The 144,179-nt window shown below is 44.3% G+C and overlaps 5 pseudogenes; 3 read left to right on the forward strand and 2 right to left on the reverse strand.

Annotated features, from left to right (window-relative positions):
- Positions 1–5,124: 5,124 nt before the first annotated feature.
- LOC119928858 lies at positions 5,125–93,148 on the reverse strand (annotated as a pseudogene).
- A 1,545-nt stretch (positions 93,149–94,693) lies between these two features.
- Positions 94,694–95,644, forward strand: LOC119928215 (annotated as a pseudogene).
- Positions 95,645–101,968: 6,324 nt separating this feature from the next.
- On the forward strand, positions 101,969–103,191 carry LOC119928859 (annotated as a pseudogene).
- A 6,654-nt stretch (positions 103,192–109,845) lies between these two features.
- LOC119928214 lies at positions 109,846–110,741 on the forward strand (annotated as a pseudogene).
- A 25,582-nt stretch (positions 110,742–136,323) lies between these two features.
- LOC119928860 lies at positions 136,324–140,734 on the reverse strand (annotated as a pseudogene).
- Between the last annotated feature and the right edge of the window lie 3,445 nt (positions 140,735–144,179).

Raw genomic sequence — 144,179 nt, forward strand, 5'->3', positions numbered from 1 at the left:
AGTTACCTCATCTGTAAAATGGTGATTTGAGACTGTAAACCCCATATGAGACAGAGACTACGTCCAACCCCATATTCTCGTATCCACCCCAGCACTTGTTACAGTGCCTGGAACAGAGTAAGTGCTTAAAAAATAACATAATTATCAATTACTATTATAAACAGGCTTGTTTTATGGAATTTAGTGATTCGTCCCTGATCAAAGTTTGAAAACTGTTATGGAGTCTTTTTCCAATACAGCATCTCCTGATATCTCCAAATGTCCCCAACCAATTTCCCTCCCTCTCTTCTGCTTCTCTTTCCCACTTACACCATGCTAAGTCACCTTGATCAATTCACTTAATTCGTCTTCACCTCAGTTTCATCATCTATGAAAAGGGGATAAAATACTTCATTTTTTTCTTGATATTTGACGATAATTTACTATGCAACAGGCACTGTATTAAGCACCTCGATGGATATAAACTATGAGCCAATCCGGTAAAACACAGTCCCTGTCCCATATGGGGCTCACAGTTTTCATCCCCATTTTACAGATGAGGTAACTAAGGCCAGAGACGTTAAGTGACTTGCCAATACAGTAGGCAAGTGGCAGAGCCTCCTGACTTGAGGTTAAGTACTCAATGCATTCAGTCAACTCCCTCCTTCTAATTTATTAACTCACTTCTCCTACTATAACCCACCCTCGCACTCTTCATTCCCCGCAACCCAATCTATTCACAGTGCCTCATTCTTGACCTCTTGAGAGTAGTGTGGTGTGGTGGAAAGAGCCTGGGCTTGGGAGTCAGAGGTCATGGGTTCTTATCCTGGCTCTGCCATTTGTTTGCTGGGTGATCTGGGGCAAGTCATTTAACTTCTCTGTGTCTCAGGTACCTCATCTGTAAAATGGGGATTAAGATTGCGAACCCCATGTGGGACAACCTGCTTACCTTGTATCTACTCCCGTGCTTAGAACAGTGCTTGGTACATAGTAAGGACTTAAAAATACCATTATTATTATTATTATTATTATTATTATTAGTAGTAGTAGTAGTAGTAGTAGTAGTAGTAGTAGTAGTAGTAGTAGTAGTAGTAGCTCACACCCTCTCCTATCTGCCTGGAACTCCCTCTCCCTTCATATATTTTACATGCCTTATTTCTTAAGTAGTAACTCATGACAAATCTTTCTTCTCTCTTTCTTCCTATCTATCAATTACTTTACTGTTTGTCTCCCCTGCTAGATGTAAGATTCTTGAGGAACCCCTTAATGTAGGGGTTCATCAAGGGTCAGTTCTTGGTCCCTTCCTGTTCTCTATCTACACTCACTCCCTTGTTGAACTCATTTGCTCCCACGGCTTCAACTATCATCTCTATGCTGATGACACCCAAATATGCATCTCTGCCCCTGCTCTCTCTCCCTCCCTCCAGGCTCGTATCTCCTCCTGCCTTCAGGACATCTCCATCTGGATGTCTGACCGCCATCTAAAATTCAACATGTCCAACACTGAACTCCTTATCTTCCCTCCCAAACCCTGCACTCTTCCTAAATTTCCTATCATTGTTGATGGCACTACCACCCTTCACGTCTCACAAGCCCGCAAAGTTGGTGTCATCCGTGACTCCGCTCTCTCGTTCACCCCTCACATCCAATCTGTCACCAAAACCTGCCGGTCTCACCTCCGCAACATCGCCAAGATCCGCCTTTTCCTCTCCATCCAAACCGCTACCCTGCTCGTTCAATCTCTCATCCTATCCCGACTGGATTACTGCATCAGCCTCCGCTCCGATCTCCCATCCTCCCGTCTCTCCCCACTTCAATCCATACTTCACGCCGCTGCCCGGATCGTCTTTGTGCAGAAATGCTCTGGGCATGTTACTCCCCTCCTCAAAAATCTTCAGTGGCTACCAATCAACCTACGCATCAGGCCAAAACTCCTCACCTTCGGCTTCAAGGCTCTCCATCACCTCGCCCCTCCTACCTCACCTCCCTTCTTTCCTTCTACAGCCCAGCCCACAATCTCCGCTCCCCTGCCGCTAATCTCCTCACTGTGTCTCGTTCTTGCCTGTCCCGCCATCGACCCACGGCCCATGTCATCCCCCTGGCCTGGAATGCCCTCCCTCTGCACATCTGCCAAGCTAGCTCTCTTCCTCCTTTCAAAGCCCTACTGAGAGCTCACCTCCTCCAGGAGGCCTTCCACTCCTTCCTCTCCCACACCTCCCCTTTTCCATCCCCTCTGCATATATATATGTATGTATTTATTACTCTTTTTTATTTGTACATATTTATTCTATTTATTTTATTTTGTTAATATGTTTTGTTTTGTTCTCTATCTCCCCCTTCTAGACTGTGAGCCCACTGTTGGGTAGGGAGCGTCTGTATATGTTGCCAACTTACACTTCCCAAGTGCTTAGTACAGTGCTCTGCACACAGTAAGAGCTCAATAAATACGATTGAATGAATGAATGAATGAATATTCCTCACAGAACACCCCATCTCCATCTGCAATTGTTCTCGTAGATTATCCATAGAGCTTTCTTGGTAAAAATATGGAAGTGGTTTGCTATTGCTTCCTTCCATGCAGTAAACCTGATTCTCCACACTTGATTCTCTCCCATGCTGCTGCTGCCCAGCAAAGGTGAGTTTTGACTTGTAGGGGATTGTCTTGCACTCTCTAGCTACTACCTAAGCTAGAAATGGAATGGGTATGCCACTGCTTGACTCTCCCTCCCATAGCCGAGACTGGTACAGTAGTGGAAACTCTCCAGGCATGAGCCCAAGAAAGGCAATAAATGCTATTGATTAATTACTTTATCTCCCTCTCCATTCAAGTAAAACTTCATTTGACTTTTCTCAATTTATAAATTCTTTTTATGGCATTTTAAAAAGTGCTTACTATGTGTCCAGCAATGTTCTAAGCCCAGGGTTAGATACAGGCTAATTAGGTCAGACACAGTTCCTATGGAAGGAGAACAGATATTAAATCCCCATTTTACAGTGGAGATAACTGAGACACAGAGAAGTGAGGTGACTTTCCCAAGGTCATGCAGCAGACAAGTGGTGGAGCCGGGATTAGATTAGAACCCAAGTCCTCTGACTCCCAAGACCATGCTCTTTCAATTAGGTAATGCTACTTCTATTCAACCTTGAATGATAGTTTGATGGCTTAATCATCACTTTGTCTTTCTTTTGGGACCATGTTTTCCTTACAGGTCATATAACAAATGGCTGAAATTGGAATATCTTATTGATAAATTAATTGCCTGACCATCAATATGAATCCAGTCATCATCTTCAAGTCCATAACTGATAAAAGTGTTTGGCAATATACTGATTTTTCATTAGAAACTGTATGGACTTCAACTGTCTTTAAAAAATAATTTTCTATGTACACAAAAGGGATTACAATCCTGAGCCACTTTTAATAATTCCCTTGGGATCGGATTTTCATAGTTATGTGTTGTGCAATTAACACACATTGATTTGCTAACTTTGACTTTAAAATATTCCCAAAGTGACTGTTTTTAAAGGGAAACACTGGTGAGTTGTCAAAGATGGTGTTACAGTCTGCTGCATCTGCAAATAAGCCCTGGGAAATGATTTGAGTGTTGATAGGAAAAAATATTAAAATATGATCAGGGTCTTACAATAAGGAAAAAAAAGTCACTAGGATACATGATATGCAGAAAATAAGCCAGAGAACCTAAAAGAAAGCACCCTTACCTCTCCTTATCAATTGATTTACTTTGTTTTAGGGATAATTTTTAGTAGAAAACTCTTGAAAGAACTTGCAGCAGAGACTTGCTTATGCTTAACCTGGTAATATAGTGAACAATAGAAAGAAAGGATTAGAGAGGAGAGGGAGTAGAGGTTATCCTAGACGATAGAGCAGTTTGGGTAGGACAAAGATTTTGTGGGATAAAGATGATTTTTGTAGCCTAATGATTCTGTTTTGGGGACTTAAGAAGGTGCATTAACTATCAGGAGAACATTTAATCAATAATTGCTGCAACACACCTATTTTGTTTCCTAGAAAACACATTTATCAAAGCCTCATTCACACATAGTACTCCTTCCGGAAGACAGTGCTCTGCACACGGTAAGTGCTCAATAAATATGGTCGAATTTAGTTGCTTCCCTGCTAGGAATTAAAATGGTAGGGACCATCTCTATATGTTGCCGACTAGTACTTCCCAAGTGCTTAGTACAGTGCTCTGCACATAGTAAGCGCTCAATAAATATGATTGAAAGACTGAATGAGTGAATGATATGGTGTACGGCATCTAAATGAAATGAGGGGTCACTGCCTTATAGCTTTCAAAATCTGATGGGAGTTTACAATCAATTTGCTACAAAACCTATAGCACTTGTAAATTTGAAACAGAAATTGGAAGCAATAGTGATTTTTTACAGGTCTTAATGTGAATATTTATGGAGTTCAAAGCTGGATAGGGAATAGGGCTTCTCAGGGAGAGGTCAAGAAACTAGAAGACATAAATACCCCATGTGGGGCAGGGACGTGTCCAACACGATTTGCTTGTATCCACCCCCATGCTTAGTATAGTGTCTAGCACATAGTAAACACTTAACAAATACCATTATTATTATTATTTTTATTATTATTATAAAGACAGAAAGAATCAGAACAGAAGAGAGAATCAATCAATCAACCAATAAATAGAGAGATTGAGGAAGGCAGAGAAATAAAGGTGGATAAAGGAACAGAGTAATTTTGTTAATCTGAGAAGCAAGGTGGCTCAGTGGAAAAGGCCCGGGCTTGGGAGTCAGAGGTCATGTGTTCTAATCCCAGCTATGCCACTTATCGGCTGTGTGACTTTGGGCTAGTCACTTAACTTCTCTGTGCCTAAATTACCTCATCTGTAAAATGGGGATTAAGATTGTGAGCCCCACGTGGGACAACCTGATCACCCTGTATCCCCCAGCGCTTAGAACAGTGCTTTGCACATAGTAAGCACTTAACAAACACCATCATTATTATTAATCAATCCAAGTATTTATTGAGTGCCTATTACGTGCAAAGTACTGTTCTCAGCACAAGGAAGAATAGAATAGAATTAGTAGACATGATTCTTGCTCTCAAGGATCTTACAGTCTAGATGAGGAGACAGTCACTGGAATACATCAAAGTTAGGCAGGAATAACTAAAATGAGAACAGGAATAGATAAAAACACTTGGAAGCAGTCATTGAGAAAGAACTAGAAGAAAAAGAAATTGAAAAATCAGCAGAGAGGGACACAGAAGGACAGTGAAGTGGTTACTGGCACAGTCACATACATATACAAAGTTGCCTGTAGAGGCACACATAGCGATAGACAGTCACCAACTCTCATCTAGACACTCTTCAATAGTTAACATCAACCTTCTTCCATTACTGTCATCAGCTGTCTTCCATTTCCATTGCCCCATCGGTCATGGCGATAGTTGATGGGGCTGCTTTCTCCCTCTAGGTCCCAGGCATGGCTGCTTTGCACACAGAAAAAGCAGTTCCAGAAACTTCTAGAAAACAGCTGGCTGATGTGGTCATGATAGATGTGCTTGGGGCACATATAACGTGTCTTTTATATTGTTACATTGCACTCTCCCAAGCTCCTAGCACAATGCTCTGCACATAGTAAGTGCCCAATAAGTCTGGACTGTGAGCCCACTCTTCTAGACTGTGAGCCTACTCTTCTAGACTGTGAGCCCACTGTTGGGTAGGGACTGTATATGTTGCCAACTTGTACTTCCCAAGGGCTTAGCACAGTGCTTTGCACGCAGTAAGTGCTCAATAAATACGATTGATTGATTGAATAAGTCCAATTGATTGATTGGTTGGGACAGCTATGGCAGGAACAGGAAAGGAAGAGTAAGGCAATCCAATGACAATGAAAGAAAAGAGGAAAGGTAGGAAGGAGGAGACGAAGTGGGTGAGTAATATTGACTGTCTCTTCTTTACTTACCTGCTACTGTTGCTGTCTACACCGATGTTGTTTTCATGCCCACTCTCCTGCGTTTGAGCTGAGAGAGAGGTATCAAGTAGTCCGTACTATCACTTTGGGCTCAGGAGAATAGGACTCAAAAATATGTGACCATCCCGTCTACCATGGGACAAATGGTCACCTTAGTCTTTATTGTTTATGAGACTTTGCTAAGTTCTCACTATGTTGCAGGAACTGCACTAAGCACTAAGCTGGATACAAGGTTATTGGTTTGGACACAGCTCCTGTCCCACATGGGGCTCCAAGTCTGACACAGGAAGGAGGAGGATTTAATCCCCATTTTACAGATGAGGTGACTGAGGCATCGAGAAGTTAAGTGACTTGCCCAAGACCAAAGAGCAGACAGTGGGTGGAGCTGGCATTAGAACCTGGTTCTGCTGACTTTCAGGCACAAGCTCTTTCCATTAGGCTACACTTCTTATTTAATGAATTGCACTTGTGGTGTCATACAATTTATTATTCCTATTTTCTTCTTTAAGGCACCTTTCACCTCCTGATTTCTCAAGCTATAGGTCAAGGGATAAGCATGGATCACAGTGGTGTAGAACATGGAAGCAATTTTATCAGTGTCCAGTGAATGATTTGATTTGGGCTGTAAGTACATGAAGATGATGGTCCCATAAAATATGGTAACATATGTTAAGTGGGAGGTGCAGGTGGAAAAGGCTTTATGTCTCCCTTCAGAAGAGTGAATCCTTAAGATGGCCAAGAGAACAAAAATGTAAGAGATGAGGACAATCAGAAGTGAGCTTAGCATTTTAAAACAAGCAAATGCAAAAATCAGCCTCTCTTTGATGTGGGTGTCAGAGCAAGACAATGCTAACAAGGAGACCTCATCACAATAGAAATGATTAATGACATTGGAGTCACAGTAGGAGAAATGAAATGTCAGAAATGTGTGAAAAAATGCAACCAAAAATCAGTATAGGTAAGTACCAGCCTCCAGTTGGGTACAGAGTTTCCAAGACATCACAGTGGTATAAAGAAGAGGTTGGCATATTGCCACATAACGGTCATATGCCATCCATGCCAGGAGTAAAAGTTCTACACCTATAAAAGTGATGAAGCAACATAGCTGAATAGCACAGGCTACGAAGGAAATGCTTTTCAACTCTACAAGCAAATCCACCAGTATGTTGGGAATGATGGAGGAGGCATAACAGAAGTCAGCAAGGGCTAAATGGCTTAGGAAAAAGTACATAGGACTGTGAAGTCGAGGTCTGAGCCCAATTAATCCAATTAGTCCTAGATTCCCCATGAAACTGAGTGCATAGATCAATAGAAAAAGCACAAAAAGGATGGCCCGCATCTGTATGCTATGAGCCCCACCAGAATGAACTGCATCGCAGCTTTGCACATAGTAAGCACTTAAAAATGCTATTATTATTATTATTATTATCATTATTGTTACCTTGCCCCATGAGATCCTCCAGATTTCCCAGACTTTAACCCAAGAGGTGGTATTTTATTAACGAAGCAAGAGTAAGGAGGTGTGTGATTCTCTCAGGCCAACGGGAAAACATTTAGCATAACATAATGGAATAACGGAATAACATTTAGTTTAAAGTAAACTTCCCCCTCCCAATATATTTGTAGACAGTCAGCCTCAAAAGCATCTACTTGTAGTAGTAGTAGTAGTAGAAGCAGTAGTACCAGTTATTGATACAGAGAAGCAGTGTGGCTCAGTGGAAAGAGCATTGGCTTGAGAGTCAGAGGTCATGGGTTCTAATCCTGGCTCCACCACTTGTCTGCTGTGTGACTTTGGACAAGTCACTTAACTTCTCTGTTACCTAATGAATAACCTCACCTGTAAAAATGGGGAATGGCTGTGAGCTCATTGTGGACAGGGAATGTGTCTGGTTGTTTTTGTATTGAACTCTCCCAACTGCTTAGTAGAGTGCTTTGCACACAGTAGGAACTCAATAAATATGATTGAAAGATTGAACAGTCCTTCTTGGATCTTGAACAGTTTGAGGTTCTGCACCTTTTTATTTTCCCAGTTTTTTAACAGGTTACTGTTAACATAAAACAAGTATAGAAAAAATTAATGAAGAGCTATGCCCACTTTGGCATATGATACAGAAAAGATTAGGAACCTGCGGTCAACAAGTATCAGTGGTAGCATTCATTGAGCACCCATTTGGTGTGGTTCAGTGTACTAAATGCTGGGAAGTACAGACTATCAAAGTGACTTGTTCCCTGCCCACAAAAAGCTTACATCCTACCGGGGGAAGCAAACACAAAAATATAAAAAATAAGCACAGAATATTTTTTATAATTTTGTCTGCAGTTTAAATTTATTCAAAAGAGAGCATTTCCTTTCTACTTTGATTAGGGCAGTTACTTCATATGCCTAACAGGTGGTCCTCAAAATAAACAGAAACTTTCTTGGTGAAAAACTTCAACATCAGATAATCAAGACTCTAAGTAATGACCTTGGTATTGAATAAATGCAAAGTTCATAACAGAATGAACATGCTTGTGTGAGTTCTTAGAAGAGAATTCACCATGAAGCAGAGATTCAACTCCCTTTTCATGTACAACAGTGACTCTCCCCTGCTTCAAAGCCTCAGAGAAGCAGCGTGGCTCAGTGAAAAGAGCCCGGGCTTGGGAGTTAGAGGTGGTGGGTTCTAATCCCGGCTCTGCCACTTGCCTGCTGTGTGACTTTGGGCAAGTCACTTAACTTCTCTATGCCTCAGTTACCTCATCTGTAAAATGGGGATTAAGACTGAGCCCCGTGAGGGACAACCTGATTACCTTGTATTTACACCAGCACTTAGAAAAGTGCTTGGCACATAGTAAGTGCTTAACAAATACCAACATTATTATTATTATTGAAGGCATATCTTCTCCAAGGGGCCTTCCCTGACTAAACCCTCCTTTCCTCTTCTCCCAATCCCTTCTGCATCACCCTTATTCCCTTTATTCATCCCCCTTCCTAGCCCCACAGCACTTATGTACATATCTGTAATTCTGTAGTTGAGAAACAGCCGTGGTTCAGTGGAAAGAGCACGGCTTTAGGAGTCAGAAATTGTGGGTTCTAATCCCGGGTTTGCCACCTATCAGCTGTGTGACTTCGGGCAAGTCACTTAACTTTTCTGTGCCTCAGTTACCTCATCTGTAAAATGGGGATTAAGACTGTGAGCCCCACATGGGATAACCTGATTACCTTGTATCTACCCCAGTGCTTAGAACAGTGCTTGGGACATTCATTCAATTGTATTTATTGAGCTCTTACTGTGTGCAGAACACTGTACTAAGCACTTAACAAATGCCATCTTTATTATTATTAATTCTCTTATATTAATGTCTGTCTCCCCCTCTAGACTCTAAACTCACTGTGAATAGGGGATGTGTCGGTTTATCATTAGGTTATACTATCCTAAGTGCTAGTGCAGTGCTCTGCACAATGTAAGTATTTATCAATATGGTTGACTGACTGACAAACTCGTGTCTCAAGAGAAATTAGATCCTAATTTCTAATTTCTAGATCCTTGTATCTAACCCAGTGCTTAGAACAGTGCTTGGCACATTCATTCAATTGTATTTATTGAGCTCTTACTGTGTGCAGAACACTGTACTAAGCACTTAACAAATGCCATCGTTATTATTATTAATTCTCTTATATTAATGTCTATCTCCCCCTCTAGACTCTAAGCTCACTGTGAATAGGGGATGTGTTGGTTTATCATTAGGTTGTACTATCCTAAGTGCTTAGTGCAGTGCTTTGCACAATGTAAGTATTTATCAATATGGTTGACTGACTGACAAACTCATGTCTCAAGAGAAATTAGATCCTTAGATGTGTGTATATAAAGCACATGCATAGGCCAGTCCATTTAGCTAACATTAGTGCTAATATGTGGGGAGAGCACAGATGTTTGGTATAGACATAGTGCTGGCCATCCTCTTTGGCAATCAGTTTCCTCATTGGGATACAGACAAGAGTTGCCCTTTAGAGATCCATGTGGGGATGGAGGGGAGTGAAGTTAGTGACCACATACCTCTTTAAAGAAATAGGTGGCATCAAGAAAGGCGGCAACAGTGGCTGCCCAGAAAAGCTTGCCAGAGGTTGTTGAGCCCCAAGAACAGGGTTCATTTTTATTATCATGCCCTAGTGGAAAGAGAACGGGCCTGGAAGTCAGAGGATGTGGGTTCTATACCTGGCTCCACCACTTGCCTGCGTATGACCTTGGTCAAGTCACTTAACTTCTCTATGCCTCAGTTACCTTATCTGTAAAATGAGGATTTAGAATGAAGGACAGGGACCGTGTCCAACCTGAGTATCTTGTATCAACCCCAGTGCTTAGACCCATTCTTGGAACACTGTAAGCACTTAACACATACCACAATTATTATTATTATTATTATATTATTATTATCTACCAAATATAGCCTTCATGCTGGCCTATGTTCACCTTTCCTCAACCCATACATATCTTGGGCTTCTGGATAAGGAACATGCCTATCAACTCTGTTATACTGAACTCTCCCAAGCACTTAGTACAGTGCTGTGCATACAGCAGTCATTCAAGAAACATACTTATTAGTTTTCTTAAGCAGTTATGTTCTAGCACTTTGCTAAGCATTGGGGTAAGTACTGTACAGTCAGATCATAAACAATCTCTTTTCCATATGGGGCTCACAGTCTATGAAAGGAGGAGGGAAAATAGGCATTTTGTTACCATTTTATAGATGAGGTAACTGAGACACAGAGAAGGTAAATGAAGTTAAGCCCATTGTCACAAATACGGTAAGTGGTGGAGCTGGGATTAGAACCCAGGTTTCCTGATTCCCAGCCCTGTGCTCTTGTCATTAAGCCATGCTACTTCCCTGCCCGAGAGCTGACCCTGATCTTAGATATCTTGATTTGCATTTGCATAATTTCAGTCCGAAATAAAATCAAGGGTTTCCAAGTGACTTCAGGAGCATCTCAATAAATACCCAGTGAGATTCATAGATAAAATAAAATCCATAAGCAGAAAAGCAATTCCATAAGCCACAGGGATTGGGTCTTCTAACTCTGTTGTGCTCTTTCAAGTCATTAGAACACTGCTCTGCACAAAAGGAAGATAAGATTATCCTATCAGGACTGCAGTAAGTGGTGAAAATATGAGGGTCTAATGACAATATTAGAGGAAAATACTGGCAGAGGCAACATATATTAAGGTCAATTAGAACAAGAAGGCAATATAAAGTATTAATAATAATGGGATTTGTTAAGCACTTACTATGTGCCAAGCACTGTTCTAAGCACTAGGTTAGATACAAGGTAATCAGGTTGTCCCACGTGGGGCTCACAGTCTTTATCCCCATTTTCCAGATGAGGTAACTGAGGCCCAGAGAAGTGACATGACATGTCCAAGGCCACACAGCAGACTGGTGGTGGAGCCGGGATTAGAAGCCGTGACCTCTGACTCCCAAGCCCACACTCTTTCCTCTGAGCCACGCTGCTACTCAAGGATTAATAATTAATAATTAATTTAAAATATTAGTATCAAGCATGCAAATAGCTATAATGATATTATTTGTTGTCATTTATGTTAAATGTTTATTTTAAAGGAGAATTTAGTTGTGTTCACCTTTAAGGAAATTCCTTCAGCAGGAAGTACTGGAGCAGAAGACAAGATGGCAGCAGCAGCAGCAGCAGCAGCAGCAGCAGCAGCAGCAGCAGCAGCAGCAGCAGCAGCAAGTCAGCTCATAAAGACAGAAAACTTACCTGCCCACCACTTATTTGCAATTCTGAAAAACATGAATTACCTCTCTTAATTAATGGAAAAATAATTCAATAGTGATGGCAGCATTTTGTTCTGAATGAAGCAACCCCTTAATATTTTCCTTAAAGTGAGTTAAATAACTTATCTTGTCAAGTAAACATTTGTTTTGGTTCTGAACATTAAAAAAAATGCAGAACGAAACCTGACAATCTGACTGACCTGAGTGGGGGACGTTGTTTTTCCTCACTGGGTTCTTGCTTGAAGCTGCTGGAGCATCTTATTTGTTTCTGCTTCCCTCTAAGGACCTCAGTCTTGCCCCCTATTCCCAGGGTACAGTGGAATCACAAAGGGAATGCCAGCTCCCTGAGAGCAGAAGAATGATGTTGTCTCCTAATTAGACAGCACTCTACTCTGTAATCCTTAAATAATCAATGTTCAAGGACTTTCCTCTTTGAGAACCAGGGAATTTATTGCTTTCAGTAACTTAAATGTCCCAGGGCAAAATAAAATAAATATCCAGGATACTTAGACTGTGAGCCCCAAGTGTTCAATCTAATTTTCTTATATCTTATCTTAGTGCTTAGTACAGTGCTTAGCACATGATAAGTGCTTAGTAATAAGTTATTATTATCATTGTCAGCCTATGCAAATTTAAATTGAGTGAGGAGAATTGCTGGACGAATTTGGACAAATAATGTGATATATTTTGGGCTAGGTAGTGCTGGGAACTAACTCTATACATTACTGGTCCACGGTGGAAGGAATCTTCAATATTTATATTGATTGAGGGCTAGTCTTCTGTATGTGTCCATCCAGACCCACATTACCTCAAGAAATCTCACCTCAAAATGCATTTGGATTTGAATTATCCCTATAACATTCAGATATTTTGAGTGGGTGGATTTATTTGCTCAGGAAGATTCACCTCAAGGTGTCATTTTAGGCCCCGATTATCATGGCAGTATATATATTAATATAGAGACTCCTGCATGCTTGAAGAAGACCATGTATCTTATTACGTATTGTGATTCTAGGATTGGTGATGACATCCTGTCATGAATGGGAAACTTGGTAAAGATGGGAAAAAAAGAATAGGGGGATAAATATTCATAATAACAATGATAATTCTGGTATTTGTTAAGTGCTTACTATATTCCAGGCACTGTACTAAGTGCTGGAGTGGATACAAGCAAATCGTGGTGGATGCAGTCTCTGTCCCATGTGTTGCTCACAGTCTCAATCCCCATTTTACAGATGAGGAAACTGAGATTTAGTAACTCTTTGTCTAGGAAAATGATCATTAAGAGCAGCATGGTATAGTGGATAAAGCACGGGCAAATTGCAAATGTGTGAAATCAGGCAAATCACTTAAATCCTCTAAATCTCAGTTTCCTCATCTGTAAAATGGGGATTGAGACTGTGAGCAACACATGGGACAGAGACTGCATCCACCACGATTTGCTTGTATCCACTCCAGCACTTAGTACAGTGCCTGGAATATAGTAAGCACTTAACAAATACCAGAATTATCATTGTTATTATGAATATTTATCCCCCCTATTCTTTTTTTGCCATCTTTACCAAGTTTCCCATTCATGACAGGATGTCATCACCAATCCTAGAATCACAATACGTAATAAGATACATGGTCTTCTTCAAGCATGCAGGAGTGACTATATTAATATATATATATATATATTGCCATGATAATCGGGGCCTAAAATGACACCTTGAGGTGAATCTTCCTGAGCAAATAAATCCACCCACTCAAAATATCTGAATGTTATAGGGATAATTCAAATCCAAATGCATTTTGAGGTGAGATTTCTTGAGGTAATGTGGGTCTGGATGGACACATACAGAAGACTAGCCCTCAATCAATATAAATATTGAAGATTCCTTCCACCGTGGACCAGTAATGTATAGAGTTAGTTCCCAGCACTACCTAGCCCAAAATATATCACACCATTTGTCCAAATTCGTCCAGAGAATTCTGGTATTTATTAAGCACTTACTGTGTTCCAGGCAGAGATTTAGAGGATTTAAGTGATTTGCCTGATGTCACACATTTGCAATTTGCCCGTGCTTTACCCACTATATCATGCTGCTCTTAATGATCATTTTCCTAGACAAAGAGTTACTAGGGATTATTGTTAGGATTGTTCAATTTATCAATTTCATCTGATAAATATGGTATATCTCTTCTACTTAGACTATGAGCCCCATGTGGGACAGGGACTGTGTCCAACCTGATTAACTGATACATACCCTAGCACTGCTTAGTACATAGTAAGCAATTAACAAATACCAAAGTTTGTTTGCATTATTATTATTATTATTATTATTATCATTAATATGATTTCATGAATGATCTGGAATAGAGAATGCATTGTGAAATCTCTGAGTTGGCATGCTAGTTTTTAAGACAGACTCTGAGGCAATACTAGTAGTACATAGCTCCAAATCTTGTTTTAATCCACCCTAGGCCACTGTGACTCATGAGTTTGGCATATAGGGTTAGGCTTACTTTGTGTAGTTAGGTTTTTTTTTGCATTGTTTTGCAAAATATTTCTTCATTAATTTATATTTGTAATAGAAAGATACAAAAAGAGGCAAACAATCAATAAATCAGTAGTATTTATTGAGCACCGACTGCATGCATAGCCCTGCTCTATGCATTTGGGAGAGTATAATATAGTAGCAAATATGATCCACGCCCTTAAGGCGTTTATAATGTAGAAGAGAACAGACACTAAAATGAATATAAGAAGAAAAATATCTATCAATCAATTAATCACATTTATTGAGCACCTGTTGTGTGCGGCGAATTGTACTAAGTGCTAAGGAGAGTATACCTAGGAGTGAAGTAGCATGCCTTAGTGGAAAGAGCACAGGCTTGGGAGCCAGAGGTCATGGGTTCTAATCCTGTTCCTCCACTTGTTTGCTGTGTGACTTTGGGCAAGTCACAACTTCTCTGTGCCTCAGTTACCTCACCTGTAAAATGGAGATTAAAGACTATGAGTCCCACGTGGGACAACCTGATTACCTTGTATCTACTCCAGTGTTTAGAACAGTGCTTGGCACATAGTTAGCACTTAACAAATACCACTATTATCATTATTATTATTACATATCTCCCCTCAAAAACCTCACAAAAGTTGTTCATTTCTCTTTGTGCCTAGAAGAAACTTCCACTCACTCAACTCTATCTTTCTCATTCACTCTCTTATCTCACTGCATTGGAACTCTAACTCTTCATTTTTCTCAAGCAACCTCCTCTCTGCACCTCCCTCTTGCTTCTCCTGCTCAGGCCCTTCCTCATGTTTGTAATTCACTCCTCTCACATCTAACAGACCACTGCTCTCCTTATCTTGGAAGCCCTTCTGAAATCATATCTCCTCAAGCGGTCTGATGTGATTAATTTCTAGTCTTTCCACCTTTCATCAGATCCACCCTCTCCACATAAACGGTGTAGCAATCACATCTCCCCATGGCATGTATATATATATATATATATATATATATATATATATATATATATATATATATATATATATATCTTTAAACTATATAAGCTCCTTCTAGGCAAGAAAGGTATCTACCTATTCTATTATAGTGTGATAATAATAATAATAACAATAGTAGTAGTAGTAGTAGTAGTAGTAGTAGTAGTAGTAGTAGTAGTATTTGTTAAGCGCTTACTATGGGCCAAAACAATGTTTTTAAAAAATGAACAAGACAGTGAAGAAAAGTATGAACAGGAGATAATGAAGGCTGGAACATCAGTGAGAAGTCTGATAATAATAATAATTCTGGTATTTATTAAGCACTTACTGTGTTCCAGGCACTGTACCAAGCACTGGGGTGGATACAAGCAGAACGGAGTTCAACACAGTCCCTGACATGGGGCTCACAGTCTCAATCCCCATTTTACAAATGAGGAAACTGAGGCTCAGAGAAGTGAAGTGACTTGTCCATGGTCACACAGCAGACAAGTGGAGGAGCTGGGTTGGAATAACCCAGCGTTTCTCAGTGGAAGCAGCAAACCCAGAGAAGCAGCGTGGCTCAGTGGAAAGAGCACGGGCTTTGGAGTCAGAGATCATAGGTTTGAATCCCAGCCCCGCCACATGTCTGCTGTGTGACCTTGAGCAAGTCACTTCACTTCTCTGAGCCTCAGTTACCTCATCTGGAAAATGGGGATTAAGACTGTGAGCCTCACGTAGGAATACTTGATCACCTTGTATTCCCCCCAGCGCTTAGAACAGTGCTCTGCACATAGTAAGCTCTTAACAAATGTCATTATTGTTATTATCATTATTAATACCAATTGTATAAAACATGTAAATAATGGAAACTGTGGATAGAACATGTAGATTAATTAATCAATCAGTGATATGGATTGAGCACCCACTGAGTGGGAAGTCATATTAAGCACCTGTGGAAATACAACTAAAGCAAGATACACTGTCTCTTCCCTCAAGGAGCTTTACACTCTGAAAGAGGCAGACAGAATTTATTTACTAGTTCTGTGATAGGAGGATGTAACAGGAAGTAGTTCAACAATATCAGGGTGAGATAGCAGAATACATAATTGAATACACACATAGAAACAAATGATAATATGAATATGATAATAATAGGTATTAAGTGCAACAAATAGGGATAAAGTTCTTAAGTGTTAAGATATAGATGTATTATTTCGTTCATGACTGCTTCCTTGTTTGTGAAACTCTTGTTCTGCTCCCCCCACTCATGGGTGCCCCACTTAAATTTTCCATTTAGCAGCTGCTTTGGTCTTCTGATATTGTTTGCTCTCCTCACATTAAGATGGCTTACAATGTTTGTGAGCTCATTTCAATAAAGGACCTCACTGTTGGTCATCTAGTCCTGCAATTTGCTGTGAGTGGCTCACAGGTTGGGCTGATGAAACTCCCTAAGACTCTGAATGAGTCTATTGTAGTAGGTCCAGGTCTTAGAGTTATACAGAAGACTGGATACCCCAACAGTTGTAGAGACCTTCAGTTTTCTAAGCTATATGATCCACTGCCTCTAAATTATTTCACTCTCCACTCAACTGTGCAACTTTTTGTATTCTGTTTTCTAACTCTTTGTCAAGCTGTGCATCATTGGATTAAGTACTATGTGGGTGAGCAAGATATAGTGACCATATTAGGTTTCATTTGGTCATTCAAAATCTTTGCCGTTGGGAAAGATTTTCCAGGGTAGGAGGATACATAATATTGCTTTTTCTCAGTTTTATTGTCAGCCCATAGCTCTTTGCTGAAGTGATCAATAATGACCTGGTTTGCTCTGTATGTGCCTCAAGAGCAGTCTCTGTGCAACAGCTGGCATTATTAAATATTTTTTACTTGCACCAGGAGCAATTCAAGTAATTATGGTGTGTAATTACCCTACCAGTAATTCCTTGAATTAATATTGGCAATAGTTCAGGTCTATTTGCTCTGTTCAATATAGTGTAGGGGGTCAGAACGGCCATTACTGTGATGATCTCAATGAAAAGGATAGAGTTGAAAAGTAGCAGTTTGGTAAGGGATGTATCTGAACAAGACAGTGACAACAGAGGGGTGATGTCGCAGAAGAAATGATTGATTTCATTAGAGCCACAGAGGGTAAATGAAAAAGTTGAAATCTGTATGTAGGGCTGAATGAAGAAAGCCACCTACATAGGAACCAATGACCAAGGAGACACACGCTTTTGGGGACATTATAATTAGATACATTAATGGATCACAGATGGTCACGAAGCAGTTGTAGGACATGGCTGCCAGAAGGAAACATTCAGTAGTTCCCAGAGCTATAAAGAAATACATCTGGGCTGCACATCCAGCAAAAGAAATGACTGTCTTCTCTCCTACAAGATTTGTTAGCATTTTGGGCGGGGTCACAGTGGAATAGCAAATGTTTAAGAAGAACAAATTGCTGAGAAAACAGTACATGGGAGTGTGGAGGTGGGTATCAATACAGATTAATAACACCATCCCCAGGTTTCCAATGAGAGTAAAGACTTAGGTCGGTAGGAATAGCACCAACAGGACAGCCCAAAGCGATGGGTTCTCAGTCAATCCCACAAGTATGAAGCCTGTCACTGCAGTGTGATTGTCCCTGACCATTTCAGCATTGATTACCTGGAGAAAAATAATTAAAAAAAAAGATATATTGGAATGATGGCTGAACAGCAAGAAACCAGCTGCCCAGAGCACCAGGAAAAATGGTAAAGAGCTGATTCTTTTTTTAGGTTTTTTTTTGATGGTATTTGTTAAGAACTTACTATGTGCCAGGCCCTGTACTAAGAACTAGGGTAGATACATTCTAATTAGGTTGGACAAGTCCATATCCCACATGAAGTTGACAGTCTTAATCCCTACTTTACAGATGAGGTAATTGAATCACCGGGAAGTTAAATAATAATAATAATAATAATAATGGCTTTTGTTAAGCACTTACTATGTGCCAAGCACTGTTCTAAGCATTGAGGTATATACAAAGTAATCAGGTTGTCCCACATGGGGCTCACATTCTTAATCCCCATTTTACAGATGAGGTAACTGAGGCATAGAGAAGTTAAATGACTTGCCCAAAGTCACACAGATGACAAGTGGCAGAGGCGGGTTTAGAACCCATGACCTCTGACACCCAAGCCCATGGTTTTTCCACTAAGCCACACTGCTTTTCATTGACTTGCCCAAGGTCACACAGTAGACAAGTGAGGTAGCTAGGATTAGAACCAAGGTCCTTATGACTCCCTTGCACAAGTCATTTCACTTCTCTGAACCTCAGTTACCTCATCTATAAAATGGGGATTGAGACTGTGAGCCCCATGTGGGACAGGGACTGTGTCCAACCCAATTACTTTGTATCTATCCCAGCGCTTAAAATAGTGCTTGGCAGAAAGTAAGCATTTAACATATACCACAATTATTGTTGTTATTTTTCCAGCTTCTTGTTGATAATTTTGATTTGATCAATGAAGTTCTCCTCAGTGCTTTTGGTGCCCAGAGTCAGATCCTCACAAGACTCTCTGGCCATGTCTTCATCAACAGTGCACAATAGAAGATCAATCCACTATCCATTGAATTTGTCCCTTATATCTAGAATCTCTCCCGTTGGTGAATTTGCCCTAAAGCATCATGCTCCCCAAACTATCTCCAGTGAACTTTACTCATGGAAAAACAGGCTTCCAATCGCTTTCCACTTATCCTACCCATCACGCAACATAAAGTAACAATTCAGGGAGCCCAGATTGACAACATCATGCTTTCAATTCCAGTTGCGATTTTGGGTAAGTAGATATCAATAAGAATAAAAAACTCTTCACATAGAGACATACACTCAAGTACTCTAAAATGCTAATCATCCTTTTCTCCAAATGGAATACCAAATGAGAAATCTGGTCAGTCATTTAGATATTATATATCTCACTTTCCACGAAATCTTCAAATGCCTAATCTACAGCCAATTTGTAGAAAAGAGGATAGAAACATCACAGGGCAAGGAAAAACTATGGGTGGTTTGTGTCTACATCACTTATAATAATAATAATGATGATGGCATATGTTAAGCGCTTACTATGTGCAAAGTACTGTTCTAAGCACTGGGGAGGGTACAAGGTGATCAGGTTATATTGCCAATTTGTACTTCCCAAGCGCTTAACACAGTGTTTTGCACACAGTAAGCACTCAATAAATACGATTGAATGAATAAATGAATGAATCAGGTTGTCCCACGTGGGGCTCACATAAAATCTCCATTTTACAGATGAGGTAACTGAGGCACAGAGAAGCTAAGTGACTTGCCCAAGGTCACACAGCTGACAATTGGCGAAGCCGGAATTTGAACCCATAACTTCTGACTTCCAAGCCTGTGCTTTTTCGATTGAGCCACACTGCTTCTCTAACATATGTACATTACTTATAAGCTCTTAGTACAGTGTTTTGCAAACAGTATGTGCTCAATAAATACGATTGAATGAAGGTATACTTGTGTATACATAAGTATGAATGTATACTTAACTAGTGCCAAGGGATCAATGCAAATAAATGACTCAGGGGAATATAACCCAATGAGGATCCCAATTATCTTTGGGAACAAATAAAAATGAGACAGAAGTACAGTGCATTTCTGGATGGTAAATGAAGGTAGAGAGGGAGGATGACCTAGTGGAAAGCTCATAGACCCGGAAGGGAAGAGAGCTGGGTTCTAATTCCAGCCCTGCCATTTGCCTTCTTTGTGACCTTGGACAAGTCCCTTAACATCTCTGTGTCTCAGTTACCTCATCTGTAAAATGGGGATTTAATACTTGTTCGCTCTCCCACTTAGACTGCGACCCTTATGTAGGACAAAGATTTTATCTGATCTGAATGCATCAAATCTAACCCAGCGCTTAGAACAGTGTTTACCACATAGTAAGTACTTCACAACCACCACCATTATCATTATTATCAATAAAACATTTTCTCATATCTTATTATATTACACTGTTTCCATTAGATGTGGTCATACTGGGGCAGTGACCACAGGTTTAGAAAGATGGGGCATAAGAGCTACATCTTTACATTGGCCTCTTACCAGCAGGTCTTGCTTCAATCAGTCAGTCAATCAATCGATGAAGTTTATGGAACATTTACTATTTGCAGAGCACTGTACTAATGCTTGGGAGAGAACAATACAACAGAATTACCAAACACGTGTTTCAGCTGGTATTTATTTAGTGCCTACAGAGCACTGTACTAAGTGGTTGGAGGAGCATAATACAAGAGTATGTATGGATGATCCCTACCTTCAAGGAGCTTATAACAATAATAATAGCAATGATGATGGTATTTGTTAAGCGCTTACTATATGCAAAGCACTGTTCTAAGCGCTGGGGGGATACAAGGTGATCAGGTTGTCCCACGTGGGGCTCACAGTCTCAATCCCCATTTTACAGATGAGGGAACTGAGGCACAGAGAATTTAAGTGACTTGCCCAAAGTCACACAGCTGACAATTGGCAGAGCCGGGATTTGAATCTATGACCTCTGACTCCAGAACCCGTGCTTATTCCACTGAGCCATGCTGCTTCTTGAACTAGAGGGGGAGACAGGCAATAAAATACATTACTGAAGAATATGTACCTAAGTACTGTGGGACTGGGGGAGAGTGAATTTCAAAGTCCTTAAGGGACACGAAGACATTTGTCAAAGGGGTGGTAGCCTGGATGATGAGAGTGGCCGACTGTAAGCTCCTCCTAAAGACTCTAAACTCCTTGGTTTAGGGCAGGGAGCATGTTTAGCAGTCAGTCAGTCAATCCTATTCATTGAGCACTTCCTGTGTACAGAGCACTTTATTAAGTGCTTGGGAGAGTACAATAATACAATAAACAGACATTCTCTGCCCACATTGAGCTTACAGTCTAGGAGGGGAGACAGACATTAATATAAATGTAATTGAATAAATTATAGGGTTTTTTGGATGGCAAAGCACTGTTCTAAGCGCTGGGGGGATACAAGGTGATGCAGATATGTTCTGTGGAGCTGTGAGGAGGAATGAACAAAAGGTACAAGTCTGGGTGACATAGAAGGAAATGGAAAAGAGGAAAGGAAAGCTTAGTCCATTTATTCAATGGTATTTATTGAACGTTTACTGTGCACAGAACACTGTACCAAGTGCTTGGGGGAATAAAATATACCAATACACAGACACAACAACGAGTTTATTGAGTGAACTTTCCCAAGAGCTTTGTAAAATGCTCTGCAAGCAGCAAGGGCTCCTTAAATATCATTGATTAACTGTTTGTACTAGGCCAATAAAAATAAGTGGAGTAGTGGTGATGAGACAATATCAGAGGAAATGGTGGCAATGGCACGGATGCAGTGGGGTTAAGATTTCAAAAGTGTCCAATATGAATCAGAAGCAGCACCCAGGTTAATGGGGACCTATGAATGGGGTGGAAGAAACCAGTCCTGCAAATGACATAGAGGCTTCCAAGGACATCACACAGTCCCTAAGAGTTTTGGTGAAGGAGGCACATTTACATCTTCTTTGCATTTAAGTCATACAATTGTTTTGGTAGCAAGACAATGCTGTAAGAGCAGGGTTTTCTGTAACGGAGGCTTTGTAAATACAGGTTCCTAAGCAAGTGTGTGTTATTGGTGTCATGAGATATAATGTAGTGCTATATATTAGTATACATATTTCCAAAGCTTTTGGCCTATATAATCCCCAGAAATGAATATACATGGCTTTCCACCAGGGGTATACTGACCTAAAGATAATAAGAATACTAAATAATGTTGGTATTTGTTAAGCACTTACTGTGTGCCAAGCACTGTTCTAAGCACTGGGGTAGATACAGGTCATCAGGTTGTCGCACGTGGGGCTCACAGCCTTAACCCCCATTTTACAGATGAGGTGAGGCCCAAAGACTTGCCCAAAGTCACAGAGCTGAAAAGTGGCAGAGCCAGCATTGTAACCCACGACCTCTGACTCCCAAGCCAGTGCTCTTTCCACTAAGCCATGCTGCTTCTCAACATCTAAAGATGTATATATACCTAGTTAGAAAAATCATGAATCGTACTTTCCAAGCACTTAGTACAGTGCTCTGCACACAGTAAGCGCTCAATAAATACGATTGAATGATTGAATGAATGACACTGCAGGATACCTCCATGGTTTCAACCAAGTACTCTCATTTTGGACTTTATTACCTGTCAAATCCCTGCAGAATAGTCACAGCTATAATAACTGCATAACATTGCACTTGACCAATCTCCATTAACTTTAATAGGTTTCCAGTTTCTTTGCTTTGAATCAGCCTGCCGGGGTAAAGTGTCCCCACAAGATCCCTCTTTCTGTATAGAACTTAATCTTTCTTTGAGGCTGAAGGTTTTTTTTGTCCCATGAAGATAGGAAATACCTGGTATTTCTTCTGAAAATGAAACCTAATTTCAAACTGAACCATTTCAGAAGGCCATTAACTTTTCTTCTGTGTTTCATAAAGGGAATGTGACACCCCCAAAATTAGTCATTATAGGCTGTGACCATCCTTGAGAAATGGAAAGCTGAATCCATTTCTAGTATAATGAAGAAGGGACAAGCATGGCCTAGTAGAAAGAGCGTGGACCTAGGAGTCAGAGGATCTGTGTTCCTATCCTGACTCCACCATTTCCGGCTGTGAGACTCTGTGCAAGTCATTTAATTTCTCTGTAGAGTAGTTTCCTCATCTATAAATTGAGGATTCAATACCTGTTCCCACTCCTACTTAGACTGTGAGCCCCACGTGAGACCTCATTATCTTGAAATTACCCTAGCACTTAATACATTGCTTGGCACAATTATTGTTACTAATGAAGGAACCAAAATACCAGACTTATTGAGAAAAAGGAGTATTTATTGAACCAAATTATTCAGTTTTGTGGCCCATCATCATCAATTTCTCTGGATCATCATCATTTATTATGAATTACCATTGAACTTATAAAATCAAAGACATAACACCCATTTGCTTTAAATATTAAACTTACATGTAAATTCAAAAATTGAGCATTTGTTGACTGCATTTGTTTGCTGTTAATAGCTATTCAGACTAAGAAACCACTTTTTTTCTCACCAGAACAAAATTTGCCTTACCTGTCTACTTCACACTGCCCTTGAATCCCCCTCCTTTCTCCAACTTGGCCTTTATCTTTGAATTTCATACAAAAAGCACAAAAAAATCAAATTCTCTGGTCCTCAACTTTTAAGTGATTATGAATCTTTATTGGTGGGTCATTACAGGGTAGTGCTGTCTAATTAGGAAACAATTTCCATCCTCCCTCTGGAGATGACACTCATTTAAGGGATTCTTTGCATCCTGAAATCCTTAGCCTTCTGTATATTCCATGGAAAATGGGGGCAAACAAAAACCCCTAGAACATTTCAATGAGAACCGCCTGAGTGAAGAAAAGCAGCTTTTCCTCCAGTGGTAGGTTGTGCCACTAGGCTTATTGTCCACACTAAACCAACTCAATTCAGCAGAAACCTGTGATAACCAGAACGTTGTCCAAGTTTCCATTTTGGTTGTTCATTTAGGGAGACACTTTATTCAAGATTAACCAAGATAATTCTTGCTGAAGATTTGAGTAATTAGTATCTTTGACCCTATAGAGAATGTGGATAGAACACCAGCTTGGGAGTCGGAAGGTCTTGGATTTTAATTCCAGCCCTGCCACGTGTCTGCTGTGTAACCTATGCCCCAAACTGAGGCACTAAAAAGTGAATTGACTTGCCCCAGGTCACGCAGCAGGCAAGTGAGGGATCTGGGATTAGAACACAGGTCCTCTGACTCCTCGGCCAGTGCTAATTGTGCTACTCCAACTGCTGAATGTCAGTGATCTAAGAACTGACTGGGAGACATTCAGGTGATTTAGGTGCATCTGGAAGTCCAGACTTACTAATCAATTGGTCCCTAAATGTGGCAGACCTAACGTCTGGGCCTAGGTAGTAAGCCAGGCCCCCCGGCCTTCCGTGGTCACAGGAAGACCTACAAGGAGCAATGAAGGAAGTCAGGCTGCTAGATAAATAACTTGGTGCTGTTCTGAGAATTGCCTTGGGAACGTGCCGATCTAGGCATGAGCTCAGCCTTGCTGATAAGCTCAGCCTTGCTGATGAGCTCAGTCTTACTGATGAGCTCAGCCTTGCTGATAAGCTCAGCCTTGCTGATAAGCTTGCAGTCATCCGCCTGTCACCTAACTCCCTTGAGGCTCCTCACTGTATAAAATCCTCCACAGTGTGCTGAATAAACAGTCTCCTTGTCCACCTTGAGACTCGCCTGGCCTGTGTTCTTCCATTGCGTGTGCCCATCTCCCCAGATGTGTCGAGGCAGACGGCAACACCTAAAACCTGTGTTTTAAGCCATTACAATGTGTCAGAACCAAATGTTTTTTAATGGCATTTATTAAGCACTTACTGTGTGTTAAACACTGTTCTAAGCGGCTGGGATAGATACAAGTTAATCAAGTTGGATACAACCTGTGTCGCATATAGGGCTTATTTTATTTATGTATGTATTTATTTATCTATCTTTATTTATATTAATGTCTGTCTCTCCCTTTAGACTGTGAGCTCGTTGTGGGCAGGAATGTGTCTGTTTGTTGTTATATTGTACTCTCCACTCTCCCAAGTGTTTAGTACATTGTTTTGCACTCTTCCAACTTCCCGCTTTCCCCCTTTGTTTTCCCATTTGTCTATGATTCCTGTGTATCCCCTCAATCAATCAGTTGGTATATTTTTGAATGGTATTGGATACAGTTCCTGTCCCCCATAGGGCTCAAAGCCATAATCCCCATTTTATAGGTGAGATAACTGAGGAACGGAGAAGTTAAGTGACTTGCCTAAGGTCTTACAGCTGACAAGTGGCAGAGCCAGGATTAGAACCCAGGTCCTCTGAATCCCAGGTCCGTCCTCTTTTGAGTGCTTACTGTATGTCCTATGTGCTAAGTGCTCCAGAATTTTATAAAATATAGTTTATCCATATGCTCCCCAGAACCAGTGCCATAATAATGCTGGTACTTATTAAGAGTTTCTATGAACCAAGCCCACACATGGCTCCCAGTATAAGAGGGAGGGACAACGGACATCTTAATGCCGTTTTGCAAAGTAGGAAATTGAGTCCCAAACATGTTAGAGGACTTGACCAACCAAGATCACACAACAGGCAAGTGGCAGAACTGGGACTAGAACCTATGTCTTTTTGCTTCGAGCCCTGTGCTCCTTTTACTAGACCACCCTGCCTCACAGTGCCTTAAAGCGGGTTAGTGCTGGATATTGAACCTCCTTGGAACCTGAGGTTCTGTGGAAACTCCTTGGAAAAAGAAACTTTGAAACAAATTTACTAATTCTGAGAAAGGTAAATCCTGTTGATGTTAAAGACTGATAAATAATAGAGGAGTAGCATGGTCTAGTGTGAAGAGCACAGGCCTGGGGGTCATAGGACCTGGGTTCTATTGCTGCTTCTGCTACTTGACTGTTGGGTGACCTTGGACAGGTCATTTGACTTATCTGTGAACCAGCGAACTCATTTGTAAAATGGGGATTAAATATCTGTCTTTCCTCTTACATAAATTGAAGTCCCATGGGGGACAGGGTCTGGGTCCAACCTGATTAAGTTGTATCTACCCCTGAGCTTAGAACAATGCTTGGCACACAGAAAGTGTTTAAAAAATATCATCATGGCAAATCTCATAATAATTGTTTAGATAGAACTTTATGAAGAAGATGATATTTCTTATGTTATTAAACTTTAATCAAGTCTAGTTCAGGTAATTGAAAGTTCAGATGGCAACGGCTAATTTTTTAGGTCATTCCAAGCATTGGGTGAATTTTTGTCCACACACTCTTTAAATTTATCTTGACAGTAATTCACTTTCCTTAAACCTAGGTAACTGGTTATTTATATTTAGATAATCAGCTGTCCAGTTTTGCAGAAATATACACACAAGAAAGGGATTTACGGCTTAGATTTCTGCATGGGCTTTAACTCCACTTTCCTCTGAAGGAGATGCAAATCAAAGACGAGTTCAAAGCATAACAATGCAAGCTGTCGATATGACCTTAATGAATTTTTCTTGACTTGATGAAACTGATTCTGCCCCAGGACAGGTGGAGAATGTGTTGCCCCATTTACGGAAGGATGTGTATATGGATTTAAGTTGGGAGGGCTCTGTCACCCGCAATCTCCCAAACCCCTGGTTTCAACACAAGGATTGAGAAGCAGTGCTTCCTAATGGAAAAAGCACAGGCCTGGGAATCAGAGGACATGTCTTCTAATCTTGGCTCTGCTACATGTCTGCTGTGTGCCTTGGGCAATTCACTTAACTTCTTTGCACCTCAGTTATCTCATATGTAAAATGGAGATTAAGACTGTGAGCCCCATGTAGGACAGGGATTGTGTCCAACCTGATTACCTGGTATCTACCCTTGTGCTTGTCATACAGTCAGCATTTAAGAAATACTATATTTAAGGATTTTAAGGTTGATTTAGTGATTAATCAAGTTGTACAGTAACAATAATAAAAATACAATGAATAAATATGGTATTTGTGTAGTACTTACTAAGTAACAATAACTATACTAAGTGTTGAGGTAGACACAATTTAATCAGGTTGAACACAATGTCGTTCCCGCATGGGGCTCACAGTCTATGTCGGAGGGAGAACAGGTATTGAATTTCCATTTCACAGTGGAAACAGGCACAGAGAAGTGAAGTGACTTGCCCAAGTTCACACAGCAGGCAATTGGTAGAGCTGGGATTAGAACTCTGGTCCTCTGACTCCCAGGCCCCTACTCTTTCTACAAGGCCACATTGCTTCTCTAATATGTAATATGCATACAATACAAAATATACATATAATGTATATGTTAATATAGATGAACATTGGAATATTCACCCTAGGGGAAAATGCAGATATTTCATACAACATTAACATTTAATATTTTATGATAAGCACTTGACCAAAGTATCAGTAAACACTAATGGAAGTACTTCTTTACTCCAATGCAATTCTTAATTATTTGATGGTAGAACTGTCAAATAGTACATAGTAAGCACTTAATAAATATCATTAAAAAACAACTATCGCCGTGCTCAGAAGACACTTGCCTACAAAGACACCTCTGTTTTATTTCTCAAGCAGCTGATTCAGACAGAATATATGGCAGAGAGAAACCTGACCTATGTGACTGGTTTGTTCTCTCAGGAAACTCAAACCATCCAGAATGGCAGATTCCCTTCTTCCTGGTGTTTCTAATCATCTATCCTATTACAGAAGTAGGAAATCTTGGGATAATCACGATTACCAATATAGAGTCCCGACTAAAAGCTCCGATGTATTTTTTCCTCCAGCATTTGGCTTTTTTCAATCTAGGTAATTCCACCGCCATTGCCCCTAAAATGTTGGTGAAATTCTTAGCAGAGAATAAAACCTTTTCCTATTATAGCTCATGGAAAAAATAAATATAGCCCCAGAGATAACTCTGAGTGGAAATTCTGGTTTCTTCACTTCTAGCATTTTAGAATCAGATTGATTTGAAGACTGTGAGCATCAAATGTTGTGTTTGACTCAGGGACTGGATCCTGAAATCCCTCATTTCCATCCTTCTACCAGCTCCCCCCGAACCATGGAGACACCCCCTGCTCCCAAGCACACAGATGCTTCTCACCGTGGCCGGGGTGGGTTCTGGATTCTGTGCTAAACTTAGAAACATCAATATGTATAGGTTTGGATCAACCAAATTCGTTCTGACTCGAGCTTAATAGCCGCACAGCTGCCTCTTTTACTCTCCCAGACTGGCAGTGCCCAGTGGGGCAGGGGACAGAGGTAGGGGGCTCTGTTGCCACGGGCACCATTGTTAAGGACGAGCTGAGGTAGGGTCAGAGCTTGGCATAAATGGATAGGACATCACTGAACGAGGGCCCTGAAATGTGGCCAAAGAGCCTGGGCCTGGGAGTCAGAGGGCTTGGACAGGATTTGATTTGCTTGGGAAGAAAAGAAGTTCTGTTTTTGATATGGTAAGTTTAAGGTAATGGGAGAACAGCCCCATGGAGGTGTCTTAAAAACAGGAGTCAGGAGAAACCTGACTGCAGACAGGTAGGAAGATCAGGGCTGGAGAGGGCTATTTGAGAATCATTCGCATAGAGATGGCAGTTGAAGCCAGGTGAGCAAATGAGTTCTCCAAAGGTGTGGGTATAGGTAGAGAATAAAAGAGGAGGGCCCCTCACAGTTAGGGGGTGAGAGGAAGAGGAGAAACCAATGAAAGACACTTACAGTGAGTGGCCAGAGAGACAGGAGGAGATCCAGGAGAGGACAGTGTCAGGGAAGCAGAGGTTGCATAATATTTCCAGGAGAAGGGGGTGGTCGATGGTCTTGAAGGCAGCTGAGAGGTTAATGAGGATGAGGATGGATTACAGCCTAGCGGGAATGGCAACAAAGAGATCATTACTGATCTGTCCTTCCCTCAGCGATACCGTGTCCCGCCCCTCTCACCTTTCACGGCCCCTCTTCTCTGTCTCCAGGAGGGTTGAGGACACAGATAGACTCACCCTCAAGGAGCTAGGGTGTAGCTTTATGTGTCTTGGGCACTTCCTAGCCAGCAGACACGGGACACGAGCTCCCTTCCCTGCATAGCATCATCTCTTCTGACTGGCAGATGTCAATCTGAGGACGTGGCCCATTAGCGGATTTTAAAACAACCCCTTTGCTAGGTGGGGGTAGATGAGATGCGGCTCCTCAGCTACATCTGCTTTGTAAACAATCCTTTCTTTTTCAAAACACCTCTCTGATCCCCAGACCAGTCACCCACTGACCATTCATTCATTCACTTCAATCATATTGATTGATCACATTCAGTATGTTGAATATTGTACGAAGTGTTTGGGAGTGTGCAATATAACAATGAACGGACACATTCCCTGCCCACAAGAGGTCATCAACTATTGAATTCCCACTTTACAGATGAGGAAGCTGAGGTTTAGAGATGTTAAATTCTGTATCTGAGATCACACAGCAGGCAAGTGTCAGTGTGGGTATTAGAATCCAGGTGTCTGGTATTCAAGCTGTGTGCACTGTTCACTAGGGCATGCTGCTTCTCTTTTATTACTACTACTAGAAATCAATTAATCAATCAATCAATCAATCAATCGTATTTATTGAGCGCTTACTGTGTGCAGAGCACTGTACTAAGCGCTTGGGAAGTACAAGTTGGCAACATATAGAGACAGTCCCTACCCAACAGTGGACTCACAGTCTAAAAGGGGGAGACAGAGAACAAAACCAAACATACTAACAAAATGAAATAAATAGAATAGATATTTACAAGTAAAATAAATAAATAAATAGATTAATAAATATGTACAAACATATACATATATACAGGGGCTGTGGGGAAGGGAAGGAGGTAAAATGGGGGATGGAGAGGGGGACGAGGGGGAGAGGAAGGAGGGGGCTCAGTCTGGGAAGGACTCCGGGAGGAGGTGAGCTCTCAGTAGGGCCTTGAAGGGAGGAAGAGAACTAGTTTGGCAGATGGGCAGAGGGAGGGCATTCCAGGCCCGGGGGATGACGTGGGCCGGGGGTCGATGGTGGGACAGGCGAGAACGAGGTACGGTGAGGATATTAGCGGCAGAGGAGCGGAGGGTGCGGGGTGGGCTATGGAAAGAGAGAAGGGAGGTGAGGTAGGAGGGGGCGAGATGATGGAAAGCCTTGAAGCCCAGGGTGAGGAGTTTCTGCCTGATGCGCAGATTGATTGGTAGCCACTGGAGATTTTTGAGAAGGGGAGTAACATGCCCAGAGCGTTTCTGGACAAAGACAATCCGGGCAGCAGCATGAAGTATGGATTGAAGTGGGGAGAGACACGAGATTGGGAGATCAGAGAGAAGGCTGATGCAGTAGTCCAGACGGGATAGGATGAGAGCTTGAACGAGCAGGGTACCGGTATGGATGGAGAGGAAAGGGCGAATCTTGGCAATGTTGCGGAGCTGAGACCGGCAGTTTTTGGTGACGGTTTGGATGAGAGAGCGGAGTCGAGGATGACACCAAGGTTGCGGGCTTGTGAGACGGGAAGGATGGTAGTGCCGTCAACAGAGATGGGAAAGTCAGGGAGAGGGCAGGGTTTGGGAGAGAAGACACGGAATTCAGTCTTGGACATGTTGAGTTTGAGGTGGCAGGCAGTCATCCAGATGGAGATGTCCTGAAGGCAGAAGGAGATGCGAGCCTGGAGAGAGGGGGAGAGAGCAGGGGCAGAGATGTAGATCTGGGTGTCATCAGTGTAGAGATGATAGTTGAAGCCGTGGGAGCGAATGAGGTCACCAAGGGAGTGCGTGTAGGTCTAGAACAGAAGGAGACCAAGCACTGAACCTTGGGGAACCCTCACAGTAAGACGATGGTAGGGGGAGGAGGAGCCTGCAAAAGAGACTGAGAATGAACAACCGGAGAGATAAGATGAGAACCAGGAGAGGACGGAGTCTGTGAAGCCAAGGTCAGATAGCCTGTTGAGGAGAAGGGGGTGGTCCACAGTGTCGAAGGCAGCTGAGAGGTCGAGGAGGATTAGGACAGAGTATGAGCCGTTGGATTTGGCAAGCAGGAGATCATTGGTGACCTTTGAGAGGACAGTTTGTGTGGAATGTAGGGGACGGAAGGCAGGCTGGAGGGGATCGAGGAGAGAGTTGGTGTTGAGGAATTCGAGGCAGCGTGTGTAGACAACTCGTTCAAGGAGTTTGGAAAGGAATGGTAGGAGGGATATGGGGCGATAACTAGAAGGTGAGGTGGGGTCGAGAGGGGTTTTTTTAGGATGGGAGAGACATGGGCATGTTTGAAGGCAGAGGGGAAGGAACCAGTGGAGAGTGAGCGGTTGAAGATGGAAGTTAAGGAGGGGAAAAGGGATGGAGCGAGAGATTTCATGAGATGAGAGGGAATGGGGTCAGAAGCACAGGTGGCCGGAGTAGCACTTGAGAGGAGGGAGGAGAGCTCCTCTGAGGATACTGCTGGGAAGGATGGGAGAGTAGCAGAGAGTGTTGAGAGCCGGGGGGTTGGAGAAGGGGGGGAAGTGACTTTGGGGAGGTCGGACCTGATGGAATTAATTTTGTTAATGAAGTAGGAGGCCAGATCGTTGGGGGTGAGGGAAGGAGGAGGGGGAGTAACTGGGGTCCTGAGAAGGGAGTTGAATGTACGGAAGAGCTGGCGGGGGTGATGGGCATGGGTGTCAATAAGGGAGGAGAAATAGTTTTGTCTGGCAGAGGAGAGGGCTGCGTTAAGGCAGGAAAGGATAAAGCTGAAGTGAACGAAGTTGACATGGTATTTAGACTTTCTCCAGCAGCATTCTGCAGCTCGAGCATAAGAGCGAACGAGTCGGACAGTGGCAGTGATCCAGGGCTGTGGGTTAGTGGTACGAGAGCGGCGAAGGGAAAGGGGAGCGAGTGAGTCTAGCTGAGTAGAAAAGGTAGAGTTGAGAGCAGTAATCTGATCATCAAGACTGGGTAGAGAAGAGAGGGCGGCGAGGTGGGGTGTGAGGCGCTCAGAAAGATGGATGGGGTCAAGAGAGCAGAGATCTCTGTGAGGGAGTAATATGGATTTACAGGGGAAAGGAGTGTGAGTGAGGAGGCAGGTGAGAAGATTATGATCAGAGAGAGGGATTTCAGTGTTGGTGAGCGTGGACACAGTGCAGTGATAGGAGATGATGAGGTCGAGGGTATGACCAAGTTGGTGAGTGGGTGAGGTGGGGTGGAGCAAGAGGTTGGCAGCGTCGAGGAGAGATAGAAGGCGGGCGGCAGAGGAGTCATCAGGGATATCCATGTGGATGTTGAAGTCTCCGATGATCAGAGTGGGCATGGAGAAGGAGAGAAGGAAGGTCAGGAAGGGGTCAAAGTCGTTAAAGAAGTTGGAGGTGGGGCCGGGAGGGCGGTAGATGACAGCTACAAGAATCTGGAGGAGGTGGTAGAGGCCAATAATGTGGGCTTCAAAGGAAGGGAAGGAAAGGGAAGGGGAGGGAGGGATAGTGTGAAAGCGACATTGGGCGGCGAGAAGGAAACCAACACCTCCTCCTTTTCCGGTGAGTCTGGGGGAGTGGGAGAAGAAGAGGCCTCCACTGGAGAGAGCAGTAGAAGAGACCGTGTTGTCTGGAGACAGCCATGTTTCAGGTAGGGCGAGGTGGAGTAGAGAGCTGGAAAGGAATAGGTCCAGGATGAAAGGGATCTTACTAAAACAGAGCGGAGGTTCCAGAGGCCACACTTGGCAGCAGCTGTCCAGGGAGGGGAGGGAGGGGGAAGGGTGCGAGGAGTGGGGAGGGTTTGGATTGGGATGAGTTGGCAGGGGCCTGGGCGGGGAGAGTGGGAAGAGGGGTGACGATGGGAAAGGAGAACTGGGATGTGGTGGGGGCGGGGAGAAGGGGAGGAAGGGGGCTGGGAGGGAGGAGTGGAGGACTGGCGCTGGTACAGAGGGTTCCTTGGTAAGGTGTGAGGAGGATTGGTCTTGGTGGGTGAGAGGGAGGGAAAAAGCCGGGTGGGAGAGGGGAAGGGGAAGGTGAGGAATGGGAATGGCTGTTGGGAGCAAGGGAATTGAAAATTCATGGTGAGGTCAGCGAGAGATTAACAATTGAGATGCAGAAGGAATAAAACAGTAGCAATGATATAAGTAGGCGATGGCGTCACAGGGTGTAGTTAAACAATTAATATGCTATGGCAATAATAATGGTACTTATTGCATGCTTAATGGGTGCAGTGCAGTGCTTGGCTCAGTCCAATATAGAATTGGTAGACATTTCCCCTGCACACAGAAAGCTTACAGTCTAGAGGGGGAGATAGGTACTAATATAAATAAATACTTTACAAATTCATTTATTCAATTGTATTTATTGAACACTTACTGTGTGCAGAGCACTGTACTAAGCGCTTGGGAAGTTCAAGTCAGCAACATATAGAGACGGTCCCTACCTACTCAACAATGGACTCACAGTCTAGAAGGGAGAGACAGACAACAAAACAAAACATGTAGACAGGTGACAAAATCGTCAGAACAAATATTCATTCATTCATTCATTCAATCATATTTATTGAGCGCTTACTTTGTGCAGTGCACTGTACTAAGCGCTTGGGAAGTACAAGTTGGCAACATATAGAGACGGTCCCTACCCAACAACGGGCTCACAGTCTAGAAGGGGGAGAAAGACAATTAAACAGAACATATTAACAAAATAAAATAAATAGAATAAATATGTGCAAGTAAAATAAATAGAGTAATAAATAGGTACTAACATATATACATATGTACAGGTGCTGTGGGGAGGGGAAGGTGGTAAAGCGAGGGAAATGGGGAGGGGGAGGAAGGGGAGAGGAAGGAGGGGGCTCAGTCTAGCTATATGCACATCACTAACAAAATAAATAGCATAGTAAATATGCACAAGTAAAATCAATAGAGAAATAAATCTGTAAAAATGTATGCAAGTGCTGTGGGGAGGGGAAGGAGGTAGGGCAGAGGGGGTCAATATGGAGGAGGAGAGGAAAAATGGGGCTGAGTCTGGGAAGGCCTCCTGGAGGAGGTGAGCTCTCAGAAGGGTTTTGAAGGGAGGAAGAGAGCTAGCTTGGCAGATGTGTGGAGGGAGGGCATTCCAGTCCAGGGGAAGGACGTGGGCCGGGGGTCGACTGCAGGACAGGCGAGAATGAGGCACAGTGAGGGTGTTAGCAGCAGAGGAGCAGAGTGTGAAGGCTGGGCTGTAGAAGGGGAGGAGGGAGATGAGGTAGGAGGGTGCGAAGTGATGGAGAGCCTTAAAGCCGGGAGTGAGGAGTTTTTGCTTGATTCATAGGTTGACAGGCAACCACCGGAGATTTTTAAGGAGGGGAGTGACATGCCCAGAGCGTTTCTGTACAAAGATAATCTGAGCAGAGGAGCGAAATATAGACTGGAGTGGGGAGAGATAGGAGGATGGGAGATCAGAGAGGAGGATGATGCAGTAATCCATCTGATGCTGATTCAGACACTTATCTATCCCACCTTGACTCTTTCATCGGCCTCCTCACTACCTCCTTGCGTCCTAAGTCTCCCCATTCTAGTCCATACCTTACTCTGCTGCCCAGATCATTTCCCTACGAAACAGTTCAGTCCACATCTCCCCACTCTTCAAGCCCCTCGAGTGGTTTCCTGTCTCCCCCACACCCCCAAACAAACAAATACGTATCACCCTTAGCTTTAAAGCCCTCGGAAAGTGCACTCTCCCCTACCTCACGTGGCTGCTCTCCTCCTCCACACTCTGCTCCTCTAATGTCAACCTACTCACTGCACCTTGATCACTTCTATCTCCCTAATGACTTCTCTCCCAAGTCCTGCCTCTGCCCTGGAATGCCCTCCCTCTTCATTTCCGACAATCACTCTCCCCACCTTCAAAGATTTATTGAAAGCACATGTCCTCCAAGAGGCCTTTCCCTGACTAAGCCTTCCTTTTCTCTTCTCCCAGTTCCTTCTGTGGAAGGAATCAGTCACCCCTCTCTCAGCCCCACCGCACTGTGGTCCACACCTGTCATTTATTTATATTAATATCTGTCTCCCCGTCAAGGCTTTAAGCTCCTGGTGGGCAGAGAATGTGTCCACCCTCTCTGTTGCATTGTTATATAATTTTTGCCCAGCCATTCAGTACAATGCTCTGCACACAGTACCCACCCAATAAATAGGACTGATTTATTGATTGATTGATCGATTTGTCTTATTCAAACTATCAGTTGAAAGTAATATACTGGTTTGAGGGACCACAGATCCCATGTGATCTTGGGTTTCTCTTAAAATTCCTCTGGGAAACTGGTAACCTCCGTCTCTGAGTAGAGGAAAGAGGAATCATCATCAATGGCAAAGTGAAGTCACCCTAACTGCCCACCTCCATTTCTATTTCCAAGTGTAGGGCATCGGTCAACATGGTGAACATTGACCCTTCAAGGATCAATTAGAACAGCTTCTAGCCTAGTGGATGGAGTCTGGGCCCGAGAGTCAGAGACCTAGGTTCTAATTCTGGCTCTGCCATTACTCTGTTGTATGATCTCTGGGCCTTAGTTCCCTTCTCTGCAAAATGGCAATTCAAATCATATTCTCCCTCGTCCTTAGACTGTGATACTCAGATGGGACCTGATGATCTTCTAGCTATCCCAGAGCCTAGTACAGTGCTTGGGATGTGTCAAACCAAAAAAAAAAAATTCAAATCACAACAACATAGCACTAGAAGTTTTTCATTGCAATATTTAATAAAAATCTATTTGAGTGAGGACAGACATAGTATGTTGGCATAAAAAGGAGCTCAACCTCATTCCTGAAAGGTGGAAAAGGTAGACAGTGATAGTCTGTGGTGGGCGTGGTGTTTCTTCACCCCAACAACAGAATCCAGGCCCTCCATCAACTCGCCCCCCCAACATCACCTCCCTTCTCTCCTTCTACAGCCAAGCCCACACACTCCACTCTTCTCTCACTAACCTCCTCACTGTGCCTCGTTCTCACCTGTCCTGCCAGTGACTCTTTACCCACGTCCTACCTCTGGTGTGGAATGCACTCTCTCCAACACATCTGTGAAACTAACCATCTTCCTCCCTTCAAAGCCCTATTGAGAGCTCACCTCCTCCAGGAGACCTAGGCCTTCCGAGACTGAGCCCCCCCCGTATTCCTCTCCTCCTCCTCCTCCCCTCCCCATCATCCCCTCCCTCCCTCTGCCCTACCCCCTTCCCCACATCACTTGTATATGTTTGTACATATTTATTACTCATTTATTACTTTAAATTTTGTCCTTAAAAGAGCCCTGCGAGATACTTGGCAGAGAAAGAGGTTGGGACTCCTCACTGACCTCCCTGCCTCCGAGTTCTCTCCACTCCAGGCCAAACTTTATTCTACTACCTAGATCATTTGTCTATGTAAACTCCCAAGCCATGTTACCCCACACCTCAAGAATTACCAGTGGTTTCCCATCCCTTCCCATCCCCATCCATATCAAACCCCTCTATCAAATTGCTCCCTCCTACCGTACCTCTCTGCTCTCCTATTCATTTATTCATTCAATTGTACTTATTGAGTGCTTACTATGTGGAGAACACTGTACTAAGCTCTTGCAAGAGCTCAGTGTAACCGTAAGCAGACACAATCCCTGCACATAACAAGCTTAAAGTCTAGAGGAGGAGATAGACATCAATATAAATAAATAAATTACAGATATGTACATCAGTGCTGTGGAGCTGAGAGGGAGAATGAATCAAGGGCCACAACTCAGGGTGACACAGGAGGACTTGGGAGAAGAGCAAAGGAGGTCTTAGTCAGGAAATGCCTCTTAGACATGTTAACTTTCTATAAGGCTTTGAAAGGGGGAAAGTATAGATAAAATGGAGGTACAGTGAGCGTGTTGGCATTAGTCGAGCAGAATGTGGGGGATGGGCCGTAGTAGGAGAGCAGTGTGGTGAGATAGGAAGGGGCAAAACAATGCAGGGCTTTTAAACCAATGGACTTTCTCTTTGAGGAAGAGGTGGATGGTCACCACTGGAATTTCTTGAGGAGTGGGGAAAACTGGCATGAAAGTATTGGTTGAATAAAGATCTACCCCAGTGTATAGTATAGTGATGGCACATAGGCCTGGGGATCAGAGGACCTGGGATCTAATCCCGGCTCTGCCATTTTTCTGCTGCATGACCTTGGGAAAGTTATTTCACTTCTCTGTGCCTCAGTTACCTCATCGGTACAATGGGGATTAAGACAATGATCCCCAACTTTGACAGGGACTGTGTCCTATGTGATGTTTGCATCTGACCCAGGGCTTAATAAAAACAAAACAAAACCTTGTGAATTTTGTACTAAGTCCTGGGTTGGATACAATCAAATTAGGTTGGAAACAGTCCCTGTCCCACATGGGGTTCATAGTCTCAATCCCCATTTTACATATGGGGGAACTGAGGCAGAGAGAGAAGTGAAGTGACTTGCCCAAGGTCACACAGCAGACAAGTGGTACAGTTTGGAGTAGAACCCAGGTCCTTCTCAGTCCCAGGCCTGTGCTCTATCCATTAGACCATGCTGCTTATCTTAATAAAGTTCCTGCTTAATAAAGTGCCTGGCATATACTTAGAATATAACATAAAAATATGACTTCTCAGGACCTCGGGTTCCCCATCTGTAAAACCTCGGGTTCCTCATCCATAAAATGGGGTTTCGATTACTGTTCTTCCTCCAAATAAGACTATACGCCCCACGTTGGACACGGTCCGTGTCTGACTTGATGATCTTGTTTCTACATCCCTGATTACTGAAGAGCTTGATTCATCAGTGGTATTTATTGAGCACTTACTGTGTGCAGGGCACTGTACTAAGCACCTGGGAAAGTCCAATATGACGGACTTTCCAATCAGTGTAAACAGCACCATCATCCTTTCTCTCTCACAGGTTCATAACCTCAGCTTTATCCTTGACCCCACTCATTTAACCCACATATTCAATGTATCACTAACTCCAATCAGCTCAACCTTCACATCATCGCTAAAACCCGTGCATTCCTGTCCATCCAAACTGCTACCACGTTAATCCAAGCTCTTATCTTATTCCTCCCCGATTAATTCCTTTATTAGCCTCCTTCCGAACCTCCCTGACTCCTCTGTCTCCCCACTGCAATCTATACTTCATTCTGCTGCCCTGATCATTTTTCTCCAAAGATGTTCAGTCCATATTTCACTAGTCTTCAAGATCCTCGAGTGGCTGTGCATTCACCTCTATATCAAACAGAAATTCATTACTATCAGTTTTAAAGCACTCAATCATCTTGCCTGCTCCCACTATAGCTCGATACCCTCCAATTACAACCCAGCCCGCACACTTGATCCTCTACTGCCATTAGATTTCACCTATCTTGCCACCAACATCTCGCCCAAGCCCTCTCTCTGGCCTGGAACGTCCTCTCCTTTCAGATACGACAGACATTTACTCTCCTAGATCCTAGAATTCAAAGTCTTCTTGAATTCACGTCTCCTAAAAGAGGCCTTCCCTGATGAAACCCTTATTTTCTTTTCTCCCACTCTTTTCTACGTCAGCCTAACTCACTTTATTCACCACTGCCCTAGCCTCACAACACTCATTACACATCATTAATGTATTTATTTATATCAATGCCTAAAATGTCAATTCAATCTGGGCAGGGAATTTGTCTGTTTTATTCTTATGTCCTTCTCCCAAAGCGCTTAGCATACTGCCCTGCATATAGTAAGCAGTCAATAAATACAACTGATTAATTATTAATTTATTTCTTCCTTTCATTCATTCTTTCTTTCTCTTTTATTCATTGTTTCTTTCTATTTATTGCTTCCTTCCCTCCCTCCTTCCCTCCCTTCCTTCCTCCCTCCCTTCCTTCCTTCCTTCCTTCCTTCATTCCTCCCTCCCTCCCTCCCTTCCTTCCTCCCTCCCTCCCTCCCTCCCTCCCTCCCTCCCTCCCTCCCTCCCTCCCTCCCTCCCCCCTCCCTCCCTCCTTCCCTCCCTCCCTCCCTCCCTCCCTCTTCCTTCCTTCCTTCCTTCCTTCCTTCCTTCCTTCCTTCCTTCCTTCCTTCCTTCCTTCCTCCCTCCCTCCCTTCCTTCCTTCATTCCTTCCTTCCTTCCTTCCTTCCTCCCTTCCTCCCTCCCTCCCTCCCTCCCTTCCTTCCTTCCTTTCTTCCTCCCTTCCTTGTTTTCTTGATTCCTTGAGATTTTCTCACATCAATTTAGCCTTTGTTCTGCTTTTCCATGAGTTTGGCCTTTGTCCTGCTTTTCCTGTTCAACGAAATATGGTACCTGCCTTTTTTCTTCCCTGTCACTATGTTGTGAGTCCTTGAATCTCACGACAGCCTTAGTTAATAGTGGGTGTTCTTGGTTCGGATGCTCTTTTGTCACTTAAGAGGAACCAGGACTCCCACGATCATTGGTACTTCTGGCTAAATTCCTTCTCCTGGGCATAGTAGTCTAAATTCCTTTCATGCTCTACTGCACATGTTCCTAAGGTGTACAGCACATGTAAGTGTACAATTCATCAGAGTTGGTAGGCACGTTCCCTACCGAGAATCAGTTTAGTGTCTAGAGGGAGAATGCCATAGATTTCATTACGGTTTCTCTCAAGCACTTACTATGTTCCAGCCACTGTACTACAGCTAGGGCACATACGAGCCGATTTGGTTGGACACAGTCTATGTCCCACAAGACATGAAAAGTTTTATTCCCCGTTTCACAAGTGAGGTTGCTGAGCTAGGAACAATTTAAAAGACCTTTTCCAAGGTCAGAAAACCAACAAGTGGTGGAGCCGAAATTACAACCCAGATCCTCTGACTCCTGAGACTGTGCCCTTCTTTTCTATTTGTCTCGTTTGTATGCTTGTTTGCTTGCCTGCTTGACTGCAACCCTCAAACGATATCAAATGACCTCCCCTAATGTCCTTGTCTTGCCGGTTGTAAAATTGAAATTCAAATGCAAGAATACACAAAATTCTCATGCATATGTATCTGAGGCTTAGAACCATTTTCCGTGGAAAATGATATTGTTGCTCTCCCAGCTACAATACTTGATATTGTGTCAAGTACAATACCGTGGTCCACATTGTTGAAGGCAGCTGAGCGTCGAGGAGGAGTAGGATGGAGTAGTGGCTATTGGATTTGGCAAGTCAGAAATAACTGGAGGCCTTTGAGAAGGTTTTTTCTGTGGAGTGAAGGAGCCAGATTAGAGGGGGCCAAGGAGAGAATTGGAGGAGAGGAATTTGAGAGAGTGGGTGTAGACAACTTGCTCAAGGAGGTTTGAAAGGGGTGGTAGAATGGAGCTGTGGCGATAACTGGAACGAGCCCGGGGCTCAAGGGAGGGTTTTTTTTTAGGTTAGGGGAGACATCAGCATGTTTGAAAGCAGTGAGGAAGAAGACACTGGAAAGCATACAGCTGGAGATAGTGGCCAGGGAGGGAAGAAGGGAGGGGTAAGTGTTTTGACAAGCTACTAAGGGATAGGGTAAGGCTCAGGTGGAGGGGTTGGATTTTGAGAGGAGATGGGAGATAAATTTTTGAGATACTGCTAGGATATATGGAAGAGTTGACAAAGGAGCATGAGAAGCAAGGAACCAGGAAGGAGTAGGAGAGATTTTAGGGAGGTCACACCTGGTCACCAAGGATCTCCTTCTTGCCCATTCTGCAGGCCTCTACTCCATCCAAATCCTCCTCAATCACTCAGCTGCGTTTGACACTGTGAACCACCTCCTTCTCCAGGAATCATTATTCAACCTTGATTTCATGGACACTGTCCTCTCCTGGTACTTGACACATACTAGTCGATGGATCACTTATTTTGGGGCGAGCACCGTTTAGGGACCATTTGAGAGTCCAGTAGAGGTGGTTGATATAAATCCTACACTAATGGCACCCAGAGCCAACTGTGTCCTGAGCATGGGACTAAGTGAATGGGAAAGTACCACAGGTTAAGTAGTAAGTGTTGTACATGTGTCACAAGTGTCAGTGTGTTCCTCTGGGATCCTTAAATACACACGATCCCCTCCTTTTGGGATATTTGCTTCTCTCGGGTGTAAAACTCCTTCCGGGGTGTGTTCCCTCTCCCTCTGCAGTGAGCCAGTAGGATAAACCTGTTTGGGACCGGGAATGCCCGGGCTGATCTCCTTGTAATCCGGCACCTCAAGCCTCTCTGAAAGGAGAGCATTTTCCTGTATTTGGTTTCCAGGTGCCCCTGGAGTGAGTGCGGTCCTGGTTGTCGATTTTCCTTTGCAGGCTGTTGAATCTGACCTGGCAGATTAGACCTTAAATTTGACTCCAATAAATCGTTTTTCATTGTCCCTAGTAATGCAGCTATTAGTACATCCATTCTATCTATGGGAACCAGCATGGTCTAATGGATAGAACAAGGACCTGGGAGGCAGAAGGTCATGTGTTCTTTCCACTAAGCCTACAATGTCTGCTCTGGGTATTGGAGTAGATACATGCTAACCAGTTTGGACACAGTCCTCGTCCCTCAGAACTCACAGTCTCTATCCCCATTTTACAGATGACATGATTGAGGCCAGGTAAATTAAGTGACTTGTCCAAGGTCACACAGCAGACAAGTGGTGGAGCCCAGACTAAATTCCAAGTCCAGACCCTTGTTCTATCCAGTAACCAACACTGTTTCTCAGTGCAATTGTGGGACTGCAGAATCACCACGGTCTGACCATTGGTTCATAAGACGGCTCCTTTAACCGCTCTGCCTGGAATTTGAATGGAACCATCTGCTTGCAGATCTCCTTCAGAGAGGGAGTTGATAATGATTTGAACACAACATGCTCTGATGTCCATTTTGTCTCACTGAATCATTTTTTCTGTAATCTAAGTGTAATATCTTAATAATCAGCTTTAACATAACACTGGACTAGATGAGGTTCTAACTAAAAGAAGTAGCTCTTTGCAGTCCAATCCAATAGACTACAGCAAGCTCTGTCTTAACAGTGAAATATACAGACTACTGAAGAAGAATGGTAAATGCCCATTTTGAAAGTCTGAAAGGGTGATTTGATTAGGCATGGAATAAAACAAGTCATCATCTTTTAAAGGCACAGGGATGGGGAGGGGATTTATATCTACATACACTTACATAAATGTCTCAAATTGAGAAGCCTCTGTTTCTTCAGCTGTAAAATGGGGATTGAATATTTGTTCTCCCTCAGAATGTGCATCCCATGGGGGACAGGGACTTGTGCCTGACCTGATCTTCTTTAATCTACCTCAGTGCTTAGTATAGTACTTGGCACTTAACACTATTATGATCATTATTACTATTATGTGACAGATCCAATTACTAATGGCGATTCATAATTTCTGTCTCCCTTTCTAGACTGTAACTTCATGATAAGAAAGGAACAAGCCCCCTATTTCCATTGTATTCTACTCTTCCAAGTGACTAGTACAGTGCTCTACAAATAGTAAGTGCTTAACAAATTCCACTGATTGATTGACTGATTGGTAACCTAATGGAATGTGTCATGTTTTGGGTAGAGGTAGGTGTCCTAACGAGCACCAGTTGATGTGACACACTTACACATACACAATTAGCTAGGGAAAAAAATTGTGAAAGAAAAGATCTTGAGAGCAGGGAGAAAAAGAAACAGATAAATTAAACCCTGAATGTTCTCAGTATAGGCCCTTAGAAAAGGCCGTGTTGGCAGTCGATTGCTTTGAACAACTTTTGGCATGAGGACAAAGCACCAAGGTGGCTGCAATCTGATATACAGCCCCAGAACGTTCAACACTCATGTCCCCATGTGAGTTGTCTTCAGGCATGAGGATTGCATTAAATGCCATTTTTAAGAGTTATTGATAAGGTAATAATGATGTTTATTACGTGCCTACTATGTGCCAAACACTAGGGAAGATTTAGGATGTTAAAAATCCACGGTCCCTGTCCAACATGAGGCTCCCAACTGAGAAGCAGTGTTGCCTAGTGGAAAGATCAAAGACCTGGGAGTCAGAGGGGTTCTAATCCAGGATCTGCCTCTTGTCGGCTGCATGACCTTAGGCAAGTTACATAATTTGTCTGCATCTCAGCTACCTCATCTGTAAAATCGGGATTATGACTGTGAGCCCCATGCTGGACGTGGACTGTGACCAACCTGATAAACTTGTACTCTACCCCAGTACTAAGTACCGTGTCTGACACATAGTAAACACAAAACAAATACCATAAAAAATTCAAGGAGAACAATAACAATTATTCATTCATTCATTCAATTGTATTTTTTGAGTGCTTACTGTGTGCAGAGCACTGTACTAAGCGCTAGGGAAGTACAATTTGGCAACAATAGGCTCAGTCTAGAAGGGGGAGAGAGACAACAAAGCACAACATTCTGCATATGAGGGAACTGAGGTGCCGAGAAGTGAAGTGACTTGTCCAAGATAATGCAGCCGACAAGTGGCAGATTCAGGATTAGAACCCAGGTCATCTGACTCCCAGGCCTGTGCCCTTTCTATTGGGCCATGCTTCTCCTCCAGCGTGTGTATTTATGTGTGTTCGTGCGTTTGTGTGTATCCAAATATATCTATACACATACACACATTTAAACTCTGTTGCTTCTCCCAACCTGCTCATTATACTACTGTCTGTCACTCCCAATACATTGTATGACAGGGCTTGTGTCTATTAACTGTACTAACTCTAAGATACTCTACCAAGAGATCAGTAAGTGCTCTGCACAAAGTGTTCAAAACATACTATTGTTTGGTTGATTGATTGATTGTGTTAGTGAGTGACTGGGGAAGAGGGTTCCCTAGAGTATTCCGGGGAGGTAGGTTTCAGAGTTCCCTTGCTCTAATGCATGTATCCAGACACCCCCATGCAGGACAAGGTTGCATGGAAACAAGCAATGTGCACCCCCAGAGGATTTCCTCTTCTGAGAGACCAGCAAGGTAGACGGGGGTAGTCAAGGCCGGAGCTGTTCCTGGGCACTAGCACTCCATGCTAGGTCCAGCAGAAAGGTGGGAAAAGCTGTCATAAAAGTGACTTGCCTATGGTCACACAGCAAGTAAAAGGCAGAGCTGGGATTAGATCCCACGTCCTCTAACTGTCAGCCCACGCTCTTTCCACTAAGCCATGCTCCTTCTCTGTGATGGAAAAGTTAGATAGAGGAGATGATTTGGAAGAAAAGCAGCATCCTGACTAGATTGTAAAGGCAGGGGCCAGTCAATCAATCAATAAGTCAATGGTATTAATGAAGCTCTTACTATGTGCAGAGCACTATTCTAATAAATTAATACAATTATAATATATGAATACAGTAATATGAATAAAGACAGCATAGAAGTGGAGGAGGGCCGGGATCATCGCATTCTTCTCTTCGTGTCTCTTGGCAGACTAGATCTGGCTCTGTCTATACTTCAATCAGTCTTGCCGATGGATGGACAACGGTTTCTTCCTTCTACGCCACAATTCATCAGAGGAAATATCTGGATGAGAAGACTGTTTTTCCAACCATTCAGTCACTCAGGGCACTGAACTAAGCCCTAGAGAAAGTACAATAGAGTTAATAGATGTGATCCTTGCCCTCAAGGAGCTTACAATCGAGTTTCCAATTGCAATTAGATCCTTCTCCAAAGTGCAGTCCTCCTGCAACAGAGAAAAGGCCTTAATCACATTCACTCCCACACCTTCAACTACCATCTCTCACACAGTTGATTACCAAATCTATGTCTGTAGGCTATGACCCTCTCTGCCACTCCCTCTGCATCAATTTCATACTTGTCTGTGTAGCCTTTAAGCTCTTTGATACTCACTCTGGTTCCCCAGTGCTTAGGTCAATATGCTTATACTCTACTATTTCCCCTACAGGGTAATCTATTTCAATGTCTGTTGTCTCCTATAGACTGTAAACTCCCTGTGGGCAGGGATTGCGTCTACCAACTTGGTTGTATTGCACTTTCCCAAGTGGCTAGCACAGTGCTACACACACACACACACACACACACACACACACACACACAGAGAGAGAGAGAGAGAGAGAGAGAGAGAGAGAGAGAGAGAGAAAGCAGTCAGTAAATTGATGAAGCTATATTTTAGGCATTCAAAGGGATGGGGAAGACTGCAAACAAAATTAGATTTTTCCCATTAATTCATCAAATAGGTCATGAATTTGTAAAACAACTGAGACAAGCCTTGTAAACATGGCTGTGTTTTTACCTTGTTCAGGGAACTTTTCTGGAAACTGACCTTATGTGAACCTGGAAATTGCAAAATTTAGAAAAGACGGTTTTGTTAGTAAATGATTGGTTATTAAAAAGGAGGAAATCATCATCAATGGTATTTATGGAGCACTTTGTGCAGCGCACTGTAGTAAATGCTTGGGAGAATAGAATACAAGAGAGTTGGTAAGCCTATTTCCTACCCATAATGACGTTTTTTGTTGTATTGTACTCTCCCAAGCACATACTAGAGGGCTGTGCACACAAGAGAGTGCTCAATAAATACAACTGCCCTGAAGCCCCCAGCTCTCCCGCTTACTTAACCAGCCTGGTTTCTCCTCCTCATCCCCCTCTCTATCCCTGCCGCCTTACCTCCTTCCCTTCCCCACAGCACCTGTATATATGTATATATGTTTGAACACATTTATTACTCTATTTATTTATTTTACTTGTACATATCTATTCTATTTATTTTATTTTGTTAATATGTTTTCTTTTGTTCTCTGTCTCCCCCTTATAGACTGTGAGCCCACTGTTGGGTAGGGACCATCTCTATATGTTGCCAACTTGTACTTCCCAAGCGCTTAGTACAGTGCTCTGCACACAGTAAGTGCTCAATAAATACGATTGATTGATTGATTGATTGATTGATTGATTCTTGCATGCCAAAGCCAACTTCACATTTGGCCCAAGGGCAGACGGTTGAAAGCCCAGGTGTGGGGTGTTTGGGGACCCCCACAATTCCTGGAGGCTGGGTGGAAGATGGAGCTCAGTAACAGGAAGATCAAGAATCAGTGGTGCCTAATGGAAAGAGAATCTGAGAGTCAGATAACCTGGATTCTAATCCTTGCCCCACCAATTCCTGCTGTGTGACCTTGGGCAAGTCACCTAATTTCTCCATGCCTCAGTTTCCTCAAATGCAAAACTGGGATTCAATATCTGTTCTCCTTCCTAATTAGAGATGTGAGACCAGGATAGCATCTGGCCTGATTAATTTGTATCCATCCCAGTGCTCGAAACAGTGCTTGGCACATAGAAAGTACTTAACAATTACTATAAAAAAGACCTTCTTCTTTGTGAGGACATGAGGGCTTAGGTGGCAAACAACAGCTGAAGTGGCTTTTCGAGGGATGCTAGGTAGGGAGATTAGAAATTAATCAGGAAAGCTCTCGTGGTGAAAGACTGCAATAAATATCTTTCAAATATCTTGTCATAGCACTAGGCTTGGTACATAAATGACTGTTATTGCTGTTGTTATTATAATGAATAGAATTAATAATAACATTTTATCTGAGGCTATCAAACAGAGCAGCCAGAAATCAACTATGCACTTCAGAGAAAAAGTCCAGTGCCCTCAAGAATTAAATTAGATGTTAAGCATTTACCTATGTGCATGCTTGACTGTAAGCTCTGTGAAGGCAGGGATTGTGTCTACCAACTCTATTGTATTATACTCTCCCCAGCACCTCGTAGAGTACCCTGCTTTCAGTATGTGCTCAATAAATGTCACTTATTGTTTAAATTTGACAAGATTTGCCTTTTAAACATTGTGGCTTCTCTGTTCATCCCATTCTGCCTAGATAAAATAATCCTGCCTTTGTTGTTGTGTTTTCCTCAACTGGGAAATTTCCTGGAGGAGGTAGTTACAAACAATTCTAAAACATTTGGCTACTTTTAGCCACCAAAGAATTTATACATCTACATATACTATACACATATATATGTAGATGTGCATAAGCATGTACCAGGATTTAGGTACTCATTCGTAATTTCTTTTAATGTCCATCTCCCCCTCCAGATTGTAATGTTCTTGTGGGTAGGGAGTGCACCTACTCACTTAACTGCGTTGTATTCTCCCAAGTGCTTGGCCCACACCTACCCCTGGCCTGGAAGGCCCTCCCTCCACACATCTGCCAAACTAGTTATCTTCCTCCCTTCAAGGCACTACTGAGAGCTCATCTCCTTCAGGAGGCCTTCCCAGACGGAGCCCCATTTTTTCCTATGCTCCTCCTCCCCTCCCACCTCCCTCCCTCTGCCCTTCCCCCTTCCCTCCCCACAGCACTTGGGTATAATTGTACATATTTATTACTCTATTTTAGTAATGATAGTATATAGCTATAATTTTATGTATCTATTTTGATGGTACTGACACCTGTCTACTTCTTTTGTTTTGTTGTCTGTCTCCCCCTTCTAGTCTGTGAGCCCGTTATTGGGTAGGGACTGTCTCTTCTGTTGCCAAACTGTACTTTCCAACCTCTTAATATAGTGCTGTGCACACAGTAAGTGCTCAATAAGTACGATTGAATGAATAAGTTCACATACTGAGAAGTAGCGTGGTTTAGAGGATTGAGAGTAGCGTAGCCTAGTGGATTGAGCCCGGACCTGGGAGTCAGAATCACCTGGGTTCTAATCCTGGTTCCTCCACTTGTCTGCTGTGTGAACTTGGGCAACTCACTTCATTTCTCTGGGCCTCAGGCACCTCATCTGTAAAATGAAGATTAAGACTGTGAGCCCTTCACTTGTATCTACCCCGGGGTTAGAACAGTGTTTGACACGTAGTAGGCGCTTAACAAACACCATCATCACCATCATTGTCATTATTATTATTACTATATTAGGTGAAATATGTTCTACTTAAGAAATACTAAACCTTCCAGGACAATGGAGTCCTAGGGTAAGAATTCATCCAAATCTTCTTTTTTCTTCCACAGTATCATTGGAACTTATATCAAATCATTTTCAAGAGCATGAAGAGCCACTAGAAGGAGTCAGAATATCACAAAGTAATGTATTGGGAAAAGAAAACATATTCTCTGTTCTGCTTCAGTAACACTTTCCCCTTGGAATCGATTAGGTATCATCAATAATTAATGTTACATTGAATGGATATGGTTCATCTAACACTGTTGATAAGTTTCAAGAATAAATAAAACTTTCAATTTGATAAGACCACTTAGCATAGCAACCACCCTTTTAGAAAGTAGGGCTATGCATTTTGGGTTCAGAGAGTACATCTCAGAATGTTAATCTAACCTGAATTGCCTTGTGTTTAAGTTTAGCTTGGAGTTTATAGCCTTCTGGGGTTTCATAACGATTGAAAAACGTTCACTTAAAGTACTGTCAAGCAAATGGGTTTATACAAATCTAATCAAAAAGACAGAAATAATGGTATATGCTAAGAGCTTACTATGTGCCAAGCACAGTTGTAAACACTGGGATAGATACAAGGTCATCAAAGTGTCTCACCTGGGGGCTCACAGTCTTAATCCCCATTTTACAGATGAGGTAACTGAGAGCCAGAGAAGTTAAGCGGCTTGCCCAAGGTCACACAGCAGCCATATGGTGGAACAGGGATTAGAACCCACGTCATCTGGCTCCCAAGCCCGTGCTCTTTCCACTAAACCACACTGCTTCCCAATACATGACCTAAGGACATTCAATTTCATGTATTTCATTTGTAAATTGTTCACTGTGGATTTTACTTATTTTATTATGAAAGCCCCAAATTTGATAAAAAAATCCATTCTCTGTCATCTAAATGCTTGTCTTGTAGTTCTGAATGGCCTCAATTTATTCCTGGAGTGTTGCTATTAATTGAGAGGCATATGACAAACGTCTACCTGGGTCCTAACTTTCACTGCTTATTCAAGAACTAGTTTGTTGAAATTATTCCTTCCATAGTATACTATGATAGTATTCTCTTGCAGATGGAATTTCACCCTCAGTGACATTATCTTCAAAAACAAGGGAGAGCTATACTCACAGGCATATGAGAAGCAGCATGGCCAAGTAGAAAGATCAAGGGCATGGAAATCAGAGGATCTGTGTTCCAACCCTAGGCCTATCAATTGATTGCTATAAGACCTCAGACAAGTCACTTACTTTCTTTGCGCCTCAGTTTCCTTAACTTGTCAAACGGGGATTATTATTCTTAATAATAGTAATTATAATAGTACTCATTAAGAACTATGTGCTTGGCTGCCCAAGTCGTCTTACTCCTAGTCCTCTGATATTTCTACTAGGCAACACTGCTACCTTTTTTTGATTATCCAAGAAAGGAAGGATGAAGTCTTAACTGAATAGTTCCTTCCATTTCTTGTAGTAGCCTAAAGAGAACTCAGCACATGATTACTTAATTTTGCTGAACCCCAAATGTCAGGCACATATTTTAAGAGCACTTATTTGAGCTGGTAGGGAAAGCTGTTGTGACATCAAACAGATATTTCCCTTGCTCTTCTGTTATTTAATTACTGAAAAAAAGTGAAAGAAGCAGGGTTAAATAAAACTTCTGATTGTATTACAGGGGGGCAAGTGCTTTGTTGTCTCAGATTGACTGGGAAAAATCGATACCGTGTGGCTCTTCCAAGCTGCTAGTTCTGGAATAGTCAAGATGAGCCTCGATAGCAACAGTGGTGTCATCAAACTCCACTAACTCACATTTATTTGAAAAATTTAAACACTGAGTGTAAGAGAATGAGCAGGGGACTTAAAAGTGGAGGGAGAGAGGGGGCAGAGTGGAGGACAGGGTAATGGGAAAGGGGAAGGACTGAAAGCTCATTAGGGGAAAGCAACATATCTGCTAATTCTGTTGTGTTGTACTCTCCCAATTGCTTAGTACAGTGCTCTGCATATAGTGAACGCTCAATCAATACGATCATTTGATTGACTGATGGAGATGGGGGGTGGGGTAGGGAATGATTGAGTTAGGATGCCCTGGGGGTGAGCGGGAGGAGGGGGGATCAGGAGGGGCGGGGCTCCCCCTGAATTCATTAATTCAGTCATTCATTCAATCATATTTATTGAGCTCTTACTGTGTGCAGAGCACTGTACTAAACGCTTGGGAAGTACAAGTTGGCAACATATACAGAGGGACCCTATCCAACAGCGGGCTCGCAGTCTAGAAGGGGGAGACAGACAACAACATAAAACGTATTAACAAAATAAAATAAATAGAATAAATATGTACAAATAAAATAAATAAATAAATAGAGTAATAAATACATACAAACATATATACATATATACAGGTGCTGTGCGGAGGGGAAGGAGGTAAGGCAGTGGGGACGGGGAGGGGAGGAGGGGGAGAGGAAGGAGGGGAAGTCCTCCTGGAGGAGGTGAGCTCTCAGTAGGTCTTTGAAGGGAGGAAGAGAGCTAGCTTGGCAGATGTGCAGAGGGAGGACATTCCAGGCCAAGGGGATGATGTGGGCCGGGGGGTCAACGGTGGGACAGGCGAAAACGAGGCACAGTGAGGATATTAGCGGCAGAGGAGTGGAGATTGTGGGCTGGGCTGTAGAAGGAGAGAAGGGAGGTGAGGCAGGAGGGGGCGAGGGGATGGAGAGCCTTGAAGCCGAGGGTGAGGAGTTTTTGCCTGATGCATAGGTTGATTGGTAGCCACTGGAGATTTTTGAGGAGGGGAGTAACATGCCCAGAGCGTTTCTGCACAAAGACCATCCGGGCAGCGGCGTGAAGTATAGATTGAAGTGCGGAGAGACAGGAGGATTGGAGATCAGAGAGGAGGCTGATGCAGTAATCCATTCGGGATAGGATGAGAGATTGAACGAGCAGAGTAGCGGTTTGGATGGAGAGGAAAGGACAGATCTTGGCGATGTTGCAGAGGTGAGACCGGCAGGTTTTGGTGACAGATCGCATGTGAGGGGTGAACGAGAGAGCGGAGTCGAGGTTGACACGAAGGTTGCGGGCTTGTGAGACGGGAAGGTTGGTAGTGCCATCAACAGTGATGGGAAAGTCAGGGAGAAGGCAGGGTTTGGGAGGGAAGATAAGGAGTTCCGTCTTGGACATATTGAGTTTTAGATGGCGGGCAGACATCCAGATAGAGATGTCCTGAAGGCAGGAAGAGATATGAGCCTGGAGGGAGGGTAAGAGAGCAGTTAGGCTTCATAGCTGAAAGGAGCATTTCAGGTTCACTGGTGCAGGGAGTCATGAGGGTTTGCAACTGCAGGCAGCATTTGGGGTTCATGGATGCAGGGAGAATTAACAGCTCCTGGCTCCCCTATGGCTGACCTCCCAATCAATCAATCAACCAATCATATTTATTGAGCGCTTACTGTGTGCAGGGCACTGTACTAAGCACTTGGGAAGTACAAGTTGGTAACATCTAGAGAGGGCCCCTACCCAACAGTGGGCTCACAGTTTAGAAGGGGGAGACAGAGAACAAAACTAAACATATTAACAAAACAAAATACATAGAATAGATATGTACAAGTAAAATAAATAGAGTAATAAATATGTACAAACATATTTACATATATACAGGTGCTGTGGGGAAGGGAAGGAAGTAAGGCGGGGGGATGGAGAGGGCGAGGAGGGGGAGAGAAAGTAGGGGGCTCAGTATGGGAAGGCCTCCTGGAGGAGGTGAGCTCTCAGAAGGGCCTTGAAGGGAGGAAGAGAGCTTGCTTGGCGGATGTGGGGAGGGAGGGCATTCCAGGCCAGGGGGATGGGGTGGGCTGGTGGTCGACGGCGAGACGGGTGAGAACGAGGCACGGTGAGGAGATTAGCGGCAGAGGAGCCGAGGGTGCGGACTGGGCTGTAGAAGGAGAAAAGAGAGGTGAGGTTGGAGGGGGCGAGGTGATGGAGAGCTGAGGGTGAGGAGTTTCTTCCTGATGCGTAGGTTGATTGGTAGCCACTGGAGATTTTTGAGGAGGGAGTAACATACCCAGAGTGTTTCTGGACAAAGACAATCCGGGCAGCGGCGTGAAGTATGGATTGAAGTGGGGAGAGACAAGAGAATGTGAGATCGGAGAGGAGGCTGATACAGTAGTCCAGACGGGATAGGATGAGAGCTTGAACGAGCAGGACAGAGGTTCGGATGGAGAGGAAATGGCGTATCTTGGCAATGTTGCGGAGCTGAGACTGGCAGGTTTTGGTGACGGCTTGGATGTGAGGGGTGAACGAGAGAACGGAGTCGAGGATGACACCAAGTTTGTGGGTTTGTGAGACGGGAAAGATGGTAGTGCCGTCAACAGTTACGGGAAAGACAGGGAGAGGGCAGGGTTTGGGAGGGAAGACAAGGAGTTCAGTCGTGGACATGTTGAGTTTTAGGTGGCGGGCAGACATCCAGATGGAAATGTCCTGAAGGCAGGAGGAGATGCGAGCCTGGAGGAAGGGGGAAAGAGCAGGGGCAGAGATGTAGATATGGGTGTCATCAGCGTAGAGATGATAGTTGAAGCCGTGGGAGTGAATGAGGTCACCAAGTGAGTGAGTGTAGATCAAGAACAGAAGGGGACCAGAACTGAACCTTGAGGAACCCCCACAGTAAGGGGATGGGAGGGAGACGAGGAGTCTGCAAAAGAGACTGAGAATGAACGACCAGAGAGATAGGAGGAGAATCAGGAGAGGACGGAGTCTGTGAAGCCAAGGTTGGATAGCGTGTTGAGGAGAAGGGGGTGGTCCACAGTGTTGAAAGCAGCTGAGAGGTCGAGGAGGATTAGGATAGACTATGAGTCATTGGATTTGGCAAGAAGGAGGTCATTGGTGACCTTTGAGAGGGCAGTTTCCGTGTAATGTAGGGGACTGAAGCCAGACTGGAGGGGGTCTAGGGGAGAGTTGGTGTTGAGGAATTTGAGGCAGCGCGTGTCCATTCCCCCCATCCCCTCTCCATCCCCCCATCTTACCTTCCCTTCCCCACAGCACCTGTATATATGTATATATGTTTGTACATATTTATTACTCTATTTATTCATTTATTTATTTTACTTGTACATATCTATTCTATTTATTTTATTTTGTTCGTATGTTTGGTTTTGTTTTCTGTCTCCCCCTCTTAGACTTTGAGCTCACTATTGGGTAGAGACTGTCTCTATATGTTGCCAACTTGTACTTCCCAAGCGCTTAGTACAGTGCTCTGCACACAGTAAGCGCTCAATAAATACGATTGATGATGATGATGATGGTGTATACGACTCGTTCAAGGATTTTGCAAAGGAATGGTAGGAGGGAGATGGGGCAATAACTAAAAGGTGAGGTGGGGTCAAGAGAGGGTTTTTTTAGGATGGGAGAGACATGGGCATGTTTGAAGGCAGAGGGGAAGGAACCAGTGGAGAGTGAGCAGTTGAAGATGGAAGTTAAGGAGGGGAGAAGGGACGGAGCAAGAGATTTCATTAGATAAGAGGGAATGGGGTCAGAAGCACAGGTGGCCGGAGTAGCACTTGAGAGGAGGGAGCAGAGCTCCTCTGAGGATACTGCTGGGAAGGATGGGAGAGTAGCAGATAGTGTTGACAGCCGGGGGTTGGAGAAAGTGGGGGAGTGACTTTGAGGAGGTCAGACCTGATGAATTTAATTTTATTAACGAAGTAGGAGGCCAGAACTTTTGGGGTGAGGGAAGGAGTTGGGGGAGGAACCGGGGGCCTGAGAAGGGAGTTGAATGTACAGAAGAGCTGACGGGGATGATGGGCATGGGTGTCAATAAGGGAGGAAAAATAGTTTTGTCTGGCAGAGGAGAAGGCTGAGTTAAGGCAGGAAAGGATAAAGTTGATGTGAACGAGGTTGGCATGGTGTTCGGACTTTCGCCAGCAGCGTTCGGCAGCTCGAGCATAAGAGCGAAGGAGGCAGACAGTGGCAGTGATCCAGGGTTGTGGGTTAGTGGTATGAGAGCGGCGAAGGGAAAGGGGAGCGAGTGAGTCTAGCTGAGTAGAAAGAGTAAAGTTGAGAGCAGCAATCTGATCATCAAGATTGGGTAGAAAGGAGAGGGAGGCGAGGTGGGGTGTGAGGCGCTCAGAAAGATGGATGGGGTCAAGAGAGCGGAGATCTCTGTGAGGGCATAATATGGATTTACAGGGGAAAGGCTCCCAATGACTCATCCTTCTGACTCTCCACCGTCACTCCGCCCCATCTGACTCCCCTGTCACTCTCCCCCATCTGACTCACCCCTCATCTGACCTTCCCCTTGTCTGACCTACCCAACTCTTACTCTTCTCTTAGCCTGAATCTCGTCTATGTGACTCTCCCTTCTTGAGCTCTCCCCAATTGACTGTCGCCTGTGTGCCTCTCCCCCTGACATTCTCTTCTGTCTAACTGTCCCTTGTTGGACACTGACCTTGTCTAACCCTCCCCCAACTGTCTCTCCCCACATTCTCCCCTCCCCTTGTTATTCTCCCCTGGGCCTCACCCTCCCCTCAGGTCGACTCTCTCGAGGATCCCTGACAGCTGGGGGTGCCCGAGGAGGCCCGGGAAGCTCTGAGTTCTGGGATCAGCACGCAATAAGTACTTTTGTATTAGTTGAAGGGGATGGGCCCCGTCCATCAGTTGGTCTATTCCTCCCTCCCTCCTTCCCTCCCTGCCTCCCTTCCGGTTCCATTTCCGGTGCAGCTCCAGGCCTTGTCTCCCCCTCAGACTCACCGCCTTCCCCACCGGCATAAGCAGAATCTCTGCTGGCAGCGGATCTGCCAGTCTCGATCCGTGCCGGCTCTGGAAAGAAATCAAACGGTAGGAAATCCTGCCATTACTGGAGACGTGCGTTGGCTCCTGGTGCTCCTGCACTTTTCTCTTTCTTCCTACCGCATTGGCCTCTATGGAGGTTTGACACTGTGTTGTGCTTTATCGTTTCGTTGCTTCCGAGGGTTTGGCCCAGGTCCCTTCATCTCCTGACACCGTTAAACTGGGAGATGCCGAAGGGCAGGCGATGGGCCTGATTCCTAGCCAGAACCACTCTCCCAGCGCTCAGTGACATGTTCTGCCGAGAGGAAGCACTTCCACCGATGCCCTCCCCTCCCTGCCGCTCCTGCACAGGAAGCACTGGCCTTTAGATAACAGGCCCCAGAACGGCCCAGAATGAGACCTTCCCCAACCTGCTAGCCCTTGGACCCCACCCCCGCCTTGAGGCCCCCATTTCTAGCCTTCTGCCAGGTCTCCCACAGTCACGGAGATCAATCCGCCTTCAAACAAACCAACGCTTCTCCTCGGGGCCGGGAAGAGTTCTGAACTCTGTGCTAGATGGGAAAACTCAATATACTCAGGTTTGGATTAAGGAAATGGTCTGCTCATTTGGCATGCTCAGAAGGACAGGGCCCGGTGGGGCGGGGCGAGGAAGGGTGCAGGGAGGGGGCGGGTCGGAGGAAGCAGGTTCTATTGCCATGGGCACCAAGAAGGGGCTTGGTGAGGTGGGGGCGGGGCAGGAGGAAGATATTCTGAAGGGGATGGAGTTTGTCACAAGTGGGCGAGGCATCACCTGACCTGAATTGTGGCCAGAAAGCCCAGGCCTGAGAATCAGAGGCCCTGGACTCTGATCCCGGATCCACCACTGGTGGACTTTGTGACCTTGGGCAAGTCACCTCACTTATCTAAGCCTCAGTTCCCTCATCTGTAAAATGGGGATTGACTGTGAACCCCATGTAGGTTAGAGACTGTGTCTGAACTGTTGATCATACATCTACCTCAGCTCTTGTTGCATAGAAAGTGCTTAATAAATACCTTTATTATTATTATTATTATCATCAGTATTATTATTATTATCATTTCTTATATTGATAATAAAGTGATTCGGTCCCAGCAGCCTGCAGCTAGTGTGGCCTGGGGACGGGCAACAGGCATCTCTTGGCCGGAGGCAGCATGGAGAATTTCCCTTTTCCTACCTGGACCCCTCCTCCCCTCCCCACTTCTCGTCTGCCCCCTTTGCTTGGGAACCAGACCAGAACAGATCACCAAGCCACCATTAACAAGGTCATCACAATAATATCTTTGGGACGTGGTAAGTGCTTAGGGTCTGCCAAGCAAGGCACTAAGCACTGAGGAAGATAGAAAGGAGCTCAAAGGCTAAGGAGGAGGAGGGACAGGATTTGAAATCCCTCTTGACAGATGTGGAAGCTGAGGTACAGAGACCTTAAGCAACGTATTCAAGGTCACTGAGTGGGCAAGTGATAGAGCCTGGATTAGAACCCCAGACTCCTGACTCCCACTTTTCTGTAATGTCCATTATGCCAAGCAATTACTACTACTTCCTCTACCACACCTCCAGCTGCTACCTCTCCTGCTATGGCTATTACTACTACTATTATTGGTATTACTTCTATCACTACTACTATTATTACTGCTACTTCTACTAGTATTATTTACACCAGTACTGCTCCTATTATTACTACTCTCATTACAACTACTCTTATTAGTATTATTCTCATTACTACTAGTCAATCTCTGATATTTATTGTGCACTTACTATGTGCAGAGCACTGTACCTAAGTGCTTGGGAGTGTATAATAGAACAATACAACTGGCACATTCCCTGCCCAGAACGAGTTTGCCTTCTAGATGGGTAGAGAGACATTAGCATAAATAAAAGAAATTGCAGATATGGACATAAATGCTGTAGGTCTGGGGGCGGGGGAGTGAATGAAGCATCCAGGTCAAGATGATGTGGGAGGCAGTGGGAGAAGAGGAAAGGATGGCTTAGCTGGGGAAGCCTCTTGGAGGAGTTTTGCCTTCAATAAGGCATTGAAGGTGGGAAGAGTCATTGCAGGACATGGGTGAGAGGTCGGCAACAAGATAGACACAATCAAGGTAGGGTCAGAAGGTTAGTATTAGAGAAGTGCAGTGATTGGGCTGGGTTGTAGTAGGAGAGCACCGATGTGAGGTAGGAAGGGGTAAGGTAATTGTGTGCTTTGAAGACAATGGCAAGGACTTTAAGTTTGATGTAGAGGTGGATGATAATAATATAATAACAATGATGATGTTGGTATTTGTTAAGTGCTTACTATGTGCCAAGCACAGTTCTAAGCGCTGGGGTGGATAAAAGCTAATCAGGTTGTCCCACGTAGGGCTCACAGTCTTCATCCTCATTTTACAGAAGAGAGAACTGAGGCCCAGATTAAAGTGACTTGTCCAAGGTCATATAGCTGACAAGTGGCGGAGACGGGATTAGAACCCATAACCTCTGGCTCCCCAGCCCGTGCTCCACTGGAGGGTCTTGAGGAGTTGGGAAACATGGCATGAATGCTTCTGTAGAAAGATGATGCAGAGAGCAGAATGAAATATGTACTGGAGTGGGAAGATACAGGAGACTAGGAGGTCAGCAAGGAGACTGTTACCATAATCAAGGTGGAATAGGCTCGCCTGTCCCGCCGTCGACCCCTGGCCCACTTCCTTCCCCTGACCTGGAATGACCTCCCTCCACACATTTTCCAAACTTGTTCTCTTCCTCCCTTCAAAGCCCTACTGAGAGCTTACCTCCTCGAGGAGGCCTTCCCAGACTGAGCCCCCTTTTTCCTCTTCCCCTCCACATTGCTCCCCGCCCTACCTCCTTCCCCTCTCCACAGTACTTGTATATATTTGTACATATGTATTACTCTATTTATTTTGCTTGTACATATTTGCTACTCTGTTTTATTAATGATGAGCATATAGCTACAATTCTATTTATTCTAACGGTTTTGACACCTGCCTACATGTTTTGTTTTGTTGTCTGCCTACCCCTCTAGACACTGAGCCCGTTGTTGGGTAGATACAGTCTCTATATGTTGCCGACTTGTACTTCCCAAGCGCTGAGTACAGTCCTCTGCACACAGTAAGTGCTCAATAAATACAGTTGAATAAACGAATGAATAAATGCTTGGATTAACATGGTGGCAGTTTGGAAGAAGAGGAAAGGGCAAATTTTAGCAATGTTGTGAAGGTCGAACCAACAGTATTTATTGATGGATTGGATATGTGAGTTGAATGAGACCGGGGAGTCGAGGATAACACCAAAATTATAAGCTTTTGAAACTGGAAGGACAATGGTGCTGTCTACAGCGATGCGAAAGTCAAGGGCAGGACAGGGTTTGGATGCAAAGATAAGGAATTCTATTTTAGGCATGTTAAATTTGAGGTGATGGAATGACATCCAAGTGGGAGTGTTTTGAAGGCAACACTGAAGAGGGGGAGATAGATCAGGGCTGGAGATGTAGTTTTAAGAACCAAATACATGGAGGTGGTAGTTGAAGCCATGTGAGCAAGTATGCTCCCATGGAAGTTGTAGATTGAGAACAGAACCCTTCTCATTATTGCTATTACTGCTACTGCCACTTTTACTATTCCTAAGGCTATTGGTACTACTACTACTTACTACTACTACTATCAGGCAATCAATCAATGCTATTTACTGAGTGCTTACTATGTGCAGAGCACTGTATTAAGCACTTGGGAGAGCATGCTACAACTGAAGTAGCAGACACTCGTGTAATTCATTCATTCATTCATCCAATCATATTTATTGAGCACTTACTGTGTGCAGAACACTATACTAAGCGCTTGGGAAGTACAAGTCCACAACATATAGAGACGGTCCCTACTCAAAACGGGCTAGGCTAGAGAAGTAGACGTACATTAACTCGATCAAATAAGTTCCTTGTAATAAAACATTTAGGGCTATGTACATAGGTGCTGTGGGGTTGGGGATGGGGTGAATATCAAATGTCCAAAGGTCACAGATCCAGGTGCATAGAAGATGCAGATGGTAGAGGGAGCAGGGAAAAGGAGGGTTTAATCAGGGAAGGTCTTTTGGAGGAGATTTGACCTTAATAAGACTTCGAAGGTAGAGAAAGGGGTGGTTTGTGCATGTGGAGCTGGAGGGAGTTCCAGGCCAGAGGCAGGACGTGGGTGAGGGGTCGGTGGTGACACAGACGAGATGGAGGAAGAGTGAGTAGATTGGCATTAGAGGAGAGAAGTGTGTGGGCTCGGTGTAGTAGGAGAACAGTGAGCTGAGTTAGGAGGCAACGATGGCTTTAAAATGGATGGTGACAGGGTTCTGTCCATTGCATAAGGGGACATGCAACCACCAGAGGGTCCGGAGGACTGGGGAAACGTGGATTGAACTTTTTTTAGAAAAAAATGATCAAGGTAGCAGAGTGAAGTCTGAGCTGGAGGGGGGAGATCCAAGAGGCAGAGAGGTGAAGGAGAAGTTCTGCTCCCCGTGAGTCTCCATTCACCCTCACCCCTAGGTGGTTCACTCCCCCAGAAATTCCCTCCCCCGCCACACCAAGTAGTTCATTCCTTCTGGAACTCCATCCCCCTCACCTAGTGGTACCCTCCACCTAGAACCTCATTCTCCTCCCTCTAGCATTCACTCTCCATGCACATTTTCCCACCCCTCCATGTGGTTCATTTCTTTTGGAGATTCACTCTATACTTCCCCTAGAGGTTCTTCTTTCCCCTCTAAATCCATCCCACTCTCCAATAGCGGTTCACGCTCTCTGGAACTCCATTCCTCCATCATTACCCCCACGCTCCTCCCACCTCCCACACAAGTGGTTTGTGTCCCCTGGAAATCTATCTCCCCCGGCCCCTAGGGGTTCACCCTGGCTAGAGCTCCATCTACTGCCACCACCACCTGTGGTTAACTATCCTGTAGCTACACCCCCGCCATTGTAGTCCACTCTTCCTAAAACATCCACTCACGCCCCGTAGTAATATCTTCCACTTGGAACTCATTCCCTGCCCTCAGTGGTACATTCTACCTTGAACTCCCACCCGCTTCTCACAGCCAACTCACCCCTAGTAGTTCAATCCATCCCTCCAGCCCCATGTGGGACATTCTTACTCCAGCCCAGCCAGCAAAATGTCCCTCCTCCAATGCCAACTTGTTCACCGCACCTGAATCACACTTGTTTTGCCCCCAACTGCTTGCTCACATCCTACCTCTGGCCTAAAACGCCCTTCCCCTTTTCATCCAACAGACAATTAGTCTCCGTACTTGCCAAACCATACCAATGGACATCTACTTAAAGACGCCTTCCCGGCCTGACGCCCTCAATTCCTCTTCTCCTACTCCCTTCTCTTTCACCTTTGCATCCTTTATTCCCCCCTTCCTCACCCCCACAGCATTTATGTCCATAGCCATCACTTATTTATTCATTTATATTAATGCTTTCCCCTCTAGACTGCAAGCTCCTTGTGGGCAGGGTACATATCTACCAAATGTGTTATACTGGACTTTAACAAGCGCTTATTATAGGCTTCTGCACAGTAAGCATTCAGTAAACATGACCATTTGATTGGAAAACAGACTGAACCAGGGCACTGAGTCATTGTTGTCTTAATAATGAAAATAATATCTATGAGATCTGCTTAGTGCTTAGACCGTGACAAGCACTGTGCTGAGCACTGGGGTAGGTATGGGGGCTCACATTTCCACAAACGATTCGTGCATTTTGAGCTAAGACCTCTTCATTAGGCTGTCTTCGAAATGACCCAATAAGCCATCCATTGTCCCAGTGGTGCAATTATGGGCCTAGAGCAAGGGGATAGGGGCAGGAAAGAGAGAAGGTGGATTATTCATGGACACTGCTCCTGCCTCTCCCTCAGTGGCATTGTGTTCCCTGTCCCCCGTCATTCCCCTGTCCTTCCTCTCTGTCTTCCAGAGGTGTGGGAACATGAATAGAGTCACCCCTGGGGATCTAGAATGCAGCATTATGTGTCTCAGGCACTTCCTAGCCACCGTATATGACCTCCATATCTCTGAGTAGGATTACCTCTTCTGACTGGTAGGTGTCAATCCCAGGAAACAGTTCATTAGTTGATTATCAACCAACCCCTCAGTAGGTAAAGGCAGATGAAATAGGGCCACACAGCCACTTCCTCTTGCCAAATAAACACATGTTATGCAAGCACCTTTTTGATCCCCAGGCTCAACTACTCACCCACTGTCCATGCAGGAGGGACATCAGCTATTGGATTCCCACTTTAAAGATAAGGAAGCTCAGGTTCCGAGAAGTTCCCCTAGGCCCTACCCACCCCCCTTCTTCCCTTCCCTGATTAAGCCCTCTTTTCCCCAGCTCACTCTCCCTTCTGCACGTCTATGCACCTGGATATGGGAACTCTGGAGAACTAATAGTTGCCCCAAACCGAACCCCACAGTACTATGTCCATATCTTTCAATTATATATTATATCATGACATTCATATTAACGTCTTGTCTCCCACTCGAGACTGTAAGCCCGTTATGGACGTGGGACGTTTATGCTAATTCTGTTGTTTTGTACTCTCCCAAGCTCTTAGTACAGTGCTCTGAACACAGCGTTCAATAAATATCACTAATCCATCAATCTTGAGCTGGGAATGTGTGTGTTATATTGTTATATTTTACCCTCCCAAATTCTAAATATGGTGCTCAGCACACGGTAAGCACTCAATAAATATAACTGACTGACTGGCTGACTGATTTAGTCCTGCTTCTGAGATTACACAGCAGGCAAAGGTCAGAGTGGATACTAGAACCCAGGTCTCTGAATTCCTAGTCCTGTGCACTGTCCACTGGGTCATACTTTTTCTCCTCTACTACTACTAGCAATCAGTTAAGCTCTTAGTACAGTGCTCTGCACACAGTAAGCGCTCAATAAATATGATTGATTGATTGATCAATCAATGCCATTTATTGAGTACTTCCTACGTGCAGAGGAATGTACTGAGCATGTGGGGGACTCTAATGCAACAGCATTGGTAGGCATGTTGCCTTCCCGAAAAAAAGTGTACCATCTCTAGGGGGGAGAGACATTCATAAAAATAAATAAATTATGACTAGGGACATTGATTGTATATCAGATTGTGTGGTGAATATTAAACGTTTAAAGGGTCCATATATGAGTGCTTATGTGACATAGAAGGGAGAGGGAATAGCGGAAGAGAAGGTTTAACTAGAGAAGAACTCATGGAGGAGATGTGACCTCAGTAAGACTTCGAAAGTGTATGGTATTCTGGAGGGACACAGTAGCATAATAAGGAGGTAGAAAGAGTAAGGACAAGTTGGCTGTATCTCAGAAACTCCTATAATATTCCAAATTTCTGATGTGCAAAATATGGCTTGTATATCAGACAATTAGATTATTATGACTTTCTTCCTCTGAAGAATGTGGTCAGTATTATCACATGCACCCTAAATATTCTTGTGAGGTGTCTAGAGGCAGACGTATGATCCTGGGAGTCAGAGGACCGGGGCTCTAAGTTCGGCTCTGCACCTGTGTGCTGTGTGACCATGGGCAAGTCTCTTCACTTCTCTGAATCTCAGTAACCTTTTCTGTAAAATGGAGATTAAGACGGTGGGACAGGGACTCTTTCCACCCCAATCATTCTGTATCTACCGCAGCATCTAGTACAGTGCCTGGCACAAAGTAAGCGCTTAACACATACCATTATTATCATCATCATTATCTTTACAGTCCTTGATCTTTTCATCTTAAAAACGGTTAAATCCTATGTTCGATATAAAACAATTGAAGATAGCACCTAGGTTTCCAGCTCACTGCTCAGTCCCCTGCTATCCCAGTTGATGAACTAAATATCTAAGGATTGCATGTGCCTGGCTGAAAGTAAGTGCTTCAAAAATACCATATGCATAATTAAATTTTTTATTTTTTTTCAAATGAAGATACTCTTACCCCGCTTCAAATAATCCAAGACTTAACCGGATCATGTTTTCAGACCCTCAAGATAAAGACCTAGGGGTCTCAAAGGGTTCAAAAGTTTACATTTACAATGCCTTGGACCAGCCCCCAGAAGAAAATAGGAACGTGTCACTGATGGTTGGGAGAAATTTTTTTTAACAATTTTGTGGTTTATCCGGACTATGCTGCTTTTCACAAAAGTTTGGACACACCAAACAGGTATGTTAACGACTCTTTATTGAAAGGAACTCAGTTGTGCTCAAGATAAACTTCTCCTAATTACTCTCAGAACACGGAAGGGGGGATGAAACCTATTACTAATACCAATCAATCAATCAATCAGTGACATTTGCTACATGCTTACTGTGTGCACAGTAAGCACGAAGCACTTTGGAATACATACATAACAGAGCTGATCTGATTCTTGCCCACAAGGACGTAACCATCTACTGTATTTAGGGCACTGTACTGAGTGCTTGGGAAAGGACAATAGTATCAGTAGACAAGATCCCTGACCACAAAAAACTTAGAGTCTATCATTTGAAGACCACACATATCATGACTCCCCCATTCTAAAATCCCCTCCCTTGGCCCCACAGCTCCCTCCAGTTATCATCCCATCTCCTTCCTACCATTTCTTTCCAAACTGATTGAGCAAGTTCGTTCACCCACTGCATTTACTTTCTTTCCTCCAATTATCCCCTTGTTCCCAACAATCTAGCTTCTGCCTTCTTTTTTTTCCCCAAAAACCACCCTATCTAAGGTCCCCAGTGAATTCCTTTTTGGTAAATCCAAAGATCTCTACTCGCATTCTTATCTCCCTCAACTTCTCAGTGGCTTGGACAATGTTGACTACCCCCTTATCCTGGAAACATTATCCAACCTGACCTTGACACTCACAGTGTCCTCTCGTGGTTCTCCTCCTATCTCTCTATCCACTCTTTCTCAGTATTTTCCATGATCGTCTCCTCTTCCTAACTCACCTCCAAACCATGGGAGTCGCTCAAGGTTCATTTCTGGGTCCCCTTCTATTCTCCATCTTCACCTACTCCCATCTACACCCATCGCTCCATGGCTTCAGCTACCACCTCTATGCGGAAGAGATCTGTAGTGAGCCTGCAGGAAGCCATTTTCTTGGCCAAGAAGCCATTTTACAAGTTACTATTTTTTGACCCCATGAACAACCAAATCGAAGAAGGAATTGTAGAAGCAACTAGGCTGTTTTACTTTAGGTCAGATAGTTGCTAAAAAGCATTCCATGGGGTGGACACAGAAGGAGAAGTAGTCTTCCCTCCCTGCTTTATCCAGTAATGGGCTAGGAGCAACAAAGGACCACCATGATGCCAGAGGCAGCGAATCAAGAACCTCTGCAATACCCAAGACAATGAATCAGGAACTACCATGACATCCAAGGGCGAAGCAGATAAAAGGCGGTCATTTTGAGTCATGAGCCAGAGCAGCTAAACGATCCAGTGTGGTCAACCTGAGCTAAGAACGAGACCATGGCATGCCTGCTATGAACCAGCGTGGCCGCCAGGAGCTGTGATCATGAACCAGAACAGCTGAACCACCTAAGACTTGCACCACCTCACCTATGGCTGGCCGCCACCAACCAAGTAAAAGTTGCATCAGGATTCCAGGCAGCTGCTCATAGCCATCATGAACCAGCAAGGTCTGCAATGGTCAGCCAGACTCTATGAACTACTCCAATGTAAGACCATCGGTATGAACACGGGACAAAAAGTTGGACAATTCGTTAATATATGGGGTGGGGGTTTTGTGCGTGTGTGTGTGTGTTTGTGTGCACGTGCGCACGTGCGTGCACATGTATGCTTTTCCCCCTTCAATTTAACCTTTGAGAATTGAATAAAATTTTCTGCTATATACAGTGGTGGTTTGATTTCATTTTAAACTAGTCACAAAGTGCTCAGTCTAGGAAATTCCTGGTCATTACATTTGCTTACGATCCATCTCAGATGCACCAGACCATTTAGGAGACTCCCGACCAGTGAGAGTGGTTAGGATAGTGAATTTTCCCAGCTCAGGTGGAGGGGCTGGTTTGGAACACATAGAGCAGGGCCCGGGGCTCGTGATAATATCCAAATCTTCCTCTCCAGTCCTCATCACTCTCCCTCTTTGAAATCTCACATCTCCACCTGCCTTCAAGACTTCTTTCCTTGGGTGTCACCTTATAGCCAACATATCCAGAACAGTACCCTTCATTTCCTCACCCAAATCCTATCCTCCCCCTGACTTTCCCATAACTAGAGACATAACAACCGTCCTGCCAGATTCCCAAGCCAATAGCCTTGGCATTCTCCTCGTCTCATCTCTCTCATTCAACCCATATATTCAACATGTCATCAAATCCTGTCAGCTCAACCTTCACACCATCGCTAAAATCCACCCTTTCCTCTCCATCCAAATTGCTACCACTCTAATCCAAGCATTAAACCTGTCTCATCTTGACTACTGCATCAACCTGCATCAACCTCCTCACTGACCTCCCTGCCTCCAGTCCCTACTTCTCTGCTGCTCGGATCATTTCTCTACAAAACTGTTCAGTCCAAGTCTCAACACTCTTCCTGCCCCTCAAGGGATTTCCCATCAACCTCTATATCAGAGAGAAACTCCTCACCATCAGCTTTAAGGGCCTCTGTCAGCTCACCTGCTCCTAACTCATCCTGCTTTTTTTCTCCTATGGCCCAGCCAACAAATAATAAAAATGATGATAATAACGGTATTTGTTAAGCACTTACTATGTACCAAGCACTGTCCCAAGTGGGGCTCACCGGCTTAATCCCCATCATACAAATGAGGTAACTGAGGGACAGAGAAGTTAACTGACTTGCCCAAGGTCACACTGCAGGCCTGTGGAGGGACTGGGCTTAGACCCCATGTCTTCTGACTCCCAGGCCCGCGCTTGTGCCATTAGGCCATGTTGCTTCCCTTACAAACTCCTCTCCTTTAATGCCAACCTTCTCACTCTACCGCAATCTCATCTATCTTGCTGCCAACCATTCACCCACGCCCTGCCACTAGACTGAAATGTCCTCCCCACCTTCAAAGTCTTAGTGAAGGCACAGCTGCTACAAGAGGCCTTCCCTGACTAAGCTTTCATTATCTCTGCTCCACTCCCTTCTGCATTACCCTGATTAGTTCTGTTTATTCACCCCTCGGTCAGCCCCACACCACTTATGTCCACCTCTATAATTCATTTATTTAAATTAATGATCTGTCTCCCCCTCTAAATTATAAACTTATGTTACACAAGGAATGTGACTACTAACACTGTAACATTGTTATAATGTATTCACCTAAGTGCTCAATACAGTGCCCTTTACACAATAAGCACTCAATAAATAAGATTTATTGATTGATCAAGTTGAGTCTCATTCCCATTATCATTGGAAAGGAATCAGCTGGTTTGAGGGGCCACAGATTCCATTTGATTTTGAGTTTGTCTCTAAATACCTCTGGGAGCATGGGAGCTTCCGTCTTTGGGAATATGAAAGAGGAATCATCACAGCGGCAAAATGAAGTCACCCAAATGAAGTCTGAGGGTAGGGCATCAGTCAACATGGTGAAAGTTGACCCCTCAAGGATTCCGTTAGATCGGCTTCTGATGAAAGCAATGTGACCTAGTTGATAGACCCTGGGCCTGGGAGTCACAGGGCCTCGGTTCTTATCCTGGTTCCACCACTTCTCTACTGTTTGATCTTGGACAAGTCACTTCACTTCTCTGGGCCCCATTTCCCTCATCTGCAAAATGGGGATTCAAACCCTGTTCTCCTTCCTATGTAGACTGTGGGCTTCATGTGGGACCTGATCATCATCAATAGCATTTATTGAGCGCTTACTGTGTGCAGAGCACTGTACTAAGCACTTGATGATCTTCTATCTACCCCAGAGACTAGTACAGAACGTAGCATGTAATAAGTGCTTAGCAACTAGATCTCACAACCTCCTGTCTCTCCCCACTTCAGTCTATACTTCACTCTGCTGCGCAGATTATCTTTCCACAGAAATGCTCTGGGCATGTCACCCTGTTCCTCAGAAATCTCCAATGGTTGCCTATCAACATTCTTTCCAAGCAAAAACTACTCAGCATTGTTTTCAAAGCTCTCCATCCCCTTGCCCCCTTCTACCTCACGTCCCTTCTCTCCTTCTACAGCCCAGTTTGCACACTCCCCTCCTCTGCTGCTAAGCTTCTCACTGTGCCTCAATCTTGCCTGCCCCACCGTTGATCCCTGGCACACATCCTACCTCTGGCCTGGAATGCCCTCCATCCTCACATCTGCCAAACTAGCACACTTCCTCCTACAAAGCCCTACTAACAGCTCACTTCCTCCTTCAGTAGGCCTTCCCAGACTAAGCCCCACTTCACCCTGCTTCTCCTCCCTTCCCCATCACCCTGACTCCCTCCCTCTGCTTTAACCCCCTGCCTGCCCCACAGCACTTCTGTATATATGTACATATTTATTATTCTATTACTTTTAGTAATGATGTGTATACATCTATAATTCTATGCTACTGAGGCCTGTTTAATTGTACCTGTTTACTTGTATCTGTTTTGTTCTGTTTTGTTGTCTGTCTCCCGGCTTCTAAACTGTGAGCCCATTGTAGGATAGGGATTGTCTCTATTTGTTTGGAAAAGTATTGTCACTGGTTATTTTTTTCTGAAATTTAAAATCTATATTTTTAGAATGTGTACAATACAAAGTTTTCTTCACAGCACTGATTCAATTATTCCTTCATGATGGATGCTTCAGGGGATGAGGGCTCTATGAGGAAATATTTTGTGAAACTTGTCATTTCCAGGACTGGACTTTAATGTTTCTCACCAATGAGAAGCTTCGAGCAGGGTCTAGCGGTAAATAGAACCCGGATCTGGGAGTCTTGGGGGACTCAGCTCCCCTGGGGAAGGCAGGAAGTGGGATCAGAATGTTCAGGTTCTGAGTGGTCTGCTTGCTGCTGGTTTCCAGGTTCTGGCCAGGAGCCCAAGACCTGACGCAATCCTGCCTTGCACAGATGAGTGGGCAGTGAGCTGCCCCACCCAGAGGTGTTTGGGGGCTCAGGGGCTCATGGCTGCAGAGAGCCTTTAGGGCTCATGGCTGCACGGAGTATTTTGTGTCCACGGCTCCAGGGAGCAGACTGCTCTGTGTGTGATTCCTACGAATACTCCCACCTGGGACAGAGGCAGGAAGTTCTACTGGAGCCACTGGGCCAGGCCCCTCTTGACTTACTCCACCCACTCATACTGCCAGGGAAAGGGCGGGCTCCTTAAGAGCCCGTGCAGCATGGAAAGAACACGGGCTTGGGAGTCAGAGGTCATGAACTCTGATCCCGCCTCCACCACTTGTCCGCTGTGTCACTTTGTGCAAGTCACTTTACTTCTCTATGCCTCAGTTACCTCATCTGTAAAATGAGGAAGAAGAATGTGAGCCCCATGTGGGAGAACCTGATGACCCAACGCTTAGACCAGTGCTTGGCACATGGTAGGCGCTTAACAAATGCCATTATTATTACTATTATTGTTATTATTATTATTATTATTATTATTATTATCTTGAACTGTCAAAATGAAGCCTCCTTCCCCCGCCCTGCCCTGTGATGTCACTCAGGAGGAGAGGGGTTGAGGCATGTAAAGGGCAGGGCCTGGATGGGCGAAGCCCAGGGAGGGTGGTGCACAAGGGACAAGAAGGGGACATGGCGTTGACTGGGACTAACTCCCCCACCCCCTGGATTCTCCCTGTCTCGACTCCTCTGACTCTCACACTGTCCGTACCTCTCTTCGACTGCCTCTTCCACCCCCATCTGACTCTCCTCTGCTGTCTCTCCTCTCGAGTGACTCTCCACTTTGGCTGACCTCCCCATGTCTGACCTTCCCCTTCTGACTCTCTCTCTAACGGAGTCCCCCATCTCACTCTCCCTATGTCACTCTCCCCCATCTGACCTCCCCTCATCTGAATCTCCCTAGGACTGACTCTCCTTGCTGGCTGACTTCTCCTGTTTGACCTTCTCCAGCCTGACTTTCTCTCCTTGTCTGACTCTCCCCCATCTGACTGTCCCATGTATGGCTCTCCCCTGTCTGACCCTCCCCCGGTACTCTCCCCACCTGACTCTCCCCGGTCAGACTCTCCCCAAGTCTCACCCCCTCATCTCACCCTCCCCTCATCTGACTCTCCTCGGCCTGAACAGCCCCCCATCTGACTCTCCCCATATAGTTCTCTCTCCTGCGCCTAACCCTGCACTCAGGTTGACTCTCCCCAGGATACCTGTTGTGGAGTTGGTGGGGGAACAGCGAAATGCTCAGCACACAGGTGCTCGGTAAATACCTCGCTGCTTTGTTAAAGGGGAAGATGGCATGGCCGTCCTCCCCCATTTGGTCTCTCCCTCCGTCCTTCCCTCCCTCTCAGCTCTCATCTCAGAGTGGCTCTAGGCCTTGTATCCCCATTGGACTCACCATCTTCCTCGCCTAGAAGAAAGCGACCTTGGTGAAAGCCTGCCATAAGTGGGGATGGGTGGTGGTCCCTCACTCTACATCACTTTCTTGTCTGCCCATGCTGCACAGGTCTCCACCAGGGCTGACCCTCTGTCTTGCTTTATCGTTTCATTGCTCCCGATGGTTCTGCCCCAGGCCTCTCCCCCCATTGACACTGTTAGTCCGGCAGACCCTGAGGGTCAAAGACTGAGCCTGATTCTCAGCCGGGGATGCTTCCTAGTGCTCAGCACTGTGCTCTCCCCACAGAAAAGGCTCCATCGGTGCCTGGGTACTCTTGCAGTGGCCTTTGGAAAACTGTCCTGAAAGAGGCCCAGAGCAGTACCCTCCCCTGATCTCCAGCCCGGGACCTTTCCCCAGCCTTGCAGCCCCCATTTCCAACCTTCAACCGGGTCTCCCCAAACCATGGAGACACTCTCTGCCCCCCAAAACGTAGACACTTTTCACCGTGGCCGGGGCAGATTCTGGACCCTGTGCTAAACTCAGAAAAATCAATATTTGCAGGTTTAGATCAACCGAATTCGTTCTGACTCCAGCCTAGTAGACTTTTTGACTCTCTCATATGGACAGGGCCCAGGGGGACAGAGGGAGGGTACTCCATTGTCATGGGCACCATTGTTGGAGCAGGGGCTTGGTGAAGTAGGGGCAGAGTGTGTCATTAATGGACGGGACATCACCTGACCTTGGGCTCTGAAATTTGGCTAAAGAGCTAGAGCCTGGGAATCAGAGGGCCAGGCCTCTAATTCCAGCTCACCCACTGGGTCACTTGATTTCATTCGTTCATTCAATCACTCATTGAGTGCTTACTGTGTGCAGAGCATTGTACTCTAGGCCTCAGCGCCCTCATCTGTAAAATGGGGATTAAGACTGTGAACACCCTGTGGGACAGGGACTGTGTTCAGCCTGATGCTTTTTCATCTACCCCAGTGCATGGAAAAGTCCTTGGTGTACAGAAAGTGCTTAATGGATACCATACTTGTTATTATTATGATGACGATCATCATCAAAAGTTGTTTGGGCCCAGTAACCCATTGACTAGTGTGGCCTGGGGAGGTGTGTCTCCTGGTTGGAGTCCACAATGGGAATTTCCCCTTTTCCATTTGCACCCTTCAGTTTCTAAAGGAGTGGGGAATCATGACCTGAACGTATTTGTGGAAATATATTGCAGGCAAAAGAGTAAAATATGGACTGGTGTGGAGAAACACAGTAGTCAGGGAGGTCAGCAAGAAACTGATAAAGTAAACAAGGTGGCATAGAATGAGTGATTGTATTTACGTGGTAGCAGTTTGGATGGAGAGGAACAGGCATATTTTAGCTATGTCATGAAGGTCGAACTGACAGGATTTAATGATGGACTGAGTATGTGGGTCGAATGAGAGAAAGAAGTCTCCTCCCTCTCTCTGAGAGTGAAAAAGGAAGGATGTCGTGCCATCAATAGTAAAAGGAAAGTCAGAGAGAGAACAGGGTTTGGTTTGGGTGTGAAAATAAGAAGTTCTGTGTTTGACATGGTAAGTTTGAGGTGACAGGAGGACACCACAGTGGAGATGTCTTGAAAACAGGTGGATACACCGGACTGCAGAGAGGGAGAGAGATCAGGACTGGAGAGGGAGATTTGAGATTCATTCGCATAGAGGTGGTAGTTGAAGCCAGGTGAACAAATGGTTTCTCCAAGGGAGTGAGTATAGGTAGAGAATTAAAGTGGACCCAGAACTGAACCTTGGGGGCCCCTCACAGTTAGTGGGTGAGAGACGGAGGAGGAGCCTGTGGAAGAGATAGAGTGAGCAGCCAGAGAGATAGGAGGAGAACCAGGAGAAGACAATGTCGGTGAAGCAGAAGTTGGATAATATTTCCAGGAGAAGGGGGTGGTCGACCACGTTAAAGGCAACTGAGAGGTCAAGCAGGATTAGGATGGAGTAGAGGCCGGTGGAGTTTTCAGGAAGGAGATCACTGGTGACCTGTCCTTCCTTCAGCGGTGCTGTGTTCTGTCCCTCTCACTTTCCCAAGCTCCTACTTTATTTCCCCCGGAAGGATGGAGACACAGACAGATTCAACTCCGAGGAGACAGGGTGCAGCGTTATGTGTCTCGGGCACTTCGTAACCACCAGACACGACACATGAGCTCCCTTCCGTGCATAACATCGTGTCTTCATACTGGCAGATATCAATTCAAGGACGCTGTCCACCAGCAGATCATAAAACAACCCGTTTGCTAGGTGGAGGCAGATCAAATGGGGCTGCACAGTCGCATCTGTGATGCACAAAATCCTCTCTTATTCAAACTCCTCTCTGATCCCCAGCCCACTCACCCACTGACCATTCATTCATTTACTTCAGTCGCATTAATTGAGTGCTTACAGTATGCAGAGTATTGTACAAAACACTTGGGAGAATACAATATAACAATGACCGGATATTCCCTTCCCACAACAAGGTCATCAGCTGTTGAATTCCCACTTTACAGTTGAGGAAGGTGAGGTTCAGAGATGTTAAATTCTGGATCTGAGGCCACACAGGGGAAAGTATCCGTGTAGGGATTAGAAATCAGGTGTCTGGACTTCAGGCTGTGTGTTCTGTCCACTAGGTTATGCTGCTTCTTTTCTATTACTACTATTAGAAATCAATTAATCAATCAATAGTACTTATTGCATGCTTACTGGGTGCAAAGCAGTGCTTGGCACAGTCCAATACAGAATTGGTAGACATTTCCAATGCCCATATCAAGTTTACAGTATAGAGGGGGAGATAGGCATTAGTATAAATAAATAAATGAAGAATATGAACATAAGTTCTGTGGAGCAGATGATGGGCTGAATATGAAGCATTCAAAATGTACAGATATAACTGCATAGGTGACACGGAAGAGAGAGGGATTAATCAGGGAAGGCCTCTTGGAGGACAGGTAACCTCAATAAGGCTTTGAAATTGAATGGTATTCTGGAGAGACACAGAAACACAGCAAGGATGCAAAAAGAGTAAGGGCTAGTTGACTCTCTCCAAGGCTAGGATAATTTTCCAGAATTCCTGAAGTGGACAATTTTGCTTGTATATCATCAGATTATTATGACTCTCTTCCTCTGAAGAATGTCATCATTATTATCACACCCAACCTAAGCATTCCTGTGAGATAGCTAGAGGCAGATGGATTTTATCTTCAAAATCATTTTGAAGCCTATTCATAATTTAAAACAATTGAATATAGCTGCCAGATATCTCCCTCGCTGCTCTGTCCCCCAGAGTTTCAGCTGGTGAACATACGGCTAAGGAATATATTCATATATATAAAAGGATATATATATATATATATATATAGGCACTAAGTGCTTAAAATTACATACAAATAATAAAACCTTTCTGTTTTTAAAAATAGGAAGGTAATCCTATCCCATTTCAAAGAATTAAAAACTAACCAGATCTTGCTTTCTGACCCACAAGAAAAAGTCCTAGGAATCCAAAAGAGTCCAAAAGTTTATGCCTCGGACCACACCCCAGAAAAAGACAGGAGCGAGTCATCGGTATTTTGGAAGAAATACTTCTATCAGTTATCAGGTTCATCCAGACTATGCTGCTTTTTATATAATTTTGAACAGGTACCAAAGAGGTATGTGAACCTCTCCTTTATGAATGGAACGCAGTTGTGCTCAAGAGAAGAGTCTCCAAATTCTTAGAAAAATGGAAGGGGATGAAGCCTATTACTACTACCATTCAATCAATCAATCAATTGCATTTATCACATGCTTACTGTGCAGAGAACTGCACTAAGCACTTTGGAATGTACAGTATGAGAGAGATTATGGAAATGTGATTCCTGTCCACAAGGAGCTTACCATCTATTGTGTGCAGATCACTTTACTGAATGCTTGGGAGGGATCTCTCTTCCTCTCTGCAGTCTCACATTTCCTCCTGCCTTCAAGACATCTCTACTTGGATGTCCTCCTGTCACCTCAAGCTTATCATGTCCAAAATAGAGCTTCTTATCTTCCCACTCAAAACCTACCCTGCTCCTCACTTTCCCATGACAATATATAGCACCATCATACTTCCTGTCTCACAAGCCCATCACCTTGGCGTTATCCTTGGCTCCTCTCTCTCATCCAACCATATATTCAATCCATCACTAAATCCTGTCAGTCCTACTTTCACACCATCGCTAAAATATACCATTTCCTCTCCATCCAAACTGCCAGCATGTTTATACAATTATCCTAACCTGCCTGGATTACTGTATCATCTTCCTTTTTGACCTCTCAACCTCCTGTCTCTCCACATTCCAGTCCCTGCTTCACTCTGCTACCTGGATTATTTTTCTGTAAAAACGATCAGGACATGTTTCCCCACTCTTCAAGAAACTCCACTGGTTGTTCATCTACCTCTGCATTTAACAAAAACTCCTCACTATTGGGTTTAAAGTACTCAATCACCTTGCCTCCTCCTCCCACATCTCACTACTTTCCTATTGCAACCAAATCTGCACACTTCGTTCCTCTAATGCTAACACTCTAACTGTGCCTCGATCTTGTCTATCTCATTACTGACTCCTCACCGATGTCCTGCTTCTGGCCTGTAACAACCTCTTTCCTCAAATCTGACAAATACTCTCCTGCCTTGAAGGCATTATTAAGAGCACACCTCCTCTAAGAGGCCTTCTCTGACTAAGCCCCCCTTTTCTCTATTCCCACTCCCTTCTACATCGCCCTAACCTGCTCCCTTTTATTATCCCTTCTCCTAACTCACAGCACCTATGTACATATCTACAATTTATTTGTTTATATTAATGTATGTGTCCATCCACTCTAAACTGTAAACTCGTTGTGGGCGGGGATTGTGTCAGTTTATTTTCCTATTGTATTTCCCCATCGCTTAGTGCAGTGGTCTGCACAGTGTAAGAACTTCATAAAGAAAATTGAATGAATGAACGAATGACAAAGGAGTCAGTAAAAAAAGACCCCTGCCCGCAACGAGCTTAGAGTCTTTGTTGGGAAGACCCCATATGCTATGCCGTACCTATTCTAAAAAAAACACTCCTTTAACCCCATAGTTTCCTCCAGTTACCACTCCATCTCCCTCTTGGCATGCCTCTCCAAACTCCTTAAGGATTGTCTCCCCTAATTCCCTGCTGAACCCCCTCCAATCTGGCCTTTGCTTTCCACATTCCAGAGAAACCATCCTCTCTAGGGTCATAAATGATCTCCTTCTTGGGAAATCCAAGAGCATTTATTCCATTCTTATCCTCCTCAACATCTCAGATGCTTTGGCACTGTGCACTGCCTCCTTCTCCTGGATACGTTATCTTACTTTCGCTTCACGGACACTGTCCTCTCTTGGTGCTCCTCCCATACTTCTAACCACTCATTCTCAGTCTCTTTTGTGGACTCCTCCACTTCCTTTCACCACCTAACTGAGGGGGTGCCTCAAGGATCAGTTCTTGATTCCCTTCTTTCTACATCTCTTTCCACTCCCTTGAAGAATTCATTCACTCTCACAACTTCATCTCCCATTTCTTGGCAGATGATTCCAAAACCTCCCTCTCCAGCCCTGATTTATCTCCCTATCTGCATTCTCTCATTTCTGCTTGCCTTCAAGACGTCTCTCCTTAGATGTCCTCCTGTCACTTCAAACTTAACATGTCCAAAACAGAACTCTTCTTCCCACCCAGACCCTGTCTTCCTCCTGATTTTCCCATCACTGTAGACAGCACCACCATTCTCCAAAGCTTTCAAGCCCGTGAACCAGGCATTATCCTTGCTTCATCTCTCTCATTCAACCCACATTTAATTCTTAATTGAATTCTCATTTAACCTGTAATCAAATCCTAACAGTTCAACTTTTATAATATAAATAATATCAGCCTTTTCATCTCCATCCAAACTGCTCCCAGGCTGATTCAAATACTTACCTATTCCACCTCGATTCCTGCATCAACCACCTCATTATCTTAGAACAGTGCTCCAGCACTTAGAACACTTCTTGGCCATAGTAAGCGCTTAAAAATACCATTATTATTATTATTATTATTGCTACTATTTTTATTATTATTAATTTTTACCTCTCGGTCTCCTATGACCCCCACAACAGTTCATACCTCACTCTACTGCCAATATTATTTCTCTACAAAATGGTTAAGTCTGCACTGCCCCACTCCTCAAACCCTTCCAGTGGTTTCTCGTCCCCTGTCTCCCGTGCCCCCCATATCAAAGATAAACTTCTGACCTTCAGCTTTAAAGCTCTCATACAGCTCCCTCCCTCCTACCTCACCTGGCTGCTCTCCTCCTGCAACCCAGCCAGCACACTCTGCTCTGCTAATGTCAATCACTGCATCTCGATCACTTCTATCTCGCTGACGATTTCCCTCCCAAGTCCTGTCTCTGCTCTGGAATGCGTTCCCTCCTCATACACAACATACGATCACTTTCCCCGCCTTCAAAGACTTACTGAAGTCCCATCTCCTGCAAGAGGCCTTTAGGCCCTTCCCTGGCTAAGCCTTCATTTGCTCTTCCCCCAATCCCTTCTCTGTCTCCCTGATTTGCTCCTTCTATTCACCCCTCTATCAGCCCCACGGCACTTATGTCCACATCTGTCACTTATTTATCTATATTAATATCTATCTCCCTATCTAGACTGAAAGCTCCTTGTGGGCAGGAAATGTGTCTACAAACTCTGTTACATTGTTATATCATGCTTTCCCAACCATTCAGTACAGTGCTGTGCACACAGTAAGCGCCCAGTAAATAGGAATGATTGATTGATTGATTGACTTGAGTCTCATTCGCATTATCGATTGAAAATAATCCACTGGTTTGAGAGACCACAGATCCCATTTATTCCTGGGTTTCTCCCTAAATCCCTCTGGGAATGTAGGAATTTCCGTCACTGGGCAGTAGAAACAGGAATCATCATCAATGGCAAAATGAAGTCACCCACCCTGCCAAACTCCATTTTTATGTCTGAGGTTAGGGCGTCCGTCAACATGGTGAAACGTGACCCTTCAAGAATTCCATTTGAGAGGCTCCTAGACTAATGGAAAGCATCCGAGCCTGGGAACCAGAGACCTGAGTTCCAATCCTGGGTCTTCCACTTCTTTGCCGTACGATCTTGGGCAAGTCACTTCATTTTTCTGGGCCTTCGTTCTCTCATCTACAAAATGGTGATTCAATCTCTGTTCTCCATCCTCTTTAGACTGTGAGCCTCGTATAGGCCCTGATAATCTTCTATCTACCCCAGGGCCTAGTACAGTGATTGGCATTTCATCATCATCATCAATCGTATTTATTGAGCGCTTACTATGTGCAGAGCACTGTACTAAGCGCTTGGGAAGTACAAATTGGCAACATATAGAGACAGTCCCTACCCAACAGTGGGCTCACAGTCTAAAAGGGGAAGACAGAGAACAAAACCAAACATACTAACAAAATAAAATAAATAGAATAGATATGTACAAGTAAAATAAATAAATAAATAAATAGAGTAATAAATATGTACAGACATATATACATATATACAGGTGCTGTGGGGAAGGGAAGGAGGTAAGAAGGGGGGATGGAGAGGGGGACGAGGGGGAGAGGAAGGAAGGGGCTCAGTCTGGGAAGGCCTCCTGGAGGAGGTGAGCTCTCAATAGGGCCTTGAAGGAAGGAAGAGAGCTAGCTTGGTGGATGGGCAGAGGGAGGGCATTCCAGGCCCGGGGGATGACGTGGGCCGGGAGTCGATAGCGGGACAGGCGAGAACGAGGTACGGTGAGGAGATTAGCGGCGGAGGAGCGGAGGGTGTGGGCTGGGCTGTAGAAGGAGAGAAGGGAGGTGAGGTAGGAGGGGGCGAGGTGATGGAGTGCCTTGAAGCCCAGGGTGAGGAGTTTCTGCCTGATGCGCAGATTGATTGGTAGCCACTGGAGATTTCTGAGGAGGGGAGTGATATGCTCAGAGCGTATCTGGACAAAGATAATCCGGGCAGCAGCATGAAGTATGGATTGAAGTGGAGAGAGACATGAGGATGGGAGATCAGAGAGAAGGCTGATGCAGTAGTCCAGTCCATTTGTCAAATAAAAAAAAACCACAGAAACAAATTGCAGCAACACAGAACAAGAGGTTTATTTATTGCAATATTTAATAAATACCCGTATGTGTGAGGACAGACATAGTCTGTTGCTGTAAAAGGGTGCTCAACCTCGCCTCGGAAAGGTGGAAGAGGTAGCTAGTGATAGTGTGTGGTAGGCATGGTGTTCCTTCAACCCAACAACCGAATACAATTTAGTGTGGCTCCAATTTTAACTGAGGACAGGTTGTGGTTGAAATGGACAACTGGGGAAGGGTGTGGCTGAAGCATGATTTAGGGAAACAAGGTAGATTAAAGCGAAAGGGAGATTGAAAACAAAGTGGAGGAAGGCAGGTCAAGAGTCGGTTCCAAACTGATGAGGGAAAAAAGATCCTTTTGATAGCTGTGGCCCAGCGAAGGAAATCAGATGCTAGAGGGAAGTTGTAGAGTGCCTTCATCTTTGCAAACCACTTTCACATCGACCACCTAATTTTTGTCCTAAAAAGAGCTCTGAAATATAATTGGGAGAGCCCGAGGGTGGGCACCTTCACTGACCTCCCTGTCTCCATTTTTTCCCCACTCCAGGCTGGTCTTCAGCTTGCAGCCCAGATCATTTTTCTACAGAAACGCCCATGCTGTGTTTCCCCACTCAAGAACTACCAGTGGTTGCCCATCCCCCTCCACATCAAAGAGAAACTCCTCACCATCAGGTTTAAACCCCTCCATTAAATTGCTCCCTCCTCCTGCACCTGGGTGCTCTCCTATTCATTTATTCATTCAATTGTACTTATTGAGAGCTTAATATTTGCAGAGCAATGTTCTAGGCTCATTTGTAAAAGAGTACAATGTAACAGTAAACAGACAAATTTCCTGCTCAAAAAAAGCTTAACGTCTAGAGGAGGAGACAGACATTAACATGAATAAATAAATTACAGATGTGTGCAAGAGTGCTGTGGAACCGGGAAGGAGGATGAATCAAGGGACACAACTCAGGTAAATGCAGAAGGGAGTGGGAGAAGAGGAAAGGAGGGCTTGGTCAGGTCTTTTGGACATGATATACATTCAGTAAGGTTTTGAAAGGGGAAAGTATTGATAAAATGGAGGTACAGTGAGCATGGTGGCATTAGAGGAGCAGAATGTGTCCCCTGAGGCATTTATGTGTATTTATCCCTCGGTGCTAGTTAAGTGATGTATCGTTGCTCCCCGGGGTTTCGGGGGCAACTCTCGGGTTCTTACCCTCTCCGGGTCTTCGGACGTCTCCGGACGCGGCCCGCGCGTTCACACCAGGAAGAGTCAGCCAGAGGTTCAAAGCTTGGTTGCCGTTTATTTGCTATCAGCGGTTACATGGGAGAGAGAGAGAGAGAGAGAGGGAGAGAGGGAGAGAGGGAGAGAGGGAGAGAGAGAGAGAGAGAGAGAGAGAGAGAGAGAGAGAGAGAGAGAGAGAGAGAGAGAGAGAGAGAGAGAGAGAGAGAGAGAGAGAGAGAGAGAGAGAGAGAGAGAGAGAGAGAGAGAGAGAGAGCCCCCGTTGTCTTGTTCGTCTCTTATACCTTCCGTTGCCCGGGGGCGGGGTTTTCTCGGGGAATGGCGTATCGAGGCTTTGCCATGTAGCACATTGACTCGCCGCCCTCCAGCCACTAGCCTAGCAACAGCTCTGTCCAATCACGAAGCGTTTGCTCTGACTCGCCCCCAGCCACCCGTTGCCAACCATCGCTGGCTGTGGATATGGCCTTGCGGTTGCCTCCGAGCCTTGCAGTTGCAAGCTTGTTTTTCTTGCCCTGGTCTCTTTATCTCCTGTTGTTGAGTCTGTTTGGCCTTGAGCCGTTGGGCGCGGTTTGTGTGCACATACTGCCTGTTCCCTGTTTGTTCCTTGCTCAGCGCCTTCCCCCGCTCCCTACGTGTCCCCCTCTCGTTATGGCGGGGACCGCTAAGGGCGGCCACGCAATGGGAGCATCTCAACCTTAATCTCGCGGACCACCCGGGCAACAATGGAGCAAAAGAGACGAAGGAGGCACGGGAGGCACATGAGCAAAACAAGACCCCCCCCAGTGGCGGCAAGGATCGAGACCAGCCAAGAGGCCAATCCCCCTGGCGTCACGCGTTCGATCCAGTCCCAGAGTTCCTCCACCACGTCCTCCCCGCAGTTGAGGTCGTCCCAAGACTTGGGGAAGTGCATTGACTGGGCGTTGAGCTCGTCGATAAGGTGGGACAGCTCCTGTATCTCGCCGGTTACGTTGGCGGCCAGGAAGAGTCCCTCCAGGTGTTTCTTCACTTCGTCCCAGGAGGCAGGGAACGAAGAATTGGTGGCGTTGCATCGGAGCGGAAGCACGCAGACATGCTGATACCGGTAGTCGCATTTCACCGCCTGCCGTAGGGACAGGAGGCGAACCTCGTCGCCGAATATCTAGATCACATGCTCAAGGCCGACCAGCTCTCGCTGCAGGGAAGCGTCCAGGTGACGCTGAACCCCCCACGCCAGTTGGGTGAAGTGCATGAAGGCCTAGAGCTGAGACGCGAGGAAACCAGTCTGATCGTACAGATTCTGGATTTGCCATTCCTGGAAGGCCGAAAACGCGAGGTTCGCGATACCCAGTATGGCCTCAAACAATTCCCTGCGGGTGCGTATGCCACGCAAGCTGGTCGCTAGGGCGTGCCACCGATGGTCGGAGGCCTGGGAAAACCAAGGATCAGCGGACTTAACGGGTACAAGAGTGTAGCGGGGTCGCCAGATGAGCCAAACAGCATAATCTGCCATGCCCTCTGTGGTCACGGGTCGCGCCCGAGACATAAGGACGCATTGTGAGGAACCCGTGGAGGACAAGGAGAAGTCGCCATCAGCCGACTGGGAGGTGGTAAGGTTCCAGCCAGAGTCATTACTCGGGCAGGCTATAAGCGCGTAAGGGGCAGGGATGCGGGCGTTCCCTTGAAAGGCATATTCATAGTCGGTACTTTTGCCCCGCGAGTGCTGGGAAACGTTCAGACCCTCACGGAAAATAATACGCCACACCGAGAAAGGGTAGTCCTGGCACGTCGCCCCGTTAGGGCAGGCGCACGAACGGACCCTGACGGTCGCGGTGGGAGAGCGTAGGGAAGTAAAGGCTTTCCAGAGACCGGGGTGGCGCGTCCCCCATGGTAGCGCATAAAGCCCGGGCGCGGCCGCCTCCGTATATGTGTGGTTCCTAATGTGGTTATCCCAGGTGAGTAGGAGGGTACCGTTTCCGTTATGGGGAATACAGCGGAATATGCCCGTGAAACAGTCAGTTAGAGGCGTCCAGACCCCACCCCGACCCTCGGCGCACTTTCTCTCGGGACCGGGGAGCGAGCTCGCATTTCGGGTATGACCGAAGTACCCCCCGCTTCCCTCGCTGGATTCTTTGCCTTTGGGGGTGCACTGAAGTGTGCCGTGGATCCCCAGCAGGGTAAGGTTTCGGTGTGTGGGGTGCCCCTGACTTTGGGGTATGTTGACTTCCAGTGTGTAAGTGAAATTTATCAACCGCAAGCAAGATCGGGTTACCTCGGGCTGATTCGACAAAGCCCCATTGCCGGTGTACCAGCATGTGGGGGTGGGGGGTGCCAGCGCTGCGCAAGATGGCGCCCCAGATACGGGTCTCATGCTGCTCTGTTTCCGGGGGCTGTCCCCGGTGCTGGCCCGTGAGCTTGGTCACGTTCCCCTGGAATGAGAGTTGGGGGGAATCCTCCTTCCAGGAGACCATGTGTAACAAAGGCGCATTGGCGAGGAGGGCCCACCTCCAAACCCCGCTCTGCTCCTCAACATCCTTTAGGTGGCTATTTACCAGAGCAGTCCAGTTAATCCGTGTCCCGGCCTCCCTCCCCACCGCGCCCCCGGGGAGAAGAAAGAGAAGGGGAAGGAGGGGGAGGAGGAGGGGAATCAGGGCGCTGGGACTTCCCCTGCGGCTGGGCATCGTCTTCCTCGACGAGGCGGAGGTGTCGCGAAGATATCCAAACGGGGCCGTCACCTGTGGAGATACAAGCGTATCCTCGACCCCGAATTAGTACTGGATCAGGACCGCGCCAATTGCCCTCCACAGTACGCCACATCGCTCGCCCTGTAGTGTGTGCGTGCGGGTGGTGGCGCCGGGGTTTCATGGTCGTGGACGTGTGGCAGAGTTGCCACATGGCGGGGGAGATTCCCGTCTCCCGATCGACGGATAGAAAGTTATGGGTGTACGTTGCTTTGTCTAGGGCGCACTGCGTGACCCGCTTCCCCACCCCCTGCTTTTGCAGGAGAGTTTTCAGCGTCCTGTTTGACCTTTCCACTATGCCTTGATCGTTGGGGTTGTAAGGTATCCCGGTAACATGGGAGATGCCAAAGGAGGAGAAAAAGAGGGACATGGCTTTGGAGACATAACTGGGGCCATTATCGGTCTTTATCTCCTGGGGTGTGCCTATAGTGGCGAAGCAATGGTACAAATGGTTTTGCACATGTTTTGCGGCCTCTCCGGCTTGGCTTGTCGCCAGCATGAATCCGGAGAAGGTGTCGATGGTCATATGAACCGTGGAGTTCCCCCAATGGGTGACGTCCATTTGCCACCGCTCGTTCGGCGTGAGCCCCCGGGGGTTCACTCCCCTCGACCCTGCTGGCCGTGGGGCAAATGGAAGACAGCGAGTACAGCGCCGGACAATAGACCGGGCTTCCTCTCTACTGACCCCATACAGCCGGCGGAGCGAGGTAGCCGGGAGATGGAACTCCCTATGCGCCGCAGCTGCGGCATCCAGCCCCATTCGTGACGACCTTGTGGGGTGTAGGCTGGCATCCACAGTGCGGTTGTCTTCAAAGATCGGCCCTTGTCCGTCCGTGTGGGAACGGACATGCATGAGGTATACCCTACATTCCCTAGCCGCTACGGCAGCCTGAAGCCGAGAGATCATGTTCCCAAACTCCGAGTGCCGGTCGAAAAGTATGGAGGTTTCGATTCGTCGGGCAAGATTAACGGCATACAGGCTATCCGAGATAATGTTGATCGCCTGGGGGTAGGTAGTCATTGCCCATATGGTAGCGAAAAGTTCATTTCGCTGAGTCGAGCCGTATGGTGTGTCGAGCACCAACAAGGCACCGGTGGTCTGATTGAAAACTGCTGCCCGGTGTTCTTTGGTGGCGTTTGTAAAAACATTGTCTCCTTCGACCGGGATATCGGAGATCACCCGAGGGGTCAGAATGTCCGATCCCTCGTATAAGTGGCTAAGAGTCAACGGGGAGCGTTCTGTAAAGGTGGCGCGCTGTAGGAGCATGGCCCACAGGAAGCTATCCCTGGCTATCGCCTCAAGGTCTCCCATGGCTATCCCGACATGGACTATAGGGTAAGTGGCTGAGAGCGCCACTACCCTCTGTATGGCGTTCTGGCAAAAGCGGCCGAGAAGCTCAGTCTCCTTTGGGAGAACATGGGAGGGGTTTCGAGGATAACATCATTCGAGAATCTCGGCCTCTTCGTGTATAGCCGCGAAAAGGCTGCCCTCCCGAAATATCGTGACCTCCATGGGGAGACGGGGTTCAGCTCGACAAGTTGGCGGGTTCAGCTCGACAAGTATGGCTACCCGCCAACTGCTGTGTGATTTCTCGGAGTGCGCTTTTCGCGGACTCCGTCCATTCGCGGTGTGATTTAAGATTGGGGTCTCCTTTTAGGAGATCGTACAGGGGTTGCATGAGGGCGGAGGGGATGGGCGTTCTCGCGCGCATCCATTGAATCCTCCCTACTAAACCCTGCATATCGTTTAACGTGACGTATTTTCGGGGGTCAATTTGGGGTGGTCTTTGAGTCACCCGGGTCTCGGTGACGTCAAACCCGAGGTACGTGTACGGGGCTGATTCTTGTACCTTCTCAGGTGCTACGAATAAACCCTGGGCTGCGAGGGCTGTCACCACTCGCCGGGTGAGCGTCTGTACTTGCCCTTGGTCTGGCATACCCAGAAGGATGTCGTCCATGTAATGGACGATCGTCGCCCCCGGGTATCCCTTGCGGAAAGGGGCGAGTATCTGCCCCACGAACCACTGGCATATGGTGGGACTACAAGACATGCCCTGTGGCAGCACCTTCCACTGGTACCGGAGTGCTGGCTCCGCGAAATTCGGGCTCGGGACAGTAAAAGCGAACTTCACCCTGTCATCAGGGTGTAACGGGATGCTGTAAAAGCAGTCCTTAATGTCTATGACTCGGATCTGGTGATTTTTTGGAATCATGTTAGGGGAGGGCAATCCGGGTTGCAGGGGTCCCATTGGCACAATGAGCGCATTGATTTTTCTTAAATCCATGAGGAAGCGCCACTTCCCCGCGGCTTTCTTTCTTATAACGAATACGGGGGCGTTCCAGGGGCTGAACGATTCCTCTAGGTGCCCCTGTGCAAATTGGTGTACAACTAGCTCCCTCAGCGCCTGCAGCTTGTCCTTGGTCAGGGGCCACTGGTCCACCCATACCGGTGGGTGTGGAAGCCATACCAGTGGGGGTGTCGACAAGCCCCGGAACCCAGTGGCCCCTCCTAAAAAGTATCAGCTTAGGATCATCTAAAAGGTGGGCTCCCAGCCCCTGCAGCACATCTCCCCCCCACAGATTCATACGGATCCCTTGAACGTACAGCGGGACGAACGCACCTTGCCTTCCTCGGCATGACCAAATCAATGGACGGCCCGCCTCTCTTGCGGCTTGCAGTCCCCCCACGCCTTGTACCCCCATCGAGTGGTTTGCTAGTGGCCACTCCACTGCCCAGCAGCAATTCTGAATAACGGAGCGGTCGGCCCCGGTGTCCAGGAGCCCTTTAAGGGGTTTTCCCTCAACTAAGAGGGTCCGCCAGGGTTTTTCAAGGGTTATTTCTTGTATTATTCCAATGGCTGGGGGCGAGGGATCAAAGGGCGGGGGGGTCAAGGGGCGTCGCAAGAGCAATGACCGTTCCCGATCCCAGGTATAAACCATACGGATGATGATTGGTGAGGGGGATCTTCCCGGGCCCTTCCCCCCGTTCGGACGAATGAACGACCCCCGCCACTCTTGTCTGGAGCCCCACCACTAGGGCCCTCCAGGGGAGGGGCTGTATTGGGACGTTTACTGGGTCCCCGTGTCGGATTTCCACTGGGGCCAGGCATCGGACCTCAGTCCAAGTGGCTCCCGGGACCGAAGCCTCTGGTACTCCTCTACGAGAGAACCCCTTTTCGGGCTCTCTCCCGCGGCTGACACGGGGAAAGCGTGATTCGGGGCCCGCGCGGGGCCCCTCCGCCCGTTTCCCGACGCCGTTCGGGGTCTCCGCTTCGAGCGGCATTGTTTCGAATAATGCCCGTGCTTCCCGCATTCAAAGCAGGTCACACCCCTTCCCGGCTGTGCTGGTGGGCCGCTGTTGTCCTGAGCTCGGCTTTGGGCCATCAGGTGTCCCATCCGCCTGCACCGAAAGCACTGTCGCCCCCTTTCCCCGACTCCCGATAATCCTTTCACTATTGCCCCCGCAAGCACCTGGGCCTTGTACTCTTCTCCTCCAACCCCTTCGCATCTTTGCAAGATGTCCCCCAATGTGGCCTCTCTGGGCAGCCCTGCCAATGCTTTCCTGCAGGCACTATTCGCGTTCTCTCGGATCATCTGCTTCAGTACAATTTCGGCGCCGTCCCGATCCCCTATAATGCGGGAGACCGCGGACTGCATGCTTGAGACGAAATCTTGAATTGCCTCGTCTGGGCGCTGTCTGATCTGCGTTAAGGGGGAGCGACGGTCCCCTTTCTCGGGAACCTTTTGTCAGGCAGTGAGGGCAACCCTGGCAATCACTACATACGTCTCGGGATCGTAGTTGACCTGTGTCTCAGTAGTCTCGAATTGTCCCGTCCCGGATATGGCTGCAGAAGCCTCGGCGGGGTTCGGGAAACCCCGTCTGCATATTATTTCTTTCGCAGCGGTGGTAAACTCAGACATCCATATAAGGCTCTGCCCGGGATCCAAACACCCGCGGGCAAGGGATTTCCAATCATTCGGGATCAAAACGCTTTCCAGGGACATATTGTCCAGGAGCTGGCTCACATAAGGGGAGCCGGGACCGTAGGCGGCACACGCCGCCTTCAACTCTTTGAGTTTCACCCAAGGTATCGGGGTGAAACCTCGTTCCCCGTCTGGTCTTTTTACAGGGAATGCCTCCCATCCCGCGACGTCCCCTCCCCTCGCCGCCGCCTCTTCCAGAGCCAGCTGTAGGGCTGAAACCGCTCTCATCCCCTCCCCGCTTTTAACGATCGATTTCTTGCTTCCCACACCAATCTGCCTGAACTGTTCCCGCATATCCCCTATCTCACTCTCAACCCCCCGTCTGTTTAGCCTGACCTCCTCTTTCCCGCTCGGCGTTGGGCGTTTCACTCTGGGTGTAAGGTCCGAGATCAGGGTAGAGGTGGTGGTAACTCGGGGCCCGTGGGAGGGGTGTCTCTGCCTCGGCCTGACCAGTCTCCTCTGGTTGTCGGCTGTTCTCCCCTTCCTGCCCCGCTTCCTCCTTGTCAGTCTGGCAGGTCGCGTCAAACTTATGAGCGAGTCTCTCTGGCCCTTGAAAGGCTGCACGGAGGATACCGTGTTTAAGGAAGTCCACGTCCTTTAGCTCCCCCGGGTGGGAGTCTTCATAGGCCGTCATCTGTTCCCCAATAACGTCCCACCGCTCCTCCGTGATCCCGGAATCAAATATCCACGGGGAGGTCATAGTTATCTTCCCTATAAATTCCCTTATTGTTTTCAGCTCAGTCTTCACCCCCTTACTTCTCGATATCTTGTAACAGTGCCGGGTGTACAATTCCTTATCTTCTGGCTTATATATGGGCAGCGATCGTGCCGTCCCCATCTTCCCGCCTGACCTTTAGCTACCTGGCCAACGGTGCACTCTCCCTGGTCTTCCCCAATGGGGGTACCCGAGTCCCTGTTCGGGCGCCACTCGTTGCTCCCCGGGGTTTCGGGGGCAACTCTTGGGTTCTTACCCTCTCCGGGTCTTCGGACGTCTCCGGACGCGGCCCGCGCGTTCACACCAGGAAGAGTCAGCCAGAGGTTCAAAGCTTGGTTGCCGTTTATTTGCTATCAGCGGTTACATGGGAGAGAGAGAGAGAGAGAGAGAGAGAGGGGGGGGAGGGGGAGGGAGAGGGAGGGAGGGAGAGGGGGAGGGGGAGGGGAGGGGAGGGGAGAGAGGGGAGGGGAGGGGAGGGGGGGGAGAGAGAGAGAGAGAGAGAGAGAGAGAGAGAGAGAGAGAGAGAGAGAGAGAGAGAGAGAGAGAGAGAGAGAGAGAGAGAGAGAGAGAGAGAGAGAGAGAGAGAGAGAGAGAGAGAGAGAGAGAGAGAGAGAGAGCCCCCCTTGTCTTGTTCGTCTCTTATACCTTCCGTTGCCCGGGGGCGGGGTTTTCTCGGGGAATGGCGTATCGAGGCTTTGCCATGTAGCACATTGACTCGCCGCCCTCCAGCCACTAGCCTAGCAACAGCTCTGTCCAATCACGAAGCGTTTGCTCTGGCTTGCCCTCAGCCACCCGTTGCCAATCATCGCTGGCTGCGGATATGGCCTTGTGGTTGCCTCCGAGCCTTGCAGGTGCAAGCTTGTTTTTCTTGCCCTGGTCTCTTTATCTCCTGTTGTTGAGTCCGTTTGGCCTTGAGCCGTTGGGTGCGGTTTGTGTGCACATACTGCCTGTTCCCTGTTTGTTCCTTGCTCAGCGCCTTCCCCCACTCCCTACGATGTATACACAAGTATACATTCATTCAGTCATATTTATTGAGTGCTTACTGTATTCAGAGCACTGAACTCAGCGTTTATAAGTGATGTACATGTGCACATATATGTACATACATATAAGTGATAAAGATACAAACCACCCATAGCTCTTCCTTGCCCTGTGATTTTTGGTTCCTCCTTTCTACAGGTAGGCTGGGCAATTGTATATTTTGTGGAAAGTGAGACATATAATATCTAAATGACTGACCAAATTTCTCATTTGGAATTCCATTTGGAGAAAAGAATGATTAGCATTTTAGAGTATTTGAGTGTATGTCTCTATATGAAGATCTTTTTATTCTTATTGATAGTTACTTACCCAAAATCTCAACTGGAATTGAAAGCATAATGATGTCAATCTGGGCTCCCTGAATAGTTACTCTATGTTGCATGATGGTTAGTATAAGTGTAAAGTGATTGGAAGCCTGTTTTCCATAAGTAAAGTTCACTGGAAATAGTTTGGGGAGCCTGATGTTTCAGGGCAAATTCACCGAAGTGAGAGATTCTAGCTATAAGGGACAAATTCATTGGATAATGGATTGATATTCTATTTTGCACTGTAGATGAAGACATGGCCAGGAAATTAGGAATATCTTGGGAGGATCTGACTTTGGGCACCAAGAGGACTGAGGAGAACCTCATGGATCAAATCAAAATTATCAATAAGAAACTGGCAAAATAACAAAAATAACTGTGGTATGTGTTAAATGCTTACTTTGTGCCAAGCACCGTTTTAAGTGCTGGGATTGATGCAAAGTAATTGGGTTGGACACAGTCCCTGCCTCACATGGGGCTCACAGTCTCAATCCCCATTTTATAGATGAGGTAACTGAGGCTCAGAGAAGTGAAATGACTTGCCCAAGATCACATAGCAGACAAGTGGTGGAGACATGCTGCTTCTCTATCAATTCAGTAGAATTGTTCCCATGTAGGGGTCAGAGATAACAATGAACCATACTGGCCTAATTATTAGAGAATAGGTCTGGAAGTCAGAAGGAACTTGATTCTAATCCCAGCTCCATCACTTGTCTACTGTGTGTCCTTGGGCAAGTCAATGAGAAGTAGCGTGGTTTAGTGGAAAGAGCATGGGCTTGGGAGTCCGAGGTCATGGCTTCTAACCCCGGCTCTGCCACTTGTCAGCTGTGTGACTTTGGGCAATTCACTTCACTTCTCTGTGCCTCAGTTACCTCATCTGTAAAGTGGGGATTAAGACTGTGAGCCTCACATGGGACAACCTGATTACCTTGTGTCTACCCCAGTGCTTAGAACAGTGCTTGGGACATAGTAAGTGCTTAACAAATACCATTGTTATTGCTATTATTTAACTTCCCTGTGACTCAGTTACCTCGGAACCTTCTACATTGTGCTTAAATTGTATCTACCCCAGTGCTTCATACAATGCTTGGTATATAGTAAGAACTTAACAAATAGCATAATTATTATTAGAAGCTTCTGCTCTCCCTCTCATCTTACTGGACACCAATCCGTCAGTCAACTAATTATATTTACTGAGCACTTACTGTGTGGGGAGCACTGTACCAAGTATTGGTTAGAGTTGAAACACAAGAACGTAACAGACACATTCCCTCCTAAGTCTTCTCTTGTAGAAATGAAGGATGTGTGAAAAGGCAAATATTTCTCCAGTATCTAAGGAGAACTTCCCAACCCTCAGCCTCCAGAGTCCCAGTGGTAAGGGAGTCCAAGTACAACAATAACGAGACACATTTGCTGCCCACAATGAAATTACAATCTAAAGAGGTCAAACACACATCAATACAGACAAATAAATGACAGATCTGGAAATAAGTGCTGTGGGGCTGAGATGGGGGAAACAACAAAGGGAGCCAGTCAGGATTCTCAAGCACTTAGTGATTCATATTGTACTTTCCCAAACACTTAATACGGTATTCTGCACCTGGAAAGTGCTCAATAAATGTTTGATTGATTGAATATTTCAAAATCAATAGAAAATTGCCTGATCTTTTGCTGTACATTAAAGTCACCCCATCTCATTATTTAGTGATTAATTAGTGAGAACTATTCTTCCTGGACCTTCTCACAACAGATGGGAAGTAGTTAATGGGAATACTAGGCTTGGAAGAATCACAAAAGCAGTAGCAGTAGGCAAGGAAAAGCTCAAACTGTGTGGCACTGGACTCCCTTACCCCTGGGGCTCTGAAGGTTGAGGGTTAGGAAGGTCTCCTTAGATACTGGAGAGATATTTGCCTTTTCACACAACCTTCATTCACTAAGCAGCATGGCTTAGTGGAAAGAGCATGAGCTTTTGAATCAGAGGTTGTGGGTTAAAATCCCAGCTCTGCCACTTGCCTGCTGTGTGTCTCCATTACCTCATCTGTAAAATGGGGATTAAGACTGTGAGCTCTACATGGGACAACCTGATTACCTGGTATCTAACCGAATGCTTATAACAGTGCTTGGCACATAGTGAGTGCTTAACAAGTGCTCTTCTTCTTCTTCTTCTTCTTCTTCTTCTTCTTCTTCTTCTTCTTCTTCTTCTTCTTCTTCTTCTTCTCCTTCTTCTTCTTCTTCTTATTATGTGATTCTCTAACTGTGCATAGCTCACCCCTCTCTCACATCTGCTGTTCAAACCTTCCATTCTTCATCATACTTCTCCTCCTGCCAATCGACTAAACCATGTATCTCCCTCTCAAAAATTCAGCTTATTTAGGAGAGTTTACCAACGAATTCACCATCAAACGGGGCATGTCACCTCACTTCTAATGAATTAACATGACTATTATTATCTATCCATCTAGTTATTTAATGGCTTTTGTAAGTTTACATCAACGTTCTCTACTCTTTGGCTGAATGTAAATTTGACAGTATGTGTCTGCTCATCTCCCATGGTTTGTAAGCTTCTCAAGGTCAGGAAATGTCTTTAAGGCCAACTGTATTTTCCCAAACTCTTTGTTCAATGCCAGTAAATGCTGAAGATATCCTTATACTTCTGCTGGTGATAATGATAATGATGATAATATCAATTTAAAACTCTACTTCACTAAGCCCAAGTGGACATAGTCTTGGCCAGACACTTCTTCAATATACTCCCAAAATACAAATATTGCTGGAATGTGAAGTTTCTTAACCTTATCAAATCTGAACAGTAACACATTAACATTAATATTCAAGCACAATCACATTAACTGATTAATAAATTCTATTATCACTACAACCACTACTACAATAAAACAGCAGAGAGAAATCATGGGAATGATCACAACCATTAATAAAAATCTCATCCTCGGCCCATAGTTCAATCAAATACTCCAGACATTTGTTCACCCTTAAAACAAATCCGATTTTCAAATCTTGCAATAGGCAACTTTCATACTAATAAAGGCACATATTATCAATCTGGAAATCCATAGAGCCACATATAACCATATTAAAGGATGGTTTTCCAGGTAGTCAGGGAGAAACTTTGAGTACACACTGCCAATCTTCCTCTCCTTTGGCCCCTTTTCAGAGCTAGGAGTGGATGGAATAGCCTCATGTAGAAGAGGAGAGGAAAAAGAATTGCTACTTCCCCACTCTGACCTGAATAATTATGTATGGGGCCTTTCAGTACATGTGTAGCCCCCAAAATGTGGGCCTAGTACCTCCTCCACCAAGAGACTATCACCTTAACCTTCCCCACTCATTTCTGTCCTTGATCTTTTCAGGTTCAGTGCTTTGGAGATACCCCCTCCTCCCTCATCCATCTATTTCCTTCCCCTTTTTCCCCATAGTCGAGTGGAACTAGGAGACATGGTTTGCTTGTTCCACATACAGGACCAGCAGGTGGCCCCCTCCCCTGCTAAACTACCTCTCAGGATCCTGAAGTCATACTTGGTCTCTCTTTACTATTTCTTTTCCCCATGTTTGAACAGTGCCCCACAGCCTTTCAGGATCCAGTCCCTGAGCCAAACACAACATTTGATGCTCACAGTCTTCAAATCAATCTGATTCTAAAATGTTAGATGTGAAGAAACCAGAATTTCCACTCAGAGTTATCTTTGGGGCTACATTTATTTTTTCCATGAACTATAATAAGAAATAGTTTTATTCTCTGCTAAGAAGTTCACCAACATTTTGGGGGCAATGGCGGTGGAATTACCTAGATTGATAAAAGCCAAATGCCGGATGAAAAAAATACATCGGATCTTTGAGTTGAGAATCTGTATTGGTAACCGTGATTATCCCAAGATTCCCTATTGCTGTAATAAGATAGATGATTAGGAACACCAGGAAGAGAGGAATCTGCCATTCTGGATGGTTTGAGATTCCTGAGAGAACAAAGTCAGTCACATAGTTTCTCTCTGTCATATATTGAGTTTGCATCAGCTGCTTGAGAAAGAAAACAGGGGTGTTTTAGTAAAGTGTCCTCTGAGCAGGGCGACAGTTGATTTTTAATGATATTTATTAAGCACTTACTATGTACTATTTGACAGTTCTACCATCAAATAATTAACAATTGCATTGGAGTTAAGTAGTATTCCCCCAAGTGTTTACTGATACCTTGGTCAAGTGCTTATCATAAAATATTAAATGTTAATATTGTAAGAAATATCTGCATTTTCCCCCAGGGTGAATGTACATTATATGTATATTTTGTATTGCATTTATATTAAATATTAGAGAAGCAGTATGGCCTTGTAGAAAGAATAGGGGCCTGGGAGTCAGAGGACCTGAATTCTAATCCCAGTTCTACCATTTGCCTGCTGTGTGAACTTGGGCAAGTCACTTAACTTCTCTGTGCCTGTGAAATTGAAATTCAATTACTGTTCTCCCTCCTACATAGACTGTGAGCCCCATTCGGGAAAGGGACTGTGTCCAACCTGATTATCTTGTATATATCTCAACACAGTGTAATTCTTGATACTTGCTAAGTACTAAACAAATACCATATTTATTTATTGTATTTTTATTATTTTTACTGTACAACTTGATTAATCACTTAATCAACCTTAAAATCCTTAAATGTAATATTTGTTAAATGCTGACTGTGTGCCAAGTGCAAGGGTTGATACCAGGTAATCAGGTAGTACACAGTCTCTGTCCCAGATGGGGGTCGCAGTCTTAATCTCCATTTTACATATGGGATTACTGAGGTGCAAAGAAGTTAAGTGAATTGCTAAAGACATACAGCAGACATGTAGCAGAGCCAAGATTAGAACACATGTCCTACGATTCCCAGGCCTGTGCTTTTTCCATTAGAAAACACTGCTTCTCTATCCTTGTGTTGAAACCAGGTGTTTGGAAGGTTGGGGGTAGTGAATTACCTTGTATCTACCTCAATGCTTAGAACAGTGCTCAGCACATAGTAAGCGCTTAACAAATACCATTATTATTAATAGTTCCTATTGTCTTCTTGTTCTAATTGACCTTAGGATATGTTGTCTCTTCCAGTCTTTTCCTCTAATATTGTCATTAGACCCTCATATTTTCACCCCTTACTTCAGTCCTGATAGGGTAATCTTATCTTCCTTTTGAGCAGAGCACTGTTCTAATCACTTGAAAGAGCACAACAAAGTTAGAAGACCCAATACTTGTGGCCTTTGGAATTGCTTTGCTGCTTGTGGATTTTATTTTATCTATGAATCTCACTGAGGTTTTCTTTTGAGATGCTCCTAAAGTCATTTGGAAATCCTTAATTTTATTTGGGACTGAAATGATGCAAAGGCAAATCAAGATATCTAAGATCAGTGTCAGCTCCAGGGCTGAGAAGTAGCATGGCTTAATGGCAAGAGCACAGGGCTGGGAATCAGGCAACCTGGGTTCTAATCCCAGCTCCACCACTTACTGGATGTGTGACAATGGACTTAACTTCACTTACCTTCTCTGTGACTCAGTTTCCTCATCTATAAAATGGTAATAAATGCCTATTTTCCCTCCTCCTTTCTTAAACTGTGAGCCCCATATGGAAAAGAGATTGTGTATGATCTGACTGTATTGTACCTACCCCAATTCTTAGCACAGTGCTAGAGCATAATTTCTTAAGAAAAATAATAAGTATTTTTCTTGAGTGACTGCTTTGTGCAGAGCACTGTATTAAGTGCTTTGGAGAGTTCAGTATAACAGAGTTGATAGGCATGTTCCTTGTCCACAAGCCTAAGATATGTATGGGTTGAGAAAAGGTGGACAGAGGTCAGCATGAGGGCTATGGTTGGTAGATAATAATAATGATAATAATATTTGTCATATGTGTTAAGTGCTTACAATGTTTAAGAATTGTTCTAAGCACTGGGGTAGGTACAAGATAATCAGGTTGGACACAGTTCCTGTCATATATGGGGTTCACAGTCTAAATCCTCATTTTACAGATGAGTTAGCTGAGGCATAGAGAAGTTAAGTGACTTGCCCAAGGCCATACGCAGACAAGTGGTAGAGCCAGGTATAGAACCCACATCCTCTGACTTCCAGGCCCATTCTCTTTCCACTAGGGCATGACAATAAAAAGGAACCCTGTTCTTGGGGCTCAACTATTCCTAGCAAGCTTTTTTGGAAAGCCACTTTTGCCCCCTTTCTTGATGCTACCTATTTATTTAAAGAGGCATGTAGTCAGTAACTTCACTCCCCTCCATCCCTCAAAGGATCTCTAAAGGGAAACTCTTGTCTGTATTCCAATGAGGAAATTGATTGCCAAAGAGCCTGACCAGCACGATGCCTACACCAAACATCTTTGCTCAACCCACACATTGGCACTAATGTTAGCTAAATGGACTGCCCTTTGCATGTGCTTTATATAGACTTATCTAAGGATCTAATTTCTCTTGAGACTTGAGTTAGTCAATCAACCATATTTATAGATGCTTATAGTGTGCAGAGCATTGCACTAAGCACTTATGATAGTACAACGTAATGATAAACCCTCACATTCCCCTACTCTCAGTGAGCTTAGAGTCTAGAGGGGGAGATGGACATTAATATAAGGGAATTAATAATAATAATGATGACACTGGGGTAGGTACAAGGTAATCAGGTTATCCCACGTGGGTCATACAGTCTTAATCCCTATTTTACAGATGAGGTAACTAAGGCACAGAGAAGTTAAGTGACTTGCCCGAAGTCACACAGCTGATAAGTGGCAAACCCGGGATTAGAACCCACAACCTCTGACTCCCAAGCCTGTGCTCTTTCCACTGAACCACGCTGCTTCTCAATTACAGAATTACAGATATGTACATAAGCGTTGTGGGGCTAGGAAGGGGGATGAATAAAGGGAATGAGGGTGATGCAGAAAGGAGTGGGAGAAGAGAAAAGGAGGCTTTAGTCAGGGAAGGCCTCTTGGAGAAGATGTGCCTTCAGTAAGGCTTTGAAGCGGGGGAGAGTCATTGTCGGACATGAGAAGGGAGATGAATCTATGCTTATTGGTGAATTCTCATCTAAGAACTCACAAAAGCATGTTCATTCTGTTATGAACTCTGCATTTATTCGATACCAAGGTCAATACTTAGAGTCTTGATTATCTGATGAGTTGACGTTTTTCATGAAGAAATTTCTGTTTATTCCGAGGACCACCTATTAGGCATATAAAGTAACTGCCTTAATCAAAGTAGAAAGGAAGTGCTCCCTTATTAATAAATTTTAATGGCATGCAAAATTACAAAACTATTCTGTGCTTATTTTTACATTTTTATGTTTGCTTCCCCCAGTAGGATGTAAGCATTTTTGTGGGCAGGAAACATGTCACTTTGATAGTCTGTACCTCCCAAGCACTTAATACAGTGAACCACACCAAATGGGTGCTCAATGAATGCTACCACTGATACTTGTTGACCACAGGCCCCTAATTTTTTCCGCATCATATACCAGAATGGGGATAGCTCTTCATTAATTTTTTCTATACTTGTTTTATGTTAACTATAACCTGCTAAAGAACTAGGTGAAAGAAAAAGGTGCGGAACCTCAAACTGTTTAAGATCCAAGAAGGACTATTCAATCATTCAATCGTATGTATTGAGTACTTCCTGGGTGCAAAGAACTGTAGTAAGGACTTGGGAGAGTTCAATACAACAACAAACAGACACATTCCCTGTCCACAATGAGTTCACAGTCTGGAGACTAGAATAACTTTTCTTTAAGGTGAAAAAAATATCTACATTGAAGGTGCTCTAAAGAAATGCCTTTTACCTCTCCTTCCTGAAAGAACGTGAGCTAAAACGTGAAGGATAATACTTAGACTGCTCTCTTGTCTCTAGCTACAGATACCCAGCCTGGGAATCATGACTGAGGGAAATCATTCCCAACTGAGTGAGTTCATTCTCACCGGGCTCACAAACCTTCCAGAGCTGCAGATCCCTCTCTTCGTCTTGTTTCTGCTTATCTATTGTACCACAGTCGTGGGGATCCTGGGCCTCATCTTCCTGATTAGGACTGATTCTCGATTTCAAACTCCTATATACTTTTTCCTTGGCCACTTTGCTTTGGTTGATGTTGGCTATTCCACAACTGTGGGCCCCCAAGTGCTGGTCAATTTGCTGGAGGAGAGAAAATCCATTTCCTTCTACCTCTGTGCCATTCAAATCTGCTGTTTCATAACTTTTATCATTACTGAACTTTCCCTCCTGTCTGCGATGGCCTACGACCGCTCTGTGGCCATCTGCAATCCTCTGCTCTACAAGCTCATCGTCTCAGAAAGTTTTCACTCTTTTGGTTACCATTCCCTACATCTACAGCTTGGCTGTCGCCCTATTCATGGTAGTCTTCACGTTTCGATTGCCCTTCTGTGGTGATAACATCATCGATCATTTCTACTGTGAAAGTCTACCCATCCTGGAATTGTCCTGTTCTGACACATATGTCGTAGAATATTTGATTTGGGGGGATTCTACTTTCAATTGGATTTTCTCCCTCCTCGTTGTCCTGGTCTCCTACATCTTCATCATCTCTACCACCCTTATGATCTGTTCTGCCCAAGGTAGATGCAGTCTTCTCTCCCAGTGGTTCCCACCTAGTAAGGGTGACTGTGTTCTAAGGGACTCTGTTTTTTATGTACATGCAGCCACCAGCTAGTCATTCATTTTGAAACAGATAAAATGGCCTTCGTGTTTTACACCCAGGTGATTTCTATGCTGAATCCCCTGATCTATAGTCTGAGGAACTGGTAGGTGAAGGAGGCCCTGGAAAGAACTTTCACTGCTTGTTCGCTATGTTTCAAACTCCTGAAATCCTGAAATCTGTTCAATAAAAAAATAATAATACCAAAATCCTGTTAAAAACATCTTTGGACTGTTTCCTTTTAATATAAAGATCAGATAATGAAGCTAGGGAATTAGAAAAGTACATGCTCAGAAATTTGCACCACATTAAAAGGAGTTTTCACTCATTTTCAAATGTTCCAGTCAATTAGGTATTTGATGTGAAAATAGAACTTCGTTATCTCATCCTGGGACAGAAAAGGGCACTAGTCAAGTAAGGAGCAGAATATTTAAATCTGCTCTTAATCTCTGCCCTCTGCCCAGACATATTTCTCTCAGTTTGAGGTAAAATGGAGTGACAGAAGCCTGCCCAATTTCCTACCACTGTTCGAAAAAGGTAGGGATAAGCATAGCTTGGTGGAAAGAGCACAGGAATGGTAGTTAGGAGACCTAGGCTCTAGTCTCAGCTCCACTTCTTACCTGCTATTTGCCCTTGGGCAAGTCACTTTACTTCTTTATGCCTCAGTTCCCTCATCTGTAAAATAAGGATGAAATAGGGATTAAATACTTGTTTTCCTTTCCCCTTAGGCTGTGAGCCCCAGGTGGGAAGGGACTGTGTCCAATATTATTTTTCTGTATCTACCCCAGGGCTTGACTCATAATAAACTCTTAATGAATTCCACAACTATCAGTAACCCCACTGCAGTTTCCTTGGGAAAAGTCATCTTGCTCCTGTGACTTATGCATTGACCGGTATCTCTTACCCTACAGGCAGGGCAGTCTGGAACACCTCCGGAAGCCAACATCCTTACTGCATTGGTTCCAACTTCTGGGACAATTGCACTATGTTATCCGGCCTTAAATCAATCAATTTGTATGTCTATGCAGGGTGGGAGTGTAGACCAGCATGAGAAGCAGCATGGCCTAGTGAAAAGAGGACAGACATGGAATCAGAAGGCCCTGAGTTCTAATCCTTGTTCTGCCACTTGTCTGTTGTGTGACCTTGAGCAAGTCATTTCACTTCTCTGGGCTTCAGGTACCTCATCTGTAAAATGGGGATAAATTCTATTCCTTACTACTTAGACTATGAGCCCTCTGTGGGACCTGATTATCTTGTATCTACTCCATCACTTATTACAGTGTTTAGCATATAGTCAATGCTTAGCAAGCTCCATGATGATGATGATGATGATGATGAGGAGGACTGGACCAGAAATTCAGGGCTGCTAAAAAAAATTCTGGTCAAATTCAGCACAGGTGAAGTGACCTGAAATTTTTCCAGTTGTGGGAAATAAACAGAAACAGACAAAAATGTTAACATTGAAAAATTTTAAACCAAATCATAATGGAGTATATGAATATCATATAGGAACTAGTCAAGGCATTAGAATTTTCCTATGAAGTTTTAGATTCAAAATTTTCGCTTATGAATTTTAATAAAAGTCTGCTGTTTGTCAACCAGGAACACTGAAACAAGAGGAGTTTGTGATATTTGATATAACTACTTAACATTCACTAATCCCAAGCAATAATACGCTTTGAAAGACACCAAATTAAATGTTGGAAATGAAATTCAATTTCTATAAGATTAAATTCAAATGAAATTCAATTGAATTACTTTTCAGAATCAAAGCAAGAGAACAAGATTGAATCTTAATGACAATTCATTATAAAATTGAGCCCCCTGAATTTGATTATATCCCCTACATGAAAGAGATGGGAGAGAATTTTGATAGAGATGCTATTACTAAATATGACTTTAAAATGTTGAGTCTAGAAAATAACAACTTTCAAATAATTAGCAATTCAGAAAGGATTTTCAAATGAGAAATAATTCTCTTGAAATTGTAGTTACAAAATTTTGAGCAGTAGAAAATTCTTACTAAATGAAAACTGCCTTTCTTAGAGTGTGAGTCCCACATGGGGCAGGAACTGTATCTGAAGTGATTATACATATCTGAGAAGAGTGGTCAACACACCGTAAGGGCGTAACAGACAGTATTCTTGTCAAGTCATAATCAACTCTTTCAGTTGCATAAGGGGCTGTGGAATGTGTGTGTGTGTGTGTGTGTGTGTGTGTGTGTGTTTGTGTGTTTGTGTGTGTGTGCATATGTGTGTTTGTGTAGGGGCAGATGGTGCAGCTAAAGAAGCAGCAGGACCTAGTGGATAAAGTATGGACCTAGGAATCAGAAGGACCTGGGTTCTAATCCCGTCTCTGCCTCTGGTCTGCTGTGTGACTTTGGTCAGGTCACTTCATTCATTCATTCATTCATTCATTCATTCATTCATTCATTCAATCGTGTTTACTGAGCACTTATTGTGTGCAGAGCACTGTACTAAGCACTTGAGAAGTACAAATTGGCGACATATAGAGATGGTCCCTACCTAGCAGCGGGCTCACAGTCTAGAAGGGGGAGACAGACAAGAAAACAAAACATATTAACAAAATAAAATAAATAGAATAAATATGTACAAGTAAAATAAATACATAAATATAGAATAAATGCGTACAAACATATATACATTTATACAGATGCTGTGGGGAGGGGAAGGAGGTAAGGCAGAGGGATGGGGAGGCGAAGGAGGGGGAGAGGAAGGAGGGGGCTCAGTCTGGGAAGGCCTCCTGGAGGAGGTGAGCTGTCAGTAGGGCTTTGAAGGGAGGAAGAGAGCTAGCTTGGCGGATGTGTGGAGGAAGGGCATTCCAGGCCAGGGGAAGGACGTGGGCCAGGGGTCGACGGTGGGACAGGCAAGAACGAGGTACAGTGAAGAGGTTAGCAGCAGAGGAGCAGAGGGTGCGGGCTGGGCTGTAGAAGGAGAGAAGAGAGGTGAGGTAGGAGAGGGCAAGATGATGGAGAGCCTTGAAGCCAAGAGTGAGTAGCTTTTCCTTGATGCGTAGGTTGACAGGCAGTCACTGGATATTTTTGAGGAGGGGAGTAATATGCTCAGAGCGTTTCTGCACAAAGATGATCCGGGCAGCAGCGTGAAGTATCGACTGAAGTGTGCAGAGACAGGAGGATGGGAGATCAGAGAGGAGGCTTATGCGGTAATCCAGTCAGGATAGGATGAGAGATTGAACGAGCAAGGTAGCGGTTTGGATGGAGAGGAAAGGGCGGTTCTTGGCGATGTTGTGGAGGTGAGACCGGCAGGTTTTCGTGATGGATTGGATGTGTGGGGTTCATGAGAGAGCGAGGTCAAGGATGACACCAAGGCTGCGGGCTTGTAAGACGGGAATGATGGTGGTTCTGTCTTCAGTGATGGTAAAGTCAGGGAGAAGGCAGGGTTTGGGAGGGAAGATAAGAAGTTCAGTCATGGCCGTATTGAGTTTTAGATGGCGGGAAGATATCCAGATGGACATGTCCTGAAGGCAGGAGGAGACACGAGCCTGGAGGGAGGGAGAGGGAGCAGGGGCAGAGTTGTAGATGTGGGTGTCATCAGCATAGAGATTATAGTTGAAGGCATGGGAGCAAATGAGTTCACCAGGGAGTGAGTGTAGATAGAGAACAGAAGGGGACCAAGAACTGACCCTTGAGGAACTCTTACAGTAAGGGGATGGGAGGGTGAAGAGGAGCCCACAAAGGAGGCTGGGAATGAAGGCCCAGAGAGATGAAGAGAACAGGAGAGGACAGAGTCTGTGAAGCCAAGGTTGGATAGCATGATGAGGAGGTGATCCACAATGTTGAAGGCAGCTGAGAAGTCGAGGAGGATCTGGATAAAGTAGGAGCCATTGGATTTGGCAAGAAGGAGGTCATTGGTGACCTTTGAGAGAGTAGTTTCGGGGACTGTAGTGGACAGAAGCCAGATTGGAGGGGGGTCCAGGTAAGAGTTGGCGTTGAGGAATTCGAGGCAGCGAGTGTAGACGACTCATTCTAGGAGCTTGGAAAGGAATGGTAGGAGGGAGATAGGGTGATAACTAGAAGGGGAGGTGGAGTCAAGAGAGGGATTTTTAGGATGGGGGAGACTTGGGCATGTTTGAAGGCAGAGGGGAAGGAACCAGTGTAGAGTGAGCAGTAGAAGATGGAAGTTAAGAGGGGTAGGAGGGAAGGGGCGAGAGATTTCATAAGATGAGAGGGAATGGGGTCTGAAGCACAGGTGGATGGAGTAGCACCTGAGAGGAGTCAACATAATCAGTTTGGACATAATCCATGTCCCACATGGGACTCACAGTCTCAATCCCCATTTTGCAGATGAGGTAACTGAGGCACAGAGAATTTAAGTGAGTCACCCAAGGTCACACAGCAGACAAGTGGCAGAAGCAGGATTAGGATCCAAGTCCTTCTGAATCCCAAACCTGTGTTCTATTTATTAGGCCAGGCTGCTTTTGTACACTTGTTAGTGCCTCTGAGATCATGGCAAACAGCTGACCAGCATCCTCCTCCTCCTGGAATCCTGCAAGCACTTGCCAACGGTTGATATGCCTTAGCATATACAGGTGAGTCAACCTAATTCCTTGAACGATTTTTCAAAGCATTTGTTTTCCAAATGGTCGTTGAGCCCTTCCATTTTCTCAACCTCTTTTGTCTTTAAGTTCAATGATCAAAAATGGCCAAAGAGCATTCTCAAGTGTCTTACTAACTTAGTGTAGCTAGGAAGGGTTACTCCCCAACTCATGCACATCATAGCCCTAGAACCACATTCCAGTACCATTTTGGCTTTTCAAGTAGTAATGAGACCCACAAGTAGCCCTACTAAAATGATATTTCCTCCTAGAAGTCTCATTTTCCATCTTCTTCACCCTCCTTTCTGTGTTGGTTATACAATTGGGTCTTTATCCTTTAAGCACTTTGATGCTAACCTCATCCCCAAAGCCCTCATGTACATATAATAATAATAATATTAATGTGCCAGACACTGTACTAAGCACTGGGGGGATACAGGCAAATAGAGTTGGACACAGTCCCTTTTACACGTGGGGCTCAAGTCTCAATCTCCATTTTACAGATGAAGTGACTGAGGCACAGAGAAGTGAAGTTTCTTACTCAAGGTCAAACATGTATCCCTATACTATGCTGTTTCCCTGAAATGTAATTTGTTTTAAAGTCTGCGTCACCTACTAGACTGTAAGCTCCTGTAAGGTTAAGATGGTGTCTTCCCACTCTATTGTTATTGAACTCCCCCTAAGCACTTAGAATGTTAAGTGCTCAGTCAATACTAATGATTGATTGATTGAAATACCAGCACTATATTGGTGACTCACATTTGTTGCTTTGTTATTCACTCTGCATCTTTAACTTTTGTACTTCATTCTAGACAATAAGCTCATTGTAGACAGGTAAATCGTTTACCAACTCTGTTATATTGTATTCCCTAAGCCCTTGCACAGTATGCGCTCAATAAATGCGATTGAATGAATGAATTAATATTTCCCCTTTACCAGTGTTTTATCCTTCTATTCTTTGTGGTGTTTTGCTTTCATCCCTAAATATATTTCCTTGGACTGTTCCAATTCATTTTTTTTCTTACTGATTAACTTTATCAATTTATAAAGGTTTTAATTTTTTCCCAGTTTCCAGCACATTAGTGAGCCCACCCAGCTGGATGTCACCTTCAAATTTAGCAAATGTGTTCTCTATCCATACAGGCCATCTATGAAGTTTTATTGTAGTTCCCAAGAACTTAGTATAGTGCTCTGCAGTCAGTATGCACTCAGTAAATACGGTTGAATGAATGAACTGATGAAGGAGGGCTTTATGGACAAAAACATTTAGAAAGCATGGTAGGGTGTCAGTATAGGGAGAAATGAGAAAAAAGACACAGTGAGAGATAACTAGAAAGGGTTCATTCATTCATTCAATCGTATTTATTGAGCACTTACTGTGTGCAAAGCACTGTGCTAAGTGCTTGGGAGAGTGCCATGCAACAACAAACAGGGAACAACATTCCCTACCCATAACAAAAGGGTTTGGTGGTGAAGAGCAAGAGTAAGAAGATATCTGGGAAGAAGGGTGGCTAAATATGCTTGTCATTTGCCCCTCTGATGAACAGAAGACTGGAAGTCATTTATGAAGCGGTGTAAGCTCTTTGTGGTCAGGGAATGTGTCTGCCAACTCTGTTGTATTGTTCTCACCTAAGCACTTAATAAAGTGCTCTGCACTTAGTAAGTGCTCAATAAATGTTTTGTTTTGTTGTCTGTCTCCCCTTTCTAGACTGTGAGCCTGCTGTTGGGAAGGGACCATCTCTATAATGTTGCCAACTTGTACTTCCCAAGCGCTTAGTACAGTGCTCTGCGCACAGTAAGCGCTCAATAAATACAATTGAATGAATGAATGAATGAATGAGGTCAATAAGTGGGTTGAGGGAGAGGGAGATTACAGGAGAGCAAAGACCCCAGGGAGAGAGTTAACAACGGAGAAGTAGAGGGGAATGCCTTCTGGAGAAGACTCTGAAGAGGCAAATCAGAAAAATGGGAAAACCGTGGAGGAAATTGAGTTGTTCAAGCCCCTAACAGGGCGGGGAGTTAGGAAAAGCCAAAAGATCAAACTTGTTCAAGCAGTGAAATAATTCAAGGGAGATGTAAATGAAGAAAAGGATGCATACAACTGTTGCTGAGCTACAAAACCCCAGTATTTTGTCATTACAGAGTCAACATCTCTAGTAACACCCTGTGCACTCACCTATGGCATGGAGTTCATGTCATTTACAATGTTGCAGAATTTGTTTTTCTAGGGCTTTCTCAAAATAAGGAGGTGCAGAAAGTATGTTTTCTTGTATTCCTGCTCTTGTATACAGCGACTGTTCTGGGAAATCTTCTCAATGCAGTAACTGTTAATGTCAGTATGAATCTTGGCTCACGCATGCATTATTTCCTCAGCTATCTGTGCTTTGTCGAGACCTGTTACTCCTCTACAACTGCTCTGAACTAATTCTAGGCTTAGGCGTTGGAGAGAAAGGGATTTCCCTGAATGACCGCATGACTCATCTATTCTTCATTCATTTCTTTGGTGGGACCAAGATTTTCCTCTTCATCGTGTTGGCCTATGATTGCTATGTTGCCATCTGTAAGGCCCTGCTCTACACCTCTTTTATGAGCTGACGTGTGTGCGGCCTTCTGGTTGGGATGGCCTGGGTGGGTGGCTTCTTGCATTCAGTGGCTCAAACTATCCTCGTATTCCGCTTACCCTTCTGTGGGCCCAGTATGATTCACCACTATTTCTGTGATCTGCTCCCTCTGCTGAAACCAGCCTGCGAGGACACTTTTGTCAACGGCTTGCTGATTGTGACTAATAGTGGGATGTTGTTTGCGGTCAGCTTCCTGGTATTGGTTGTTACACATGTTAGTATCTTACTCCACTTAAGACACGAGGTTCTAGAGGACATCACAGAACCCTCTCCACCTGTGGCTCCGATATCACGGTGGTGATCTTGTTTTTGGACCTTGCATCTTCATCTACATGCTGCCCTCCACCACGTTTTCTGTCGACAAGATGGTGGCTGAGTTCTACACTGTCATCACCCCTGTGTTGAACCCGATCATTTACTCTTTGAGAAATACCAAAATGAAAAATACTTTGAGGAGACTATGGGTCATAGAGATGAAAGGAGGAGAAAATGAAAGACAATATGGGAAGAAGATTGGTGATTTGTGATGAAACATCTGAGGGAAAAGGAATTTTATGGGCTGCGTATGTGGTTAAGGGAGCGATCGTATGCATATGAGCGAATGAGTATGAGAATGTAGGTGTGTTTGTGTGCATGTGTGCTTGTGTGTGTGTGTGTGGGTGTGTGACAGAGACAGAGAGAAAGAGAACGTTTACTTCTCTTCCTTCCCTCCACTTTCTCAGCCTCTTCTTCACCCTTCTTATCTCCTCTACTCTTCAGTTTTCCCTTTCCCTTTCCCTCTCTTTCTCCATTTCCTTTATCACTTCTCTCCCCCTCTCTCTTCCTTTCTCTCTCCTTTCCTTTCTGCGTTCCTCACCCCCCTTTCTCTTTCTTCCCCCCTTCTCCATTTCTCTCTCCCACTCTTAATCTTGGATCATTATGCCTGCCCCATTTAAACCCTGCCTACCAATTCCCTACTTGCAGGACATTTTTAAAGGCAGTTCTATTCACCAATATCATTTATTTTCATTGTTTTAAGAAAAAATTATTAGGCTGTTAAGAGTTTATTAAGGATTTGCTAAGATGGCAGCATTTGTACTCAATCTTTTCCCTTTGAGCACCTGCTATTCACCCCAGGCTCAGCCCTCAGCCCCACATCAGCTATGTACATATCTGTAATTTAGTTATTCATATTAACGTCTGTCTCCTCCCCTAGATTGTAGACTCGTTGTGGGCAGGGAACATGACTACCGACTCTGTTGAGGTATATTCTCCGTAGCATTTAGTACAGTGCTTTGCACATCGTGCTCAATAAATACCATTGATTGTTTGGTCTGCTGTAAAAAGATTCATTTATTGGGGAAGGAATTCAGACTTCTTGCAAACCAAAGTGGGATAGAGTCTCGCCTCCAAGAGGCAAGACTGGAAAAGTGGGGAAGGACTATGGAGACAGAAGGGGACCGAGGGACTGACAGAGAAGAGGTGGAGAGAGGCAAAGAGTTTGGGGACAGGGAAAGGAAGGCTTATTGAATATCAGTTTGGCGCGGGTGGTGGCTCCCAATGACCCTGACGTCAGATTTAAATGACCCCCAAAACCCACATTACCAGAGGACTCTGTCTGTCCCGCCATAAAGAGGCCATCTAGAGCCTTCTCTAGAGGACAGTTCCAACTGCTCCTTTTCTAGCCAGAGATTTTCTAGCTCCAGGATCTCAAATCTTTCCTGTATTCTTTGCTGGACAACCTCTTCATTTCCAAGATTACAGGTTCTCTGGAAAGAAGAGAAGAGGATGGTGACCATTCTGGGACACTTTGAAGACACTAAATATCATGGAGGGTATTTTCCCAGAGCAAGAAAAAAAAAGAAAAATGAGAAATCAGTTGGTCTTCAGAAATAAGCGAGCCACAATTCACAGGCCTCGGGTTAAAATCAAATCGATGAACAAAACAGGCTGTACACATTGAAGCACTATAACAATGCTCTGCACACAGTAAGCACTCACTGAATACAACTGATTGATCATGGAGTCCCCTCAGATGCAAATGCAGTATCAAAGACGATCCCCCCATACCCTTCAATCTGTGCTGGGAGTTTGGATCTTCACTAATCTAGAACCCTCATTCCCATGGTGGGAGTCCTGTACTGTGGTCCTCCTTCCTCCCTTGGTTCCTCTTTTTTAATCTTGAGTTTTCTCGATTGTGATCAATTGAAGACAGGGAATGGGTGTTTAACTTCTCAGATACTCTCCCAATTTCTTAGAACAGTGTTTCACACTCAGGAAGTGCTTGATAAATACCAATCATTGGTTGACTGGGTTAGAAAATTTTCTATGATGATGTTATGATTATGTCACTACTGCAGAGCTACACTGGAAGATAAAAGTGCCAGAGATTTTCCCTTTGTCAGTCTTCCTTTGAGACTGACATTGAGAGATTCATCCAATACTCCTGGGCTAATGAGAGATAGGGTGGCATTGATAAATGAAATCCACAGATAATACACAAATAATCCCAAAAAACACTTCATATGAAACAGTTTTCAACCCCTTCTCCGATTAATCACTTTAACAGGAGCTGCTAATATAAGCAAAAATGGCTGTTTTGTATTTCACCTCCCTTTCTCTTTTCTCCTCATTTTTAGATTAGGGTTAATCAGATTCTAAATGACCACATTTAATATTGTTTGTAATTTTTCCTAGGTCAAAGCATTCCTATTGGAGTCCAATACTCTTAGGAGTTCAACTCCCAGCTTTAAGATATTTTGGGAAGTCACTTTAGGGTACCACCTATGTATGCTATGTTAGGGTCAGAGAAGGGGAAGGTTTTCCAAGGACCGGGTTGGATGATCTATTAAGAGGCTCTGGGAGAATGATGGTGTAGTATTTTGACTAAGAACACTCTGGAACCAATTTCCCTGCATTCTAGTGAATCAGCTCCTACTAACCAGAATTGGTCTGAATTAGTTCGGACCACTTGGAGGTTGGTCTAATAGCTCTAGCAATCATTCCTGAAGACGCTGGGCTTTTTTCATAGTACAAAATGCACCTGAATTCAAATATTTTCCCTGAATCCAATCTTTTAGCCCTAAGCACCAAGTCCAGGAAGATTATTAGAAGAGGTGGATCAAATCACATAGCATCCAAGAAACCTTTGATATCTTCACAGCTGAGTTTTTTTAATAACAGCAAGAATATCAACAAAATGTGATTGTTCTCTTTTGTCCTAGTAAAAGTAATAAAATCACATTGTTTGATGATAATTGTTATAATGAAGTTAGATTTTCTTTTTCTTTAGTGAAATTTATCATTTGGTAGTGGTGGAAAATTTGATATTGGACAATGATAATAATAATGCTATGGTATTTGTTAAGCACTTATCATGTGCCAAGCACTGTTCAAAACGCTGGTTATTTTCTTTTGTTCAGGATTAAAAACATGGAAATCAAATCCTGATTCTGGTTGTCTTCTTTACACTCTTGTTTCTACCTTTCAATGGCAAATGTTTTTAAGAACCATTCCTTACTTGAGTAACTCCCAGACCGTGGATAGATTACATGGAATCACAGGAAAAGATTACAAAGGGCATCTTAATTTGTGAAAGGATAAACAAAATTACTCATAGAACATTCTTATAAAATGTCTGCTAATGATCAAAAATTATGATATAGAGGTTAAAGAAAAGTCTATATGATTTTTGAAAAGTTGAATGGCTTATGGTAATAATACTGTCATTGCTGTAATTTTAAACTTTTTAATTATGCTAGATGATTTTCTCTGACATAATCTTTTTCTTATGGTGCCAGTGGTTGGTAGGTAGATGTGCAAATTTACCCTGATTTTTCAAAATTCAGCAGTGAAAATTTGAAATTAAACAAATCACCACATCTTTATTGTGCACTTTCATATTCATGGTATAACATTATGAGCAATTCCTTCTGATTGAGAAGGAATAATTTGATGTCAGTTGCCAGAAAATAGAAGCGGTAAAATTTTTTAATGTTTTTTGTTAAGGGCCTACTGTGTGCCAAGCACTGTACTAAGTGCTGGGGTAGATACAAACTAATCAGGTTGGATATAGTCCATGTGCCACATAGAACTCACAGTCTTAATCCCCTCTTCACAGATGAGGTTACTGAAGCCCAGAGAAATGAAGTGTCTTGCCCAAGGTCACACAGCAGACAAGTGGTGGAGCCAAGATTAGAATCCAGGTCCTTCTGACTCCCAGGCCTGTGCTCTATTCACCAGGTCTTGCCTCTGATTAAATTCCATCTTGATGGCACTGAAAGAAAGAGCTGAGGAACTAAGGGGTTTAAAGACATTTTAGTTACGTTTACAAATGCAGTGGGGTAAGTCAAGGCAATTCTCTGCCCTTAGCAATTCCACACAGCCCTGTCAATTCCATCTTCCAATTCCTGAAGTTGGTTTTTCTCTGATTGAAGAAATCTCAGTGTTACGGTGGAAAACACATTCCAGGCAGGGACTCTGGGAAATCTCTACTGTGGCTATTGTGTGTTTGCTGTACGTTAACTTTTGCCAGCAAGGTCTCATTCATGCCTAGAAGGGCTTGGTGCATCGAAGCATTCATTCTACAAGTTGGATTCATAAACGTATTTGTTAGAAACAATCCAACAGAGGACCTCTGTACGGTCCTCTTAAGGCAGTGGTTCTAGGAAATACATTATCTGATTTGAAAGGTCTTTTGGATGGTGCTGGAACATTCTGTACAAGCTTAAAGTGGAATGGGAAATCTGAAAGCCTCCTCAAATTGACAATAGAGAGAAGATTATAATACCTCGCTGACTTTTGCTTTTTAAATCTAGTTGAACTCTGGTTCTCTCCTCTTTCCCAATTGTAAAAATGGATGTTAACCAATCAATACCATATGGATAGGTGACACATTTTATTCTTTTATAACTGTGAAAGAGACTTCATTTTGGCTGAATTTTACAAATCTGCAGGGTGAAAAGATCTGGGGAAATGACAGGTGAAAGGAATTGTATATAAAAGGTGTAATAACTGTGGAAGTTGTTAAGTGCTCACTATGTTCCAAGCACCGTACTGCAGCACTGGGGTAGATACAAAAAAATCAGGTCCCATAAAGGGCTCACAGTCTAACTAGCAGTGAGAATAGACATTGAATCCCCATTTTGCAGATGGGGGACCTGAGGCACAGAGAATTTGAATGATTTGCCCAAGGTCACAATGCAGGCAAGGGCACAGCCAGTATTAGAACCCAGGTCCTCTGACTCCCAGGCCAGTGCTCTTTAAATTAGACCAAGCTTCTTCTCTGGAGAAAGTTCTGTAAGGGCCAGGCCAGGCTATAGTGGCTGTCAGGACCAATATGGTCATTACATGTACGCTTAACCTGGAAATGGTGAGGACTTAGTCCTTAAAGGTTTTTGATGTTCTGTAATCAATCAATCCCCCTCTCAGGGTCGCACATGGAGAGTTTCCAGTACTCTACCAGTGTCGACTACTGGAGGGAGAGTCAAGCAGAGGCCTGTGCATTCCATCCCATTCCATTCCACTCCATTCCATTCCACTCCATTCCATTCCAAGCTTGGGCAGTGGGTAGCGAGTGGAAGGCAATCTGCTGCAAGTCAAAACACACCTCTGCTGGGCAGCAGTAGCATGGGAAAGAATCAAGGGCAGAGACTCAAATTTACTGCATGAGGGCATTGGTAAACCACTTCTGTATTTTTACCAAGAAAACTCTTTGGATACACTTCCACAACGATTGAAGTTGGAGGTGGGGCATTCTGGGAGAGATGAGTCCATGGCACCTCTTTGAGTCAGAAATGACTCAAAAGCATAAGACAAGATAAGACAATCAATATATGATATTTGTTATGTGTAAACCGTGCACAGAACGCTGTATTAAATCCTTGTAGGGGTACAGTATGATAGAGGTGGTAGACACGTTCCCTGTAACAAACAGAACTTGTGAAAAACCTGTTAAGGCTTGGAATACACTTTGGGGAGGAGATTGGGGTGTGTTTGCCTAGTCAACAAACTGTAAGCTCACTGTGGGCAAGGAATGTATCTGCTATATTGTTATATTGTACTCTCCCAAGTACTTAGTGTTCTGTGCACAATAAGTGATCAATAAATATGACTGACTGATTGAGGTAAATATCCTTGTTTCTACTGTCTGTAATCTATTTTAATGTCTATTCCCCCTACAGGAGATAAGCTCCTTTAAAACAAAATGTTTTAATGGTATTTGCTAAGTGCTTGTCGACCACGAGGAGACACCATAAACAGGAAGAGGATCCAAGGTGGCAGTTCCCAATCATTCTTTCATTAAATCATACTTATTGAGTTGCTTACTGTGTGCAGAACACTGTACTAAGTGCTTAGCACTGTACTAAGTGCTTAACATTATAACCTTTTCACCCAGCACGGGGCAAAAAACCTTGGTTGAGCCGGGGCTGTGAACAAAGAGGCTCAACACTGTACTAAGCACTGGGGTAGATACAAACTAATCACATTGGACACACTCCATTTCCCACAAGGGGCTCACAGTCTTAATCCCCATTTCACAGAATATTTAACTGAGGCATAGAGACATAAATTGCTTTCCCAAAGTCACACAACAGACAAGTGGTAGAATGGGGATTAGAACCCAGGTCCTTCTGTAAGATCTGTTTAGACGGTAAGCTCTATCAAGACTGAAAAGCTCACTGTGGGCAGGGAATGTGTCTACCAACTCTATTATATTATACCCTTCCAAGCACTTACTACAGTGTTCCACAGTAAGAGATCAATAAACATCATTGATTGATAGATTGATTCCCAGGTCCCTGCTCTATCCACTAGGTCATGGTTCTTCTCTTGTAGGCAGCAATCATGTATACCAATTCACCTGCATTGTATTCACTTGTATTGTACCCTCCTGAGCGTTTAGGACAGTGCTCTGCAAATAGTAAGTCATCAGCAAATACCATTGATTAATTGTTGTTCATACCCTCCTTCTGTCCAACTCCCATGCTTGAGCTCCAAGAGGATGGCTCATAGGGCATAGAATCAGAGAAAACATTCTAGCGACCATGGGGAACTCTTCGTATCAGAGGAATTCCCAGAGAGAATGTTTTTTTGAAAAAAAAAAATGCATTTTGACTGAATTTGCTCCCTTCATAGTTATTTCTTATTGGGTTTTGTTGCAGATGCATTTCCCCTCTGCTCAACCCAACTAAAGTGAACATATGGAGAAGAGAAACACTGTGACGGAATTTATTTTCTTGGGAATTTTGCAGAATCAGGTGTTACAGAGAATTGTGTTTGCCCTCTTCTACATGGTGTCATTGTTGGGAAATCTCTTCATAATGATAACCAGCAATGTGAGCCCCCACCTCGCCTCCCCCATGTACTTCTTCCTCAGCTACCTCTCCTTTCTCAACATCTGCTATTCTATCATCACCCCAAAAATGATGGCCGACCTATTTGCCAAGAGAAAAACCATATCCTTCAGCAGTTGTATGACTCAGCTGTTCGCTGTGCACTTCTTTGGCTGCACGGACATCTTCCTCCTCACAATGATAGCCTACAACTGGTGCATGGCCATCTGTAGACCTTTGTGCTACCCGAGCATCAGGAGCCGGGGGGTGTATCAAGCCATGGTGACCTCCCTCTGGGGCAGAGCGTTTCTACACTCCATCGTTCAGACACTCCTCACCATCCAGCTTCCCTTCTGCCAGCCCAACATGCTAGATCACTACTTCTCCAATGTGCATCCCTTGCTGAAACGTGCCTGCGCTGACAGCTCTGTGGTGGGCCTGATGGTGGTGGCCAACAGTGGCATGATCTCTCTGGTGGCCTTCTTCATCCTGGTGATCTCCTACACCATCATCTTGTTCACCCTGAGAACCCAGTCTCCTGAGGCAAGGCGGAAAGTGCTCTTGACTTGTGGGGCTCACATGCTGTGGTCCTCCTGTTCTTTGGCCCCTGTCTCTTCATGTACATTCTTCCCTCTCACACCCTAGCAGTGGATAAGATGGTCACTTTATTTACCACCATTATACCTCTGATGCTGAATCCCCTCAACTACACCCTGAGGAATGACGCTGAGGTGAAAAGCTCTATGAGGGAATTGTGGAGGTGAAGGCTGTCCTCGGGAGGAAAATTAACACTGTGGTCAGCGTGGGGTTTCCACATCATCAGTGCTATTTGCCCAGTTCTTACTGTGAGCGGAGCACTGTAGCAGAGTGGCCTAGTGGAGTCAGAAAGACCTGGGTTTTGATCCTGGCCTCACCACTTGTCTTCTGTTTGACCTGGGGCAAATCACTTCACTTCTCTGTGCCTCAGTTGCCTCATATAATAATAATAATAATGATAATGATATTTGTTAAGCGCTATGTACAAAGCACTGTTCTAAGCACTGGGGGGAATAAAAGGAGATCGGGTTGTCCCACGTGGGGCTCACAGTCTTAATCCCCATTTTACAAATGAGGTAGCTGAGGCACAGAGAAGTTAAGTGGCTTGCCCAAGGTCATAAAGCTGACTAGTCTTGGAGCTGGGATTCGAACCCATGTCCTCTGACTCCCAAGCCGTGCTCTTTCAACTGAGCCATGCTGCTTCTCATATGTAAAATGGGGCTCGAGATTGTGAGTCCCATATGGGACAAGGCCTGTGCTCAGCTCAACCTGATTAGATTGTATCTACTGCAATCCTTAAAACAGTGCTTGGCACATAGTAAGCACTTAACAAATACTGTCACCATCATTATTATTATTACAAAGTGCTTGGGAGAGTACAGTACAACAGAGTTGGTAGACATGTTCCCTGCCCACAACAAGTTTACAGTTTAGAGATGAGTTTGGATGTAATTGGTAGATTATGTTGCTAGGATTTAAGAGGACTTTTCGTTGTAGGCATTTTGGTGACAGTAACAAAAATTGGGACTTAATGTTGACTGTGAGGACCAATTTCAAGACTATATGAAACCAAATTCAATGTTTTCTTGTGAAATGGCAAAGTTTGTATCTCTGGTGGGTGAAAACAAGCTTGTTGTGGGCAAGGTATGTGGCTACCGACTCTGTTATATTGTAGTCTCCCAAGTACTTAGAACAGCGTTGGGCACTCAGTAAGTGCTCAGTAAATATAATTGATAGGGCCTGAGGTAGGAATTATTGCTTTATGAATGACCATCCTGCCATCCCACTGAGGTCAATCAATCAGTTCATCAATTAATGGTATTGAATGAGTGCTTACTGTGTCCAGAGCACACAGCACAAGTTAGGGCAGAAGAGCCAGGGAGAAACTTAGAAGCTGGGAGGTGGGGTTAGGTTAGGGAAGCCGGCAGAATGAGAAATTTTATTGGTTCAGTCTTTCACTAATTCTCTGCCTCTTCTATCCCTGACTCTCTCTGGCCTCCTCTCCCACCATCCAGTGTGTTGCTCTCCCTTCCACCACAAATCCTTCCCCCCCACTCCACCTATCTCCTGAATTGCTGAAGCCCTTGAAGTGGTTTGTTGGTATTTCCATCGTTTCTCAAAACCATGTAAATTGCCCTTATGAGTGATGACAAACACAATGATGTTTGTCCTGTTGTACCATCTGTGTCCCGAGATGGCAGAAACACTTTCCATTTCTGCAGTTCCTTGCCTGGCAATTTTGGGGTGGGAGCAGAGTAGAGCAAGGTGAGGGTACCAACGGGGCCCTTGGCTTGCGTGCAGAGGAGAAAGTAGCCCTAGAAGGGCCCTACTACCTACAGCCTCCCTGCCCCTCGCTTTACCCCACCTATTGCTCCAGATAACCTTCAATCAAACAAGCAATTGTTTTTATTGATGGTTTACTGCGAGCACTGTGGTAAGCTCTTGGGAAAGTACAATATAACGGAGTCACTAGACACATTCCTTGCTGACGATGACTTCCACTGCATATGAGGATGGGGCAGAGGGAGGGTTTGAACTTGGATTCTTCAGCCCATCTCCCACAGCTGGGCCAAAACTCCCTGGGTCAGATCACTGGGTGGCAACGTCGGGATTGCCATCACCAGGGCCTTTCCACCATTTGCTGTGCTCCTGGGCTGCCCTGACTCCTGCCACCATACCCCACCTTGTGTTTGTTAGCAGCAGGAATCCCACTATCCCCAGTGGCCCCAGTAGCAGCAGTAGCAGCAATCAGTCACCTGAAGGTCTGGCCCAGGACCAGAGCTCTGCTAGTGGTCTGGTCTCCAGACTAGCCGCTGCCCAGGCTTTTTCCCGAAGTGGGCCAGACCCGTGTGTGGAAGGCTGCCTCTCCCTCTGGTCATCCTGCCTCCACCTCCCTTCACTCTCCACCTTTGCTGTAATTTCACTTTGAGTCATCTTTATTAATTTCATGACAGAAAGAAGTAACAATTTACATATGTAGCTGACACAGGCCCTACAGCTTTTCTGGTTTATTTAATGGTATTTCTTAAGCATTTACTAGCTCAGGCACTGTGCTAAGTGCTGAGGTAGAATAATAATGATGGTATTTGTTAAGCGTTTACTATGTGCCAAACACTGCTCTAAGCGCTGAACAAGCTAATCAGAGAAGCAGCGTGGCTTAATGGAAAGAGTACGAGCTTGGGAGTCAGAGGTCGTGGGTTCTAATCCCGCCTCCACCACTTGTCAGCTGTGTGACTTTGGGCAAATCACTTAACCTCTCTGTGCCTCAGTTACCTCATCGGTAAAATGGGGATTAAGACTGTGAGCACCATGTGGGACAACCTGATTACCTTCTATCCCCCCCAGTGCTTAGAACAGAGCTTGGCACATAGTAAGCGCTTAACAAATGCCATCATTATCATTACTATTAATCAGAGAGTACATAGTCCATGTCCCACATAGGACTTACAGTCTTAACCCTCATTTTATTGGTGAAGTAATTGAGACACAGAGATATTAAGTAACTTGCTCAAGGTCTCACAGCAGACAAGTGGTGAAGTTGCAATTAGAACCCAGGCCCTTCTGACTGTCAGACTCATGCTCTATCCACTGGGCCATGCTGCTTCTCACTGACCCCATCGTTCTGGAGCCCCAAAACTATGCCCCTTGACTCAGACACACATCCTCATTCCAACTCTCAGTTGAGTAGTGGAGTATGTACTGAATATCTACCATGTACTGAGCACTAAACCTAGCACTTGGGTAAGTACAGTAGTAGTAATAGATAAGGAGTTTATCATTTCTGCATTTTCCCTTCTCTTTAGTAGTAAATATTTTCATGTTTATCTCTTTCATTGGAGTGTAAGCTTCTTGTAGTTGGGAAATATATGTCACTTTGCTATTGGGTACTTCTCAAATACAGTACATTGCACCAAGTGGAAGTCAATAAATATTATTACCTCTATATCCACACACACACACACACACACACACACACACACACACACACACACACACACACACACACACACACACACAAATCACAGAGGATTACCTACTTATTAAAACCAACACCATTAGAATTGATTCGAGTACAGCAATAATGGCAGGAGAAGTTAAGTGAAAAAATAGCCTGCACCCTCTGCTCCTCTGCCACTAACCTCCTCTCTGTGTCTCATTCTCGCCTGTCCCACCGTCAACCCCTGGCCCACGTCCTTCCCCTGACCTGGAATGCCCTCCTTCCACACATCGATCAAACTAGCTCTCTTCCCCCCTTCAAAGCTTTACTGAGATTTTACCTCCGCCAGAAGACCCTCCCAGACTGAGCCCCCTTTTTCCTCTCCTCCTTCCCATCACCCCCACCCTACCTCCTTCCCCTCCCCACAACACTTGTATATATTTGTACAGATTTATTACTCTATTTATTTTACCTGTACATACTATCTATTTATTTTTTAATGATGTCCATATAGCTATAATTCTATTTGTTCTGACGATTTTGACACCTGTCTCCGTGTTTTATTTTGTTGTCTGTCTCCCCCTTCTAGATTGTGAGCCTGTTGTTGGGTAGGGACTGTCTCTATATGTTGTCGACTTGTACTTCCCAAGAGCTTAGTACAGTGCTCTGCACACAGCACTCAATAAATGCAATTGAATGAATTAATTAATTGGTGTCAATAGTTTGAACTGAGTGGTTCTGTTTAGGGAGTACAGACTGCACCTGTTCTGCTTACCAATCATCTCACAATTCATTCATTCATTCAATCGTATTTATTGAGCGCTTACTGTGTGCAGAGCACTGTACTGAGTGCTTGGGAAGTACAAGTTGGCAACATATAGAGACGGTCCCTACCCAACAGTGGGCTCAAAGTCTAGAAGACTGTCAGAGGGACAATGATTGTCAGTCACAATGACTGTCAGAGGAGAGAGACTGTGAATGACTCAGTGCAAACCACCACCACTATGGTAAAAACAACTCACACCCATGACCTGTTGGTAGTTCAGATCCACCTCTTCACCCTTGGCAATTGGTGTTCGAGCAATGTTGAAATGAATGGAAAGGGGCCAGAAAATGTTCACTCCGGGGACAAAGTGTGCAAGAGAGTCTCTCTCATGGATGCAGTTACAACCTAATTACTGAATTCAGACCTGTGTATTTACTAGATGTTTGGGCACCCCACCAAAGATGTAAAAGTCATCGTCCCCACCCTTAAGGAGTTTGGTGTAAAACGGGAGAGAGATTAGATATGGATCTTTAGACCACCGAGAGCAAGATAACAGGTCTAAATAAAAGACATAAGTGAATGTCTTATGAGCAGATGGATTCAGGATCGCTGATGGGATGGGATGGTGTGATTGGGAGGGATTATCTGATTGTCCAGATTTTCTCCTCCATCCCCATGAAAAGGCTCTGGCGTGGGAATTCCTAGTCAATGATAATCACCATGGTACAAGTAAGGACAACTACTCCCAGCCATCACTTGACAGAAATCAGTTTCTGAATTTCTATGTCTGTTATTGTGGGGCGGGGAGAGCTGCATGACATGAGTTGGAGCATGCATATTTGTCTGAGAGAAGTGTGTGTTAGCGTGGCTAATTGTTTGACTGGTGATTGCTCCTTTAAGATCTACACTGGCCCACTCCCCTGGGAGTCTTAGTGGTGTGGGCCAGTGTAGATCTCTGAAGGAGAAGAAGCAAGTGAGGCTGTATTAGCAGAGGGCACAAGGGAGAAGGAAGGCGAGCCACTGACTCGCCTGCTTCATGTTTATTTCCCCCCAAAGGTGAATACCGAGGGACCTAAGAGGCGCACCCTGTATGTTAGCACATGGGAAGAGCTCAGTGTATGGCAGAGAGCAATGTGACTTAACGGAAGAGCATGGACCTGTGAACTGAGAGCTGGATTCTAACACCAACTCCCAGATTTGCCTGCTGTGTGACTTTAGGCAAGTCATTTAACTTCTTTGTTATCCCCATAAGTGCTCTGCACATAGTAAGTACTCAATAAATACCACTGATTGATTGATCTGGAAAATGGGAATAAAATACCTGTTCTTTCTTTCCCTTAAACTGTGATCCCCATATTGGGTAGGGACTCTGTCCAATGGATTATCTTGTACAGTGCTTGACATATAGTAAGGGGTTAAAGATATCACTATAATTAATAGTGTTATTATTATTATTATCGTAGAGATGGAACAGGAGGCAAGCTGGGGAAACAGCTGCTGAGAGAAAAGGGCCCAAAAGGGTATGCACTGACTCAGTAAAATAGAAGAGGGAGCAAGATCACTGTTCATTCATTCCATTGTAATTATTGAGAGTTTATTGTGTGCAGAGCACCGTACTAAATGCTTGGGAAGTACAAGTCGGCAGCATAGTAGTAGTACGAGTAATAGTAGAGAATCAGCGTGGCTCAGTGGAAAGAGTGTGGGCTTTGGAGTCAGAGGTCATTGGTTCGAATCCCAGCTCCACCACATGTCTGCTGTGTGACCTTGGGCAAGTCACTTAACTTCTCTGAGCCTCAACTACCTCATCTGTAAAATGGAGATGAAGACTGTGAGCCCCATGTGGGACAATCTGATCACCTTGTATCTCACCCAGCGCTTAGAACAGTGCTTTGCACATAGTAAGCACTTAACAAATACCATCATTATTATTAGTAGTAGCAATAGCAGTAGTATTCATTAAACAACTACTGTGTGTAGAACTCTGTACTAAGCACTGGGGAAAAAATACACAAGTGCGAGTTAGACTGTTGATTTCAGTCTTGACTGTAAGTTTGTTATGGGCCAGGAACCTGTCTGCTAATTCCTTTGTATTGTACTCTTTCGAGTGCTTAGTACAATGCTCTGTACATAGTAAGTGCTCAATAAATAGCATCGATTGAGTGGTTCTATGCATGAGTGGATCTATCCTGGATCTAGCATATCCAAGCCAGAAATGCAGGCCTTGAATTCCTCTGGCTACGCTACCTTTGGGAAGTGAATCAGTAATTGATAATAATTATGATGTTAAGCAGTTACTATATATCAAGCTCTGTTCTAAACGCTGGGGTAGATACAAATTAATCTGGTCAGGTCAACCAGGTAATTTTTTATGGTGTTTGTTAAGCATTTACTATGTACCAGGCACTGTTCTAAAGTACTGGGGTAGATACAAGCTAATCAGGTGGGACACAGTCCTTGTTCCACATGGGACTCACGATCTTAATCCCCATTTTACAGACGAGGCCCAGAGAAGTAAAGTGCCTTATCCAAGGTCATACAAAAGACACGTGGTGGAGCAGGATTAGAACCCAGATCCTTTTGGCTCCCAGGTCTGTGCTGTATCCATTAGGCCATGCTGTTTCTCAATTCCTCTGTCTTTTCCATCATTTGGACTAGGTGAACCTGGACCCCCTTAACACTGACTCCCAAGTAAGGAGCTACCCCATGACCAGTGTTGGACAACCTCCACCTCATGGGCTACAAATCCCTGGGATGCAATCTGCTGTGTGGAAGGCTCCATGATGAAATTTCTTGGGATTGTTGATGATCAGCATTATGTCACTAAGTGGCAGGGTTAGAGGCTGCTTTCTATTCCCCTCTCTGTAAAGCAATAAAAAGCATAGTATACCACCAGGTACTGGGGCATCAGAAGAACTGTTTTAATCCCAGCTCCGACCCACGTCTGCTGTGTGATCTTGGGCAAGTCACTTCACTTCTCTTTGCCTCTTTGGCCTCAACTGTACAATGGGGATTAAGATTATGAACCTCATGAGGGACAGGAACTTCGTCCAACCTGATGTTTTTGTAGCCACTCCAGTGCTTGGAATAGTGCCTGGAGCATAGTAAGCACTTAACAAATGTCACAATGATTACTATCAATTATTATTATGGGGAAACACTTTGGATGACATCTGAGTCACCAAGAGTCCAGATCTGCTGGTGACTCAAGGACCTTGTCATTGGTCCTTATTTCTGAGCTCCTTAAACTGCTTTTGGCTGATGCATTTGCAGATGAGTTTAATGATTGTCTCTCACTTTCCTCTTTTCAATCAGAAGCAGCATGGCCTAGTGGGAAGAGCACGGGCCAGGGAGTAAGAGGACCTGGGCTATAATCCCAGCTCCACCAAATGGTTGCTGTGTGCCTTGGGCAAGTCACCTAACTTCTTTGTGCCTCAGTTCTCCTTTTCGTCCTTCTACTTAGACTGTGAAACCTCTGTGGGACAGGAACAGTGTCCATCCCAATTCACTTTTACCTACTCCAGCACTTGACACATAGAAAGCACTTAACAAATACCGTAAAAGCCCACATAATAATAATGATAATAATGAAACTAATGATAAATTAACCACTTACTATGTGACAAGCTCTGTAATAGGTACTGGAGTAGAGACAATGCAATCACATTATCCCAGTCACATCACATCATCAGTCAATTACAGTCACTCACATCACTTCATTCATTCATTCATTCATTCAATCTTATTTGTTGAGTGCTCACAGTGTGCAAAATACTGTACTAAATGCTTGGGAAAGTACAATATAACAGGACACAGACACATTCCCTGCCCACAATGAGTTTACAGTCACCGGCACTGACCCTTAGAAACGTCCAAATTCACACTGATAATTCTTCTTGTTTCTGCTAGTTGCCCGACTCTAATGACTCCCAACACTATCCCAGCAACCTTAGCCACATATTCAGGGGCTTCTAATTGCTCGATGCCTCACCGGTTTTGCTGACCTATACTCCATCCTTTACCCCTCTAGCTCTGAATTACTCCTTCTGCTCATAATCTCTTAACCTGCCACCTCAACCACATCTCTCCCTCCTTCAAGACCTTCTTCCCCTCCACTGAGATCTTTGATCTCCAGATTTACTCTCATGGACTTCCTGAAAGCTACCATTTCTCTGGTGGCCAATGATGGCCCTCGTGAATGTTGGACAGAGATATCCAAAAGATGTCACATCCCTTATGCACTTCAATGTAATCATGTACTTTGCACCATTCTGAGGAATTTTGTCCATGGTCACTTGAATCTAGAATATTTATCCTGGAGGAGGGGAAACCCCTAATTTATCCATTTCATCTGGAGATGTTTTATTCTCTTCTGAGTTCCTTCACAACCCGAGTGTCGCTTCTGAGCTGCAGAATTCAGTGGCAGAAGCCGGGATAGAGAGGCCAGTTGCTTAACATACAAATAGGGACCTAGAGGCTTCTGGAATTGTATCTGGAAGACAGACCAGGTGGATAGAAACTGGACCTCTGGTAGCCCTACAGCTCTTTCCAGGACATATTCTGAGATTTACTACTGTATAAGCGGAGGTGTGAGAGTAGGATGGACCTCCTTTGTGAACTTCATCTTTGCACCACCTGCTTGTAGGTGTTTATCCACAAAAAAGACTCCTATTCATCCTGCTGGTTTATTCACCTCTAAATGCCTCTAGTGACACAGAAACCCTGGCAGATTCAAGTTCAGGAAAGTGATAAATTCATTGGGGGACTGAATTCACTTTGGGTACAACTGGGGACATTCCAGTGATGTAAACGCATATGTTGGCCTTCTGACTCCCAGGTTCATGCTGTGTCTGATTATCAATCTGAAAAGTCGGATTGATTTGGAGAAGTGGTTTGCAATCATTTGCTCTTCCATTCTTGGGTGCGAAACTGTGGGGTGCAGTCACAGATGTGCTGCACCTCCTGAATAATTTTCTCTAGGACCTGCAATGTGTTTCAAAGCCTGCCGAGATGGAAGAGTTTCCCCAGGAGTGGACGCATGTTCAAAATCTTGCATCCAGATTTCTTGGTGGATCCTATAGCATGACTGCAGAAATTCATTGAATAAATATTATGATTTACAGTCTTATGATTTGCAGATGTGCATTGGCACTTCTGAGAAATGCTGAGTCCTAATATTAGATTCCAAAAATGAATCTGATATTGAAAAAAACCATTCACAAGTGGTGATATTTATATACAACAAGGGACTAGGGAGAGCTGAAAAGTTTATTAATTGTAGAATTTCAAAATGTTTTTGCATCCCTTGGTTATGTGTACAGTCCATGTGACGACCCTGACCTGGAGTGACCCTCTCATTGTGGAAAAGAAGGTATAATTTGCTGTGGGTATGAATAAAAATAAACCTTTCACCTTGAAAAAAGGACTAAATCTTTCACATATTTTGAGCAACCCGATCGGTATGTAGTTATAAATAAATTAACAGAGTAATTCTTAATGCTATCTGACCCCAAACACAGCTGGTTGTATTTGAAGACCTTTGACATAATCTGTGGCCATGTATGTTGCATTATTTGCTCCCTTTGTCCCGAAAGGACCTGGTGGGTTAGCAAAGAGAAATGGTTTGGGAAGGGGGTGCCATGTAGTTCACTGGTGGACTGACCTTTGACACCTGGTGGTCTTGCTTGTACTTTAAAATGGAGGGCACCAGTGAGTCTGCGTACCTAACCCATGGTGGTTTTCCCTCCTTGTTCCCTAGATAATGACAATAATAATAAATATGATAATTATAATTATGCACTTACTATGTGCCAGACACTGTACTAAGCACTGGGGTGGATACCAGCAAATTGAGTTGGACCTGACCCCACCCTATGTGGGACTCATAGGCTCAATATTTATTTTACAGAGGAGGTAACTGAGGCACAGAGAAGGTGAGTGACTTGCCCAAGGCCACACAACAGGCAAGTGGAGGAGCTGGGATTAGAACCAAAGACCTTCTAGCTCCCAGGTTTGCACTGTATCCACTTAGCCATATCATCATCATCATCATCATCATCATCATCATCAATCAAATTTATTGAGTGCTTACTGTGTGCAGATCACTGTACTAAGCGCTTGGGAAGTACAAGTTTGCAACATATAGAGACAGTCCCTACCCAACAGTGGGCTCACAGTCTAAAAGGGGGAGACAGAGAACAAAACCAAACATACGAACAAAATAAAATAAATAGAATAGATATGTACAAGTAAAATAAATAGAGTAACAAATATGTACAAACATATATACATATATACAGGTGCTGTGGGGAAGGGAAGAAGGTAAGATGGGGGAATGGAGAGGGGGACGAGGGGGAGAGGAAGGAAGGGGCTCAGTCTGGGAAGGCCTCCTGGAGGAGGTGAGCTCTCAGTAGGGCCTTGAAGGGAGGAAGAGAGCTAGCTTGGCGGATGGGCAGAGGGAGGGCATTCCAGGCCCGGGGGATGACGTGGGCCGGGGGTCGATGGCAGGACAGGAGAGAACGATGTACGGTGAGGAGATTAGTGGCAGAGGAGTGGAGGGTGTGGGGTGGGCTACAGAAGGAGAGAAGGGAGGTGAGGTAGGAGGGGGCGAGGTGATGGAGAGCCTTGAAGCCCAGGGTGAGGAGTTTCTGCCTGATGTGCAGATTGATTGGTAGCCACTGGAGATTTTTGAGGAGGGGAGTAACATGACCAGAGCGTTTCTGGACAAAGACAATCCGGGCAGCAGCATGAAGTATGGATTGAAGTGGGGACAGACATGAGGATGGGAGATCAGAGAGAAGGTTGATGCAGTATTCCAGACGGGATAGGATGAGAGCTTGAACGAGAAGTGTAGCGGTGTGGATGGAGAGGAAAGGGCAGATCTTGGCAATGTTGCGGAGCTGAGACCGGCAGGTTTTGGTGACGGCTTGGATGTGAGGGGTGAACGAGAGAGCGGAGTCGAGGATGACACCAAGGCTGCGGGCTTGTGAGACGGGAAGGATGGTAGTGCTGTCAATACAGATGGGAAAGTCAGGGAGAGGGCAGGGTTTGGGAGGGAAGACAATGAATTCAGTCCTGGACATGTTGAGTTTGATGTGACGGGCAGACATCCAGATGGAGATGTCCTGAAGGCAGGAGGAGATGCGAGCTTGGAGGAAGGGGGAAAGAGCAGGGGCAGAGATGTAGATTTGGGTGTCATCAGTGTAGAGATGATAGCTGAAGTCGTGGGAGTGAATGAGGTCACCAAGGGAGTGCTTGTAGATGGAGAACAGAAGGGGACCAAGCACTGAACCTTGGGGAACCCCCACAGTAAGGGGATGGGAGGGGAAGGAGGAGCCTGCAAAAGAGTCTGAGAATGAACGACCGGAGAGATAAGAGGAGAACCAGAGGATGGAGTCTGTGAAGCCAAGGTCAGACAGCGTGTTGAGGAGAAGGGGGTGGTCCACAGTGTCGAAGGTAGCTGAGAGGTCGAGGAGGATCTAGCTGCACTCAGTTCATTCTTTGGTCATTGCCTTTGTGTAGGTTTGAAGAAAGGATGTTGACACATAATGGTCTAGCTGAGAGAACACAGGCCTGGGACTCAGAGGACCTGGGTTCTAATCCCGGCTCTGCCACTTGTTTGTTGTGTGTCCTTGGGCAAGCCACTTATCTTCTCTGTGCTTCAGTTACCATGCCTGTAAAATGGGGTAAGAGTGTGAGCCCCATATGGGGTAGGGACCGTGTCCAACCTGATTAACTTGCACCTACCCCAGCGTTCAGAACAGTGCTTGGGACATAGTTAGCACTTAACATGTACCATATTAATAATTATTATTATTATCACGTGTTTAGCCCAGTGCTTATTACAGTGCTTGTCACACAGTAAGCACCTCCTAGACTGTGAGCCCGTTGTGGGTGGGGATTGTCTCTATTTGTAGCTGAATAGTACTACTCAAGTGCTTAGTACAGTTCTCTGCACACAGTGAAAGCTCAGTGAATTTGATTGAATGAATGAATGAATGAACAAATGCCACAATTGCAATTATTATCCTAGAGACTGGGCATTGTTAAATGTAAGGCTGGAGGCTAGAGAGGTTGAGGATTTGGAATCTGCCCTATCTCACTGCTCTACTTGCTCTACAACCTTAGCAGCCAGTACTGGATCTGGTGGGAACATCAGCTACAGCTGCTCAATGCCCTTCAATCATATTCACTGAACACTTACTGTGTGCAAAGGACTGGACTAAGTGCTTGGGAGAGAAATAATAATAATAATAATAATAATAATAATAATAATTATAATAGTATTTACTAAATGCTTACTATTTGCCAAGCACTGCTCTAAGTGCTGGGGTAGATACAAGGTAATCAGGTCGTCCCACATGGGGCTCATAGTCTTAAGCCCTATTTTACAGATGAGGGAAGTGAAGCACATAGAAGTTATGTGACTTGCCCAAGGTCACACAGCAGACAAGTGGAGGGTCTGGGATTCGAACCCATGACCTCTGACCCCCAAGCCTGGGTTCTTTCCCCTGAGCCACACTGCTTTTCAATAACAGAGTTGGTAGACATATTCCCAGACCACGAGGCCTTACCTTCAGTTGAACAGATTTTGGTTGAGCCTTGATCAAACTGTAGTCTTGTTTCATGCATTTTGTGCAAGGGTAATCATAATGTTAATAATAATAATAATAATAATAATAATAATAATAGTATTTGTAAAATGCCTACTTTGTGCCAAGCACTGTTATAAGACCTGGGGTAGATACACGGTAATAGCGTTGGACACAGTTCTTGTCTCACAGGAGGCTCATCAAGCAAGATTAGCATACACTGAGGGGCAGCATGGCCTAGTGGAAATAATAATGATAAAAATTATGATGTTTGTTAAGCGCTCACTATGTGCCAGGCACGATTCTAAGCACTGGAAGAGCACAAGCCTGGGAGTCAGAGGACCTGGGTTCTAATTCCAACTCTGCCATGTGCCTGCTGTGTGACCTTGGGCAAGTCATTTAATTTTTCTGTGCCTCAGTTACCTCATTTGTAAAATGGAGATTAAATACCTGTTCTCTCTCCAACTTAGATTGTGAATACTGTGTGGGACAAAAAACTTTGTCTGTCCTGACTATCTTGTATCTCCCCTAGAGCTTAGAGCAGTTCTTGACACATATTTAACAATTATCCTTGTTGCTTTTTGATGAAAGGAATGCCCACCGGGGATCAGAGGCAATTTTGACTCCCTCGATTAGGCATCAATGGAGCATTTGAGCTAGAATACAGCAGAACAGACTAATCTAATGCTCCATGGACAAGTAGCTGATATAAATTTGAGATGTCAGTAGTGAGTATGTTCATTATCTTTGTGTTTTCTTAGAAGGAAAAGTGACCCTCATCTGTGTGCTTACCGTCCCCCTAGACTCAGTGGAGAATGAAAACAATGTGACAGAATTCATCTTTTGGGCCTTACACAGAATCCAGGGATGCAGAAAATAATATTTAACGTGTTTTTAGCCATCTACAGTATTACTATGATTGACAACTTGCTATCGTGACAATCATAACCTGCAGCAAGACTCTGGGCTCTCCCATGTACATTTTTCTTACTCATTTGTCTTTCATAGATATGATTCATTCTTCTTCCTCAGCCCCCAAACTGATTGAAGACTCCATCTGGGAAAAGAACACCATCTCCTTTGAACGGTGCATGACTCAGGTCTTGGAGGTACTGAGATCATCCACCTCAATGTGATAGCCTACAATCGCTACATGGCCAACGATAAGCCTCTGCACTACCTGACCATCATCAACAGGCGGTTATGCAGGCTGCTGGTGCGAGTTGTCTGCATGGGGGGGATTCTTCACTCAGTGATCCAGATTCTCTTCGTAATGAGGTTACCATTCTGTGTCCCCAGTGTGATCAATTACTTCATGTGAAACTCACTTGCAGTGCCACCCAAACCCTTGGTCTCTTCAAAGCTGCCAATAGCGGGGTGATTTGCCTGTTCAATTTCATTCTGTTGATGCTTTCCTACGTTGTCATCTTATGCTACCTCAAAACTCACAGCTTGGAAGGCAGATTGCTGAGCCCTCTCCACCTCCCATATCACTGTTGTTGTCTTATGCTTTATTCCCTGTATATTTGTGCATATCCAACCCTTGACCACTTTGCCTATAGATAAAAACATGGCTGTGTTTTAAATCATAGTTGTCCCTCTGCTAACCCCTCTAATCTACACTCTGCGAAATGCAGAGGTGAAGAATGCCATGAGGAAACTATGGAGAATGAAAGTGTTAAGCCACAAGATAAACGGTCCAAAATGAAACTCATGTTCATACAAATGAGAGAAGCAGCTGACTTTCTAAGAGAAAATTGACTAAGAGACATATGGCCATTGGGGTTCATGTAACTTTAATTGTGTATTCTCTTTCCTTATTTAGAAACCTCTCCAGATTTTAGATGCTTCTTTCCCATCTTCTTCCAGCTGTGTGTAGTGTGTTTTCTTAGCTTTCTACAGGGAATAATAATAATAATTCTGGTATTTGTTACTTGCTTACTTTGTATCAGGCACTTTACTAAGCGATGGGGTAGATACAAGCAAATTGGGTAGGACACAGTCTTTGTCCAACATGGGGCTCACAGTCTTAATCCCCATTTTACAGATGAGGAATCTGAGGCACAGAAAAGTGAAGTGACTTGCTCAAGGTCACACAGCAGACAAGTAGCAGAGCTGGGATCAGAACCCACTACCTTCTGACTCTCAGGCCTGTGCTCAGTCCACTACACCATGATGCTTCTCAATCCACCTGCTGCTAGAGTTTGGGATCTGTTTACTGGAGGAACACTACTATCTGCTCTAATTTACCAAAAGAAATCCCACCCAAAGCACCCTCAAACAGTAGCATTATCCATAGTGTCTTTGTCCTAGTGTTCTATTAGACCAGTTATGTCTGGCTATAATCAGTGAAGGGCAACTCTGACCAGAGGGATAATATAATAATTTAATGCCTGAGATGGTGCACAGAGAAGCTGTTTGTGCCTCTTTGTTTACAGTATTGGTTAAGCGCTTACTATGTGCCAAGCACTGTTCTAAGCGCTGGAGTAGATACAAGGTAATCAGATTGTCCCACATGGGGCACACAGTCTTAATCCCCATTTTAAAGATGAGGTAACAGAGGCACAGTGACGTTGAGTGACTTGCCTAAGGTCACATAGCAGACAAGTGGTGGAGCTGAAATTTGAACCCACATCCTCTGACTCCCAAGCCCGTGCTCTTTCCACTAAGCCACCTTAATTCAGAACAATTTCAAATGGAATCTTCTGCTGTTCATCAAGTCCAGGTGGGTGGGATGGGTTGGAGTGGTCTAAAAAAGAGCTGTTCAGGCTGTAAGCCTTTTGAAGGTCAATCATGCTTTTGCAAAATTGCACCCAGTTTCCCAGAAGGACAAGTACTGAGAACATTGCTGAATTATTCAGTTTCTCTGCACATTCTCTCCCACTGAGGTAAGCTTTGAGATGACAAATCAAAATGCTCTAACTTCAAGGAGAGGAAAAACATACAAACAAGAATGATAGCAAACTGGGGTGATCTCATCAGTGTCAAACTCCTACCTGACTCTCACCAGTTAAACTCAGTCCCGAGCTTCCAAGTGAATGTCACTTTTATAATTTTCTGAAGCTTCTGGATCACTAACCAGGCCTATGTTCTCCCAAACGAAGATCATCTGGCTCTATGTCCTACCTACTATCACACAATAAGGGTCAATGAATGGGGAGACATGGTGAGGGCAAAAGAGTGGATGGATCAGAAACTGAGGCGCATCAGTTAATCAAAAAGATTTATTGAGCACTGACTAGGTGTGGAGCAGTGCATTAAGCAATTGAGAAAGTACAATACAATAGAGTTGGTAGATGTGTTGCCCGCTCACAAGGAGCTTATGCCTACCGGAGCAAGGCCTGCAGGTGGTAGACTAGACTATCCCCTTTTTAGCGCTCAATCAATGATATTTATTGTTTACTGAGTGCAGAGAGCAGGATTAAGTAATTCGGGAGTATACGGGAGAGAAGCAGCATGGCCTAGTGGACAGACCACTGGCCTATGAGTCAGAGGACCTGCATTCTAATACCATCTCTGTCACTTGCCTGCTGTGTGACCTTGGGGAAGTCACTTAACTTCCTGTGCTTCAGTTCCCTCATCTGCAAAATGGGGATTCACTTCCTGTTCTCCCTCCTACTTAGACTGTGAGGCCCATGTGGGACCTGGTCAGTGCTTAGTACAGTACCTGGCACACAGTAAACGCTTAACATATACCAGAATTATTATTATTATTACCTCGTATCTACACTAGCACTTAGTACAGTGTTTGACGCATACTAAGCACTTAACAATTACCACCATTATAATTATTATTACAATACAATAGAGTTGGTAGACGCATTCCCTGCCCACAGGGACCTCACACACCTCAGTGATGTCTTAGGAAGGCTCAGTTGAATGGCAATTGACTAGAAAAGGGACATTATTTTCATGGAGAAACTGTGAAAGAGAGAGCCTCTCTTAATATCACACTCGTGGATGCAGCCTCATCCATGATAGGACAATATTGGACTGTAAGGCCAAGGAAAGGCATGAAAGGTGAGATCAGACTAGAAAAAGAAAGAATTTGAGAAATATTCCCTCTGTTTCACCCAAACCATCTTGCTTGGGTTCAGCAGTTAAATTAAATGTAGTAGTTTTAATCCTTACATGGATTGGTCTTCTGAGCTCCTAAATCTGCTCATTGTGACTGTGGCATTCCAAAATGTTTTCCTGGAATGGACTTCCTAAGTCTCAAAGCATCAAACTCGTCTCATCTCTGTGTCTGCATGTTCTTACTCTATGAATCGGGTGATAAAACCTGCATTTATGATGCTGGCACCCACTAACAATCCCTCTACATCCCTTCCCAATAGAGAAAAAAAACATGGCCAGTCAATCAATCACTTGTAGTTTTTGAGCCCTTACTATGTGAGAGCACTGAACTAAATGCTTGGGAGAGTTCAGATGGGAACAGTGCTTGGCACATAGTAAGTGCTTAATAGATATCCTCGTTATTATTATATAATGGGCGCATTCCCTGCCCAGAGCGAGCTTACAGCCTAGAGGGACTAGTCCCCATGTTGTCATTTAAGGTACTGAATAAACGTTCTTGAACTCCTTTCTCAGCTAGACTCAGTCCATACTCACTTGTAACTAGAAGTGGCATCCTGTGAAAATATGATAACAGGAAGCACCGTGGCATAGTGGGAAAAGCACAGGTCTGGGAATCAGAGGACCTGGGCTCTTATCCCGGCTCTTCACTTGTCTGCTGGGTGACCTTGGGAAAGTCGCTTCACTTCTCCGCACCTCAGGTAGCTCAATTGTAAAATGGGGATTCAATACCTGTTCTTCCTTCTACTTAGACTGTGGGCCTCATGTGAGACAGGAACTGACCTGATTGATTTATATTTATATCAGTGCTTATACCAGTACTTAGCAAATGTCATTGAAAAATAATCCCATTTTGTTCCTTCCTTTTTCTTGTTGACACCTGAACGAAGGGACTCATATATCTCTGTCCCTAGAGAACGAATATGAAAAGAGATGACAAAGCATCAATAAATCATATTTATTGAGCTTTTACTGTGTGCAGAGCCCTGTACAAATAACTTAGGAGAGTATAATATAATGGAGTTGGTAGACACATTTCCTGCTCATGACAAGCTTACATACTTGAGGGGGAGACAGTAGAATCAAGTAGAACAATAGTTCAACAATGGAATGAAGAAATTCCTATGAATTTTCTCCTCAAAGTTATGGCCTGGAAGACAACAGTCATTGTTCAGGAGTTCAGTCATTCAGTCATATTCCAATTGGGCACTAGCTGTGGCACTCTTGGCGTTCATGACAAGTTCAACCTTCTAGATGTTCCAAGTCTGAGCGTCAGAAGATCTGTATCTGTTCTACAGGATGGTCGATTCAAGAAAACATCCAGAACGGTCCTTCTTGTATCTGGAGAAACTGATATTCATTCATTCATTCATTCAATCATATTTATTGTGCACTTACTGTGTGCAGAGCACTGTTCTAAGCGCTTGGGAAGTACAGGTTGGTAACATATAGAGACAGTCCCTACCCAATAGCGGGCTCACAGTCTAGAAGGGGAAGACAGGCAACAAAACAACACATATTAACAAAATAAAATAAATAGAATAGTAAATATGTACAAGTAAAATAGAGTAATGAATCTGTACAAACATATATATAGGTGCGGTGGGAGGGGAAGGAGGTAGGGCGGGGGGTGAGGAAGGGGAGGAGGGGGAGAGGAAGGAGGGGGCTCAGTCTTGGAAGGCCTCCTGGAGGAGGTGAGCTCATATTCTGCAATGAACGATAAAACCCCCAAATGACTAGTTCTGTCTGATCTTCAAATATTGTTTGTCAAGAGATTTTTTGAAATAACTTGGCTCCCTCAGCAGAGAGAGATATTTAGTATTGTTGACATAACAGTTGGGTATTCATTGAAAAAATGAGTCACTTCACAGGATTACTTAAGGACAATGTCAAAAGACGGTTTTTCACGTTGATCTAAATGCTTTATGTTTCTGAGGAGAACTCCATGTCTCCAGAATTGAATTACTGAAAAACACTAATTAAAATTCATAATGTAGATGCAAAACTGAAAAAAAAATGTAATTTAGCTCAAAGGGAATTTCAATTTGCGGAGTGATGGTACTAAAATTAATCGAAATGGAAGAAAGGTGAGCAAGTCTCACAAAAGAGAAGTAAGAATAACAGGTAATGATGAAGTATTTGGCTTTTCTGGCAAGTACATTTCATATCTAGCATAAGAAACAAGACATTTAAGACCTTTCAAAGAGGCTAAATACCACAGGAGTCAAAAGGTACTGAGTAAAAGAGCATTGCCACTGCAGTATACTGAGAGAAACCAAAATATTAACGAGTGCCTGAAAACAAAGACCTAATACCACAATGTCCATGTAATAATGTGAAGCCAAAAGGTATCAGGAGCATAAGAACCTAAATCAGTCAGTGATATTTATTGAGCACTTACTATTTGCAGAGCACTGTACTAAGCCCTTGGGAGAGAACAAGACAACATAACCTAAAGTTGAGAGAGTGACTAAGCTCAAATAAAAACAGAGCTCCTCTTCTTTACAACTGGGCAAAAACCAGTAGTAACACTTGTCTGAAACGGTATCATTCCATAATTACAAATGTTAAATTTTCAGTTATAGGTACATGATGTATTCTAGCAGTCTGTCATAGTGGATAGAACAACAGCCCGGCAGTCAGAAGATCCTGTTTTTTCATCCCAGCTCCACCACTTGTTTGCTGTGTGATCTTGGACAACTCACTTAACTTCTCTGTGCCTGTTACCTCATCAGCAAAATGGGGATTGAGACTGTGAATCCTATGTGGGACAGGGACTGCATCCAACATGGTTTCTTTGTATCTACCCTAGAGCTTAGTACAGTGCCTGACACATAGTAAGTACTGAACAAGCACCATTATCATTATTATTATTATTATTTGTGAAATGTATCAAAAATATCAACAATGACTGTGGCACAGGAAACACTGAGGCCTTGGTTAAAAGTGGTAATTGATAGAAGAAGCAGCATGGCTCAGTAGAAAGAGCCTGGGCTGTGGAGGCAAGGGCCAGGGGTTCAAGTCCCGGCTCCACCACTTGTCTGCTGTGTGCCTTTGGGCAAGTCACTTAACTTCTCTGGGCCTCAGTTACCTCATCTGTAAAATGGGGATTAAGACTGTGAACTCCACGTGGGACAATCTGATCACCTTGTAACCTCCCCAGTGCTTAGTTTATGTGCTTTACTTATAGTAAGCACTTAATGAATGTCATTATTATTATTATCTCTTCTAATATAAGGGAAATATATGCTTTAGTTATTAAAATTTCAATTTCCTAAATGCATAAAGCTGATTAGGACTATGGAGAGTGTAGTAACTAGAATTAAGACTATTGTAGTAAACTGTCGTCATTCTTGTAGCATTGCATTAAAGAATTGAATTGGATTGAAATGAATTGGATTTAAATTTCCTGTCTAGGATAATTCCTGGGTATAGATTTGGCAGAAAAAGGGACAGAATAATTATAAAAAGACAGCTCCACTTGGCCTTAGGAAATTAACACCATGTTTGGCAATAGGACTGATCACCACCAGTTTTCTTTCTGGAAGCAAATCATAGCTACATTTTCAATTAATTTGGAGGTGAATTGGGTGAAGAAGGGGACATTTAGTAGAGATAGGATGGCAAGATAACAAAGCAAGAAGCTCAAAGATATGCTGCAGAATGGGTGAAGAGATAAGGAATGTATATCTACTAGTCTTTTGGGTTTAAGGATGTCACCATTGAGATTTTTATTGGGCTGCATAAGTGTGACTAACAATTCTTTCCACACTGTGGGCATATAAAGATGTTCCCTTTCCACCTTTTTTGATATTTGTTTAGTGTTTACTATGTGTCAAGCACTGTTCTAAGCACTAGGGTAGATACAAGATTGTCAGTTGGACACAGTCCGTGTTGTACATGGGGCCCATAGCTTTAATCCCTGTTTTACAGAAGAGGTAACTGAGGCACAGAGGATTCAAGTGACTTGCCCAAGGTCACACAGCAGACAAGTAGCAGAGTTGGGATTAGAACTCAGTTCTTCTGACTCCCAGGCCCTTTGCTACACTATTGCATTTGTGATTCCCAGTTTTAACCAGTGAATCAATGCCATGTATTGTGCACTTACGATGTGCAAAGCACTGAATTAAGAACTTAAATAATAATAATAATAATAATTATGACAGTTGTTAAGCGTTTACTGTGTGCCAAACAATAAACATTGCTAAGCACTGGGGTAGATACAAGGTAATCAGATTGTTCCACGTGGGGCTCACAATCTCAACCCAATTTTACAGATGAGGTAACTGAGGGACATAGAAGTTAAGTGGCTTGCTCAAGGTCACATAGCAGAAAGGTGGCACGTCCTCTGACTCCCTAGTCCATGCCCTTTCCAGTAAGCCACGCTGCTGGGAAAGTACAACACAATAGAGTTGGTAGAAGTGATTCCAGAACACAAGAACTTTATTTCTAACTGCTGAATGCAAGGCTGATCCATCAGCTTCTATTGTCTCCCAGACGATAGACACTATGCCACATAATTTGGGGTTTTGTTTCACTTGATCTTGAACGTATTACTGCTTCTGATCGATCGAATAATCAACTGATTGATTCTGTTGCTCATCCTACTTATGGTTACCCTGTTTCAGCTCACCCAAGAGCAGCTGTTTGGGATTCATGGGTCATCCATTTTCCTACAGCATCGCAACCAGTGAAACAAACAAAGGACCAGAATTGCTTTTATCAATCAATCCCTCAGTGGTATTTACAGAGAGCTTAAATAAGAAGCAATGTAGTAAGCGCTTGGGAGAGTGTGATACTTTGATGCCGATGGATTGACTGTTTTCCAGGACCGTGTTGTTTAAGACCCTTTCTAGTCATTAGATACTAAGTATTGTTCATAGGCGGGGTTGTTGCAGCTTCTTTAGAAGTCAGATGTGGCATCTGTTCGTTATAGTATTTATTAAGCACGTACTATGTGTCTAATAATTTCTAAGCACTGGGGTAGATAAATGTTTATCAGATTAGACACAGTCTCTGTCCCACATGGGGCTCACAGTCAAAGTACGTGGGAGAACAGGCTTTGAATCCCTATTTAACATTGAGGGAACTGAGGCACAGAAAAATGAAGTGCTTTGACAAAGGTCACATAGCAGGCAAGGGGCACAGATGGGATTAGAACCCAGATCCTCTGACCCCCAGCCCTGAGGTTTTTCCAATAGACCTTGCGGTTTCTCTCTTTTGTGTAATATTATTGCTCCATCATAATTGCTCCATCTACCTTCAGATTCATTTGGATCTCGATGTCATGTAGGCTCACCTGCTCTAGAAGGAAGCATTAATGACCTTTATTCTGTTTTCTACTTCTTTTTCTATTCTTGCATCATTTAAGGATGTAAAGAATTGAGGGTCAGTTTTAGGTCTGTGTCACTGTTGGAGATTCTTGTTTCTGTATAGGGTGGTAAATAACCTTGATTTTCAAGTTAATTGCTAGTTCACAGCAATTTGCTGACAAGTGGTTGCTAGAGAAGTGGTCCCTAGAAAGAGTTCAATCCTGAGAATCAGAGGACCTGGGTAATAATCTTGGCTCTGCCATATGTCTGCTCTGTGACCTTGGGCAAGTCACTTAACTTCTCTATGCCTCAGTGACCTCATCAACAAATGAAATGTTTGTCTCCCCTTATAGACTGTAAGGTCCCTGTGGGCAGGGATCAGGTATTCCCATTCTGTTGTATTGTCCTTTTCTAGGTTCTTAATTCAGTGTTCTGCACATAGTAAGCATTCAGCAAATACTATTGATTGATCTCGGAACCTTCTCCAACCCATTATTCAGTAGAGCCATAGGGTAAAGCACCCTCTCAGGATCACATCTGGAGAATTTCCAGTACTCTATCAATCTCGGTTATGGGAGGGAGAGTCAAGTAGAGGCATACCCATTCCACTAGTAGCTTGGGCCGTGGCTAGTTAGTGGAAGGCAATCTGCTACAAGTCAAAACTCAGCTGTGCTGGGCAGCAGCAGCTTGGGAGAAAGTCAAGGGCAGAGACTCGTTTACTGTGAGGAAGAAGACAATGGTAGACCATTTCCGTATTTTTACCGATAAAACTCTATGGATATGTTACCCGAACGATTGCAGGTGGAGGTGGGGTGATCTGGGAGAGAGGTATCCATGTAGTCATTGTGGGTTGGAGATGACCCAACAGCATAAGACAAAACAATAGGGTAAACCACCCCCAAATTGATAAGCATGTCTCATTGAACTAGAATGTATTATAATAATAATAATGGTATTTGTTAAACTCTTACTATGTGCCAAGCACCGTTCTAAACGCTGGGATAGATACAAGGTAATGAGGTTGTCCCACATGGAGCTCACAGTCTTAATCCTCATTTTACAGTTGAGGTAACTGAGGCAAAGATAAGTTAAATGACTTGCTCAAAGTCACACAAGTGGCTGGAGCCGGGATTAGAACCCCGACGTCTGACTCCCAAGCCCGTGCTCTTTCCACTAAATCACACTGCTTCTCTATGCTACCAATGGGCAGGGAAGGCATGGCTTCTTTACATTTTCCTATCCCAAACACTTAGTACAGTGAACTGCGTTTAGTAGAGTGCATTCAGTGGGTGTTCAATAAATACTTTGTCAGAGTAGTTCTCATTCATTCATTCATTCATTCAATCGTATTTATTGACCGCTTGTTGTGTGGAGAGCACGATATTAAGCGCTTGGGAAGTACAAGTTGGAAACATATAGAGATGGTCCCTACTCAACAACAGGCTCACAGTCTAGAAGGAGAATACAGACAACAAAGCAAAACATTCTTGCAGTGTCCATTGTTATTATCATTATTTAAGTGCATACTATGAGTCAGCTATTGTACCAAGTGCTGGGGTAGACACAAGCTAATCAGATAGGACACGGTACCTGTAACACATGGGGTTCACAGCCTAAGTAGGAGGGAGAACAGATATTTCACTTCCGATTTACAGATGAGGCAACAGAGACATTAAGTGATTTGCACAAGGTCACACAACAGGCCACTGGCAGACCCAGGAAGAGAATCCACTTCCTCTGACTCCCAGGCCTATGCTCTTTCTATTAGACCATGCTCCTCCTCATCCTTTAATGACACTCCTTTCCTTTATTCTCTACAGTGCTTTGCACATAGTAAACGCTTAATAAATGCCATTATTATTATTATTGTTAATAAAGGCCATAAATTCATTCATTCATTCATATTTATTGAGCGCTTACTGCATACAGAGCACTATACTAAGCGCTTGGGAAGTACAAGTCGGCAACATATAGAGAAGGTCCCTACCCAGCAACGGGCTCACAATCTAGAACGGGGAGAGAGACAATAAAACAAAACATGTAGACAGGTGTCAAAACCATCAGAATAAATAGAATTATAGCTACATGCACATCATTAAAAAATAAATAGAATAATAATATAGTAATAAATCTGTACAAATATATACGTGTGCTGTGGGGAGGGGAAAGAGGCAGGGCGGGAGTAGGAGAGGAAAAAGGGGGCTCAGTCTGGGAAGGCCCCCTTCCAAAAATGTGTGGAAGGAGGGTATTCCAGGCCAAGGGAAGGACGTGGGCCAGGGGTCATCAGTGGGATGGACGAGAAGGAGGCAGAGTGAGGAGGGTAGCAGCAGAGGAGTGGAGGGTGTGGGCTGGGCTGTAGAAGGAGAGAAGGAAGGTGAGGTAGGAGGGGGTGAGGTGAAGGAGAACATTGAAGCCGAGATTGAGGAGTTTTTGCTTGATTCATAGGTTGACAGGCAACCACTGAAGATTTTTGAAGAGGGGAGTGACATGCCCAGAGCGTTTCTGTACAGAGATAATCTGGGCAGCAGAGTGAAGTATAGATTGAAGCGGGGGAGACAGGAGAATGGGAGATCAGAGAAGAGGCTGATGCAGTAATCAGTGAACTACAAGTAGCCAGAGGATGATGGTAAAACAGCATCTAAAACTAGAAGGTTTCCAAATTATCAAAGAAATGATGTTCATTTGACCTCTGACCTAAAATTGATGAAAGCCATTGATCAAGTTTCCCTTGATCAATACAGTGTGTGTTCTCCAAAAAACGGGGCAAGAACATTTTGCAGCTGATTTACTCATTTATATTAATAACCCTTTTCCTAAGTTGCCACTTATTCGCGGGTAAAAGTCACTGTTTTGCTCACTGACTTTCTAATTGCACTTATCATCTCTGCATTTCTCAACGTGTAGACGAAGGGATTTAGCATAGGGGGTTTCATAGCATAAAATACTGCAACAGCCTTGTCAATGGATGAGGAAGTTGTGTGCTGCACATATGCAAAGATGCATGGAATAAAGAAGATGACTACGGTGAAGTGGGAGGCACGGGTGGAGAGAGCTTTGAGCCTACCCGCAGCACTGTGGGTCTTCAGGGTGTGCAAGATGAAGGCATAGGAAATCATCAACAGGACAAAGATTAACCACACATGCCGCCACTGTTAGCAGCAACCGGCAGGTGCAAGTTTGGGGGTTTTTTGTTTTTTGTTTTTTTTTAATGGCATTTATTAAGCGCTTACTATGTGCAAAGCACTGTTCTAAGCACTGGAGTTATGAGTATCGGTGCTGACCAGTTTCAGCAAGGTGTACAAATCGCACATGAAGTGGTTGATGACACTGGGGCCACAGAATGGTAACTGCATCATGAAGAGAATCTGTATTGTGGCATGAAGGAAGCCTCTGGCCCAGGCCACGGCCACCAGTGAGCTACAGAGATGCCTGCTGATGCTGGTCGTGTAGTGCAACGGCTTGCATATAGCCACGTAACGGTTATAGGCCATCACCATGAGGAGAATGATCACAGCCTCGCCAAAAAAATGCTCTCCAAAGACCTGGGTCATACAGCCTTTGAAGTAGATGATTTTCTTCTCCGAGAGGTAGTCAATGATCAGTTTAGGTGTGCTGACTGAGGGATAGCAGGCATCAATGAACGACAGATGAGCCAGAAAAAAAATACATGGAGGAATCTAGTTTCTGACTGGACGCTATGGTTACCACAATGATAAGGTTTCCCACCATGGTGAGGATGTAGATAATTAAAAACAGAACAGAGATAATTTTCTGTATCTTGGGATCCTGTGTGTGTCCCGACAGAATGAATTCTGTCACATTGCATTCATTCTCCATCAACTTGAGGTAGGCAATAATTACCCAAGTGAGAGCTGCAGATTTGGTAAAGAGAATGATAATCCTTGTTAGGTTTGTCTTGAGATGAGTAAACGATGCTTCATAAAGGAGCTCAAAACACTTTCATTCATTCATTCATTCATTCATTCATTCAATCGAATTTATCGAGCACTTACTGTGTGCAGAGCCCTGTACTAAGCGTTTGGAAAGTACAACTCAGCAATAAAGAGAGACAATCCCCACCCTAATTGGGCTTATAGTCTAGAAGGGCAGAGACAGACATCAAAACAAGTAAACAGGCATCAATACAAATAAATACAATTATAGACGTATACATATATACATAAGTGCTGTGCGGTGGGGGGGGAGGGCAATGGTAGGGAGTCAAGGTGACGTGGAAAGGAAGGGGAGCTGAGGAAAAGGAGGGCTTAGTCAGGGAAGGTCTCATAGAGGAGGCAAGCCTTCAGTAGGGCTTTGAAGCGTGGAAGAGTGATTGGTGAATTTGAGGAGGAAGGGCATTCCAGGACAAAGGTAGTATGTGGGTCAGGGGTTGACAGCGGAAGAGGCCAGCTGGAGGCACAGTGAGAAGGTTAGCACCAGAGGAGCAGAGTGTGAGGGCTGGGATGTACAAGAACAGAAGGGATGTGAGGTGAGAGGGGGCAAGGTGATGGAGAGTTTTGAAGCCAATAGTGAGGAGTTTTTGTTTCAACCATTGCAGTTCAACTTTCCATAACTCACCTCAAGAATGGTTTTACTGTTCCCAGCTTGTTAATTATGGTATTTATTAAGGGCTCAGTATATACCAAGCACTGTTGTAAGAGCTAGGGCCATTTTCATATAGGAATATTGAGATAGTTGTTTCTTTGCTCAGGGCTCTTTTGCTACTGTCCAGCAGGCCACTATTGAAAGTGGGGATTAAATCCAACTGCCCAGAATCCAACTCAATGCTCAAGTCCTTGGATTCAGTTTCTTCTCAAAGTCTCAGGGATTGTGAGTTCAGGAAGGTGTGTCCTTATGTCATCCCCTCCCAGAATCACAGGATTTAGAGTGGGAGCCCGTCCACTTTTTTCCAGCCTTCCTCTCTGGATCAGGGCAGTAGGGAGGGGACTCCTAGGTCTCTTTCCTCCGAGAAACATGCAATTTGGAGCTGAATGCAGTTGAAAACCATCTTAGCAATTCAAAAATATTAGTTTTGGTTTGGGGTCAGAGTGGGCACCTACTGAGTTCCTCGAACATGCCTTCTAAATGAAATAAAGTCCTCTAAAAAGTCAACAATTGAGGCTTTATTAGGCAAAATGATGCAATCACATAACCACAATCAAATAAAAAGGTTTTATGCAGAATAACCACAGAAACCCAAACTACTATCAAAATACCATTCTCTACTTACTCCAGCTCAAAGCCTTGCAGTTACTAATAAGACTTGCTGATATCCTTCAATAACTAAACGGGTCAGCTGGGAAGCATCCAAAATCAGGTCTTTCCTGGATGAACTGTGAAATACAGTCAACTGGACTGCATACAGTCGCTTCACATCAGCATCTTTTCCATTAATAACAAACTTCCCAATTGTTTGTTCTCTTAACTGCCAGTTGATTAATGCATTTATGGTACCAAAAATGAACTCTATAATTAATATTTCCCAGACCTTTCAAAAGACTCCTAAAGATTTAGTTTGAGTTATAAGTTTAAAACGAACCAGATGAGAAACCTGCATGACTTAGTAATAATGTTAACGATAATGATAATAACAGTTATGTGACACACACTGTGCTAAGCCCTGGAGTAAATACATGATAATTAGACGGGGCGCAGTCCACATCCCAGATGGGTCTCACAGTCTAAGGGAAAGGGAGAACAGCAGACATGAGAAATCAGTGTGACCTAGTGGATAGAATATGGGCCTTGGAGTCAAAAGGACCTGGGTTCTAATTTCAGTTCTGCCGCTTGTCTGCTGAATGACCTTGGGAAAGTCACTGCACTGCTCTGTGCCTCGGTTATCTCGTCTGTAAAATGGGGATTAAGATCCTGAGGCTCTTTTGTAGGACAAAAACTGTTTCCAACCTGATTAGCCTGCAAATACTCTGACACTCAGTACAGTGCCTGACACAGAGTAAGCGTTTAATAAATACCATAACAAACATGGCAAAGTCAGAATTAGAACACAGATCTCATTCAGTCATTCATTCAATTTTAGTTATTGAACGATTACTGTGTACAGAGCACTGTACTAAGCACTTGGGAAGTACAAGTTGGCAACATATAGAGATGGTCCCTACCCAACAGCGGGCTCACAGTCTAGAAGGGGGAGACAGACAACAAAACATATTAACAAAATAAAATAAATAGAATAAGTACGTACAAGTAAAATAGAGTAATAAATATGTACAAGCATATATACATATATATAGGTACTGTGGGGAGGGGAAGGAGGTAAGGCGGGCGGGATGGGGGCAGGGAGGAGGGAGAGAGGAAGGAGGAGGCTCAGTCTGGGAAGGCCTCCTGGAGGAAGTGAGCTATCAGTAGGGCTTTGAAGGGAGGAAGAGAGCTAGCTTGACGGATTTGTGGAGGGAGGGCATTCCAGGCCAGGGGGAGGAAGTGGGCCAGGGGTCGATGGTGGGACAGGCAAGAACGTGGCATAGTGAGGAGGTTAGCAGCAAAGGAGTGGAGGGTGTGGGCTGGGCTGTAGAAGGAGAGAAGGGAGGTGAGATAGGAGGAGGTGAGGTGATGGAGAGCCTTGAAGCCGAGAGTGAGGAGTTTTTGCCTGATGCGTATGTTAATTGGTAGCCCCTGGAGATTTTTGAGGAGGGGAGTAACATGCTCAGAGCGTTTCTTAACATGCTCAGAGTGTTTCTGCAGAAGGACAATCCGGGCAGCAGCGTGAAGTATAGATTAAATATAATGATAAGCAATGGTAATAATATATTATAATAATTGTAAGTATAATTATGTATAAATTTTATTTGTTTATTATTTATTTGTCATTAATAATTTATTCGGTTGTAAATAAATGAATAATAAATAAATAAAAATAAATTATCATATGTATTATATAAATTTATGTTATATAAATTTATAATATATACATTCACCACAGTTAAAAATTTATTCCCCACAGTTTAAAAGACAGAGCCCCCTTCAAGAGCCAGTCTCAGTGGCATGAGCTCCTCTGTGGCAGTTGCTTTAGAAATGGCCCCAGCTTCAAAATGCCCCAAGCAGTGGCCATGGAAAGTGGAGGCATGACTTGTGCAGGGGAGGGTGCCAGTCAGAACTCTCCTTGGCCCCAGGCTTGGGGCCAAAGCCTTGTTAGATGCTGCGGTCATCCAGCTTTGCATGGGAAGAAGGCGAAAGTTGTGACCGAAGAGCTTGGAAGTAAATGATCAAGCACTTGAATTTGAAGCCGTAAGCTCCTGGAAGTTAGCGGTATTGAATGATGCAGTCAAAATGACACCTGTGAGAGATTGTTTCTACTACCCTGGAGAGGACTGGTTGGAGAAAGGAAAGGTTGATGGCAGAGACTTCAGCAAGGGGTAATAATCAAGTGATTATTTGGACCTGAGAACTTGCTAAGATTAGAATACAGGTCAATGACACTGGTACAGAATTTTTCTACATCTTGAGTAAGCAACTGGTCCATATTAGCTATTCTTTTGTCTAGATTGCCCATTTTATAGTATGTGAAAGCTTGTAGATATTCCTCATAGAGGTATTTGGTGAGTCTTACTCGGAATCACAGTTTAAGTTCATTTAGCCCAAACTTCCAAAAGTTACTCACCAGAGAGATGAGGCATGGCAGCGATGAAGTTGAACAAATATTTCTTGAAATCTTTTGTACTGCGACCAATGATACCACTTTCAATGAGGGTTCCATTTTGAATCATCCAAACATCACAATACGTGCGAGATACCAGCATAGCAGCAAAAAGTAACAAATAACCTGTCTCTTTACAAAACATCCGGGGGACCATGATTTTCAGGATTTGCCGGATCCTTGCAAAGAACACTTTGTCCACCATAGCCCTCTCTTTCTTTCCCTCTTTCTTACTGCTCTGTAATGGTGGCTTTCCACTGTTCTTGCCTTGGAGGGTGGAGTCCTGCTGCTGCCGCCTCCATCGCTGTGCTGCCTGTGCAGGAGGCAGAGGCCTAGGATGGCCGCAGCCACCAGCGATGAGTTGCATGCCATGAGGAACTTGCTGTTGGCCGTCATGGCTGCCCGGCCCGTGAGATCTCCTGACTCCCAGTCTCTTTCCATTGGATCACATTTGCTTCTCATTGCTCTTCTCCTTGGGGTTCACTAAATCCCCCAACCCAGGATGTGGGGAGAACCATTAAAGCGTGAAGGTGCTAGGTTTGAAACAACTCAAAGGACATGCTTCTACATGCAACAATTGGTGAGGACCTTGTGAGCACAGGACGTTGAGCAGGCAGAGAGTGTTGGGAGTTTTAAGAAGGAATTGAACCAATTTGTGGACGAGTCATTCAAAATTGGTTACACTAGAGGGAAAGTTATGGTTATATAGGGAAAAGAAAGAAATGCTACAAAGTCCCTAAACATTAGGATCAGATGAGGTCACTGAGGCACAAAGAAGCTAAGTGTCTTGCCTAAAGTCAAGACAAGCGTTGGAGCCTTCTGACTCCCAGATCCATGTTCTGGACACCGCACTGTGACAGCAGTGGGCAGAGATAAGAGGTTGATGGATCGGGGATTTCCAAGGAAGTGAGAGGAAACCTCCCAAAAGCCTCACACAGCCACTGAAAGCACACACAAACAGGGAAGCAAAGGGAGAAAGAGTCATAAATGGAGATACAGAGGGATTCAGAAAGGAAAAAACAGAATCTTAGCTGGGCAGAGACAGGGTCAGAGACACAGAGCCACAAAGTACCAGAATTCAAAGAGAGGAGAGAGGTTCAGAAAGAAGAGAGAAAACAATATAATTGCATACAATATATTTCACAAAGCCTTTGAAGCTTTTAAGACCAATTACAGCTAAAAGCTCAGCAAAATTTCTTACATTGCCAGTAATCTGGTTTTAGATTCGTGTTCACAGATTCACTTTCTAACGCTAATCGATTTCACCAACATGAGGAAAAAGCATCAGACAAGAAACTCTTAAAACCTCTCCCATCCAGAGTCAGTCCCATTGCTGGTATTCTATGTCTAGTCTTTCACCTCTCCTCTCTCTGCTATGCATGTTTCATTAAGCTCTGTTATGAGTCCCCTTTGCTTCTATGCCCACTCTCTCTTGGTGCTTACCCACTTTCATAGTTTCAGCTACCACCTCCTTATGGAAAACTCCCCACAGCACATATGTGTCCATCTAGAATCATATATTTATTTATTTACTTATATAGAATTATTTATGTTAATGTCTGTCTGTCCCTCTAGACTGTCTGTTGTTATATTGTACTCTCCCAAGTGATTAGTACAGTGTTTGTACACAGTAAGCACTGAATAAATCAAGTGAATGAATGAATGGACTCCCAAATCTACTTCTTTAGCCCTACTCCTCATCTTTAACCTGCAATCCCACAGCCCCCTTGCCCCCAAGACATCTCCTCTTGGATATCCCACTGGCCCCTAAATCACCATCATCATCAATGGCATTTGTTGAGCACTTACTATGCGCAGAACATTGTACTAAGCGCTTGGGAGAGTATTACTCAAAAGTGGGTAAACGTATTCCCTGTCCACAATGAGATTACAGTCTAGAGGGGGAGACAGAAATTAGTATAAATAAATAATTTATAATATGTAATTTATGGATATATGCAGAAATGTGTCTTTATTTTCTGTTTTCCAGGTGCTAAGTACAGTCCTTTACTCTCAGTGGGTACTCAGTATATATTATTACTACTACTTCCTCTCTCCTTTGTCCTTCTCCCCTCTTCCTTCCCTCTTCCTCCCCTCTTCCTCCTCCTCTTCCTTCTCCTATTACTATTACTACTATTTTCACTATTATAGCGGTCTGAGAAGACAGTGATCAAAACCGGTAGAATGATTTTATTTTCTTAAAAATTGCCTCCAATAGGAAAGGATTTTGGTGCTCATACCACTGATGAGGTTTAAGCCCACAAAGGAAATTGGAACAGAGATGGTATAGCAAATGTTTCTGAATATGTGCCAGGCATTCTGCTAAACAATCAATCAACCAATCAGTCATATTTATTGAGCACTTACTGTGGGCATAGCATTGTACTATGCACTTGGGAAAGTGTAAAATAATAGAGTTGACAGATACATTTCCTGTCTATAATGAGCTTACAGTCTAGAGGAGGAAAAAGATGTTTATATAAATGAATTAAGGATATGTACATAAATACTGTGGGGCTGAGTTAGGGGTGAATAAAGTGTGCAATCCAAATGCAGAAGGAACGCAGAAGGGTATGGGAGAAGAGGAAATGAGGGCTTAGTTAGGCAAGGTCTCTTGGAGATGTGCCTTCAGAAAGGCTTTGTTTGGGGCAAGAGGAGTTTGTGCAAATAGACTGCAGCCAGCCCATCATTGAAAAATAACTCTAGTAGGAAAGTTTTGATGTAAATGACTGTCAGATCTTGATAGCCTAACATGACTAACTCTCATAATCAGAGTTTGGATGGTGCGAGATTTCAACAAGTAGACTGAATTCTATTTTTTTGTTTTCACATATACTTTCACCCAACATTCATTTTAGCATATTGGACTGATCCTTACATCATTTAAGTCCTGTGTTCAAATATTGGTTTCCCAGCCTTCTCTCTTTATCAGTGTGTAGCAGTGTACATCTCTCACCTTCAGGATTTCCATCCAATTATTCTCACAGTTCAAGGAGATGCCACAAGTCTTCTTTGAAATTTTTAATCAAAGATGAATTCCTAGACAATAAATATTACTTAAGAATATTGAGAAGTAGTGTTTCCTAGTGGATAAAGCACAAGTCTGGGAGCCAGAAGGATTTGAGTTCTAATCTGAGCTCTGTCACTTCTCTGCTGTTGTGACCTTGGGGAAGTCACTTAACTTCTCTGGGCCTCAGTTACCCCATCTGTAAACTGGGGATTAAGATTGTGAGCTCCATGTGGGACATGGGCTGTGTCCATCCTGATTAGCTTGTATGTACCCCAGCCCTTAGAACAGTGCATGGTGCATAATAAGCTCTTAACAAATACCATAAAAACAATAAAAACTAATTTAGGTGAACTAGTGACTATCTCTCCTCAATCAGTTGTTTTGTGATGTCCCACACTTATATGGCCTATACAATGAGTCTATAAAAATTCTGCAGAGTCATGGCATTATCTGCAGAACTGGTAAACATATTTTTGAGAATCAGGGACATTGCCAAAATAGCAGAGAAAATAGTAAAGAAGTATCCTTAGTTAAATGGCTTCAGATGAGATAAAAAAAGAAATTTAGGAATGAGCTGTAAAAACCAATGAGGTGGGAATCCTACCTTGAGTTGCCACTGTGAATCTTAATGCCCTTTGGTGAATTTAGGGTTTTACCATCCCAGCTCTTAGATCGTCACATTATAAAGCTGCTTTAGAGATGAAGGACACAATGCACTTTTGGGATAGACAGGTTGGATATGTGATTACAAAACAAGTAAATCATTTAGGTAAAACTTCTCAGGGTAATCAAGGTCAGTTGGCAGCTGACCTTCCACGTTCAGTTAACAAA

This window comes from Tachyglossus aculeatus, chromosome 5 (assembly GCF_015852505.1).
Source record: "Tachyglossus aculeatus isolate mTacAcu1 chromosome 5, mTacAcu1.pri, whole genome shotgun sequence".
NCBI classification, from domain to species: Eukaryota; Metazoa; Chordata; class Mammalia; order Monotremata; family Tachyglossidae; genus Tachyglossus; species Tachyglossus aculeatus.